The 128,886-nt window shown below is 46.0% G+C and overlaps 2 protein-coding genes across 6 annotated transcripts; one reads left to right on the plus strand and one right to left on the minus strand.

The window, feature by feature from the left end:
• Positions 1-7,908: 7,908 nt before the first annotated feature.
• On the minus strand, positions 7,909-16,626 carry CFAP276 (cilia and flagella associated protein 276; the record flags this gene model as incomplete). 2 transcript variants are annotated; one of them, XM_080690707.1, is made up of 5 exons in its annotated part: positions 7,909-7,979; positions 9,000-9,127; positions 9,887-10,002; positions 10,616-10,732; positions 16,546-16,626. In XM_080690707.1, 5 exons carry the CDS (start codon positions 16,624-16,626, stop codon positions 7,909-7,911), a joined length of 513 nt encoding a protein of 170 aa, XP_080546833.1. The 2 variants fall into 2 exon arrangements, with proteins under 2 accessions (XP_080546833.1, XP_080546834.1); XM_080690708.1 differs by lacking the exon at positions 10,616-10,732.
• Positions 16,627-17,857: 1,231 nt separating this feature from the next.
• ELAPOR1 (endosome-lysosome associated apoptosis and autophagy regulator 1) lies at positions 17,858-115,139 on the plus strand (the record flags this gene model as incomplete). 4 transcript variants are annotated; one of them, XM_080692249.1, is made up of 22 exons in its annotated part: positions 17,858-18,010; positions 66,734-66,854; positions 72,234-72,426; positions 81,543-81,690; positions 82,333-82,413; positions 83,569-83,674; positions 83,812-83,961; positions 91,771-91,859; positions 94,925-95,102; positions 95,762-95,890; positions 96,471-96,561; positions 99,601-99,706; positions 99,967-100,104; positions 101,855-102,118; positions 104,315-104,488; positions 108,568-108,748; positions 109,007-109,103; positions 109,577-109,678; positions 111,838-111,964; positions 112,045-112,223; positions 113,674-113,839; positions 115,050-115,139. In XM_080692249.1, 22 exons carry the CDS (start codon positions 17,858-17,860, stop codon positions 115,137-115,139), a joined length of 3,063 nt encoding a protein of 1,020 aa, XP_080548375.1. The 4 variants fall into 4 exon arrangements, with proteins under 4 accessions (XP_080548375.1, XP_080548376.1, XP_080548377.1 ...); XM_080692250.1 differs by having other exon boundaries at positions 115,071-115,139; XM_080692251.1 differs by lacking the exon at positions 115,050-115,139 and adding an exon at positions 114,027-114,050.
• Positions 115,140-128,886: the final 13,747 nt, after the last annotated feature.

The raw sequence follows: 128,886 nt of genomic DNA on the forward strand, positions 1-128,886 counted from the left end.
GGTGATGCACGCTTGTAATCCCAGCACTTTGTAGTCTGAGACAGGAAGATTATGCAAGTTCGAAGCCAGCCTCAGCTATTTAGTGAAGCTCTCAGCAACTTAGTCAGACCCTGTTTCCAAATAAAATAGAAAATAGGTCTGGAAGTGTAGCCTGGGGGTAGAAAGCCCCTGGGTTCCACCCCCAGGTTCCACCCCCAGAACCACACACACACACACACACACACACACACACACACACACACACACACATACACACAACACAAGCTGGGTGTGGTGGCGCACACTTGTCATCCCCTTGCTTGGGAGGCGGAAACAGGAGGATCGCGCATGTTTGAAGCCAGTCACGCTGGCTTAAGAGACCCTGTTTCCAAATAAAATATAAAATAGGTCTGGGAGTGTAGCCCGGAGGTAGAAGAGTTTTCAGAAACCCTAGTACCACCAAAACCAAAAACAACAAACAAACAACCCCCAAAAAAACAACAACAACAACAAAAAAAAAAAAACATTCCCAGCTCCTTGAGACCCTCAGTGGGTCTTTTTGTTTATAATGGAGATTTCAGAATGTCATCTTGAATGTGAGGACTTTTATGAGAGTACAGTGTGATTTCTTCTCCCTTTTTCTTTTGCCTTCTAGCTGCTGTGATTGGAACCAGGCTGCATGCTGCTGTGGCAATCGCCTGCATTGTAATGGCCTTTTATGTCTTGTTTATAAAATGAATTGCAAAGTATCCAACTCATCAAATGCCAATCAAGAGGACAGGGGTGAAGAGCCTGCCAGTGACCTGGACCCAGTGTAGGAGAAGTTCAGCTAAAACCATCCACGTCCCCAGGATGATGCCACATCTGTCCCTGCCACATGTGGGGAAAACTCCTCATGGTCACAAGCATTATTTATGCCTCAGGGGACTCCAGAAAGCCAACGTCCATTGATCTGTGTGTGAATCAGCCCTCAGCAGTGAATATAAGCTCCAGATCTATTATACCCCTTGATGATAAGATTATACAACTCCTGCTTGAAAACCCGTCAGTTGTGCTGGGGGTGTAGCTCAGTGGTAGAGCATTTGCTTAGCATGTGCAAGGCCCTGGGTTTTGATCCCCAGCACTGCAAAACAAAAACAAAACAGTCACCTATTTTGTTCTTCAAAACTGAGGCTCATTAGGGAAGGACATAGGCTGTGTTCAGATCTCTAAAAAGGAAAGATAATTTTTAAGACTTGACTCTCTTTTCAGTGTTTGATTTGGATTTGGCAAATCGGTGTAGGGTGGGGGGGATTGCGGGGGAGGATGCTGGATGGAAAGTAATAGTTATAAAAGGCCAAGAAATTGCTTGGCTTTAGAGATTTGTCTTTTATATATACCCATCTGGGAACATAAGAGAAGCATGACTTCATTGCAAAAAGAGAACAGATGAAGCAGTTCACCATGTGCTGGTGGCTTGAGGGGTTTGCCAAGAGAATCTGAGCTTACATAAAATCCAAGCATTATCTGTGGTGAGACAAGAAAGCAATGTCTGAGACAAGAACACATTTGCTCTTCACCTGTATCCCCCAAAGGAGACTTCACTGAATCAAATGGTATATAAAAAAATGAATCAACTATTTCCTAAATCCCTTTTTATAGTTTCTAAATTATTTACCGCTAAATACTCTTACTCGGTTTAAAATGCTACCACTAAAGGAAAAAAGAAACTATTGAAGAAATAAATTGTTTAATATATTTGCAGTTATAGGAGAAGGAAAAAATTAGCATATCAATTCATATACTAGTAAGTTTATCTAGTATAGGGATTTATTGTGATGTTAGAGGAAAGTTTTGTCATGTTATGAAAGATTCATAAATATTCTTTAATTTTTGGTCATAATGGCAATTTTTAGTTGATTACTTGTTGGTTTTTTGGAGGCCTTTTCAATTTTTTTCGATGATACTGGGGATTGAGCCCAGAGGTGGTGTACCTTCAGGCTATACCCCCAGCTCTTTTTGGTTTCTGATTTTGAATCAGGGTGTCTGTAGGTTCCTGAGAGTCTCGCTGAGGCTGGTCTTGAACCTGCAGTCCTCCTGTCTCAGCCTCCCAAGTACTAGGATTACAGGTGTGCAGCATCGCTCCCGGCTCTGCCAATTGTTAATTTTCATATTACAGTACTCTTGTTGTCTCTGGAAATTTACTGTAGGAACATGAGAAATTTGAACTAAAGAAGTTGCTGTTGCTGATATTCGTTGGCATGTTTGGGTCGTTTATTAGTAAAGTGAGTGTTTTCTGAAGCAAACGAGAACAGAGCTTCACATTTGAAAGTGAGGGACTCTTCTGTGAACTGTCATAACTCTTGAGCCAATCATTTCCCATGACTCAACATTTGAAGGGAAGACTTTGCAGCTCCTTCTTTCTTATGGCTGCAAAAGAATTAGCTGTTGGATTTATGAAATCAGAATTTCTTTACTAAAAAAAAAAATGGAGTCAATCTAAAGTTAGAAAAAATTAAATTATAATATTAAGCAAGCAGAGACATAGATCTTCCGGTTGAATTGTCCATTAGAGTAAACATTGACCGTGGACAAGTTACCTGTGGTCAACTCCTGTGGGGCAATAAATTATTTTTTGTCTATTTCTAAAGAACAAAAGCTGCTAGGAAGTTTAGGTTCTGAGATATGCATTTTGATGCTTTAAGAGATCCTGGAAGTATAGAGTAATCAACACTACACGTGCAGTCATCTCAGAGGTGTGGCTGTATCTCTCCAGGCATTGGTCCACAGGGTAAATCTGAATGATGCGTGTGTTTCCCATGATCATTTCTGAGGACCTTTCACATGAGAGAAAGGATCTAGTGGAATAGGAAAGAAGAGTTACACCTTGTGGGTGTGAGTTTGGGAGCTGTTGGCTCCCTGGAAACAGGCTCAGCATGTTTTGCACTTGTTTTTTGTAGCTTTAATGACTTATTTTGTAATAGGGCTAAGGTCTCTAAGTTTGGTGCTTAGAGCTGCTTCATATTTTAAACTAGCTCCATTCTACAGTTAGAGTTCAAACCAATTTTTACAGCCTCCTGGGTAGGTCATTTTGGCCTAAACTCTTGAGTTGTTATATTTTGAAATGTTTTTATACCAGAATGTACCAAAAAGTGCACCAGGTAAAGGTAATTTAAAGCAAGAAGCAAATACACAGCCTATTTCATTTATTAATTTTATGTAAGTAGATAAACTTGCCTAACTCATTACTTTGGTTAACGTGTCTTATATATTTATGGCTAAAAATTATAAGAAGTTCCTCTGGCAAAGTCTTTTAGGGATGGAGGTATGAGAGCAATATTGCCTCAGACTCAACCTGGCATCACCATAAACCCTGTATACCAGGGTGGAATGAAGTCAGCTCCTTTTTATAGTTGAAATACAGGTTTTTTATTCATTGTTGTCTGCACAAATCCTTGAAAATAAAATTTCTTTCCCTACACTCTTTGTCCATTTTATCTGTTTCAGGCTGAATTTCCTTTTGTCAGTACTCTCTTGGTTTCTGGCCACAGTCTATCTTTTTAAGTCCTTATTAGTGAACACCACAATTCCTGTTATCCCCTGTGAAGGCCGTTGAATATATGAGACATTTGAGAATATATGATGGCCTAGCTTTCTCCTTTGGAGACCTGAGGTTTTCATAACACTTTGAGGTATATCAAATAAGGTAGGTAGTACCTCCCCAAACTTTTAATCTATTACTCTGTTAAAATACAAGTTTCAAGCCGGGTGTGGTGGCGCACGCTTGTAATCTCCGAGCTTGGGAGGCGGAGACAGGAGGATCGTTGGTTCGGAACCAGCCTCACTGGCTTAAGAGACCCTGTTTCCAAATAAGAATATAAAATAGGTCTGGGAGTGTAGCCTGGAGGTAGAAGGGCTTCCAGGAACCCGAGTACCACCAAAAAAAAAAAAAAAAAAAACAAGTTTCAGCCAGGTGTGAAACACCTGTAATCTCAGTACTTAGGAGGCTGAGACAATGATTCGTAAGGATTGCAAGTTCAAGGCCAGCCTCAGCAACTTAGTGAGAGCTTATTTCAAATAATAAAAAAAAAAAAATTAAAAGTTGGGTGTGGTGGCACACACACTTGTAATCCTAGTACTTGGGATGCTGAGACAGGAGGATCACAGATTTGTGGCCAGCCTCAGATACTTAGGTCCTCTGCAACTTAGTGAGACCCTGTTTCAAAATTTTGTGGAACTGGGTTCAATCCCCAGTTCCTCAAAAAATTTTAAAAATTAAGATAAAAAGCCGGGCGTGGTGGCGTACACTTGTTATCCCAGCATTTGGGAGGCTGAAACAGGAGGATCACAGTTTGAGGCCAGCCTCAGCTACTTAGGTCCTTACAACTTAGACCCTGTTTCAAAATAAAGAATAAAAAATAGGGCTGCGGATGTAGCTTGGAGGTAGAATGCCTCTGGGTTCAATCCCCAGGACCACAAAAAAAAAAAAAAAAAAGAAAAATTAAGATAAAAAGGGCTAGAGATAGCTCAAAGGTAGAATACCCCTGGTTTCACTCCCCAGTAATAAATATACACACATATACATTATTAGTGAACTTCATGCAAACTATTAATCATTTACCTAGAAAATCAATGAACCAATGAAATTCTAGTACATAGAATGGGTGTTTCTCTTAATTTTTTTTTTTTTTTTCGGGTCTGGGGATGTAACCTAGGGGCATTCGACCTCCAAGTTACACCCTCTGCCCTATTTTTTATTCTTTATTTTGAAACAGGGTCGCACTAAATTGCAGAGGGCCTTACCAAGTAGCTGAGGCTGTCTGCGAACTGCAATCCTCCAGTCTCAGCCTTCAGAATGCTGGGATTACAAGTGTGAGCCACCACGCCCGGCTCTCTGATTTTTTAAATTAATTTTTATTCCTCTTCTATTTGTTTATTCCAGGCACCTAGTGAGATTAGCATAAATTAAAATTAAACTTCAGAAACCATTTTCTATTGGCCAGGTGTAGTAGTGTATTTCTCTAATTCCAGTACTTTGGAGGCTGAGACGGGAGGATGGTACCATCCATGCCTGCCTCAGCAATTTAGTGAGGGTCAGCAACTTGGTAAGGTTCTGTTGCCAAGTAAAAAGGGGCTGAGATTGTAGCTCGCAGGTTTAATGTCCCTGGGTTCAATCCCTAATAAATCACACACACACACACACACACACGCACGCGCACGCGCACGCGCACGCGCACGCGTGCTTGCTTTCCTTCTCAGGAGATTTGAAGTTCTTGATGAGGAACAGGAGTTACTGTGTCCATATCAAATAAGTTATTTACCTATAAATCTTTTGAGATTGTATCCTCTTATACCCAATATTTTAAAATTTAAGAAGACTACAAATGTCAAGATAAAAGATAAACCTATAGATATGGATATGTACCTTTTATATAAATCGGTACAAAGATCAAAAGGCAACCCGAATCCAGCACGTGTTGCATAACCCGGTCGCCTCTCCCGGGACCTCCGAGCCACGCGGGGGCAGCACGGTGCGCCCTGAACAAGGGCGTGCTGGCGGCCGTCCACCGGCGCTCTCTGGTTCCTCCCAGAATCCTCCGAGGTGGGGCGGAGGGTTTAAAAGGGAGTGCGCACTTCCGCCGCTGCGCGGGAGGGAGTGTGGCTGTGTGGTTGGTGTTCTGGTGTCGCGTGCAAGGTGCGTGTGGGCCGAGCGTATGAATGGAGGCGCGAGTGTGCGCGCGTGGGGCGTGCAAGGCGAGTGCGTGCGCCCCTCCCCCCGCCTACACCTTGATCTTATTTGATCGGGTCGTGACCCCAGCCCCGCCGGGCCGCCCCGAAATGAAAAGCTTTCCTCCTGCGAAGCCCGCTCCGGGCGCTGTGCAGCGAGGCCCGCTGGGCGGTGGCAACGCCGCGGCCCCCGAGGCCCTGGCTTCGGTCCTGTGGGCCCGGCGCTCAGAAATGATGAATTGATCAGATAGACGAGGCCGGGCTCGTCCCGGGCCGCTGATTATCGAGGCGATTCTGATCTGAGCCAGGCCCCAGGTCTCCGCCACCAGCCACTGGGTTTGGGACGTTGGGGCGAGCTCAGCGCGGGAGCACTGAGCCGGGAGGCCACGGGTGGAGGCCGAGATCCATTGCCCTTCACCCACACCCCGCAGCTATAGAGGCCAAGATCCATTGCCCTTCACCCACACCCCGCAGCTATAGCGGGAAGGTGACGGAGGCCTTGTTCGTCCTGCAGCTTTTCCCTCAGTTCCTTTTTTTTTTGGATCGACTTTTCTGGTACCAACCCTGGTGCCCTCAGGGTTAAGGCCTTGTAAGACCTCTGCTGCAGCTGGGCACGCCTATAATCCCAGTACTTGAGAGGTTGAGACAAGAGGATGGAAGTCTGGGGCCACCCTTAGCAACTTAGGCTCTCCACAACTTAGACCCTGTTTCAGAATTGGGAAATAGGGTCGGGGGTTATAGTTCAGCTGTATAATGCCACTGGGTTCAATCCCCAGCACTACAAAACAACAACAAAAAAAAACCTGCTTTAAAGGGACAAAAAGATGTGTGTTTATACATATATACATATGGAATATTGTGTGATGCTTCAATGCATGTATACGTTGTATAATGCTTACATCATGGTAAGGATTTCTGTTCACATTGCTTTGTCATGCAAATAGTTAACATAGCCAGACAATGTGGCATATGCCTGTAATCTCAGTATTTGGGAGGCTGAGAGGAAGATTACAGGTTTGAGGCTAGGCTCTAACTTAGACCCTGTTTCAAAAAAAAAAGGCCAGGCGTGGCATGTTTGTAATCCCAGCATTTGGGAGGCTGAGATTGGAGGATCGCAGTTTGCAGACAGCCTCAGTTACTTAGGCCCTCTGCAACTCAGTGAGACCCTGTTTCAAAAAATTGGGCAGGGGGTGTAGCTCGGAGGTCAAATGCCTCTGAGTTCCATCCCCAGACCTGCAAAACAAATAAACTAATTAATTAATTAAAAAATAAAAGTGCTGCTGGGCGTGGTGGCGCACACTTGTATTCCCCGAACTTGGGAGGCAGAGACAGGAGGATCGCGCTGGTTCGATGCCAGCCTCGCTGGCTTAAGAGACCCTGTTTCCAAATAAAAATATAAACTAGGTCTGGGAGTGTACCCCGGAGAAAGGTTTCCAGGAACTCCAGTACCACCAAATAAATAAAAAATAAAAATGATAATAAAAAAAGTGCTACTGGGCATGGAGGCACGGTTGTAGTCCCATCCTTTGGGAGGCTGAGACAGGAGGATCACAGTTCTCAGACAGCCTAGCTACTTAGTGAGGCCCTTTGCAGCTTAGTGAGACCCTGTTTGTAGCTACTTAGTGAGGCCCTTTGCAGCTTAGTGAGACCCTGTTTGAAAATAAAGAATAAGAAATAGGACTGGGGGTGTAGCTCTGAGGTAGAATGTCCCTGGGTTCCATCTCCAGTACCACAAAAAAAAAAAAAAAAAAAAAAAAAAGTGCTTGGGGGTATAGCTCACAGGAAGAATGCTCCTGGATTCAATCCCCAGTCCTCTTACCACTACCCCCCCAACACCCAAAGAAAATGGTCTATGGACAGTTCTTGTTTTCTTTAACACTTATCTCTGCCTGGCTCATAAAGGTTTTTAAGTTCTGAGTGAATGGCTCTGTAGAAGAGCTTCCAGTTTACAACATGTGAATTTACCTGTGTCCTGCCAAAAGCAGTGCTGTTCTGTCCTACATATCTCTTCAGCAAGGTGTCTTTCAAGTTGCAAATATGCCCAACAGGACTGGTTTCTTAGAAGTTGGGAGCCCTCTCCTGCTCCCTATTTTAAGAGCAGTCAGGCAAGAGGCAATTCATAGTTTTAGATAAAGACATGTCAGGCGGAGTGGTGCATAAATCTATTTAATGGAGTTGGGCGGCAGGGTGTCCCACTGCAGTGAGTCCAGGGGTTGGTCAGTACTAAGTGGAGAAGAAGCCACCATCATTCTTCCGGGAGTAACCTCCATTGGTGGCTGCTGTATGAGGGGACACTGTGGAGAAAAGGGAGGCAAGGTGTGAGTTTTAGAACCTTTGCTTTTTCTGGTTGTTTTTTTTTTTTTGTACTGGGGATGGGACCCTGGGGCATTCTACCTCTGAGCTACACCCCCAGCCCTATTTTTTATTTTTTATTTTTGTTTTGGTTTTGGGTTTTTTTGCGGCTCTGGGGATGGAACCCAGAGGCATTTGACCTCTGAGCTACACCTCCTGCTCTATTTTTTCTTCTTTATTTTGAAACAGGGTTTCACTAAGTTGCGGAGGGCCTTACTAAGTAGCTGAGGCTGTCCGTGAGCCTCGATCCTCCAGTCTCAGCCTCCCGAATGCTGGGATTACAAGCATGCGCCACCACGCCCGGCTTTTTATTCTTTATTTTGAAACGGGGTCTCACTGAGTTGCAAAGGGCCTCACTAAGTAGAAGCTGAGGCTGTCTGCGAACCGTGATCCTCCTGTCTGTCTTCCAAATACTGGGATTACAAGTGTGTGGCACTACACCCAGCTGCTTTTGTGTGAGACTGTGTGTATGACCTGTGACTAAAGATCGAACGCATGGGCATTCTACACTCAAAGCTACACCCCCAGCCCTATCTTATTCTTTATTTTGAAATGGGGTTTTACTAAGTTGCAGAGGGCCTCACTAAGTTGCTGAGGCTGGCCAAGAACCTGTGTGTCTCCTGTCTCGCATCCCAACTACTGGGATTACAAATGTGTGCCATTATGTCCAGTCTAAAATCTAATCACCCACACATTTATGGGTGCTGTGGAGACTGATTTAATTACAGGTCTCTTCCCAGTTTTCTGCCCTCCTGGAAATGCTCATCATCTAGACCTAAGTAGCTAAGAGTCTCAGAAAAGTTAATTTCCTAGTTTAATAGTCAGTATGTGCCCTGGTCTTAGTCAGATATGTGCCGACATTAGTGATTCGTGATCCTCCCTACCAGCCAGTAACCACGAATCCCTGACTCCTGGGTTTATTCAGAAAGACTCACCACCACCCGCCCATCCAGTCCTCTCACCTATGGATCCCTGGATGCTGTGGACAGACTCCTTCTTCGGGTTGATCCAGTGTCTAATGTTATTCTGGGTTGTGATGGAGGGTGGAGCAGGAAAGTCTAAGCCTTCTCCAGGGAACTGGATCTTAGTTCTAGAAGATGGTGTGGAAAAGAAAGAGAAGAGTATAATCTATCAGAAAGAGAAAGTGAGGGAATTGCTGAGACCTCAAAAGTAGAACCCTTTTTTACCAAAGACCCTCTGGAATTAATCAAAGGTTTGGTGTGTATGGAGGAATACAATCTTGGAGGATTTGTGTTTATTTTATTTATTTATTTAATTTATTTTTTTGTGGGTCTGGGGATGGGACCTAGAGGCATTCAACCTCTGAGCTACACCCCTTGCCCTATTTTTTATTCTTTATTTTGAAACAGGGTCTCACTGAGTTGCAGAGGGCCTAAGTAGCTGAGGCTGTCTATGAACCGCGATCCTCCAGTCTCAGCCTCCTGAATGCTGAGATCACAAGTGTGCGCCACCAGGCCCAGCTTATTCTATTTTTAATGTGTGTGTGTGTGTGTTTCTGTAGTCCTAGGGATTGAACCCAGGGACATTCTACCTCTTGAGTTAGACCCCTTGACTTATACTTATTATAAAGGTCTTGCTAAAAGGGCTGGCTTTGAGCCTGTGATCCTTCTGTCTCAGCCTCTTACATACTGAGATTACAGGCATACACCACCATAACCAGCCCTCTGTTCATTTTAGACAATAAAAATAAAGAAGTTGTATTAAATATATGGATGTAAAAATAGAGAAATTTACATAAAAATGAGTACCTGTGGAGGGTTATTTCCAGGTGACATTTTACCTTACCTGACTGGATGGCAGGTTTCTTAGGGTAGCCTCTTCTGCTCACCTGTAGGTATCCTGCATGGTCTCCTGGTGTAACAGGATCTCACTTTTGTTCTTGAATGTCCCTGTGTGGTGGTCATACAAGGCTGCTAAGCGGAAATCCAGGTCATCCTTGGGTATCTACAAGGGAAATCGTCAGTTCCCCAGAGTTAACTTGGCCTCCACTCCACTTAGGTTCTGCTGGATTCTGCTGTTCTCTGGAAATGTAATGAAGTCCCTCTTGGGTCTGAAATCCACCAACTCCCGAACCCTAAATTGTACATGATGACTCCTTAACTCCTGTTGATATGAGATTGACTCCCTGGCGGTTAGGTCTAAGGAACAGTGGGCTCTCACTGGAGACATGGCAGTATTGTCCCTTGCTGTGCTCTAGTGAGCTTTGTCTTCATTCATGGTTATATGTAGCACTTGTGTTAATAGAAAGTATGAGTAGTCTGGCCGGGCGTGGTGGCGCACGCTTGTAATCCCAGCATTCAGGAGGCATATACAGGAGGAGCGCGCAGGTTCGAGCCAGCCTCCGCTACTTAGTGAGGCTCTCAACAACAGTGAGACCCTGTCTTCAAATAAAGTATAAAATAGGTCTGGGAGTATAGCCCGGAGGAAGAAAAGCCCCTGGGTTCCACCCCCAGTATCCAAATAAATAAATAAAAAGGATACTAGTAGAATATAAGTATTAAGGCTATTCATGAGTCCCTAAGTGGATAGAAAGAAATAGTCCTTCAATGCTAGGTACCGTGGAATCAAAGAATCCGGTATCCCGCCTCATGGAGGTGATTGTGTACGTTGAGCTGAGTCGACTCCAGGGGTCCTGTTGCTGAGCAAGGTGAGCTGGGTTCTTGTAAGGCAATTTCTGCAAAAGAGAAATCACAGCCAGGGCCTGGTTACCGGAGGCTGTGCTGAGGCAGGAGTACCAGTGGTATCCATCCTCTTACCCCATCCTATTTTTTTTTTTTTTTTGTGGTACTGGGGGTGGAACCCAGAGGCTTTCTACCTCTGGGCTATACTCCCAGACCTATTTTATATTTTATTTGGAAACAGGGTCTCACTAAGTTGCTGAGAGCCTCACTAAGTTAGCTGAGGCTGGTGTCGAACCTGTGTGATCCTCCTGTCTCAGCCTCCCAAGCACGGGGATTACAAGCGTGTGCCACCACGCCCGGCTTACCCCATCCTATTTTATGTGAATCTCAGAGGGGCATCTGCAAAGAGAAGGATATAAGGAGCAAGACTCCTAGGTTTTCTTAGTGACATCTGACAGAAATGGGCCGGTGGGGGACACAAAAGATGGGGAGTAAGTAGGGAAAATGATGAGCTCAGGTTTTGATGTCCTGAGTGTGAAGAAAAAGGGAGGCTTCTCATGCAGTTAACAGAAAATCAGAAGTGTGTAACTTAACTTGTTGGAGGAGAGGTCAGAACAAGTAACATGTATCTGGGGATCATCCATATGCAGTAGCAGCTGAAGTGGGCAAAAAGTCCAACCAAAAGAAAAGAGCCGACTCATGAGAATTGCACCAGATTGTCACTGAGAGTGGGGCAGGCCTTGTGAGGGAATCGGGGACAAAATAAGAGTGCAGTGTCAGAGCTGGGTGTGGTGGCACACACTTGTAATCCTAGTATTTGGAAGGCTGAAACAGGAGGAGCACAGGTTTAAGGCCAGTCTCAGGAATTCAGTGAGACCTGTTTCAAATGATAAAACAGGACTGGGGGTGTAGCTCAGAGGTAGAATGCATCTGAGTTCATCCTTCAGTACACACACACACAACATACACACAGTGCAGTATCAGCCAGGCATGGTTATGGATTGCAGATTCAAGGACAGCCTCAATAAGTAGTGAGACTCTCATCAACCTAGAGAGACCCTGTTTCAAAATAAAAATTAAATAGGGCTGAGGGTGTAGCTAGGAGTAGAATGCCCTTGGGTTCAATCCCCAGCACCACACACACACACACACACACACACACACACACACACACACACACACGGCTGAGGGTGTAGTGCAGAGATAGAATACTCTGGTTTCAATCCCCAGCAAAACACACACACACACACACACACACACACACACACGGCTGAGGGTGTAGTGCAGAGATAGAATACTCTGGTTTCAATCCCCAGCAAAACACACACACACACACACACACACACACACACACACACACACACACACACACAATGTCTAAGGTGAGAAAAGATTTCAGGAAGCGGGACAGGATCATTCATTGATTGAAGGAATGTCAGAAAAAAAATTCATTGGCCATTCAGTTCTCTAAATAAACCCTCACAACCGAGCATGGTGGCACACTCTGGTTTGTAATCGCAGAAAAATCCCAGAACATGGTGGCATGCTCTAGTTTGTAATCCCAGAATTTGAGAGGCTAAGAGAATAGGATTACAGGTTCACAGCCAGCCTTGGGTGCTTAGTGAGACCCACCACAATTTAGTGAAACTCTGTTTCCAAATAAAAAGTAAATAGATCTGGGGGGTGTATCTCTGAGATAGAAGGCCCCTGGATTCCATCCCTAGTACCACAAAAAGAAATAGATCTCCACAACCATGAATGCTAACAGCACAAAACTGATTTCTTCATCACATATAAGATGCCACATTTTAGCTGGTCAGGGTGGTGCACACTTGTAATCCCAGCATGTGGAGGCTGAGACAGGAGAATCGCGGTTCGCCACCAGCCTTAGCTACTTATGCCCTTTGCAACCCAGTGAGACCCTGTTTCAAAACAAAAACTAAAAAGGCTTGGGGGTGGGGGGGTGGCGGAGGAGGTAGAGTGCCCCTGGGTTCAATCCCCAGTACCAGAGGGGAAAAGGAAAAAAAAAAAAAAAAAAAAAAAAAAGGAGGAGTCAAGTGTGGTGGAATTTGCCTGTAATTCCAGTACTTGAGAGGTTGAGACAGGAAGATCACAGATTCAAGACCATACTCAGCAACTTAGCCAGGCTTTCAGTGACTTCCAATGTCTTAGTAAGGCCTTGTTTTCAAATAAAAGATAAAATGGGGCTGGGGTGTGACCTAGAGGTAGAAGGCCTTTGAGTTCCATCCCTAGTACCTTTCTCCCCACACTGCTTCAGAGACCCACGCCATCCCACATCTCCTCTCTTGTGACCCCAACTTCCCTTCCATTCCTTTGCCACGGTCTGGCTACCCTCTCACCGTGCCTACAGAGCCAGACTTCTTCAAGAGTCACCAGCTATTTACTGCCTTCACTTCCTCCCCATTCCCATCCCCTCGTCAGCCCGAGGCAGTCTGGCGTTTGCTTCCAGAACCCTCTGAAACTGTGCTTGCTGGTGACCACGCCAGGAGGATGCTTCCCAGACCTGACCCTACTTGATCACTGTGGTTTCCAGCACCAGAACTCTGAATCCCCTCAGATGCTCTCTCCATCCTGTGGGCCTCGCTCCTCTTGGTTCTCCCCTGTCCTCTGGCTTTTATGTCTCAGCTGCCTTCCCAGCTCTGCCTTCTCTCCCTGCCCCTCACCCAGTCATGTTCTCCGAGGTTTAGTTACTGCTTTTCTTCTTATATTCACTAGATAAACTGACTTGTGGTTTCAACTACCATACAAATACTGTGACTTCCAGACACATCGTGTGTGTGTGTGTGTGTGTGTGTGTGTGTGTGTGTGTGTGTTGCGGTGTGTGTGTGTGTGTGTTATATGTGTGGTGTGGTGTGTGTGTGTGTGTGTGTGTGATTGAGGAGTGAACCCCAGTGTGTTCTACTTCTAAGCTATACCCCAGCCCTATTTTTATTTATTTATTTACTTACTTTATTTTTTTGCAGTACTGAGAATGGAACCCAGGGGCATTCTACCTCCAAGCTACACGTCCAGCCCTAAATTTTTTTAAAAATTTGAAACAGGGTCTCACTGAGTTACAAAGAGCCTAAGTAGTTGAGGCTGTCCTCAAACCACAATCCTTCTGTTTCAGCCTCCCAAATGCTGGGATTGCAAACATGCGCCACCACACCCGGCTCTATATTTTTTATTTTGAAATAGGGTCTTGCAGCCGGGCGTGGTGGCGCACGCTTGTAATCCCCGCGCTTGGGAGGCAGAGACAGGAGGATCGCGCAGGTTCAAAGCTAGCCGCGTGCGCTGGCTTAGGAGACCCTGTTTCCAATTAAAAATGTAAAAATAGGTCTGGGAGTGTAGCCTGGAGGTAGAAGGGCTTCCAGGAACCCCAGTACCACCAAAAAAAAAAAAAAAAAAAAAAAAAGAGGGTCTTGCTAAGTTGCTGAGGACCTTGTTAAATTGCTGAGGCTGGCTGTGAACCTGCGGTCCTGCTCTCTCAGCTGCCCAAGAACTAGGATTACAGGACTGAGTCAGTCATTATGCCCGGTTTCCCAGACATATCTTGAATTCAGAACTCTCCACATTGGTTGCCTACAACTAATATCCACAGACATCACAAAATAACATTTACAATTGATCTCGACATCCTTCTCCCCAAACCTGCTTCCTTGGGACACCCATTTCAGTGAATGGTAATGATTAGGCGCTCAGAAACCAAGGAGTTATCTTTGATTTGTCCCTCTTTTGGGTCCACATCCAGCTGGCCATCAAGTCCCCTCAGTCCTGTCCTTTCATCTTCCTCACTTTGGCACCTTATCGCCGTCCCCCAGCACTGCTGTAGATTCCTTGTTCTTCCTCTTGGAAGTCGCTGCACCTGTGTCCTAGCAGCTCCCTCTGGCCTCACTCCCAGCCTTCCCAAGCCTTTGCCATATGTGTTTTCTAAAACATCCATCCATGTGATGGTGCCACTCCACTGCTTAGATCCCACCACGAACCTCACACCTCCAGGATGCAGTCCCAGCCCACCAGCATGGCGATCACACACCACCCTCCAGCAAGGCCTCCTCTCCAGCACCAAGCACTCCAGGCCCCCACTCCACCTACCCCTTGTCTCTCCCGGGCCGTTCCCCAAACAGGCCCCCGTCCCTCCTTGGTGAGTCCTTTCCTTTGACTGAGTGATTCCCATTTCCTTCCTTCTGACTTACATTCTACCCTCTTCTTCATCTGGCCCAACTAACTCAGAGTTGGATATCAAGACCTTCTCTGGAAAGCCTTCCCTCAAGTTCCTGGGTCTCTGGGCACCCTACATATAACTCTGTCACAACACAGGTGCCATTGTGCAAGCATTTTTATTATTGCTGTTGCTGGTCTGTCTTTTCCAGTAGAGTTTTTGACAGTGAAATTTTTATATAATTTATCTATGTACATTCAATGTTAGGCAGAATGTCTGGCATATGGTGAATAATAACTACAGAAGAAAACCTTTGATATTGTTAACAAGCTCAAATTACCATTTAATCTGCTTTATTTTGTACCTCTTCAAATATCCCAAACACTTCTACCAGAAGAAAAGATCCTTTAAATGCTCATATCACAGCTGGGTGTGGTGGTACATGCCTGTAATCCCAGTACTTGGGAGGCTGAGATAGTAGAATTGCAGGTTCTAGGCCAGCCTCAGCGATTTAGTGAGACCCTATTTTATTTGTGTGTGTGTGTGTGTGTGTGTGTGTGTGTGTGTGTGTGTGTGTGTGTGGTACTGGGGATTGAACTCAGGGGCATTCTGCCTCTGAGCTACACTCCCAGGCCTATTTATTTATTTATTTATTTATTTATTTATTTATTTATTTATGCGATACTGGGGATTGAACCCAGGAGTATTCTGCTTTTGAGTTCCACACCCAGCCTGATTTTTTAAAAATATTTTATTTTGGTACTGGGAATCAAACCCAGGGCATTGTGCAAGCCAGGCAAGTGCTTTGAAACTGAGCTACATCCCAGCTTATTCTTTATTTTGAAACAGGGTCTCACTAAATTGCATAGAGCCTTGCTAATTTGCTGAGGCTAGCCAGGAAACTTGGATCTTCCTGTCTCAGCCTCTCAAGTACTAAAATTACAAATGCACCATCACTCCTGATTTTTTTAAATTTTTTTTATTTTTTATTTTTTTGCGGGTCTGGGGATGGAACCCAAGGGCATTCGACCACCAAGCTACACCTCCTGCCCTATTTTTTATTCTTTATTTTGAAACAGGGTCTCACTAAGTTGCAGAGGACCTCACTAAGTAGCTGAGGCTGTCCACAAACTGTGATCCTCCAGTCTCAGCCTCCCAAGTGCTGGGATTAGAAGCGTGCGCCACCACTCTCGGCTCCTGATTTTCTTTTTAATTTTTCAAACAGGTATCACTAAGTTACTGAAGCTGGCTGAGAACTTGTGATCCTCCTGTCTCAGCCTTCCAAGTACAGGGATGACAAGCTTGCACCACAATGCCCAGCTGCGAGTTCCTATTTCAAAGTAAAAAAAAAATAAAAAGGGTTGGGGTTTAGTTTTAGCCCAGAGGTAGAATGCCCCTGGCTGAGAAAATAAAAATTCAGATTACTGACTACAAGCACATTAAACCCACACGTATACAAACACATTCTGGCATTAACCAGATGACAGATGCTGTGAAGACTGAAAAGTATGAATGACCTGATGTCGTTTACAGGCTCCGCTTCTACTCAGGAGCACTTCTGAAATGTTAGCAGACCCGAGTGTGGGAACAAGGGGACAGACAGAAAACAGATATCTCTGGTACCCGACTCAGTGACCTCACCAAAGTTCTTTATGTTACCATTTCTGCGACCCTACTGGGAATTTGCATAAGAAACCACAGTACCTTGGAAGCCTGCAGTTTTCCCAAGTAGGAATCATCGTTATCTAACATAGGGTGCTGGAAAGGATCCCGGGTGAGAGGCATGCTTAAATGGTGAGCGAGCCGCTCTTAGGAGGCCAGCACAGCCGCAGCGCGATCTTCCTCGCGAAGGATCCCTGATCCCAATTGTTTGGAACGCCCAGTTTCAGTTGCCAGGCAACTGCCCCTCCATTTATGACTGAGATGAATTCCCCTCGAGAGGGGCGCCATCTGGCGGTTGAACTCGGGAGACCCCCGCACCCCCCTCAGGAGGAAACTGCTGGGACGTTTGCCTAGGGAGTACGTCCTGGAGCCCTGGATTTGCACTCCTGAACCTCAGTTGAGGAACGCCGGCCTACCGCCCCACAGGATTTCTGCAAATGACTTCAGTTAGAGAAATCCTAAAAGATGACCCCCAAACTTCCTTCTCTTTCACACCAAAGAAAGGCTTCTCTAAAGACTGGAGGTGTATGTGGCTCAGTGGTAAGAGTGTGTGCCCATCATGTAGGAGGAACCCCGGGTTCGATCCCCAGCACCACAAACCAGGAAAGGCTTCCCTACTTTCAAAGTAGTGAGAGAAGGGGAATATTAGGAGATCCGAAGAACACAAATGTGTCGTGCTTGGGGAGCGGCCGGTTAAGGCAAACTCTCCTTGCTTGCTTCTCCTCGGTCTAATTATACAAAACTCAGCGTGGCTCAGAGAGCCATTGAAAAAGCACGGCTGGATTTGGCAGGATGGAAGTAAGACCAACGGAAGCGGTTTTGCAGTAGGCAATACGTACTGGGGCCACTCTTCTTGGAGGTAAAGGATGGCGTCATAATCTTTATCACTTCACACGCCACATTTGCACAATTAAAGATGCTCAGAATAGCCCCTGGCTTGGAAGGGCGGTAGAAAACGTGACTTTGTTGGCGATGGCACTGAGGGATGTTTCTACCGCGCGGGCTTGGGGGCGGGCGGCGTCCCGGGGTGCGCGCACTTGCACTCGGCGCGCGCCGGCGGCGGCGGTTGCCATGGAGACCGGCAGGTGAGCGGCAGAGGCGCGCGTGGTCCCTGCCCCACCCGCGCGGAGCGAGAGGATGCGGTTGTCAAGGCGACGTGGATAGGAGGCGGAGAGGACGCAGGGAGGAGGAAGGATGGGCGGCCTTCGCGTAGCCGCAGGGAGGTGACTGAAGCGAGCCCAGCCCCTTGCATCCTCCTCCTGTGTACCTCCCTCCTTTTTTTTTCCGCCTTCTGCCGGTCCAAGCGGCCGCCGCAGCACCTGAGCCTCTACTGCCGCTCGCTCAGGACAACGCTATGGCTAAGCCTGATCACAGCCACCATCCCTCTGCCAGAGGCAGGGGAAGAACTGGGAGGCGCACACACCGGCTGCTGCGGCTGCTGCTCTGGGCTGGGACCGTCTTCCAGGTGACCCAGGGAACAGGACCTGAGCTTCACGCCTGCAAAGAGGTACTGACCCTCCCAACCCACCCGACCCCACTTGGCTCTGAAAAATCTTGGCTCCGGCCGGAGACCTTGAGGACCCAGGCACTGTTTCACAGGCTACGGAGTTTAGATTTCTTTGGGGATGAGGTGTGGGGGGAGGGAAGAGGAGCTGGATGGCGTCATGGGGAGGCCAGCCCACAGGAGGACTCCTGAAAATAGATCGCCTCACAGCTTGGGGTGCTGAGTTCAGCGAGAAGGGGCCCTGCGCCGCTAAGAGGAGTGACCTGGGTCCCTGGACTCAGAAGGAGCCAGGAAAAGGGCATGAGCTGTTTTCCAGATGGGATGAAATTATCCCCAAAGTGGTAGAAAACAAAAGATATATACAGAGAGGCAAAACAGAGGGAAAAAGAGTAGTGGGATAAGAAAGTCATTAGCAAGGCCAGAAAACAGGAGTGGACTGAAGTAGGAACCCTTGTGGTTTAATCATGACTTCGAAAAAGAGCGTGAAGGCGGGAGGCGTGTGGGAGGTGCTGTGGGACCCACCGGCCGCTCCGGCCTCCGTGTCCACCGCACGGTACTGTGCAGGCTGCCAATGCGAGCCTTTCTACAGCGCTGCCTCCCGCAGCTCACTGTGTTTAGTGTTTAGTTCCACCTTATCTAGACCTCGAGTTCTTTAACATCTAGGTTTCAGCTAACCTGCACTCTCCTTCTCTGGACTTCTAACATATGTCATGAGTCTTTTGCAAGGTGTTTATAAAATGTTGGCAGCATAACTCAGCCATTAGGTGGTGAATGTTTTCCAATAAAAAAAAAATGCCTTTTGAAAATTCTTTGTGGAGGGACACAAAAAGGTATTAGAATTCGAATTGGCTAGTTTCTTTTCTTTCCTTTTTCCTTTTGTACTAGGGTTGAACCCCAGGGGGCATTCTGTCTCCAAGCTACATCTCCAGCCCTCTCCCCCTTTTGGTACTGGGGATTGAACTCAGGTGCATTTTATCCCGGGGCTGCAACCCCCAGTCCTATTTTATTTTTTTTTTTTGTTTTGAATTAGGGTCTCACTGAGTGTCACTAACTGCTGAGGCTGGTCTTGAATCTGTGATCCTAGATCCTACTGGCTCAACCTCCCAAGTACTGGGATTACAGGTACCACATACTAGCTTGGTAGTTTCTGTGTTAGTGAAATAACAATATTTAGTTATGCTCTTAGTAACTTTTTTTAAAAGCCAAAGGCAGAGGCAACAATAAAATATTTACAAGTATGACACTGGGGAAAGAAAAATAAAAGTTCTGTTTTATTACAAAATGTGAAAGACCTAAAAATACACCAAGTCAGGCATAGTGGCGCACGCTTGTTATCCCAGTGCTTGGGAGGCTGAGACAGGAGGATGGCACAGGTTCGAAGCCAGCCTCAGCTACTGAGTGAGGCTTTCAGCAACTTAGTGAGACCCTGTTTCCAAATAAAGCATAAAATAGGTCTGGGAATATAGCCCAGAGGTAGAAAAGCCCCTGGGTTCCACCCTCTCACCCTCTGTAACACACACACACACACACACACACACACACACACACACACACAACACCAAGAGTTTAGTACTGTAAAAGTAACTCCAAAGGTCAAGCCTTGTCTAAGGTTTTGAGAGGTTAAAATATTCTGTGTGTGTGTGTGTGTGTGTGTGTGTGTTTTACTTGTTGCGCTCCTCAAACTTTCTATCCTCCTGTTTCAGACTCTCAAGTACTGGGATTACAGACACGAGCCACTATGTCTGGCTAAAATGTTCTTTATAAGTTGTCAGTATTGCTGGGTGTGGCAGCGCATGCTCGTAATCCCAGCACTGGGGAGGTTGAGACTGGAGGATCGCGGTTTGCGGACAGCCTCAGCTACTAGTGAGGCCCTTTGCAACTCAGTGAGATCCTCTTTCAAAATAAGGAATAAAAAATAGGACTGGGCATGTAGCTCAGAGATAGTAGAATGCCCCTGGGTTCCATCCTCAGTACCGCAAAAAAAAAAAAAAAAAAAAAAAAAAAAGTGTCAGTATTAATTGACTAACCACAACTCCATCCCATATGGCGTTACATTATTCTGAGCTTCAAGACTGTGTATAGCATAGCAAATCATAAAGAGGGAGGAATTCTTGTATGAATAAAGATGTGACTTCAAAGTTTTATGAATATGGCAAACATGATCTCAACCAGTGGGACTTTTAATAACTTTTACTAGTCCCAATAACAACCTGCCCTTGGCCATCTATATTTCTATCAAGCCACTTGAGGACATATTTTAGAGATAGCTGGGAAGAGGGTATTGTCTGTGACTGTGGCACGTGGTCAGAGGCCTGTGGTCTAGCCACCAAATTAATGAATGAGACCAAACAAGCCCACTTGCCTAACAATCAAACTTTGATATCTCCTTTGTGGAAGGGAAGGATCTTACAGTTCAACTACCAAAGATCTGTTGAGATCTTTGTAAGCTCTGGAAAATATTAAACATTTTTTAATCATTTAAGTTTGGAGGGAAGGAAGAATATTTATACTAAAGAACTAATTTGTGTGCAAGTTTTGCCTCTAGTGTGTTTAAATGACCAACATATGTGTGTGTGTGTGTGTGTGTGTGTGTGTGTGTGTGTGTGTGTGTGGTACTGGGAATAAAACCCAGTGGCAGTCTATCTCTGAGGTACACCCCCAGCCCTACTTTTTATTATTTTGAAACAGGGTCTCACTGAGTTGCAAAGGGCCTCACTAAGTAGCTGAGGCTGTCTGCGAACTGAGATCCTCCTGTCTCAGCCTCCTGAATGGTGAGATTACAAGCATGCACCACTACATTCAGCTAAATGACCAATATTTGCTTAAGCAAATAGTCCTACCGAAAAGAGTGAGCTTCAGGTAATAGAAAAGTAGAGTTCAACATACCAGGAATCCAGGAACCACAATTTCTGGTTTCTATAGAATACCTATTACATAATACCACCTAGTTCACAGACTGTTGACTTAAGGTTTGGAAGAAATAGCACATCTAAAACACAAAATAAGCCAGGTGTGGTGGCGCACACTTGTAATCCCAGCATTTGGGAGGCTGAAACTGGAGGATCACGGTTCGCAGACAGCCTCAGCTACTTAGTGAGGCTCTCTGCAACTTAGTGAGACCCTGTTTCAAAATAAAGACTAAAAAATAGGGCAGGGGATATAGCTCGGAGTCGAATGCCCCTGGGTTCCATCCCCAGACCCACACACACACAAAAAAAAAACCCTACAAAATAATCTGGGTATGGTGGCACATGCCCAGTACTTGGGAGGCTAAAGAAGAGGATCGCAGGTTCAAAGCTAGCCTCAGCAACTTAGCAAGACCCTATTAAAAAATGAAAAATAAAATAGGGCTGTCTTTGCCAGCCACCATTCTGATAGAGGGCTAATATCCAGAATATATAAAGAGCTCAAAAGACTCTGCACTAGCAAAACAAATAACCCAATCAAGAAATGGGCAACTGAACTGAATACACACTTCACAAAAGAAGAGATACAAATGGCCAATAGATACATGAAAAGATGTTCAACATCACTAGCCATCAGGGAGATGCAAATCAAAACTACGCAGAGATTCCATCTAACCCCAATCAGAGTGGCAAGCATAAAGAAATCAAACAACAACAAATGCTGGTGAGGATGTGGGGAAAGAGGAACTCTTTTACACTGTTGGTGGGAGTGCAAAGTAGTTCAGCCACTATGGAGATCTGTGTGGAGATTCCTTAGAAAACTGGGAATAGATCCACCATATGATCCAGCTATACCACTCCTGGGTATCTTTCCAAAGATCTTTTCAGAGAACTACAGCAACATATGCATATCCATGTTCATAACAGCACAATTCATAATAGCCAAAATATGGAACCAACCCAGGTCTACATCAACAGATGAATGGATTGCAAAATTATGGGAAATACACACAATGGAATTCTATTCAGCTATAAAGAACAAAATAATGTCATTTGCAAGAAGAGGGAAAGACCTGGAGAGCATTATGTTAAGTGAGATCAGCCAAGCACGGAAAGAGAAGGGACATATGTTTTCTCTAATATGCCCAAACTAGGGAGTATTTGGGATACCAGAGGGACTCCAGATAATGGAGGGGAAACCTCAGCAAAGCTTAAATGGAAGAGTAGGAGAGAAAGAAGGCTGAGGTTGATCAATGGAGGAGCCACATCTGAATATGTGTAAAAGTATGAATGTAGCATGGTCAACCTGGGAGGGGGGAAGGGGAAGTAGAGGGGAGAGGGCACCAAGCACAGTCTGAATGTATGCCATTTTTAAATAAATAAATAACAGAATTTATTTGACCCGTTTGGAACAAAGTTACTTAACCCCATTCCCTGCTCAGCTTCTCTGCTGTGTGCTCCACACCCCATGCCAGGTTGAAAGTGGCCTTAGGAGGCAGGCGTATTGGCCACAGGCATCACCAAGTCCTATTTACACTATCCTTGAGCAAACAGTGGCTGCTGAATACTCTGGGCTTCCAAATAATAAGGAAGAGAATAAACCCATTGTGATAATAGTCTTTACTTGGCAATCTGAACTGATCTAACAAGTTTGGGGGCTCCCAACCCCAAATGGTGAAAAAATAGTTCAAGGTAGACCAGCTCTTCTCTGTACTGAATCTTCGTATACATTTCTTGGGGGCCTGTGTAGGTGTCTAGGCAGGGACCCTTATCAGGCCTGGCATGTTTCTAATAATGCTGCCTGCAGTCTACCTTGAAAACTGCGACCCCTCTGCATCCAGTCAGGAAAAAGAGAGGTTTAACTTGAGGCTTAAATGGAGGTGACAAAGAGCCAGGAGCTGTCAGCTGCCAGACATGTGCTGGGGCTTGGCGTTGCTTTCACAGTTTTACGATAATCAGGGTCACCAGTGGAACTAAACATCCTGTATGATATTTGTCTTCATGAATCATTTCTGTAGCCCTGTGCTCGCTTACACTGTGTGCTGACCCAGAGCCAAAGGTGTGTTTCCCACAGCACACAAATCTAAATCAAATGAGAGAGAGGCACAAGACTGCCTTTGACATGATCTGCCCTGCTAGTGCTAATCGCCCCCAAAGGGATTTCCCGATCTATATTGAAAACCCGTGGGGTTTAGCAATCTGGCAGACATGGATTGGAATAGATTTTGTTGAATGAGTGATGGTTCTGCCTCTTAGTAAGGATGCAAGTTAATTAGCTTCTGATAGCCTCAGGTTTCTGATCTGTAAAATGGGAACGGTGATATCTATTTTACAGGGCTATTGTGCAGAATTAAATTAGATAACACATGCCTAGCATAGATCTTTCACATATCACAGGCGCTTAAGAAATGTTGGGCGGGCGTGGTGGCACATGCTTTAAAATCCCAGTACTTGGGAGGCTGAGACAGGACGATCGCAGGTTTGAGGCCAACCTCTGCAACGTAGTAAGACCCTGTTTCAAAATAAAAAAATAAAATAGGGCTAGGGGTGTAACTCAGAAGTAGAATGCCTCTGGGTTTATCCTTCAGTACAGACCAGCTAGCCAAAATGTAGAATAATGTGGGGAACAAGAGAAGATGGTAAGGATGGGAAGTTTGAAGGTAAGTGGAGACTCCCTGTGGGGTTTCTGGGTGAGACAGCAGCCGGCTCAGAGTGGATGAGCAGGACAAATAGGAAACAACCTTGGCTGAGAAGGTCAAAAGGTGAGTACAGAGAGAGCGCCGAGGATCTGAAAAACTTTAAGAAGTCGTTTTATTTTCCTGACTCAAGGCAAGAGAGTACCAAAGACAAAGCAGACTGGTAATTTTCTGGCTTATTTGAAACCTTTTTTTTTTTTTTTTTTTTTTTTTTTTAGTACTGAGGATGGAACCCAGGGGCATTCTACCTCCAATCTACACCCCCAGACCTATTTTTATTCCTTATTCTTTATTTGCGGTACTGGGGATGGAATGTAGGGGCATTGTACCTCTGAGCTACACTCCCAACCCTACTTAAAATTTTTTTTTAAATTTTTAGTTCTTTTATTTTCTTTTGAAACAGGAACTCACTGAGTTGTGAAGGGCCATGCTAAGCAGCTGAGGCTGTCTGGAAACTGCGATCCTCTCCTCCGCCTCCCGAATGCTGGGATTACAAGCATGTGCTACCACGCTATTCTTTCTTTCTTTCTTTCTTTTGAGACAGGGCCTCACCGAGTGGCAGAGGGCCTCACTAAGTAGCTGAGGCTGTCTGCAAACTGGACCCTTCAGTCTCAGCCTTCCGAATGCTGGGATTACAAGCTTGCAGCCACCACGCCTGGCCAGAAAATGGATTTTTAGTCTTATTTCATTTTAGTTGAGTGAAAATTCAAAGATATTACTCAATTCAATTATTGAAAAACTTTCAAGTGAGTTTGGAACCGTCTGTGTATATGAATCTACTTTCCCAACTGTAAATTTTATGAAATGTAAAACAGATGCGGTCGTGACATATGCATAGCCGTGTTTGTAGCAGCACAAGTCACAGTAGTCGAACTATGGGACAAAATTAGGTGCCCATCAACAGATGAATGGATTACAAAATGATAGGACATACAATGGAATCCTACTCAGCAATTAAAAAAATTATGTCACTGGCAGGAAGATGGATGGAGCTAGAGAACATGTTAATTGAGATTAGCCGGTTACAGAAAGTGAAGGGTCATATGTTTTCTCTAATATGCACAAGCCAGGGGAGTCCTGGGGATGCCAGAGGGATTCCAGACAACGGAGGAGAAACCTCAGTGCAGCCGGGGAGGTGGTCCAGGGGGAGATGGTGGCAGGGGTAGTGGTGGTGGAGAGAATTAATGAAGGAACGCGTCCCCTGGCATTAAGTACATATGTGAAATGACTAATGCCAACCTCAGTATCATAGATGGGGAGGAAGAGGGAGTCGAGCGCGAGCTGGGGAGCTCACCGAGTGCTGTGTGCACGCGGCACCTCATTATGATGTGAGACTGCAATGCACCAGGCAAAGTATATTAAAAAACACAGATCGGGTATTTCTTTTTTCCTTTCTTTCCCTCCTCTCTCTTTCTTTCTTTCTTTCTTTCTCTCTCTCTTTCTTTCTTTCTTTCTTTCTTTCTTTCTTTTTGTTTTGTTGTTGTTGTAGTACTGGGAATTGAATTCAGGGGCATTCTACCTCTAAGCTATACTCCCAGCCATATTTTATATTCTTTATTTTGAAATAGGGTCTCACAAAGTTGCAGAACCTGTGATCCTCCTGTCTCGTACTGGGATTACAAGCATGTGACATCATGCTCAGATACTTCTTTTATATTTAGGTATTAGGGATTGACCCAGGGGCATTCTACCTCTGAGCTATACTCCCAGCCCTATTTCTTATTCTGTGTGTGTGTGTGTGTGTGTGTGTGTGTGTGTGTGTGTGTCTGGGGATGGAACCCGGGGCATATTTCCTCTGAGCTACAACCCCTGCCCTATTTTTTATTCTTTATTTTGAAACAGGATCTCACTAAGTTCTTTATTTTGAAACAGGGTCTCACTAAGTTGCGGAGGGCCTAAGTAGCTGAGGCTGTCCGCGAACTGCGATCCTCCTGTCTCAGCCTCCCAAGAACTGGGATTACAAGTGTGTGTCACCACGCCTGGCCAGATCAGGTATTTCTGATGTAAATTTTAATATCTGAATTGAGATGTGGCTGTAGAATGTAAAATACAGGTCAGATTTAGAAGACTAAATTTAAAAATAATGTAAAGTATCTTGAGAGCATTTTATGCTAATTACATATTGAACTAATAATACTGTTTCTATCCGTTTTAGGCATTGTCTAAATAAAATGTTTGATTAAAATTAATTTCGCCAGCCAAGCTTGGTGGTGCATCCCTGTAATCCTAGCACTCAGGATGCTGAGGCAGGAGGAGTGCAGGCTCAAAGCCAATCTCAGCAACCTACCAAAATACTCAGCAACTTAAGATCCTGTTTTGAAATAAAAATTGAAAAAAGGGCTGGGGGTGTAGCTTGGAGATAGAATGCCCCTGGATTCAATCCCCAGTACCAAAATAATAATAATAATAATAATAACAACAACGATAATAATAGTTTCATCTCTGTCTTTTCACTTTTTTAAATGTGGCTATGGAAAACTAGACATCCTGCAAGTGGCTCACATTTCTATGGGACATTGTTGGTCTGGAGGTAACAGCTGTATAAGTCTGGAGCCTGCAGCTAAGGCCTAGTTCTCCACTCCAGCTAGGAAACCTTGGGCAAGTTATTCACTTCTTTTTCATCTGGAAAATGGGGATAATTTAGTGCTTGCCATTTATAGATTGCAGATTAAGCAAAATAATGCTGGATGGGGCTTGGGGAAATGCATTGCATGGATCGTTCATAAATGTTCCAGTTGGATGGGCATGAGAGTGCACACCTGTGATCCCAGATACTTGGGAAGCTGAGACAGGAGGATTGCCTGTTTGAGACGAGCTTGAGCAATTTAGGGAGACCATCAGTAACTTAGCAAGACCCTCTTTCTTTCTTTCTTTCTTTCTTTCTTTCTTTCTTTCTTTCTTTTTCTTGCGGTACTGGGGATTGAACCCAGGGGCATCCTACTTCTGAGATAAACTCCCAGCCCTAATTTTTAAATTCTTTATTTTGAAAATGGGGTCTCATTAAGTTGCAGAGTGCCTCACTGAGTAGCTGAGACTGGCCGAGAACCTGCAAACCTCCTGACTCAGCTTCCCAAGTACTGGGATTATAAGTGTGTGCCACTACACCTGGCTCGCTCTTTCTTTCTTTCTTTCTTTCTTTCTTTCTTTCTTTCTTTCTTTCCTTCCTTCCTTCCTTCCTTCCTTCTTTCTGTACTGGGCATTGAACCCAGGGGTATTCTACTTCTGAGCTACACCCCCAGCCCTATATTTTTATTCTTTATTTTGAAACAGGGTCTCACTAAGTTGGAGAGGGTCTCACTAAGTAGCTGAGGGTGTCCATGAACCTGTAAGCCTCCTTGTAAGACCCTGTTTCAAAAAAAGTAAAGGGCTAGGGATTTAATTTAATGGAAGGACACCCCTGGGTTCAATCTCTAGTACCACCAAAAAAAAAAAAACTTACATGAATTAATTTTATTTGGGTATGGTGGCACATGCCTGTATTACCAGTACTTGGGAGATTGAGACAGGAGGGTCACAGGTTCAAGGCCAGCTTCAGTAATTTAGTGAGACTGTTTAAAAAAAAATAAAAAGGGGTTGTGTATTTAGCTTGGAGGTAGAATGCTCCTGGGTTCAATATCTAGAACTAAAACAAACAAAGAAAGAGAAAACAAACCTTCATAAAGTAGAGATGGAAGTGTAACTTAGAGGTAAGACACCTCTTGCTTTAATTAGCCAGGCTTGATGGTGCACTCCTGTAATCCCAGCACTCCTATAATCCCACACATACTATCACCGTTTTTTTTTTTTTTTTTTGGTGTGTGTGTGTGTGTGTGTGTGTGTGTGTGTGTGTGTGTGTTGGTACTGGGGGTGGAACCCAGGGGCTTTTCTACCTCCAGGCTATACTCCCAGACCTATTTTATACTTTATTTGGAAACAGGGTCTCACTAAGTTGCTGAGAGCCTCACTAGTAGCTGAGACTGGCTTCGAACCTGTGCGATCCTCCTGTCTTAGCCTCCCAAGCGCGGGGATTACAAGTGTGCCCACCATGCCTGGCTACTATCGCTGTTTTATGATCTGCTTTTAACAAACTTTACAGAGTCATCTAAGTCATTAAATAGTCTTAGATGACACCATTTTGATGGTGAACTGGAATACACTGGTTTATCTGTAATGCCAACCCTTTTACTTTGACAATCTGCCTAGGCTCCATCCCTTCTCACCTTCTCCCTGGACCACTCATTTCCCCCTCTACCAAACCATTCTTAACCAAACTTCAAATGTGCTATGACGTGTGTGTGTGTGTGTGTGTGTGTGTGTGTGTGTGTGTGATGTGTTACTGGGATTGAACCCAAGGGCATTCTACCTCTGAGCTATACCCCTAGCACTTTTCACTTTTATTCTACCTCTGAGTTTTACCTCCAGAGCTATTTTATTTTATTTTATTTTTGGTGGTACTGGGGTTCCTGGAAGCCGTTCTACCTCCGGGCTGCACTCCCAGACCTATTTTTACATTTTTTTTAAGTTTGGAAACAGGGTCTCCTAAGCCAGCGCACATGGCTGGCTTCGAACCTGCGCGATCCTCCGGTCTCTGCCTCCCAAGCGCGGGGATTACAAGCGTGCGCCACCACACCCGGCAGAAGTTTTTTATTTTGAAAGAGGGTTTTGCTAACTTGCCAAGGCTAGTCTTGAACCTGCGATCCTCCTCTTTCAGCCTCCTAAGTACTAGGATTACAGGAATGTGCCACCTCTTACCTTGCCCACTTATTTCTTTTATCTTAAAAGAACTGAAAAATAGGGATGGGGATGAGGTTACGTGATAGAGCGCTTGCTTAGCATGAGTGAGGCCTTGGGTTTGATCTCTAGCACTGCAAAATTAATAAACGTCTCTCTCTCTCTCTCTCTCTCTCTCTCTCTCTCTCTCTCCATCTGCAGCTCTATTTTATTTGCTGTTTGAAACAGGGTTTCACTAAATTGCTGAGGGTCTCAGCTAAGTTACTAATACTGGCCTTGAACCTGTGATCCCTCTGTCTCAGCCTCCCAAGTACTGGGATCACAGGTGTGCACCACTGTGCCTGTTCTCTCTCTCTCTCTCTCTCTCTCTCTCTCTCTCTCTCTCTCTCTCTCTCTCTCTCTCTCCTCCCTCCCTCCCTCCCTCCCTCCCTCTCCTCCCTCCCTCCTCCCCCCCCCCTCCAGTACTGGGGATAGAACCCAGGATCATTCTACCTCTGAGGTATACCCCCAACCCCTCTTCTGGATTTATTAGAACATCTTCCCTGCTCTGCCTTCAAAACATACCTAGAACTTGATGGCTTCTTTCTCCTCTATTGCTGCCCTCGTCGGGGGCTCTATCTCCCTCCTCTCACCCTAAAGATGGCATGAGATGAGACTCCGGACTAGTTTCTACACCTCTGCCCTGACTACTTACTGCCTAGTATGTAGCCTGAGTAAACCTACTGAAAATAAGACAGGTTTTTGACCACCTCTGCTCAAAGACTTCCAAAGGCTTCCTATCTCAGAACAGGAACCAGCTCTGGACCATGGCTGCAAGGGTCTCCACACGGTGGCCGCACCCTGCAGCCCCCGGCCTCCTGGTTGTTTCTCAGAGGGGCAACTTCCCACCCCAGGGCCTTGGCAGTTGCTATAATTTCTGCATGGCTCCCTTCCCTGTCCCTTTATATTTTTTGTTGAAAGGCCATCCATTCCCGATCCCATTTTTTGTTTTCCTTTCTCTTGTGCACCTGTGGCTCCTTAGCCTACTCTGTTTCACTTTCCTGTCTTTCCCCATCAGGGCACAGGCTCGCAAGGGCAGAGCCTTCTGTGCTTTGTTTAGTGCTGGATCTCTCGAAGCCAAAATAGTATCTGGCACACTGCAGGTCCTCAACAGATGAACTAAATAGATGTATAGCGTTCTACTGATGGAATTGCTGTGGCCCAGAGAGGTTGTCTGACTTTTTACTGCTACAAACAATGCCAGGATGATTCGGCACAGCTGTCATTACTTCAGTGGAATTTATTCCTGGAAAGGAATTGCTGTGTGGAAGGCTAAGATCATTTTCAGGCCTCTCTCTTTAATTTCCAGATTGCCTTTTCTTTCTTTCTTTACTTTGTTTTTTCTTTCTTTCTTTCTTTCTTTCTTTCTTTCTTTCTTTCTTTTCTTTTCTTTCTTTCTTTCTCTCTTTTTTTTGTGGTACTGGGAATTGAACTCTACCTTTGCGCTCCATCCCCAGATTGATTTTATTCCTTATTTGGAAACAGGGTCTCACTAGGTTGCTGAGAGCCTCACTAAATTGCTAAGGCTGTCTTTGAACCTCCTGTCTCAGCCTCCCAAGTACTAGGATTACAAGTGTGGACCTCCATGCCTGGCTTTTAAAAAGTGTACGTGGGCACTGGGGTTGAATTCAGGGACATTTTACCTCAGAGCCATGCCTCCAGCCAAATTTTATTTGATACTAGAGATTGAACTCAATGGGGTTGTAACTCTGGGATATACCCCAGCCCCTCTTTTTTGGAATGAGGATTGAACCCAGAGGCATTCTACCTCTAAGGTACACTCCCAGACTATTTTATTTCTTATTTGGAACAGCGTCTCACTAGATTGCTAGGGGCCTCCCTAAATTGCTGAGTCTGACTTTGAACCTGCGATCCTCCTGTCTCAGCCTCCCAAATACTGGGATTACAAACATGTGCCACCATGCCCGGCGTTACCTCAGCCCTTTTAACTCTGTCTTTTAGAAACAGGGTCCCACTAAGTTGCTGAGGCTGGCTTCGATCCTGTCTCAACCTCCCAAGTGTTGAAAGGCCTCCAGCCCTCCAAGCTAACCATCCACCCCTCCCCATTTTGTTTTATTTTGGTACTGTGGATTGAACCCAGGAGCATACTACCTCTGAGCTATACTCCTCGCTATTTTTATTTTAGTTTGAAACAAGGTCTAAGTTGCTGAGGGTCTCACTAAGATGCTGAGGGTGGCCTTGAACCTGTGATCCTCCTGTTTAAGCCTCCTAAGTATTTGGACTATAGCTATGCACCACCACACCCAGCTGAGAACGTTATATTCTTAAACCAGATATAGGTTCTCTTCCTAGATAACATTAAAAAAAAAAACCCCACAGATGTGGTAGGGGATTGGACCCAGATGTGTTCTCTCTCTGAGCTATATCTCCTAATTATTTATTAATTTTTGGTACTGGGGACTGAACCCAGCAGCATGGGATTCAATCCCCAAGCTACACTCAGCCCTTTCTAATTTTTATTTTGAAACAGGGTCTTGCTAAATTACTGAGATCCTCCTGTCAGCCTCCTAAGTACTAGGACTACAGGTGTTCACTGCTGTGCCTGGCTGGTTTCTACTTTTAAAGAAAACAGAGAGCTGGGCGTGGTGGTGCATGCTTGTAATCCCAGGATTCGGGAGGCTGAGACAGGAGGATCATGGTTTGAGGACAACCTCAGCTACTTAGTGAGGCCCTTTGCAACTCAGTGAGACCCTGTTTCAAAAATAAAGAATAAAAAATAGGCCTGGGGTGTAGCTTGGAGGTAGAATGCCCCGAGGTTCCAGTTCCATCCCCAGAACTACAAAAAAAAAAAAAAAAAAAGAAAGAAAGAAAAAAAAAGAAAAGCAGTTGACACAAATAATCAACCACTGTAATTGACTCGTGGTTGTTTGGTAAGATACTATGTGAAAACAAGTGAAGGGTATGAGAAATTATTGTAAGAGCATCTAATTGATCATATGTCATAGATCTTTAATATACTTTGAGCATCTTGCTAGAAAGACATTTGAGAGCTCTTTTAAGCCCCTTCCATGTTGGGAGTTGAATCCTGGATATCTGATATAACTTTTTTTGTGTGTGTGGTACTGGGGTTCCTGGAAGCCCTTCTACCTCTCGGCTACACTCCCAGACCTATTTTATATTTTTTTAGTTGGAAACAGGGTCTCTTAAGCCAGCACAGCTGGCTTCAAACCTGCGCGATCCTCCTGTCTCTGCCTCCCAAGCGCGGGGATTACAAGCGTGCGCCACCACGCCCGGCTGAGAAATAGCTTTTAATCACTGTTTCTGTTAGTCATAGATAACTGCTTCAGGAATACAGCAAGAAAACTACAGTACACTTGTGAAATATCATATCCAAGGCAAAGTATACAAAACACTGATTTTTGGAGTGAGACTGAACTCCAAATTTCTTTACTCCTTTTTGGCCTAGTTATTGTTATTGTTATTGTTATTGTTATTGTTATTGTGCCAGGAACTGAACCCAGGGGCATTCTACCTCCAAGCTACACCTCCAGCCCTATTTTATTTTGAAATGGGGTCTAGGTAGTAGAGAGTGTCTCACTACTTGCTGAGGCTGTCTTTGAACCTATGATCTTCCTGTTGCAGCCTCCCAAATACTGAGATTACATGCGTGTGCCACTACATCCAGCTGAAAATACTATTTAAAATAGCCTTATTGTTAGCTAGGCATGGTGGCACACACTTATAATCCCAGAACTTGGGAGGCTGAAACAGGAGGATCATAGATTCCAGGCCAGCCTTAGCTACTTAGTGAGGCCCCCTGCAACTTAGTGAGACCCTGTTTCAAAATAAAGAACAAAAATACGGCTGGGGGTGTAACTCAGAGGTAGAACACCCCTGGGTTTAATCCCCAGTACCACAAAAATAAATAGCTTTATTGTTTTTATAACACTGATGCTTTCTTATTCCAATAATTCAAGAAATACAGAATTCAAGATGAGCACGGTATTACACCTGTAATCCCACCAAGTGGCAGGCTGAGACAGGAAGATCATAGGTTCAAGGCCAACCTCAGCAACTTAGTGAGATTCTGTTTCAAAATAAAAAGTAAAATAGGGCTGAGGGTGTAGCTCAGAGATAGAATGTCCCTGTGTTCCATTCCTAATACCACAAAATAAATAAATAAATAAATAAATAATAAAATAAAAAATAAAATAGAACTGGGCACATAATTCAGAGGTAGAATGCCCCTGGGTTCAACCCCCACTAACTCCCGCCCCCAAAAATAAATTAGTTCTCCATCACCTGGGAGGCTGAGACAGGAGGATTGCAGGTTTACAGCCAGTCTCAGGAATTTAATGAGGGTCTCTGCTACTTAGCAAGATCCTGTCTCATAATAAAAAAACAAAATAGGGCTGGAAATGTAGCTGAGAGGTAGAGTGCCCCTGGGTTCAATCCCCGGTACCTAAATAAATAAATACATACTGCATATAATAATTTGTATTATATATTTATGTCACATGAATACAAATGATATATGCAATCAACCAATCAACCAATTCATATGGCTTCCAATTTCTATTAGTACAAACAGTACTGAAGTGAACACCTTTGCATACATATTTGTAGATGTTCGTTCCTTTGTCACCCAGTCTTAATTATGTCTCTAGAAATGGGGTTCTCTGACCCAAGGAAATGCCTGTCTTATATTGCTCCATATCACTCCATTTCTCTTTTGGAGGAATTAATTCATTTCTTTCCCGTTAACCTTGTGTATTCTCACATTTTAAAGGTTCAAGGCTAATGAACCTTTAAAACTTTGGTAAGTTAATAGTGAGCGCATGCACTATTAACTTATCACACACACACACACACACACACACCTTTTCATTCTTGCTTGGTCCATAACTGAGGGACTCTGAAAACGTCATAAAGGACCCACCTAGAACTCCCAAATGACCTTGGCGCATGTCTAGAGGTAGATTTCCTGGCCCCTCACCCTCTTTTCATCCTGGCACCAACCTGGATACACAATTTAGCATCTTGTAAGGTACCAAGAATTCATCTCTGGACATACAAACAGCACTACAGTAACACAGCACTCATATGCAATGGAATCTTCACTCCCCCCCCAGGAGGAAGGGAATTAACTTATTCCATAGCAACAATATAATAATCTTTATGTACAGCTAGCCATAGTGGCATCAGTTTGATATCCCAGTACTTGGGAAGCTGAGGCAGGGGAATTGCAGATTCGAGGCTGGCCTCAGCAATTTATTGAGGCCCTTTGCAATTTAGTGAGGTCCTGTTTCAAAAAATGGGAAAAAATAAAACGGGAAAAAATAAAATAAAATGAATGCCCCTGGGCTCCATCTTTAGTAACACACACACACACACACACACACACACACACACACACACACTCCTCTCTACGTATCCGCAGTAGTGAATGTCTGTAATATTGGCTACCCAGGAGGCTGATGTGGAAGAACTGCAAGTTTGAAGCCACCTCAACAATTTAGTGAAACTGTTTCAAAAACAAACAGGCCAGCCTGGTGTGGTGGTGCAGCTTGTAATACCTGCGCTTGGGAGGCAGAGACTGGAGGATCACACAGGTTCGAAGCCAGCTTCTCTGGCTTAAGAGACCCTGTTTCAAAAAAAAACTAGGTCTAGGAGGGTAGCCCTCTGGGAGGGTAGCCCGGAGGTAGAAGGGTTCCATCCCCAGTACCACCACCACCAAAAACAAAACAAAACAAACAAACAAAAAACAGGCCAGCCGGGCGTGATGGCGCAACCTTGTAATCCCAGCATTCAGGAGGCTAAAACCAGAGGATTGCAGTTTGCAGACAGCCTCAGCTACTTAGTGAGGCCCTCTGCAACTCAGTGAGCCCCTGTTTCAAAATAAAGAATTAAAAATAGGGCAGGGGGTGTAGTTCGGAGGTCGAATGCCCCTGGGCTCCATCCCCAGACCCGCAAAACAAACAAACAAACAAACAACAGGCCAGGCATGGTGCCACACTTGTAAGCTGAGCATTTGTGAGGCTGAGACAGGAGGATCGTGGTTCAAGGATAGCCTCAGGTACTTAGTGAGGTCCTTTGCAACGAGACCCTATTTCAAAATAAAGAATAAAAAAATAGGGCTGAAGGTGTAGCTCGGAGGTAGAATGCCCCTGGGTTCCATCCCTGGTACCACTAAATAAATAAATAAATGAATAAATAAATAAATAAATAAATACAAATAAATAAAATAAATACAAATAAAAAATAAGGCTGGGGGTGTAGCTTGGTAGAATACCCCTGGGTTACTGGGTTCCATCCTCAGTATCACACACACACACAAAAAAAGAAAACAAAGGGCTGGGGATGTAGCTCAGTAGCAGGGCACCCCAGTATTCAATCTCACACATGGAAAACAAAACAAAAAACGTCTATGTAACCAAACACAATGTGTTCACCCCTTGGAGTGTAAAGCCAACGGGCGGTATTGGGAGAAAATGAAGAAAGAGCCAGCATTGTAGTATATGCCTGTAATCTCCGGATTTGGGAGGCTGAGACAGCAAGATTACAGGTTCAAAACCAGCCTCAGTAACTTGTCAAGGCCCTCAAAATTAATGAGACCCTATTTCAAAAATAAATAATAAATAATAAACAAATAAAAAGTGCTAGGTGGCCGGGCATGGTGGCGCACGCTTGTAATCCCTGTGTTTGGGAGGTGGAGACAGGAGGATGGCGCAGGTTCAAAGCCAGCTGCGCTGGCTTAAGAGACCCTGTTTCCAAAAATAAAAATAGGTCTGGTAGAAGGGCTTCCAGGAACCCCAATACCACCACCACCAAAAAAAAAAAAAAAAAAAGTGCTAGGTGTGTAGCTTGGAGGTAGAACTCCTCTGGGTTCAATCTCCAGTACCACAGAAAGTAAATTATTATTAGTTTGTAGCCTGGCTCTATTGCACACGCCTATAATCTCAATGCTTGGGAAACTGAGACAGGAGGATTGCAGATTTGAGACCAGCCTCAGTAATTTAGTGAGACCCTGTTTCAAATAAGAAATAATAATAAATAAAAAGTGCTGGAGGTGTAGCTTGGAGGTAGTATGGCCTGAGATTCCATCCCTAGTTCAAAAATAAATAAATACAGCCAGGCGTGGTGGTGCACGCTTGTAATCCCAGCATTCAGGAGGCTGAAACTGGAGGATCATGCTTTGCAGACAGCCTCAGCTACTTAGTGAGGCCCTCTGCAACTCAGTGAGACCTGGTTTCAAAATAGAGAATAAAAAAATAGCGCAGGGGGTGTAGCTCAGAGGTTGAATGCCCCCAGGTTCCATCCCCAGACCCGCAAATAAATAAATAAATAAAAATAAATAAATAAATAAATAAAAGCTAGGAGTGTTCACACATGCTTGTAATCCCAGCATTCGGGAGGCAGAGACCGGGGGATCACAGTTTGTGGACAGCCTCAGATATTTAGCAAGGCCCTTGGCAACTCAGTGAGACCCTGTTTCAAAAAATAAAAAAAGAAAGACTAGCCGGGCATGGTGGTGCACACTTGTAATCCCAGTATTTGGGATGCTGAGACAGGAGGATCCGAGTTCGCAGACAGCCTCAGCTACTACATAGGCCCTTTGCCACTCAGTGAGACCTGTTTCAAAATAAAGAATAAAAAATAGAGCCGGGCGTGGTGGCGCACGCTTGTAATGCCCGTGCTTGGGAGGCTGAGACAGGAGGATCGTGCAGGTTCGAAGCCAGCCTCCGTTGGCTTAAGAGACCCTGTTTCCAAATAAAAAATATAAAATAGGTTTGGGAGTGTAGCCCGGAGGTAGAAGGCCCCTGGGTTCCATCCCCAGTACCACCAAAAAAAAAAAAAAAAAAAAAAAAGGCGGATGGAGCCAGGCATGGTGGTACACACCTGTAATACTAGTACATGAGAGGAGGAGACAGGAAGATTGCAGACTCAAAGCCAGCCTCATTATATTTGCTAAGCTCTCAGCAACTTAGTGAGACCCTGTTTCAAAATTGAAATAATAGGGTGGGGGCTAGCTTGGAGGTAGAATCCCCAGCACCAAAAAACAAAAAGAAGGAGGTGGATGGAAATGCCCCCAGGATGGAAAATTCAGCATAATAATGGGACTATAGGAACGAAATTTACTCTAGGTCACCCCAAAGATTGACCCAAGAATTTTGGCTGATTTCTTGTGGCTTTCTCTGGAGGGTCATATCTGTTTTTGTTTTATTTTTATTTTTTTCTGGTACTGGGGATTGAACTCACGGGCATTCTACCTCCAAGATACACTCTCCCCCAGCCCTATTTTCTTTTTATTTTGAGTCAGGGTCTCCCTAGGTTGATGAGAGTCTCATTACTTGCTGAGGCTGTCTTCGAACCTGTGATCCTCTTGTCTCAGCCTCCCAAGTACTGAGATTACAAGGGTGCACTGCTGGCAGGGTCTTATCTGAAACAAACAAACAAACAAACAAACAAACAAATAAACAAACATATCTTGAAGGGATGTTAGCAGTCTTTTAAAGGGACAGCAGCGTCTTCCCTGTGAACACGGGTGCTGTCCCTCGAGGTTCCTGCCTAGCAGGTAACACCTACACTCATTCTGATTCTTTCAAATCCCTCTCAGCTGCTTCCCCCTCCATCCAACCGGAAGTCTAAGCTGTTCCACGTCGCCCACACCAGACCTAGCCTCTCCTGTTCTCTTTCACATTTCCCCATCTTAGTGGTTCTCAGGGAGAAGTTTGTTTAGCTTGAAAAGCAGACTTTATCATCACAAACTGTACCCATTGGAGTTAGAAATTTTGCAAGTGCTGTTTAAGAAAAGTGGAGGATATGATGAGAGATTATTTCAAGTAGACTTAATTAGATGGGGAAGGGGAGAGCAGGCTGCTGTGCGGAGTGTAAGTTGTGTCCTGGAGGTTGTGGTGATAGTGGGTAGATCCTCAGGTCTAGGACGTTAAAGTTCCAGGAAAGGCAATCAATGCTCAGCCTGTTTCTATTTCGTAAAGACCCCAAAGTTTACCCTCACAGGTGACAGTGTCCTATCAGGCCAGAGGCATGCCAAGGCCTTCAACCTCTTCTTGATACATTTATTTAATTTAGTTCGCTGAGTCTCTTCATGTGACACATCCATTCTCCCCATATTAAAAACAAATTGGGAATATCAGTTGGTTCAATATTTAAGAGCAGCTAATGAGGCTATAGTTCTTCTACATCCTATAGTTCCTATCCACATACTCTTTTGACTCAGATACCGAGTGGATCTAAGTGCTTCTAAGTGGTTTACTCTTCTTGACCTTAAAGATTTTTTCTGCATCCCATTATATCTGGATTCACAGTATCTGTTTGCTTTTGAGTGGACTGATCCTGACAGTATAAAAACTTTTTAGTATACTTGGGCAGTGCTGCCGCAGGTTTTGTTTTTGTTTTTGTTTTTGTTTTTTTGGTGGTACTGGTGTTTCTGGAAGCCCTTCTACCTCCGGGCTACATTTCCAGACCTATTTTATACTTTTTTAAAATTTGGAAACAGGGTCTTTTAAGCCAGCGTGACTGGCTTTGAACCTGTGCGATCCTCCTGTCTCCTCCTCCCAAGGGCGGGGATTACAAGCGTGCTACCACGCCCGCGGAGCCTAAGGGTTTTAAAGACAGCCCCCCCACACACACACCTGTTTGGGAACGCTTTTTTTTTTTTTTTATGGTACTGGGGGTGGAACCCAGAGGCTTTCTACCTCCGGGCTATACTCCCAGACCTTTTTTATATTTTATTTGGAAACAGGGTCTCACTAAGTTGTTGAAAGCCTCACTAAGTAGCTGAGGCTGGTGATCCTCCTGTCTCAGCCTCCCAGCATGGGGATTACAAGCGTGCGCCACCACGCTGGGCTGGGAACACTTTAACAAAGAAAATAAATCTTTTTTTTTTCTTTTTCTGTGGTACTGGGGGTGGAACCCAGGGGCATTCTACCTCTGAGCTATACCCTCAGCCCTATTTTTTCTTTTTTTTTTTTTTTTTTGAGGATCTGGGGATGGAACCCAGAGGAATTCGACCTCCAAGCTACACCCCAAGCCCTATTTTTTATTCTTTATTTTGAAACAGGGTCTCACTAAGTTGCAGAGGGCCTCACTAAGTAGCTGAGTCTGTCTGCCAACCACGATCCTCCCGGTCTCAGCCTCCTGAATGCGGGGGTTATAAGCGTGTGCCACCACACCTGGCTCATTCTTTATTTTGAAATACGGTCTCACTGAGTTGCAAAGGGCCTCACTAAGTAATAGCTGAGGCTGTCCACAAACCACAATCCTCCCGACTCAGCATCCCAAATGCTGGGATTTCAAGCATGCACCACCATGCCCAGCCTGTAACCGTTAGCTCCTAAAAGGGGAGCTCTGCTTCAGTACGTAGATGATCTCCTCATATGCAGTCTCACTAAACAGGACTTTGACGACATCATCTGGGAGCTGCAAAATACTGAGTGTCTCCACAAAAGGCTCAGATATCGCAGCAAAGAGTAGAATATTTGGACCATATCTTAAGTCCAGGGGAGCGAACTCTCACCCCTGAGGGAAAAGAAACCCTTTTAAAAATAGGACCAATGCCGGGCGTGGTGGCTCACGCTTGGAATCCCAGCATTCGGGAGGCTGAGACGAGAGGATCGCAGTTCATGGACAGCCTCAGCTACTTAGTGAGGCCCTCTGCAACTCAGTGAGACCCTGTTTCAAAATAAAGAATAAAAAATAGGGCAGGGGGTATAGCTCGGAGGTCGAATGCCCCTGGGTTCCATCCCCAAACCTGCAAAATAAATAAATAAATTAATTAATTTAATTAAATTAAATAAAAATAGGACCACCCCAGACCAAAAGGACACCAGAAGGATGGTTCCTCTATAGCACAGGGAAATATGTTAGCAGGTAAAAGGCTAGATGAACAGAACTTCAAGGCATTTCAGAAATGGCTCTACTCCTTCTTGCCCCAAACTTAAATGCAAGCCTGTCCTATACTGAAACTGAAAAGGCATGGAAAAGCCAGCGTAGATATGAACTGACTGAAAAATGGCTGGAAGACCAGGGAAAGAGAACATGAAGCCTTATTACCCCAGGTTGATCAGTGGCAAATTATTAAAGGGCTCCATGACTCATGCCATCTGGGAAGAAGGGCAGTGGCTACTTTGGTTGTCCGTGCCTTTGGAGGAAGAGGCCTCAAGACTACAATTGGAGAGGTCGCGAGGGCTTGCCCCGTCTGCCTCTGCAGTAACTCAGGAGGGGGCAGGCCACTGCCGTTTCTTAACACAGTACAACAGGGCGCATTTCCTGGAGAAGCCTGGCGAATGCACTTGACCCAGGTGCCTCCGTACCAAGGTTCTAAATATCTCCTGGGTTTTTTTCTGACACATTTTCTGAGTGGGTAGAAGTGTATTCTACATGAGCTGAAAAGGCCCCAGAAGTTATTATGGCATTATTAAAAAAAATTATTTCTAGATTTGGACTCCCTAGGTAACTTCAAAGTGACGGTGGACCTTCCTTCATCTCAAAGGTAACACAGGAGGTCTCACAAGCTCCAGGCATAACTTACTATCTCCTGGTACCGTCAATCGTCAAAGGTGAAAAGGTTTAACTTAAATAAAAAACACCTCGGGAAAGCTATGCCAAGAGACCTCAGAGCCCTGCTTACACCTACTGCCCATCGCTCTGTTAAGGATTAGAATTGCTCCAAAAACCTCCCTTACCCTCGAGGTAGCCCATGTTCTCCCTTGACCGTGCATCCCCACTTTTCCTAAATAAAACCTCTTTGTCTCTCACTGGTGCGTGCTGAAATTCTTTCAACACAGAAGCCAAGGACCCTGAGAGTCCCGAGGTGAGTTTTCCATCCCCAAACATGGGCACTCCTCAGGACTCTCCATGGAATGATGGTCTTTTCCCATGACAGTGACAGGTGAGAGTGAGGGAGAAGCTCACAGGCAGGAAGCAGTCCAGTACCTAGAGATGGACAGGTGGCCCATGCGGCTGGACCGCATCATCCTATGCTTGTAAAATGTAAACCTAGCTGGGCTTGGTGGTGCATGCTGTAACCCTAGGACTTGGGAGGCTGAGACAAGAGGATATCTGGTTCGCGGCCAGCCTCTGCAACTTAGAGAGACACTGTTTCAAACTAAAAAATAAAATATGGTTGGGCGTGTAGCTTGGAAGTAGAATGCCCCTGGGTTCAATCCCTAGTGCCACACATACTTACTGAGTGTTCTAAGTGCATGTATTAACACATTTAGTCCAACAATAGTTGTATGAAAAGCAGGGTGTGATGGTACACATCTGTAATTCCAGTACTTGGGAGGCTGAGATGGGAAGATCACATGTTTGAGGCCAGCCTTGGCAATTTAGCGAGCCTCTGTTTCAAAATAATAATTTAAAAAAAGGGCTTGGGGTATAGCTCAGAAGTAGAACACCCCTTGGATCAACCCCCAATACCACACAAAAAAAGAGACAAAAATCACAGTAACAGAGCTGAGCGTGGTGGCGCACGCTTGTCATCCCCGCGCTTGGGAGGCTGAGACAGGAGGATCGCGCGGGTTCAAAGCCAGCCTCAGCTACTTAGTGAGGCTCTCGGCAACTTAGTGACACCCTGTTTCCAAATAAAAAATATATATAAAATAGGTCTGGGAGCATAGGCCGGAGGTAGAAAGCCTCTGAGTTCCACCCCCAGTACCACCAAAACAAACAAATAAATAAATAAACAAAAACACAGTAACAACAAAAAAACGAAGTTGCTGAGGCTAGACTCAAATTTGAGATCCTCCTGTCTTGCTTTCTCAAGTCTGGGATTACAGGTAAATGCCACCACAACTGGCTGATAGATATTTAACACATGTACATGTGTATGCATGCATACACAAATTCTAATTGTCTATCTCTTCAAGCTAGAATATAAAAACTCAATAAGGGCCAATATTCATGTGTGTGTTATTCATTTCTATATTTCTAGTGTCTGCCACAATTGTAGGTACTTACCACTTTTTTTCCTGAACGAATCTCCATTTTGTAGATAAATTATAAGAAGGCACAGGGAGATTAGCTTGTCTGTGGTATTCTGCTAGCATAAGTTCAAGAACTCAGGCAGCTGGGTTCTTAGCCATGGTGTATTTTTTGCCTGTTCCTGCCAAACATCCAAATAGTACAAAGAGTATAAGTTGAGAAGTTAAAGTTTCCCCTTACCCCTACAAATCCCCGAGTTTTAACATGTGACTACTTTAATATATATATATATATATATATATATATATATATCCTTTATGAAATACTTTTGCCTATAGAAGCACATCTATTTTCAAACTTTCCATAAAAGTACCTTAGAATATTTGTCCTATTTTGTATTTTTCTGTTTATATTACAGTATCTCTGCCTCTGTATTTTTTAACAACTGAATTGTGATTCATTATATATGTACCATTAGAACCAAAACATCCTGATGAATAAGCTGATTTCAGTCACTTATAACAGTGCCGCAGTGCACATCCTCCTACAGTGATGCAGTCCTGGGTCGACTTGTAGAATTTAATCTTAGAAGCAGGATTAATACATCAAAGTTTTTTTTTTTTTTTTTTTTTGCGGTACTGGGGATTGAACCCAGGGGCATTCTACCTCTGAGACCTATTTTATTTTTATGTTGAAACAGAGTCTCATTGGGTTGATTGATAAGTCTCACTATTTGCTGAGGCTGTCCTCAAATCTGTGATCTTCCTGTCTCCCAAGTACTGGTATTACAGGCGTGCACCATCATGCCTGGCTTGAGTAGGTGTCTTTGTTTGTCCATTTTGGGCACTGGGGATTGAACCCAGGGACATACTATCTCTGAGCTACCCCCCCCCCCAGCCCTGTTAATTTATTATTTTGAAATAAGGTTTCCCTAAGTTGTTGAGGGTCTCCTTTAGCTGCTGAAGCAGCCCTCAAAGCTGTAATCTTCCTGTCTCAGCCTCCCAAGTATTGGAATTATAGGCGTGGGCCATGGCACCTGGCTGAGTATAAGTGTTTGCCATTTTGATAGGAGTGTATCAGATTGGCAGCATGGAATTTTAAAGCCATAATTAGTCTCTTGCATGTGCAGCCAGCAGCTGACAGGCTCAGGGGAGATGTTGGCAATAAGGGCGGCCAGGAAAGCTCATTGTCACCCCGGACTTACTGAGACAGAGAGGGCCCTGATGAAGCACCTGATGGTTTATCACGGTGCCAGCTTGTGCACATCAGGGTAGACAGGCAGTGGCTTATTCTGCCAACATTTTTTAAAATAAGCTAGGGAAGCCCAGCTTTTGCTCTGTCTGTACTGCTTTTCTGGTCCTGTGCTGTTTGTCACGTTTCTTTCTTAAGCTCTCCTCCTATGGTGCACCAGATAAAGAACAGCGCAGATAATTATAGTTAGTGTTTGACAGCTGCTGAAAAATGTATCTTTCTCATACTTCTTAGAAGCTCCATTTTTCAAAGCCCTCTCTTTGAGAAGCCCATGAGATTATCATCAATTTTTATCTTCAATTTGTCATGTATCATTAAAGGCATTTTTACAAGACCCACAAAACTATGCACCATGAAAAATTCAATAGGTTGAGTTTTCTAGGCCTAGAAAACGGCTTTCTAAATCTATCTTACTGCTGTTATGAAATAAAAGGCAAAAACTTTGGACATTGATTGGACTCGGCTGGCATGCTAATTGGAATATCCCTCTCACCGCTCCATGCAAAGCCATTTAAAAAGCTATTTCTGAATTAAAAAGGAAATGGAAATTGGCTAATTTCCTGCTTGAAATTGATTACCTGAACCTCTAACCCCAATGGCATGGAAGTAAGAGCGTGGTTAAAAAGCCGCCTAGAGAAAGGCACAGAGCCATCAGTGATTTGTTTGCCTGGCTCTGCTCACCTTCTCCTAAGAATCGCTATGGCTCAGGACAGCACTGGGACAACTCAGGCCCGCCAACCCCCATTAGCCAATCAGTAAGATGTTAATAGGTCAACGCATTGTCTTCGTTAAAGTATTCAAAAGATTGGTGCTGGAGCCTTTATTTACAAATATTAATATAACTCTGTGGATCATCTGTAAAAGAAAGAAATAGGGAGTTGTGCTCGGACATAAATAGACAAGAAGCTAGCATGGAGGCAGGCGAAAACAAAGAAGCCATAAAAAAGAAAAAGGCAAATTTTAGCCGGGTGTGGTGGCGCACGCTTGTAATCCCAGCATTTGGGAGGATGAGACAGGAGGATCGCGGGGTTCGCGGACAGCCACAGCTACTTAGGCCCTTTGCAACGCAGTGAGACCCTGTTTCAAAATAAAGACTAAAAAGTAGGGCTGGGGGTGTAGCTCGTAAGTAGAATGCCCCTGGTTCCATCCCCAGTATCGTAATAAATAAATAAATAAATGAACATATGGAGTTTTAGTCCTAGATTATCTAGGGGGCTATCTAAATTCTTTCTCCTCCTCTTCTTCCTCCTCTTTTTCTCCTCCTCCTCTTTTTTTTTTTTTTTTTTTTTTGGTAGTACTGGGGATGGAACCCAGGGGTATCTATCTCTGAGCTACATACCCAGCCTTATTTTTTTTTAATTTATTTTTTTATTAATTTTTTAAATTGGTGCATTGTAGTCATATATATATATATATATATATATATATATATATCACATTGGAGTACAAGACTTGAGAGGATATACAAGCACACATCATCCAATTAGCCCTCCTCCAGCCCCCATCCCATTCCCTCCCCCTCCCTCCATCCCACACTTCTTTGGTGATTTACTTTGATACATTTGTTTATGTGCCTCCTGCGTTTTAAAGAGGCTCCGTCCTCCAGTATTACATACCCTCTGGTCACATTAGTTGCTTCACTATAGGGCCCTTTCTATAGCTCAACCTCTTCCTGTTGCCCTTTTCCTCCTAGTTATTGCTGATTAAGAGAAGCGTCTGATTTATATTTTCTTCGATATTTCTCTGTGCATGCTGCGTTGCAAGTACCGATCCCACTCTTGATGGTCCCAGTAGTGGCCTGGCTACTCAGTGGACTGATTCAGACCTCGCTGGCTCAAGCAGCGGCCTTGCCTCATGGGAGGCCCCAGTTCTGGTCTCGCTGGCCCCTGCACCGGTCTAACCCCTAAGCTGGCTTTGGTCCCGGCCTTGGAGGCTGCAGGAGTGAACTTGCCTCACGCCAGGCTCCGATGCTGGCCATTGGCCCCTGCACCGGCCTAACCCCTTGGCAGGATTCCAATCCCGGCCTCGGAGGCCCCAGCACCGGCCTAGCCTCACGGCAGGCTCCAATGCCGGCCTCGTTGGCCCCAGCACTGGCCTAACCCCTCGGCAGGTTCCGTTCCCGGGTTAGGAGGCCCCAGCACTGGCCATGTCTCACGGCAGGCTCCGATGCTGGCCTCGCCTCACGGCAGGCACCGATGCCGGCCTTGTTGGCCCCAGCACCGGTCTAGCCCTTCGGCAGGTTGTTATCCTGGCCTCGGAGGCCCCAGTACCGGCCTTGCCTCACGGCAGGCTCCAATGCCGGCCTCGCTGGCCCCAGCACCGGCCTAACCCCTCGACAGGCTCTTATCCCGGCCTCGGAGGTCCCAGTACCGGCCTTGCCTCACGGCAGGCTCCGATGCCGGCCTCACTGGCCCCAGCACCGGCCTAACCCCTCGGCAGGCTCTTATCCTGGCCTCGGAGGCCTCAGTACCGGCCTTGCCTCAAGGCAGGCTCCAATCCCGGTCTCGGAGGCCTCAGCACCGGCCTTGCCTCACGGCAGGCTCCAATGCCGGCCTCGCTGGCCCCAGCATCGGCCCCACCCCTCGGCAGGCTCCAATCCCGGCCTCGGAGGCCCCAGTACCGGCCTTGCCTCACGGCAGGCTCCGATGCCGGCCTCGCTGGCCCCAGCACCGGCCTAACCCCTCGGCCGGCTCCGATACTGGCCTCAGAGGTCCCAGCACCGGCCATGCCTCACGGCAGGCTGAGATGCCGGCCTCACTGGCTCCAGCACCAGCCTAACCCCTCAGCAGGCTCTTATCCTGGCCTAGGAGGCCCCAGTACCGGCCTTGCCTCACGGCAGGCTCTGATGCCAGCCTTGCTGGCCCCAGCACCGGCCTAACCCCTCGGCAGGCTCTTATCCTGGCCTCGAGGCCCCAGTACCGGCCTTGCCTCAAGGCAGGCTCCGATGCTGGCCTCACTGGCCCCAGCACCGGCATAACCCCTCGGCAGGCTCCGATCTCGGCCTCGGAGGCCCTAGCACTGGTCATGCCTCACGGCAGGCTCCGATGCCGGCCTCGTACCCAGCCTTATTTTTTATTCTTTATTTTGTAACAGGTTTTCACTGCTTTGTAAAGGGCCTCACTAAGTAGCTGAGGCTGTCTGCAAACCACGATCCTCCTGCCTCAGCCTAAAAAATGCAGGGATTACAAGCGTGCGCCACCATGCCCAGCCACCTTCTCCTCCTCCTCCTCCTCCTCCCCCTACCTCCTCCTCCTTCTTCTCCCTCTCCCTCTCTGTCTCTCTCTTTCTCTCCTTCTCCTTCTTCAGATTGAACCCAGGGATTTTCTACCTCTGAGCTATACGCCAGCCCTTTTATTTTTTATTTTAAAATTTTATTTATTTTTTGTTTATTTTTGGTACTAGGGATTGAACCCAGGGGTGTTCTACCTCTGACCTCTGGTGCTACACCTCCAGCTCTTTTTATTTTAAACAGGCTCTTGCTAGGTTGTGGAGGACCTTGCTAAGTTGCTGAGGCTGGCCTCAAGCCTATGATCGTCCTGTCTCAGCCTCCCAGGTGCTGGGATTACAGGCGTGTGCCACCATGGCCAGAAATATATATTTAAGTTAGAGTAATTTCCTTTGGTCTCAAATTGAAGCAGCGGGGGATAGGATGTTTAATTACTATCCACTAACCATTACAGAAGTTGGCACTGCTCGGAAGAGGGAGGAAAAAACGAGGAGGCTTGTTTATCAGTAGGTAGTGGCAGGATTTTCTGTTCCCTTCTGTAACTATTAAAAAAGCTCAAGGAGCATCGTCGGCTTTCCTGAAAATTAGGGCGAATTGGTATCCTGCCTTAGTTTCTTCCAGCGCCTTTCCTGCTGGGGCCGGGGCCATTTCTGCTCAGATAGCACCAGGCACCCATGTGCGTTCAGTGTCGCTGTGTGTGGGAAGCTGGGGGGTCTCTCGTGCCTGGTGGGTGGGCGGCGGGACGGCAGAGGCACGCTCTACTAATTCTAGTAACATGAAAGAGAGCATTTCATTCTCTACCTGGCACCAGAAATCACAAGAAAACATGAACTTCACCAAGTGGTTTGGGCTAGGACTGCGCTTTAGACCAACGTTCGTTCCTTCCATTGTTCCCTTTCGTTCTTTTGTTCCTTCCTTCATTTCCTTGGGATTGAACCCAGATGCTCTGCTTCTGAACTACACCTTCAGCAGTATGTGTGTGTGTGTGTGTGTGTGTGTGTGTGTGTGTGTGTGTGTGTGTGTGTGTATATATATATATATATATTTTTTTTTTTTTTAATTTTGAAACAGGGTCTTGCTAAATTGCTGAGGGCCTGGCTAAAACGCTGAGGCTGACCTTGAACCTTCCATCTTCCTAGCTCAGCCTCCCAAGTACTGAGATTATAAGCGTGCACCATTGCGTCCAGCCTAGACTCATTCTTGCCTACAGATCCCTTTCTGCAAGCCCCACCTCCCCTATCCACAGTGGACTGTATTACAGTTTTGAAAAGGAGCTGGGGAGGCAGGAGAGGCAGTGGCTCTGCCCCCTGCCTTAGGTTTTGCTTCTGTGCATTCAGATTTTACTCAAGACCTCAAGACCTTCTCCAGGAGCCCAGAGGGGGAGGGGTGGCTTTGGTTTCACACCGTCTTCCTAACCACATGGGGCTCCAGGCTGTTCCCCATTAGCTAGTGTCCGCTGCCACCCTCTTCTGTCACTAAGTTCCCCAAGAAGAAAGGTAGCTTCCTTCAAAACCCAGCTCATGCTAGGCGTGGTGGCTACTGTCTGTAATCCCAGTACTTGCGAGGCCAAGAAAGGAATATAGCAGGTTCAGGTGAGACCCTGTTTTAATATAATAATAAAAAGTTCTGGGGATGTGTCTCTGAGTTCAGTTCTTAGTACAAAATAACCAACCAACAAGCAAGCAAGCAAGCTAGCAAACAACCGATCAGAGCCCAGCTCATTCCTGCAAAGGCTTTCGGAGGCCCTCTGTGTAACACAAAGCAAACATCTGCCCAGGGGCCAGCCAGCCGGCCTGACCGATCTTGTTGGTTTACTGATAAGAAAGGGGTGCTGGTTCCGCAGGCCCTGCACCTGCTCCACACCTGCTGCCCGTGTCACTTCTTCCTGGGTGTGTAGATGACCCTTTGCAGAGCCTCGTTGCTTCCTCCATCATGACATCTTTGAAGGCTTCTGGCAGCCTTCACAGCAGCTTGCCAGTCTTATCTGACAGGGGACAGCCTGCTGTCTTCTCTAGGTGGAAAAGCTAACACCCAAATTTGGGATTTCTGCACCCTAGAAGGTCTCAGTCATTTTCAGCATGGGGGAGAAAGTTGAGGAGAGAGAGGGAGTTCAAATTTAAGTAATTGCCACAGGCACTCTACTCTTTCTTTCTTCCCTTATTTATTTGCTATTTGTTTATTTATTTATTGTACTGGAAGTTTAGCCCAGAGGCATTCTACCTCTGAGCTATATCCCCAGACCAATTTTATTTCTTATTTGGAAACAGGCTCTCTCTCTCTCTCTCTCTCTCTCTCTCTCTCTCTCTCTCATTTTGGTGGTACTGGGGTGGAACCCAGGGGCTTTCTACCTCCGGGCTATACATCCAGACCTCTTTTCTATTTTATTTGGAAACAGGGTCTCACTAAGTTGCTGAGAGCCTCACTAAGTAGCCGAGGCTGGCTTTGAACCTGTGCGATCCTCCTGTCTCAGCCTCCCAAGTGCTGGGTCAAGTGTGCTCCACCATGCTCGGCTGAAATAGGGTCTCACTAGGTTAATGAGAGTCTTACTACTTGCTGAGGCTGTCCTCCCAAATACTAGGATTACAGGCATGTGCCAGCATGCTGGGCTTATTCTTTTATTTTGAAACAGGGTCTCACTAAATTGCAGAGACCCTCACTAATTTGCTGAGGTTGGCCATGAACCTGTGATCCTCCTGTCTCAGCCTCCCAACTACTGGGATTATAAGCATGCACTACCATGCCCACCTTCTTTTCTTCCTTTTATTTTTTTGGTGGTACTGGGGGTGGGGTGGAACCCAGAGGCTTTCTACCTCCAGGCTATACTCCTAGATCTATTTTATATTTTATTTGGAAACAGGGTCTCATTAGTTGCTGAGAGCCTCACTAAGTAGCTGAGGCTGGCTTTGAACCTGCCTCCCAAGCGCGGGGATTACAAGCGTGTGCCACCACGCCCGGCTCTTTATCTATTTTAATACTTGTATATGGGATTAGGTAAGGGTCCAATTTTATTCTGTTCCATGTAATTATTATTTTTCAGCAATATTTAGTTAAAAGATTATTATTTCCACCACCAAATGTTTGTGGAAACCTTGTCAAAAATAACTTGATAATATAAGGAAGAATTTAGCTCTAGGCTTGTATTTAACTCCAATGGTTTATATATCTGCCTTTAGAACAGTACTACACTGTTTCAATTATTGTAGCTTTATATGGTTTTAAATCAGAAAATATATATCTTCTAGCTTTGTTCTTTTTTAAGATAGTTTTGGGTATCTAGAATCCATATTCCATATTAGGATAGATTTTTTTCTGAAAAATAAATATATAAATATATGATAGTTTCACCTAAAAAAATAGAAAAAAAATATTCTCTGGTAAGAAAGAAAGCAAAAAGAAATATTGAAATGTTATCTTTAAGTCATCAAAAGCTTGGTATCAGACAAATGAAACTGTTATGTGAGATTATCATTTTTAATTTTGGATAAATTGCTATAATACTAGATGTCAACCACTAAGCCAAGCATGGGAGGGAGGGATGGGGAGGGAATGGGGTGGGGATCGGGTGGGGGCTGACTGGGCGATGTGTGCATGTATGTCTACAAAAGTTTGTATCCCACTATGATGTATGAATACTGTGCACCAATAAAAAAATAAAAATAAAATTAAAAAAATAAAAAAATAAAAAAAGTAACAAGTAAGCTGGGCGTGGCAGCGCATGCTTGTACTCTGAGCATTTGGGAGACCGGAGGATGTTTTGTGGACAGCCTCAGACACTTAATGAGGCCCTTCCAAACTCAGTGAGAACTTGTTTCAAAATAAAGAATAAAAATTAGGGCTAGGAGAGCAGATTGGAGGTATAATGTTCCTGGGTTCCATCCCCAGTACTTAAAAAAAAAAAAGTAACAAGTAAAAGCCAGGTGTGAGGGCAACTGCCTGTGATCCCAGTACTTGGGAGACTGAAACAGGAGGATCACAGGTTGGAGACAAGCCTCAGCAGCCTAGTGAGATACTGCTTCAATATAAAGAATAAAAAGGGCTAGGGGTGTAACTTGGAGGTAGAATGCCCTGGGTTCAGGACCAAAAAAAAACGTATATAGACCTGTAGAGCCAGGTGCGGTAGTGCAAGCCTGTATTCCCAGTACTTGGGAAGCTGAGGCAGAAGAATTGAAGGTTCAAGTCTAGTGCACGGTGACTTAGTGAGACGCCAGTTCAAAAATAAAAAGCAAAAGGCTGGGGGCATAGTTTAGAGGTAGAGCACCCTTGGATTCAATCCCTAGTATCACATATGTGTGCGCGTGCACACAAACACACAAGTGGGGGTGTGATATAAATAAGTAAATTAAAAAATAAAAATAGTAGGTTAATGCATTTCAGCATAAAATTTATCTGCATAAAAAATGACAACAGTAAGCCGGGCGTGGTGGCGCACGCTTGTAATCCCCGCGCTTGGGAGGCAGAGACAGGAGGATCGCGCAGGTCCGAAGCCAGCCGCGCTGGTTTAAGAGACCCTGTTTCCAAATAAAAATATAAAATAGGTCTGGAAGTGTAGCCTGGAGGTAGAAGGGCTTCCACGAACCCCAGTACCACCAAAAAAAAAATTAAAATTAAAATTAAAAAATTAAAACTAGGGATATGACTTGGAAGTAGAAGGCTTCTGGGTTTAATCCCTAGTACTCAAAAGAAAAAAAATCACATATACTTTTTTTTTTTTTTTTGGTGGTACTGGGGTTCCTGGAAACCCTTCTACTTCCAGGCTACACTCCCAGACCGATTTTATATTTTTATTTGGAAACAGGGTCTCTTAAGCCAGCGTGGCTGGCTTCAAACCTGCGCGATCCTCCTGTCTCCGCCTCCCAAGTGCGGGGATTACAAACGTGCGCCACCACGCACAGCCCACATATACTTTTTTAAATATGCTTTTATTGGTGCTTTTTTTGTGGTACTGGGGATTGAACTCAGGGATATTTTACCTCTGAGCTACACCCTCAGAGCTATTTTTTATTCTTTATTTTGAAACAGGGTCTCACTATGTTGCTGAGAGCCTCACTAAGTAGCTGAGGCCGGCCATGAACCTGCTCAATCCTCCTGTCTCAGCCTCCCAAGTGCGGGGATTACAAACGTGCGCCACCACGCCCAGCAGTGCATTATAGTCTCACATCATAATGTAAATCATGTTGATAGTGACATACATGCACACAGCTCTTGTGCCCTCCACTTCCTCCCCATCTCCCCCATTCCAATACAGAGTACTGAGATTGGCATTGGTATTTTCACATAGGTACACATATGTGTACCTATGTGAAAATACCTGATGGTAGCAATTCATTCAATGAACCTCACTCTTTCTCCTCCCCTTCTCTTAGCCCACCTCCCGGCTCCACTGAGGTTTCTCCTCCATTATCTGGAGTCCTTGTCTGCTATGTGCATGGATATGCGTATAGTACTGTAGTTCTCTGGTTTACGTCCCTTTACCCAGGAGTGGTATAGCCAGATCAAATATACTTTAGAGTACCCACTCTATACTCCAGTATGTCATAGTGATCTTATTTGGATATAGGGTCTTTGCAGATATAACCAAGATGAGATCACTAGGATGAATCCTAATCCAATATGACTAGTATCCTAGAGCAAAGAGGAAATTTAAATGTAGTAACATACAGGAAAAATGCATTATAATAAAAATTGAAGTTATACTGCAGCAAGCTAAGTAGCATAAAGGATTGCTGGCTGTCCCAGAAGTAAAGGCAGAAGCATGGAACCTGGTGTCTGTCAGTCTGTCTCTCTCCTCTCTCCTCTCCCCTCTCCCCTCTCCCCTCTCCCCTCTCCCCTCTCCCCTCTTCCCTCTCTCTTTCTCTCTCTCTCTCTCTCTCTCTCTCTCTCTCTCTCTCTCTCTCTCTCTCTCTCTCTCTGTGGAATCAATCCTGTTCAGTCCTTGATTTTAGACTTCTAGCATCCAGAGCAGTGAGACAAAAAATTTGTTGCTTAAAGCCACCTGGTTTGTGGTATTTTGTTACAGCATCCCTGAGAGACTAATACAGACACTGCACATATCATTAGCAGGTTGCACTGAGGAGAGGAGGGAGAACTTCTTATTTCCTACATCTCCTTATTGTCTGGATTGCTAATAAGCATGGTTGTAACTAAAAAAATTATTGTAAGTATAATTACTGCAAAATACCCTGAAAAGGCCGGGCATGGTGGCGCACGCTTGTAATCTCTGCGCTTGGGAGGTAGAGACAGGAGGAACGCACAGGTTCGAAGGCACTGGCTTAAGAGACCCTGTTTCCAAATAAAAAGTATAAAATAGTCTGGGAGTATAGCCCGGAGGTGAAGGGCTTCCAGGAACCCCAGTACCACAAAAAAAAAAAAAAAAATACCCTGAAAAGAGTAAAGTCCTATGTCTCTAGAAATCTTTACTTTTTTCTTCTATTTTGCAGTTAGTGATCAAACCCAAGGCCTCATACATGCTGAATAAGCGCCCTGCCACTGACCTATACCCTCAGTCCTCTGAATGTGTGTGTGTGTGTGTGTGTGTGAGAGAGAGAGAGAGAGAGACAGAGACAGAGACAGAGACAGAGAGACAGAGAGAGACACAGACTGGGGATTGAACACAAGGGCATTCTACTTCCAAGCTACACTCCCAACCCTATTTAATTTTTATTTTTGAAACAGGGTCTCTCTAGGTTGATGAGAGTCTCACTACTTGTTGAGGCTGTCCTTGAATCTGCAATTTTCCTGTATCAGCCTCCCAAATACTGGGATTACAATCATATGCCACCATGCCCAACTTGGAGATTGTGTGTGTGTGTGTGTGTGTGTGTGTGTGTGTGTGTGTGTGTGTTAGTTGGGTTGGAACCCAGGGTTTTTTTCTACCTCTGAGCTATACTCCCAGACCCATTTTATACTTTATTTGGAAACAGGGTCTCATTAAGTTGCTGAGAGCCTAAGTAGCTGAGGCTGGCTTTGAATCTATGGTATCCTCCTGTCTCAACCTCACAAGCACTGGGATTACAAGCATGTGCCACCACACCCAGCTCCAGCGTGGATATTTTTTTGTTGTTGTTGTTTTGTTTTTGCGGCTCTGGGGATGGAACTCAGGGGCATTTGACCTCCAAGCTAAATCCCCTGTCTTATTTTTTATTCTTTATTTTGAAACAGGGTCTCACTAAGTTGCAGAGGGCCTCACTAGCTGAGACTGTCCGTGAACTGCCATCCTCCAGTCTCAGCCTCCCGAATGCTGGGATTACAAGCATGCGCCACCATATCCGGCCAGCTTGGATATTTTTAATTTCTCAATTAAGCAACAGTCTTAACCATCTGTCAGTCTCTCAGGGAGTCTGCACTGGGTCAGAGTGTAGATTAGTGGACCTCACTCTAATTCTTCGAGGTATCTGTGGAGTGTCTCTTGTAGGCAAAGAGCCATTAGACACTTGGGTTGCCACACAGAAATACAAGTCAAAGAGCTTACTACCTACTGGGGACCAGAAGGACCGAGAAGTAATAATACAGCTAGGCATTTGAGGTCATTGCCCTATGAGTGTTGAGGAGAGAGCCCTCGCCTTCTAGAAGCATCTCCTGTGGGACTGGTGAAATATGAAGGACAAGGGGACATTTTGTAGGGTGGTGGCAGGAACAGGGCTCTCTCCTGATGCTTTTACTCAGAGAACCAGTTGTTATCCCATGTCTGTGTGGAGGGGTAAGTGATCAAGACAGGATGATGTATTTTATGGTACTGGGAATTGAGCCCAGGGACATTCTACCTCCAAGCTACACTTCCAGCCCTACTTTATTTTGATTTTGAAACAGGGTCTCACTAGGTTGATAAGAACCTTATTACTTGCTGAGGCTGTCCTCAAACATGCCATCCTCCTGTCTCAGCCTTCCAAGTACTGGGACTATAGGCAGGTACCACCCTGCCTGGCTAGGATAATGTATTTTTAAAAGCTATATTTAGCTGGGTGTGGTGGCTCATGCCTATAATCCTAGTACTTGGGGGGCTGAGACGGGAGGATTACAGACTCAACACCTTAGTGGAACCCTGTTTCAAATATATATATATATATAAATATATATTTTATATATTTTTATATATAATATATTTATATATAAGTAATATATATTATATATTTTAATATATATTTTATATATTTATATTGTGTGTGTGTATGTATGTATATATATATATATATATATATATATATATATATATATATATATATATATATAAAATCTGGGCGTGGTGGCACATATTTATAATCCCAGTACTTGGGAGGCTAAAACAGGAGGATTGCAGGTTCATGGCCAGCCTCAGCAACTTTGTAAGGCCTTCTGCAACTTAGTGAAACCCTGTTTTCAAATAAAAAGTAAAATAGGGTTGGAGGTGTAACTCAAGACACAGAATGCCCCTGGATTCAATCCCCTGTACCACCAAAGAAAACAAAATAAAATTAAAAAGGAAGAAAGAAAAGAAAAAGAAGTATTAAGGGGATGCAAGAAAGATCTGCATTCTTTTCTCCTTCACAAAGGTTCGATTTTCCTGATCACTAAGCTATTTCTAGAATGAAGGTCAGATTAGCTAGGGCATAGAGAGACTAGATTCCAGCTCTATGCAACAGATGCTGGACTCTGTTGGTGCAGAAGCTTTGTAACCTTTGGGAGTGTTTCCTACACCAGCCTCCAGCTTTGGCTTTGGGTCTCGGCCCCGGCTGCTGTGTAAGCAGGAGCTGGGCTGCTGTCTGCCTTTGGGATCCCGTTGGCTAGAGGAGTTCTGCTGCCCCAGAGGTGATTCTCCATTCAGGCCGTTCTCCCAGTGACCGTGAAAGGCTGGGCCACAATCTCAATTGGCGATGTCACAGGAGAAGGGCTGATTCCGTGAAGGGGCCGAGGAGTTCCCGGTGTGGGAGAGAGGGAACGCACTCAGTACCAGCAGGGGCCTTGGCTCACCTGAAAGAAAAGAGTTTCAGTCGTGGGTATATGTCATTATACATTTGTCCAAACTCATAGAACATGCGACACCAAAAATGAAACTTACAGTGGATTCTGGGTAATTATACTGCATTAGTGTAGGTTCACTGACATAACAATGTATCTTTCAGAGGAGGGTTGAGGATGGAAGGCTTAGTTTAGGGCAGGAGGTATAAGGGAAATCTCTGTATCTTCTGTTCAGTTTTGTGGTGAACCTAAAACTGCTCTGAACAAGTCTATTATTTAAAACAAATTCAGAGAAGCTGGGTATGGTGGTGTATGCCTGTAATCCTAGTCCTTGGGAGGCTAAGACAGGAGATCGCAGGTTCAAAGCCAACCTCAGCAATTTAGTGAGACTTTGTCTTAAAATTAAGCCGGGCGTGGTGGCGCACACTGGTAATCCTCATGCTTGGGAGGCGGAGACAGGAGGATCGCGCAGGTTTGAAGCCAGCCGCGCTGGTTTAAGAGACCCTGTTTCTAAATAAAAATATAAAATCGGTCTGGGAGTGTAGCCCGGAGGTAGAAGGGCTTCCAGGAACCCCAGTACCACACACACACACACAAAAAAAAAATTTAAAAAGGCTAGGGATGAGCTGGGCGTGGTGGCGCACGCTTGTAATCCCAGCATTCGGGAGGCTGAGACCAGAGGATCACGGACAGCCTCAGCTACTTAGTGAGGCCCTCTACAACTCAATGAGACCCGGTTTCAAAATTAAGAATAAAAAATAGGGCAGGGGGTGTAACTCAGTGGTCAAATGCCCCTGGGTTCCATCCCCAGACCTGCAAAAAAAAAAAAAAAAAAAAAAAAAAGGCTAGGGATGAAGCTCAGAGGTAGAATGTCCCTGGGTTCAATCCCCAGCACCAAAATAACAACAACACCAATAATAAATATTTAGAGGGTTTGAGGACTCTTGAGAACAAATATGGGGACACTCAGCACTCTAGAGACTCCGGTTTAGGAAAATCCTTCCTTCCTTTCTTTCTTTCTTTCTTTCTTTCTTTCTTTCTTTCTTTCTTTTCTTTTCTTTTCTTCTTTGTTTCTTCTCTCTCTCTCTCTCTCTCTCTCTCTCTCTCTCTCTCTCTTTCTTTTTTTTTTTTTTTTTGATACTGGGGATGGAACCCAGGGGCATTCTACCACCAAGTTACACCCCCAACCCGATCTTATTTCTTATTCTGAAAAGGGCCTAAGTTGCAGAGGGCCTTGCTAAATTGCCAAGGCTGGCTTTGAACCTGTGATCTTCCTGTCTCAGCCTCCCAAGTACACAAGATGCCCCCATGCCTGGGTAGGGAAATCGTTTTCTAGGAGATGGTGGCGTTGCTGCCGCTCAGCTCGACTTGCTCCGGTGGAGTCACAGATGCCCTGTCTGTTGACTTGTCCAAGGTTGAAGTCTGTCCTCCAGGTGCAAATTTCCCTTCCAGAACAGCTAATGCACCAGACAGGCCATGGCTTGGAGAGGTTTGCCCGGCCCCTGTTGGCCTCGTTCTGACTTGTGCGATTAAAAGCTTAGGTGAAAACAATTTAATGGAACATTTTAATCTCATTTAAAAGCATGAGAGGCACATCTTTGAAATACAATCTCATAAAGCCCTCCTTGTAGATAGATGTGTTTACCGTACTCCCACCCATCAGGAAGGGACTGGAATTTATAAAGGGACAACTTTGTTTCTTGGCGACAAAGCCTCTTCAATCCTAGGGATATTTACAACCAATAATGAAAACCCCTCTGCACCTGATGATCCCGCCACAGTTTCTGAGTGCCGTAAATGCCAGCGACGGGGCTGTGTCTAGGAGAGATTAGCTTTGGGGAGAGAAGAAGGGGAAAAGGACAGATGTTGTTCCATATGTATGAGTAGGGCTAAAGAAGCTGGTGAGTCAGAGCAGTGGAAGCATCAAGAGGGAAACCGATGGGGCCCTCACTGCGGGGCCAGGAACGTCAGCAGGATTCTGTTCTCTCAGATAGAAAGATGAGTGATGCCTGGGTGCTCCCCATAAGCTCTCTTCTGGCAGGTCATAGGAACATGCCTGTAATCCTAGTATTTGGGAGGCTGAGACAGGAGGATCACAGGTTCGAGGACAGCCTCAGTAAGTAGACTCTCATCAATCTAGTGAGCCCTTGTTTCAAAATAAAAATAAAAAAATAGGGCTAGGAGTGTAGTTAGAGGTAGAATGCCCCTGGGTTCCATCCCCAGTACCACACAATTTTTTTTTTCAGTACTGGAGATGGAACCCAACCCAGGGGCATTCTACCTCTGAGCTACACCCCCAGCCCTATCTTTTTTATTCTTTATTTTGAAACAGAGGCTTACTGAGTTGCAAAGTGCCTCTCTAAGTAGCTGAGGCTGCCTTCAAACCTGGGCAATCCTCCTGTCTCAGCTTCCCAAGTACTAGGATTACAAGCATGCCATCACCATGCCCAACTTCAGACAATTTTTAAATTTTTTATTTGTCATAGTAGGGATTGAATCCAGAAACATTCTACCTCTAAGTTACACCTCTAGCCCTTTTTATCTTTTATTTTGAAACAGTCTCACTAGGTTGATGAGAATCTCACTACTTTCTGCAGCTGTCCTCAAACCTGTGGTCCTCCAGTCTCAGCCTTCCAAGTACTAGGATTACAGGTGTGCACCACTGTGCTGGCCGGCTTTTTAAAAATAATAATAAAAGCTGGGCATAGTGGCACATGCTTGTAATCCCAGCATTTGGGAGGCTGAGACAGGAGGATTGCACAGGTTCAAAGGCAGCCTTAGCTAGTTAGTGAGGCCCTTTGCAACTCAGTGAAGACCTTGTTTCAAAATAAAGAATAAATAACAGGGCTGGGGGTGTTTGATCCTTAGTACCAAAAACTAAAAAAATAAAAAACCACCACCAACAACAAACTATACAGACTTGGTTTCGTAAAATGTTAAACTACTTTAAAACTACTAATCCATTATAACAGGTTTTGATGTGTTTTTGCTTTTACATGTAGAGCGGAGGGAGATAATAAGCTCTTTAAAAGATTTAATGAAGCCAAGCGTGGTGGCGCATGCTTGTAATCCCAGCATTCAGGAGGCTGAGACTGCAGGATCATAGTTCATGGACAGCCTCAGTTACTTAGTTAGGCCCTTTGCAACTCAGTGAGACCCTGCTTCAAAATTAAAATAAATAAATAAATAAATAATTAGCCAGGCGTGGTGGCACATGCTTGTAATCCCAGCATTCGGGAGGCTGAGACTGGAGGATCGCAGTTCGCGGACAGCCTCAGCTACTTAGTGAGGCCCTCTGCAACTCAGTGAGACCCGGTTTCAAAATAAAGAATAAAAAATAGGGAAGGGGGTGTAGCTCAGAGGTCAAATGCCCCTGGGTTCCATCCCCAGACCCGCAAAAAAAAAAAAAAAAAAAAAAAAAAAAAAAAATTGGGCAGAGGGTTTAGCTCGGAGGTCAAATGCCCCTGGGTTCTATTCCCAGACCCACAAAAAAGAAAGATTTCATGAAAACTGTGGACCTGCTGCCTGAAAACATCTAGAATTCTGCATCCTATTTTATGGAAGAAGTGGTTCATAGATTAAGGACTAGGTCTTGGGGGAAATTTTTTTATTTACTTCTAAATGGGATAAATTTAAGTCTTGAGGCATAGAAGAGTGAGTCTTAATGAGGAAGGGCAGAAGGTGTAGAAGAGAATCAGAATTTAGTAGGTAGAGCAGAGGAATGTGTGTTTTTAACAGGATCTCCAGGCAGTTTTGATGATCAAACAGATGCAGACAGCAGTGGGCCAGCGCTCGTATATGCAGGGCCTAGGACCCAGTGGACACCACAGTCTTAAGAGGGTGGAGACCGGGAATGGAGACTGGGAAGAGCTGGCCGCCCTCCCAGGTCCTGGTGTGACCTGGTGGAGAACAATAGGAAAGTCCTCCTCTTCCCCTACTTTTTACAGTGGACGAGCGAGGTCAGGTTGCTACGCCTCAGAGCCTCCACCAGACCATGCGCCCAAGCTGGGACACCCCCATGCCAAAAGAATAAAGAACTGGAATCCAGGAAACCACCAGCTAGGGCTGAGTTTGAAAGTTTCTCCAAGGGGAAGACTTTCTCCCATTACTCGTGGTTTCCAGTGCTGAGGGGAACTCATCTCTTCTTTGCAGCAAAGGGCCAGTCTCTCCCCGGCAGTGGGGGAACAAATGGCTTCCATTAGCCTGGCCTTAATAATGGGATCCGAGTCAGGTGCTTCCCAACAAGAATCGAGACAACAGCTCGCTATTGCCGGCTGTCCCAGCTCAGGGGCATTTGTCCTGTCTTGACATTCTTCCAGTTTTGGGATCAGTTTTGGGGAAGTGTGAGACGAGACAGAGACGGGGCTGTGGATGGGGGAAGAGAGGCGGCAGCCTCTCCTGGACCCTGGGGCCTCTAGTCACAAGCTGGCTCTAGTCAAGGCCCGGGTTTACTTAAGAACCTGTTTCTTAAGCACCTGGCCAAGACAAATTCATCTGCCTCTCAGGGTGGACATGACTTTATGCACCGTGGCTTCGTGATTTGAAAATTCTGAATAGAAAACACCTGCCTGGCTCTCTGGCTCTGAGTTGTCTCTGGAGAGTATAAGAGAAAGAGGAGTTACCCCCTCCCAAAAATAGACTCTGGGTAGCTCTTCTGACTTGTAACACATTTGTTAAGTCTGTGTGTGTGTGTGTGTGTGTGTGTGTGTGTGTGTGTGTGTGTGTGTGTTATTGGGGATTGAACCCCAGAGTGTTCTACCTCTGAGCTATTCCCCCCCAGACCTTTTTATTTTGAAACAGGATCTCACTGCATTGCCGAGGGCCTTGCTACATTGCTGAAGCTGGCCTCAAACTTGTGATCCTCCTGCCTCAGCCTCCCCAAGTACTGGGATTACAGGAATGTATAATCACACCTGGCACTAATTTTTTCTGTGTGTATGTGGTACTAAGGATGGAACCCAGGGGCATTCTACCTCTGAGCTACACCCCCAGTCCTATTTTTTAGTTTTTTGGTTTTTTAAAAATAGGATCTCACTGAGTTCCGAAAGACCTCGCTAAGTAGCTGAGGTTGTCCACGAACTGTGATCCTCTAGTCTCCGCCTCAGGATTGCTGGGATTACAAGCGTGCACCACCATGCCTGGCTAGGCACTAATTTTTTTAAAATACAAATTTACCATTAAAAAACTTATTTTTTTTTAAAGAAGACTTAGGGATGTCTGTTTTCTCTTTATAAATCTCCCTCTCTGACCCAGAAGAGTTTTAAAGAAACTCATACTCTTGAATCTAATAATTCCATTTCTGGGAATCTATCCAAAGAAAATAATCAGAGATACACAAGAAGTGTACGCTATAAAATAAGAAAAAAATCAAGCTGGGCGTGGAGGTACAGGCCTGTAATCCCAGTATTGGTAGGCTGAGACAGGAAGAGGAGGAGCACGGGTTTTAGAACAGTCTCAGCAAGTAGTAAGAGTCTCATCAACCTACTAAGACCCTGTTTTGAGAAATAAAATAAAATAGGGCAGGGGGTGGGTGCTGTAGCTTGGAGGTAGAATGCTCCTGAGTTGAATCCCCAGTAACACACACACATGCACGCACACACACACAAAAATTAAATAAAACTCAATTTCGAATAATAGGAGAATGGTTAAAGAAGCCATGGTATAACCATTAAAGACATAGAAAAGTGCTTTTAGTAACGTAAAATTAAATGAAAAGAGTCAGAATGCAAAGCTATATGTCATATGACATTCACTTTACATGTACTTATTTGTGGAGCTGGAGCGCAAACCCAGGAACTTGCACCTGGTAAACACGCGCTGTGTCACTGCACCACATCCCAGCCCCTCCCTTTGTTTTTAAAAATGCACATTCAGGAGCCAGGCGCGCTCAGGTGGCGCTCGCTTGTAATCCCAGCATTCAGGAGGCTGAGACCGGAGGACCGCGGTTCGCGGCCAGCCTCAGCTACTTAGGCCGTCTGCAACTCAGCGAGACCCTGTTTCAAAATAAAGAATAAAAAAATATGGCTGGGAGTGTAGCTTGGAGGTAGAATGTCCCTGGGTTCCATCCCCAGTATAAATAAATAAATAAATAAATAAATAAAATGCACACGCAGGGCTGAGGGCAGAGCTCAGTGGAAGAGCACTTGCAGTGTCTGTGCAATGCTCTGGGTTCAACCCCCAGCACTGCAAAATAAATAAATAATAAAAATGCACATACTCGTGTAGGGAAAGGATCTGGAAAGAAATATAGCAAAGTATTAAAAGTAGTTATCCCAGGCTGCTCCTCACCCAGCACACAGTGCACATTTGTGGGGAACCTGGCACAAAAGCAGATGACACAAAAAGTAGATGACCTGCTTCTGGGTTAGGGTTACCTTTCTTATTGTGGCTTACTACATAAAATTTAGCCATTGATATAAGGGTTTGTAAATACAGGCATGGAATAAAAAGTGGAAAAAGTAGTTATCTTTGGTTGTTAGGCTTATGGCTGTTTTTTTACTTCCTTCTTTATTCTAGTTTATTTTCTCATCTTTTCTACAGTTAACATGTACTACTTGATGACTTTTTTGTGCATATGTGGTACTGGGATTTTTTTTTTTTTTTTTTTTTTTTTTTTTTTTTTGGTGGTACTGGGGTTCCTGGAAGCCCTTCTACCTCCAGGATACACTCCCACGGGCTACACTCCCAGACCTATCTTTTAACTTTTTTATGTGGAAACAGGGTCTCTTAAGTCAGCGAGGCTGGCCCCGAACCAGCGCGATCCTCCTGTCTCCGCCTCCCAAGCACGGGGATTACAAGCGTGCGCCACCACGCCCGGCGGGGTACTGGGATTTGAAGTGAAGGGCGTTCTACCTCTGAGCTACACCCCTAGCCCTATTTTATTTTTTTTTATTCTGAAACACGATCTCACTAAGTTGCAGAGGGCCTCGTTAAGTTGCTCAAACCTGCGATCCTCCTGTCTCAGACTCCCAAATACTGGGATTACAAATGTGTACCACCATGCCTAGCTTAATGATTATTTGAAAATGATTTTGTAAGCTGGGTGTGGTGGTGCATGCTTGTAATCCTAGCATTTGGGAGGCGGAGACAGGAGGATCACAGTTCTCAGACAGCCTCAGCTATTTAGTGAGGCCCTTTACAACTCAGTGAGACCCTGTTTCAAAATAAAGAATAAATAAATAGGATTCGGGTGTCACTCAGTTCTATCCCCAGTACTACAAAAAATAATAATAATTTGTGCTGTGCATTGTAGCACACGCTTGTAATCCTAGTACTTGGGAGGATGAGGCAGGGAGACCACAGATTTAAAGCCAGCCTCAGCAATTTAGCAAGACTCTCAGCACCTTAGTGAGATCCTATTTCAAACTAAAAAAATAAAATGGGTTGGGTAGAATACCAGAATATTCAAAGGTAGAATACCCTTGGGTTCAACAAAAAAAAAAACTACAGATTTGTGCTATTTTGAATGAAAGGGGAAAAAAGATCAAAGGAAGGACAGATTTCCATGCAGGTACCAGCAAAAAATAGTAAGGTGTTGGAACTGGAAGAAATCTTGGGAATAAGAAATCACCCAGGTTCAACTTTCTCATTTTGTAAATGAGACTTAGGGCTCGAGTTGTGGAGTGACCGCCACCTACGCAGTTTGCTTTTTGTCTCTCAGTCTGCTTGTGTAAGCATCCACTGGCCCTCATTTCCCCTGAGGAGCCCTGCAGGCCTGTGTTAATTACTGGAGGCCCTAGTTAGGGAACCACGCTTTGACTCTGCAGCCAATCTGGGCCACCTGTTACTGGCACCTTGGCCAGCTAGGCTGGAAGAATTTCCTGGCAGGAAGAAGGCCAGTAGGCCAGGAGATCCCACTGCCAGCCATCACCTAGTGCTTGTCCCTTGGATAATTCCCGTTAGCCATCTCTGTCTTCTTAGCTTTGCGCTTGCAGAGATTATTTATTGTTGTTATTTGTGGTACAGGAATCAAACCCAGGGACATTCTATCTCTGAGCTACTATTTTATTTTATTTTTTATTTTGAAACAGTCTTGGTAAGTTGTTGAGGGGCTTGCTAAGTTGCTGAGGCTGGCCTTGAACCTGTGATCCTTTTGCCTTGGCCTGCGAAATATTGGGATTACAGGTGTGGGTCCCCACACCTGGCTGCAGAGGTATAAGCATCTAAGCAACTAAGATGACTGTCTGAGGGGAGGTGCTGTTTTTTGTGACTTTCAAACCATCATCAGTTGGAAAAGAAACTGTGATTCGCGGGGTAGTGTCAGGTTGGAGCCAGAGACGGGTGCTCATGTCTTTGCCAGAGTCCTTAGGCATTAAGCTCCTCTGCAGACATGGGGGCAAGCAAAAATGTGTTTCTTTCTGTGCTAGGGATTAGACTCCGAGCTTCAGGCATGCTAGGCAAGCCCTCTACCCCTGAGCTGTATCCCTATCCTTGATATATACCTTATCTGCTTTTATCTACCTAACCCCATTTTTTTTTTTTTTTTTTGTACTTGGGATGGAACCCAGGGGCATTCTACCTCCGAGCTACACCCCAGCCCTATTTTTTATTCTTTATTTTGAAGCAGGGTCTCTCTAAGTTGCGGAGGGCCTCGCTAAGTAGCTGAGGTTGGCCGCAAACTTGTGATCCTCCTGTCTCAGCCTCCCAAGTACTGGGATTCAAGCGTGTGCCACCACCCCTGGCTAAACCCTATTCTTGCCAACACACTTCCTTTCACTAGACATCATCTCTGTGACAGCTGGGACTCTCAGACTCTGTGGCTTCACCAGGACCGAGCACACACTAAGCCCTCAATAATGCTTCTTGAATGTGGACTGAGTGAATGTCATTTCCCTAGAATGTGGAAGACCTGACATGTTCCAAGTCAATGATATCTCCAGGGTTTAAATATTTTAGTTCTAAAAGAGCAGGATGTTTTTTGGGGAAAACACTTTCAACACTTGATATTCATTTGTACAACTCAATGAATGCTTCTGAAAACTGTTAATGGCAAACACATCCCTGAGCGGCCTCAGGGAGCCGCCACTGCGGGCATGTCTGCTGAGACTGCAGAGATGTTCACTCTCTGCCCTCGTTGCTCCCTCTCGGTGTCTCTTTGAGTTGTTCAGTCAATTCAGTAATAGTTGAAAAAAAGTTTTCTTAAAAATGTTCAGCAAAAATTTTCATCACAACCGGGACTGGTGGTGCACGCTTGTGATCCCAGTACTTGGGAGGCGGAGACAGGAGGATCTGGGTTCACAGACAACCTCAACTACTTACTGAGGCCTTCTACAACTTAGTTAAGACCCTGTTTCAAAAATAAAGAATAAAAAATCAGGGTGGGGGTGTAGCTCGGAAGTAGCTGGGTTTAATCCCCAGCAAAACACACACACACACACACACACACACACACACACACACACACACATTTAATTGTGGTAAAGTACATACAACATAAAAAAATTCCCCTGGGATCCATCTCCAGTACTGAAAAAAAAAAAAAAGTGGAGAAGGATTTCCGGTGGGAGGGCCTGGCTTCCAGCTCAGTGATTTACAGGCAATGTGACCTGGACACTAATTCACCTCCTTGGGCATCAGCTTTCTCATCTGCTTGCCTGCTAGGGAGCCGTGAGACCAGATGCCGTGGCGTTTGGAGCTGCTGTGAGGCACTGCAAACTGCTGGGACGATTATGTTCGCAGGCAGAACGCCAAGTCCTTCTACCTCGCTCGCTCATTCTCCATTTAACTTACATACTGTGGATTGTACCCACCCTCATTCTTTCAAAGCAAGATGCTTTGAAAATATCATTTTTAGAATTGAACTCAATATCTGTCTAGTTGCTCTATTTCGCCTCCAAAACCTCTGAGATTTGAAAAAAACAGGCCCAGAGAGCTGGTCGCCCAAGTGCACAGGGAATTCCCAACCTAAGGTCCATTCTTTCTTCCATAACACCGACATCTAAATTCAAGGCCAAAGATTCTGGGCAAAAGTTGGGCCCCTGTGCCTCTAGCTCCCCTCCCCCAGTTCACCTCCCTCAGGGTGGAAGTCCCGAGTTCACAGGTCACAGTCCCTGGCCACATCGGGACAGCTCCAGCTCTCCCTGCGGCTCATGCCAGATGTGGCTGGTGCATACTGATGAGGAAAGAGGAAAATAAATGGAGGCCAAAGGCCAAAAGTGTTCCCTCTTCATCTTTACTTTCTGCAGTCACAGAACAACACGCTCGTCCTATTTCTTTTCTTTTTATTTTTTCTTTTCTTTTTTTTAGTACTGGGAATTGAACCCAGGGGCATTCTACTTCTGAGCTACACCCCAGCCATCATTTTCATTATATATAATAAAAATATATAAATATAATATATAATAAATAATATATTTTTAATAATATATATATATATATATATTTTTTTTTTTGGTGGTACTGGGGTTCCTGGAAGCCCTTCTACCTCCGGGCTACACTCCCAGACACCTATTTTATACTTTTTTATTTGGAAACAGAGTCTCTTAAGCCAGCGCGGCTGGCTTCGAACCTGCGCAATCCCCCGGGTTCCATTCCCAGTACCATACATACACACACAAAAAGAGCCAGGCGTGGTGGCATGGTGGTACACACTTGTAATCCCAGCATTTGGGAGGCTGAGACAGGAGGATCACAGTTCGTGGACAGCCTCAGCTACTTAGTGAGGCCCTTTGCAAGTCATTGAGAACCTGTTTCAAAATAAAGAATAAAAATTAGGGCTGGGGGTGTAGCTTGGAGGTAGAATGGGTTCCATCCCAGTACTGCAAAAAAAAAAAAAAAAAAAAAAAAAGAACAACAACAACACTTGGATTTCATAGATGTTAAATGTTTTAAAATGTGCATCTTAAAATAGATGATATACCTGCTTCTTTTGGTCCTGATATGATAGATCAGTAAACTTCAAAGTGTTTCATTTTTCATCTCAGCTCCTTGCAGTTCTATGTGGTAGGAAAAGGGGACATTCCTCTGTTGATCTTTTTTTAATCTTTTATTTTTTTGTGGTACTGGGGATGGAACTCAAGGGCATTCTACCTTCGAGTTATACCCCCAGCCCTATTTTTTTATTCCTTATTTTGAAACAGGGTCTCACTGAGTTGCAGAGGTCCTCACTAAATAGCTGAGGCTGTCTGCGAACCACGACGAATGCTGGGATTACAGGCGTGTGCCACCACGCCCATTCTCCTCTGTTGTTCTTATAGATACAGTAATACAGAGTATGAATAGAATTTTAGGTAAAGTGCAGAGTGTATAATATTTGTCAGAGCAAGAATCATCATGAACTCCTTGGCCCATTGTTCATTTAAAGGAGCAGGGATGTTTGAGAGCATTTGCCACATCAGTTGTATTTCCTTCCTCCTGGGGGGCGATGTTTGTTGTTTTATTTAATGCTTGGTTTAGCTGGCTTGTTTTTCTGCTTACTCTACCTCAGGTAAAGCAGCTAAACAGCGAGTTCCCCTCACACAGAGAAACTAGGCGTGAACAGGCTCCTGTGCTGAGGGCACACCATCTGCCTGGCCCGAGCGCCAACGTTTTCATCAGGCACACGAGAATTCTTAGTCTTTCTGGGCAGAAGAAAGCTCTCTAGAGGAGCACAGGAAGCAAGAAATACAGCTTGTTTGCATGACGACCCCTTTTTGTAAAGTTTTCATGCACCAGCCTTCCCATTTACAATGTCCTTTAGTTTAGAATGACCTTGCTCAAAAATTCTAGTTTGGGATGAGGAAAACTCCACCTGTTTCTAGCCTGTTCTTTAGTTACCTTTATCCTCTGCTTCCTCGGGACATTATTTATACACAATGGAGAAGAGAGTTGCACACACACACAAAAAAATGTATTTTCAGGGACTAGACCATGACCTGGTGGAAAGAAATGATCCGTATCATGGTGGTTCGTAATCGTAAGGGCTTCGTGATCCTTTGGGTACCGCAAGGCATTGCTCCCCACCTGGGAGCCTGGGTGGTAACTGTGATGCTGAGTGCCCAGTGCCCTCATGCTGGGGAGGAGACTGTTAATGTTCGATCACTGCTGATGCCTCTTTCACCCACTCTTCTCTCTCCTGCAGTCCGAGTACCACTACGAGTATACCGCGTGCGACAGCACTGGTTCCAGGTGGAGGGTCGCCGTGCCGCACACCCCGGGCCTGTGCACCAGCCTCCCCGACCCTGTCAAGGGCACCGAGTGCTGTAAGAAGCCTTCCTACTCCAGGACCTCCCTGCCACTCAGCTCTGGCTTCCACTTGGAGCCTCCTGCTGTCCCAAGCAGGCTCTTCCTGGCAGTGCAGCACCCTTAGGGAATCAGATCTCCCCCCAGCCTCCTCGCTCCCCATCCCAACCCTGCTGAAATGGGGCGCCGAAATGTTTTATGGGTGCAAACTGGGTATCTGAATTTGCTTTTATTTTTTTATTTTTTGTATTGGAGATTGAATCAAGAGGTATTCTACCTCTGAGTTACATCCCCAACATTTTCTTTTTAATACTTGTTTACTTTTGGAAACAGGGTCTCTTAAACCAGTGCGGCTGGCTTCGAACCTGCGTGATCCTCCTGTCTCTGCCTCCCAAGCGCGGGGATTACAAGAGCGCGCCACCACACCCGGCTGCCCAACCCTTTTTTTAAATTTTGGAACAGGGTCTAAGTTACTACCCTCTGGCCTGTAACCTATAATCCTCCTGTCTCAGTCTCCCAAGTACTGGGATTACAGGAACACTTTTTAATTAAATTAAAAATTTTTTTCAGTACTATGGAATTGAACCCAGGGGCATTCTACCTTCAAGCTACACCTCTAGTTAGATTTTTTTATTCTTTATTTTGAAACAGGGTCTCACTAAGTTGTGGAGGGTCTCACTAAGTAGCTGAGGCTGGCCGTGAACCTGTGATTCTCCTGTCTTAGCCTCCCAAATACTGGGATTACAAGTGTGTACCACCACACCTGGCTTATACTTTTATCTTTATTATTTTATTTATTTATTTATTTTGGTGGTACCGGGGTTCCTGGGAACCCTTCTACCTCCAGGCTACACTCCCAGACCTATTTTATATTTTTATTTGGAAATAGGGTCTCTTAAGACAGTAAGGCTGGCTTCGAACCTGCGCAATCCTCCTGTCTCTGCCTCCCAAGCGCAGGGATTACAAGCGTGCGCCACCACACCTGGTGCTACTTTCATTTTTAAATGAAATCGCAGAGTAAGCAGTTACCGCTGTGTGCCACTCGGGTAGTTATTTTGTGTTGCCTTCATTTTCTTTTTTCCCTGTGCATTTCTCTGCAAACTATACTCACCAGCCAGTCATTAGGAAGCACTCCAATTTACTTTTTTTCTTGAAGAAGAAAATGGAGAGGAGGAATTTCTGCAGAAAGACCTTTATTATTATTATTATTATTATTATTATTATTAATTACTTTTGCAGTACTGGGGATTCAACCCAGGGGCATTCTACCTCGGAGCTACACCCACAACCCTATTGTTTGTTTGTTTTGTTTTGAAATAGGGCCTCACTAAGGTGCAGAGGGCCTAGGTAGCTGAGGCTGCCTGAGAATCTGCGATTCTCCTGTCTCGGCTTGCTAAGTACTGGGATTATAAACCTGCGCCACCATGCCAGGTCAGAAAGACCTTTAAAATGCGCTCGGCATCACTTCAAGGGACAAGGATCTTTCCAACTATGGATTTGATTGTATAATTGCAAAGGCAGTGTCTTGGCCACAGCTCCTGTCCCTGCCTCTGTGACTCTATAGTCACAACTTTTCTGTAATTGGCCCCTATTTCCCCTGCACTATTCTCTTAGGAAGACAAAGAGAATAACAATAAAAACCAGGAGCTTTAATACTTAAGGAATTATTCAAAGAGTTGGAAAGGAGATCAGGGGTGTTTAAATTCCAAAATCAAGCCAGCGTAGTGGCTCATACTTGTAATCCCAGTACTTTGGAGGGGGATTGAGACAGGAAGCTCGCAGGTTCAAGGACAGCCTCAGCAATTTATTGAGATTCTCAGCAACTTAGTGTGACCTTGTTTCAAAATTAAAAAAAAAAAAATCTGGGCATGTGATGCATGTTTGTAATCCCAGTACTTGGGAGGCTGAGATAGGAGGCTCACCAGTTTGTAGCCAGCCTCAGCAGTGTAGCAAGGCCCTCCACAATTTAGTGAGACCTTGTTTAAAAAAAAATTTTTTTTTTTTTTTTTTTTGGTTGGAACCCAGAGGCTTTCTACCTCTGGGCTATATTCCCAGACCTATTTTATATTTTATTTGGAAACAGGGTCTCACTAAGTTGCTGAGAGCCTCACTAAGTAGCTGAGGCTGGCTTCGAACCTGTGCGATCCTCCTGTCTCAGCCTCCCAAGCACAGGGATTACAAGCATGTGCCACCACGCCTGGCTTTCAAAAATTTTTAAAACTCCATTAAGACATATGATTACAATGCACCAATAAAATAAATAAATAAACAGACAAAACATAAAAATTCCCCTCCCCCCAAAAAATAGAGCTGGGGTGTAGCTCGGAGTTAGAATGCTCCTGGGTTCAAACCCCAGCACCACAGATAAATCCATAAATAAGTAAAAAGAAGTTTCAAAATCAGCTTAGCCCAGTGGCTGGTTGAATTGGTGAGCAAAAAATACTTTCGCAATTAATGAACGGATAATGCTAAGATCTGAGCAAAAGCGAGGTATGACGGACCGAAACAGAGGAACCACGTTCAGTTACCTGGCCTGGTATTCACGTAAGCCCTACTATGTGTGCTCACTTAGGCTGGGTGAACATCAAGGGTAAATAAGGCTCAGACAGAGAACATGGAGGGGGAGCACTCGCTCATCCGTCCACTCATTGTCTCAGAACCTTTGTGGAGCTCCCGTGGTGTCTGTGTCCCCAACACAGCTAGCTGTCCCCAGGGAACCCAGCACCTAGCGGGTAGCAGAAGCAGAAGCTGTGTCAGTACAGTGTGGGGAAGAATAGGAATTCTGGATGCTTCAGAATGAGGAACAGCTGAGAGGACCACTGGAGCAAGAGTTTGGAGGTGGAAAACAGCAACACACTCAGGAAAGCTTGAGGTCCTGGGAGGAGGCCGCACAGAGAAGGACTGATAGGGTCGAGCTGGAGAAAGATCTGCAGTGAGAGGTCAGGCTGCGGAGTTAGGCTGGGGGAAACTAGGGAAGACCTTGCTTGAACGCCAGCTGAAGGGCTTACTTCTAGCCGGGCTTGGTGGTGAATGCATAGTCCCAGTCCCTGGGAGGCTGAGACAGCAGGATTGCGGGTTTGAGGCTGGCCTCAGCAACTTGGTAATAGCCTGCTTCAAAATAAAACAACAAAATAGGGCCGGGGGTGTAGCTCAGAGACAGAATGCCCTTGGGTTCAGTTCCTAGTAACAGACAAACACACATGTATGCTCACACATACACACACACGCACGTGTGTGCGCCTAATTATATAATCAAAGGATAGTATCTGGTTATTTTTTAAAAAATAAACAGAATAACCAAGCATGGTGGCGCACGCTTGTAATCCCAGCGCTTGGGAACCAGAGATAGGAGAATTGTGCAGGTTCAAAGCCAGCCTCAGCTACTTAGTGAGGCTCTCAGCAACTTAGTGAGATCCTGTTTCCAAATAAAATATAAAAAAGATCTGGGAGTATATCCTGAAGGTAGAAAAGCCCTTGGGATCCACCCCTAGTAACACACACACACACACACACACACACACACATACAAACAGAATAAAAGTGTGGCATGTTTAGCTGGGATTGATGGTGCCCACCTATAATCCTAGTACTTGGGAGACTGAAACAGCTTGGAAGTAGAACGGCCCTGGATTCAATACCCATTACTACAAGATAAATAAAAATAAAATAAAATAAAAATCACACTCTTATTTGAAACAACTCCTCCTCCTCCTCCTCCTCCTCCTCCTCCTCCTTCTTCTTCTTCTTCTTCTTCTTCTTCTTCTTCTTCTTCTTCTTCTTCTTCTTCTTCTTCTTCGTACTGGGGACTGAACCCAAGGGCATTCTACCTTCGAGCTATACCCTACCGTTTATTTATGTATGTATTTATTTATTGTACTGGGGATTGAAAACAGGGACATTCTATCTCTGAGCTTTACTCCTCCTCCTCCTCTTCCTCCTCCTCCTCCTCCTTCTTCTTCCTCTTCTTCTTTTCTTCTCCTCCTCCTCTTCCTCTTCTTCCTCCTCTGTCTTCTCCTCCTCCTCCTCCTCCTCCATTTCTTCTTCTCCTCCTCCTCCTCCCCCTCCTCCTCCTTCTTCTCAGTACTGGAGATTGAACCCAGGGGCATTCTACCTTTGTGCTATACCTTATTTATTTATTTATTTATTTATCTATTGTGGTACTGGGGATTGAACCCAGGGGCATTCTATCTCTGAGATTTACCCCTATCCCTATTTTTATTCTTTATTTTGAAACCAAGTCTCACTAAGTTTTGGACGGCCTCACTAGCTGAGGTTGGCCACCAACCTATGCTTCTCCTGTCTCAGCCTCCTACGTATTGGGATTACAAGTGTGCACCATCATGCCTAACTTTGATCTGGAACTTTTTTTTTTTTTTTTTCGTGGTACTGGGGATTGAGCCCAGAGACATTCGACCTCCGAGCTACACCCCTGGCCCTATTTTTTATTCTTTATTTTGAAACAGGGTCTCACTAGGTTTCAGAGTGCCTCATCTAAGTAGTTGAGGCTGTCTGCGAACCGCGATCCTCCATTCTCTGCCTCCTGAATGTTGGGATTACAAGTGTGTGCCCCCACGCCCGGCTATGCCTAACTCTGATTTGGAACTTTTTTTTTTTTTTTTTTGTGGTCTTGAGGATTGAACCCCGAGTACATTCTACCTCGGAGCTACACACCCAGCTCTATTTTTTAAAAATGTCTTTTATTCTTTATTTGAAGCAGATCTCACTAAGATCTGTAGAGGGCTTCACTAAGGAGCTGAGGCTGTCCACAAACTCTGATCCTCTTGTTTCAGCCTCTCAACTATTGGGATTAAAAGTGTATGCCACCACAACCCACTGATTTGGAACATTTTCTTTTCTTTTCTTTTTTTTTTTTTTTTTTTTTTGTGTGTGTGTGTGGTTCTGGGGATGGAACCCAGGGGCCTTCTACCTCTGGGCTACACTCCCAGACCTATTTTATATTTTACTTGGAAACAGGGTCTCTTAAGCCAGTGCGGCTGGCTTCGAGCCTGCACGGTCCTCCTGTCTCAGCCTCCCAAGCGCGGGGATTACAAGCGCGCGCCACCACGCCCGTCTCTGATTTGGAACATTTTAATCACCCTGAAATGAAACCTCATATAAACCAGGCAATGTGCCTTCCTCAAAAAAAAAAAAAAAAAAAAAAAAAAAAAAAAAAAAGAAGCCTCATACTATTATCGATCTCTCTCAGACTCCTCTTCCAGCCCTTGGCAACAACAAATCCACTGCCTGTCTCTGTGGCTTTGCTCTTCTGGACCTTTCATACAATAGTATCACAGAGTAGGTGCCATGGCCCCAGATCTTAGCTAGCTTTGCCTGTGCACTTCTCCAGGGGCCACAGGCACCTCACCATCTCTCCCTCCTTTGTCCTGCACCACTTTTAGCCTTCTCTTGCAACGCTGGGGAGTTTCTGGATATGAAGGACCAGTCCTGCAAGCCGTGCGCGGAGGGCCGCTATTCCCTGGGCACAGGCATCCGTTTTGACGAGTGGGACGAGCTGCCTCATGGCTTTGCCAGCCTCTCGGCCAACCTGGAGATGGATGAGAGTGCCGCAGAGTCCACCGAGAACTGCACTTCGTGAGTTTGCATGCACTCCCTACCCTGCCTCCTGGGAATGGGGCTGCCAGGCTCTCACCATAGCGTCCTCCAGTGCTGCTGAGGCTGGGGAAGCACCTGCGGGGTCCTCACAGCACGAGGACCTCACTGTACTCACAGTGCTGCTGGAGGTGCCTGCCACCTGGGTCCACTGGGTCCACTCTAACCTAAGCTTGCCAGGGACAGGCAGGTTATTTGTGAGAGTGAAAAACACGGAAAAATATGGGGTGGGGGCAAGGGGACCAATCTATTTACAACAAGACCCTATCAGATTTCCCCATGGAATTTTGGGTCCGCCAACAAAGTCCCTCAACTTGATTGGAACACAATGCATAAAGTGTCAGGCGTCTTCCTGGCTTTGGTGCTCACTTCTAACAGTGGCTCTGCCTAATCTGAGTTAACGGGCTTGGGATGAGAGAGTAGGAATTAGAGTTCTGGTCCATGGTAGCTGAGATCTTTAAAAACACCAGTAGAGACCCCAGTAACCAGAAAAGGTTTCAGCTCGGATGGAGACCCAAGCCCAGGGTATCTATTTTAGATGTACCTTTTATGTGCTAGGCACCGTGATGGATGCTTTACATATATTGCTTCCTATAATCTGCACAGGAGCCCTACGAAATAGGTGTCTTGGCTCCCAGTACAGAGATGAACGACTAGGCTGGGGACCTGCCTTTGCTAGCTAGCTTACAACTGGTGAGATTAGAATTCGAACGTAGACCCAAACTGCCATATGCCCTGTACTGCCACCCCCAATTAACAATTATTATGCGCAAAACAACGTTCAGGTCTAGGGAGTAAACGCGGCTGGGAGATAGGGGAGGGAGGGTCGCCATACACAGAAAACAACTGTGTGTTGCTGTTTGTTACATATTGGCAATGAATACAGGAGAAAAGAAAAACTTGTCTTATACCCAAGCAAACAAATAGATAAAAAAGGACTGAAGGACTGTATTACACTTGAAATTTCCAACACCCGGAGCAATGTCTCCCATTCCTGTATGTATGTATGTATGTATGTATGTATGTATTTATTCTGTGGGTCTGGGGATGGAACCCAGGGGGGCATTCGACCTCTGAGTTACACCCTCTACCCTATTTTTTATTCTTTATTTTGAAACAGGGTCTCACTAAGTTGCGGAGGGCCTCACCAAGTAGCTGAGACTGTCCGCGAACTGCAATCCTCAGGTCTCAGCCTCCCGAATGCTGGGATTAGAAGTGTGCACCACCACACCCGGCTCCATTCCTGTATTTAAATCTCCCAGAGGTACCCATATCTGAGCCATGTAGCAGACATTTGGCAGTCCAATTTTAATTTAATTTTAGAATTCATTTTTTAAAAAATATTTATTGGTGTATTATAGAATTCATTTTTATGTGTCATAGTCCTGAGCAGATAACATCAGGGCAGTGATTAAGCTAGAGAGGACGCCAGGCAGGAGAGGGAGTGTGTGGGTTACGGAACCAACCTCCATCTGAGTCCTAATAGCCAATGTCACTTGGCCCCAGACAAGGTGCGAACCTGGCCCAGTCGGTGGAGAACAAGGGTTTCTCCTCTCTCTGGGGGTTGTGTGGAGAAGCCAGAAACCATTCTCTCTCAGCGAGGCGGGACGTGGGCCAATTAGTAACAACTTGTGTTTTCACTACAAAGCCAATCTCAGAGTCTGGATCTGAGGCCCCCACAGCATCCCTGGGAGGGAGAGAGAGGTTGTTTCTCTCCTTGGAGAAGTGGAGAGGAAATGGCCATCTGGAGAGGTTTTGAAAGGCAATAACCAAGCTGGTAGCAAGAGTCTGGCTCTCTTAATTCAACCTGAATTCAGCCCTACCGCCCCCAGCCTGGGCCACCTCTTGCTGGGCCCCACCACCTCCAGACCTCCTGCGGGTCCACCACCCAGCAGCCAGATGATTTTCTCAAGGCATGTCAAGTCACTGCTCAAAACCTTGGGGTCAGTGGATACCTGCTGCTTTGTGGATTAATTCCGGTCCCCTCCCACAGCCTGTAGGGCTTTGCCAATCTGGCCTCTGCCCTCCTCCCATTTTACCAGCCTCTCTCAAGTAACTTTCCTCTTGCTTGCTACTCAGCTGCTTCCCTCCTCATCCTTCCCACCCCTTCCCTGACTAACTCCTTATTACCCCTCAGGGCTCTGGGAAAAGTCACTTCCTCAAAGAAACCATGCCTCAACCGGGTGCGTGGTTAAGCCCAGTATTTGGGAGGCTGAGGCAGGAGGATTACAGGGTTGAGACCAGCCTCAGACACTCAGCAACTTAGTGAGACCCTGTTTAAAAAAAAAAATAGAGCTGGGCGTGGTGGTGCACGCTTGTAATCCCCGCGCTTGGGAGGCTGAGACAGGAGGATAGCAGGGGTTCAAAGCCAGCCTCAGCTACTTAGTGAGGCTCTCAGCAACTTAGTGAGACCCTGTTTCCAAATACAAATATAAAATAGGTCTGGGAGTATAGCCCAGAGGTAGAAGGCCTATGGGTTCCACCCCCAGTACCACCAAAAAAAAAAAAAAAAAAGAGCCGGGCGTGGTGGCACACACTTGTAATCCCAAAATTCGGGAGGCTGAGACCATAGGATCACAGTTTGGGGACAGCCTCAGCTACTTAGTGAGGCCCTCCACAACTTAGTGAGACCCTGTTTCAAAATAAAGAATAAAAAATAGGGCAGGGGGAATAGCTCAGAGGTAGAATGCCCCTGGGTTCCATCCTCAGACACACACCCCCCCCAAATAGAAAAGGGCTCAGGGTATAGCCCAGTGGTAGAGTGCCTCTGGGTTCAGTCCCTAATACCACCACTACAAAAATTTATTTATTTAGGTACTGGGGGTGGAACCCAGAGGCTTTTCTACCTCCGGGCTATACTCCCAGACCTATTTTATCCTTTATTTGGAAAAAGGGTCTCACTAAGTTGCTGAGAGCCTCACTAAGTAGCTGAGGCTGGCTTCGAACCAGCCTGTGCCATCCTCCTGTCTCAGCCTCCCAGGCGCAGGGATTACAAGCGTGCGCCACCACGCCCGGCTCCCTACCAAAAAACATTTTAAGAAAAGGAAGCAATTTCTTCCTATTACATATTCTTGTATCACCTCATAATTCTCCCATGACACTTACCAGCCATTACTGTGTGATTGTGTGACTAGTTAATTTCTGCCTCTTTCGCTAGAAACACTGCAGGCTCTGAGTGGGAGAGGATCGGGTCTGTTTTGGTTGTTGCTGTGTCTCCAGCATATAACAGCATCTGGCACCAAGAAGAGCCTAAGAAAATCATTAGGAACAAATGATTTGGGCCAGCTACAGGCTCCCTGGCTCCATCCTGAGCCTTCAGGGATCCTCCATGGCTTCCGAGTAGATGTCTCGGGACCGAGGTGCTAGAATCTGACAGATATCAAAGACTGAGAGCAACCTAGCAAAATCCTGTTTCCAGGAAAAAGAAAAAGCAATAAAACAACCCAGGACTGAGATGTGACCCAGAAGTAGAATATCTCTGAGTTCCATCTCCAGTACTAAAGTACCACTACGACCAAAAATTAAAAAAAATTAAAAATAAATAAAAATAAATAAAAATCAAGCAGAAACAGGGTGCGTTGCCGCAGCTCTAGAATTTCATATATTTGTGAGGCTGAGGCAGCAGGAGGGTAAATTCTAGGTCAGCCTGGGCAAATTACCGACATTCTATCTCAAAATAAAAATTTTAGCCAGATGTAGTGGCACACACCTGCTATCCCAGAACATGGGAATCTGAGACAGGAGGATCTCAGGTTCAAGGATAGCCTTAGCTATGCAGTGAGACACTCAGCAACTTAGTAAGACCCTGTCTCAAAATTAAAAAAAAAATAAAATAGGACTGGGAGTGTGGCACAAAGGTAGAATGCCCCTAGGTTCATTTCCCAGCACTAAAAATAAATAAATAATATATATTATATATTATATACATTATATAATATATATAAATTCTGGGGATATATATATATATATATATATATATATGTATGTATGTATATATATTTAAATTCTGGGGATGTGCTTAGTGGTAGAGCATTTTCCTAGCATATTCATAGTTCCTGGCTTAATTCCCACTATAGCAAAAAACAAAAAAAAATTAAAACCAAACAAAAACACATGCGTATCACAGCAGAATGACCCATGGCAAGTTTCCTAATCACTGCTGTCCTGGGTTTCCTCATCCTAAAAATGGTCACAAAAATAGTACTCCAGCTGGGCGTGGTGGCGCACGCTTGTAATCCCTGCGCCTGGGAGGCTGAGACAGGAGGATCGCGCAGGTTTGAAGCCAGCCTCAGCTACTTAGTGAGGCTCTCAGCAACTTAGTGAGACCCTGTTTCCAAATAAAATATAAAATAGATCTGGGAGTGTAGCCCAGAGGTAGAAAGCCTCTGGATTCCACCCCCAGTACCACACACACACACACAAAAAAAGTAGCATTCCTCCTTAAGGAGGAAATATACAGAATTTAGAACAATTCCTATGGAACTAGAAATCAGTGAAAACACATGTGAAATGTCTTGGCCAGGGACCACTCTAACAAAAATAAAAAAATAAACCAGAATTGTGATGCATGTGCAAATGTGAGGCGCTTATGGCATCCTTTTAATTATTCATCACACGTCAGGAGTTATTTATAGCTGATGCTGTTGAATACATTAAATGTCTCTTTCAACAAGGAGAATCAGCGCCATTAGATTAGCTGAGGCCTTTTGGCTGAGCTCAGTTTATGTTTTAGTCCCGAGATAATACCTGGAAGAGCTTGGGGTACCGCGTCACTGCGGCAGACACGGGGCGGGGCCCTCTGTGGACTTGTTTGAGCTTCCCTGAATGGGCCATTGCTAAGCAGCTGGTGGGTTGCTCTCAAACAAAACAGCAAAATTAGGGGTTGGCTCTGATCACCCTTTCCCTCGCATTGTCATTGTCGGTCTAGTCCCCAAGCCCTAAGTGCCCCGGCCCAGGGCTGGGTGCTGGGGATGCTTTAGTGTGCAAATCTGGTCTCTGCTTTCACAGAACCTACAGGCCAGCCAGAGGGCGGACAATTGAAGAGGAATTCAAATGGAGTATGATCAGAAAAGGAAACCCAGATGGCAAATGTACTTCAGAAAAGATGTTCGGCTTCACTTATAACAAAACAAAACAAAAAAAAAGATTTTTTTTTTGTTTTTGGACTGTGGATTGAACTCAGGGGCGTTCTACCTCTGAGCTAGACCCCCATGCCTATTTTATTTTTATTTTTTGAAACAGGGTCTTGCAGCCGGGCGTGGTGGTGCACGCTTGTCATCCCAGCGCTTGGGAGGCTGAGACAGGAGGATCGCACGGGTTCGAAGCCAGCCTCAGCTGCTTAGTGAGGCTCTCAGCAACTTAGTGAGACCCTGTTTCCAAATAAAAAATATAAAATAGATCTGGGAGCATAGCCTGGAGGTAGAAAGCCTCTGGTTCCACCCCCAGTACCACAAAAAAAAAAAAAAAAGAAAAAAAAGAAAAGAAAAGAAAAGAAAAGAAACAGGGACTTGCAGCCGGGCATGGTGGCACATGCTTGTAATCCCAGCATTTGGGAGGCTGAGACTGGAGGTTCATGGTTCACGGACAGCTTCAGCTACTTAGTGAGGCTCTTTGCAACTCAGTGAGACCCTGTTTCAAAATAAAGAATAAAAAATAGGGCAGGGGGTATAGCTCGGAAGTAGAATGACCCTGGGTTCCATCACCAGACCTGCAAAAAAAAAGAAAGAAAGAAAGAAAGAAAGAAAGAAAGAAAGAAAGAAAGAAAGAAAGAAAGAAGGAAAGAAAGAAAGAAGGGGTCTCGCTAATTGCTGAGGCTGGCTTCGAACCTGCAATCATCCTGTCTCTGCCTCTCAAGTACTAGGATTACAGGCATGCACCACATTCGGCTAAGAAAATAAGATTTAAAGCCCAATTAGACGTTTATTTCCTGCCATATCATACTGGCAACAATTTTAGTCTGACAGGTCCAAATTTGGAGAGAATGTGGAGCAACAGGGACTCTGCACACTGCTGGTTGGTATATATTGAACAACCATTTCGGAGAAGCAAGTGGCAGCAGCTGGGAAAGTTGGAGGCTCATCCATGCCCAAGCCAGCAGCTCTCCTCCCAGGCACTCCACTCAGACACGCATCTAAGGACAAGAACAAGCATGTGAATAGCAGAGCGGGCACAAGAGGAACAAAAAGAAAATCTAAATGTCTATTAGCAGTAAATAAATATGGAGCCAGGTGTGCTAGCACATGCCTAGAATCCCAATACTTGGGAGGCTGAGACAGGAGGATCACAGGTTTGAGGCCAGCCTCAAGCCACTTAGCAAAAGCTTTATCAACTTAGATCCTGTTTCAAAATAAAAATAGAAGCTGGGCGTGGTGGCACACGCTTGTAATCCCTGCGCTTGGGATGCTGAGACAGGAGGATCGCACGGGTTCAAAGCCAACCTCAGCTTCTTAGTGAGGCTCTCAGCAACTTAGTGAGACCCTGTTTCCAAATAAAATATAAAAAAGGTCTGGGAGTATAGCCCGGAGGTAGAAAGCCTCTGGATTCCACCCCCAATACCACCAAATAAATAAATAAATAAATAAATAAATAAATAAAATAAAAATAAAAATAAATAAATAAATAAAAATAAAAATAGAGCTGGGGGGGTAGCTCAGAGGTAGAACACCCCTGGGTTCAATTCCCAGTGCCAATAAATAAGTAAATAAATAAATAATAAATAAATATTACATGGTAGTAAAAAAGAAAGGAAGGGCTGTAGGTATAGCTCAATGGTAGAGCACATGCTTAGCTTGAACAAGGCTCTGATTTCAATCCCCATTACCAAATAAATAAGAGAGAATTGAGGGTGTGGTGGCACATGCCTGTAATCTCAGTATTTGGAAGCCTGAGACAAGAAGATTGCAGGTTTACTCAGCAATGTAGCGAGACTCTTGGCAACCTAGCAAGACCCTGTTTCAAATAAAAAATAAGAGCTGGTAAGGTGGCTAAGTACTTGGGAGGCTGAAACAGAAGGATGGCAAATTCAAAGCTAGCCTAGGCAATTTAGTAAGACCCTGTCTCCAAATAAAAAATAAAATAGAGCTGGGGGTGTAGTGTGGAGGTACAATACCTCTGGATTCAATCCCTAACACCATACATAACACCACACACACACACACACACACACACACACACACGAGAGAGAGAGAGAGAGAGAGAGAGAGACATATATGAACATTATGATGTATTATGAATACTTTATATTGAAGCCCTCCCTAACAAAAAGTAAGTTTTAGAACATATAAGTATGATTGCATTTACACCAAATGTTTTTGTTACTGTTGATTAAACCCAGGGGCATTCTACCTCTGAGCTGCTCCCTCATCCCTATTTAATTTAATTAATTAATTTCTGTGGTACTGGGGATCGAACCCAGGGGCATTCTACCTCTGAACTAAATTTCCAGCCCTATTTTATTTTTTGTTTCGAATCAGGGTCTTGTTTAGTTGCCGAAGCTGGCCATCAACCTGTGATCCTCCCGTCTCAGCCTCCTAAGTACTGGGTTTACAGGCATGCACTGCCATATGCAGCTTATTTACATAAAGTTTAAAATCGAGCAAAGTACCACCACACAGTATGTTTAGAGGCGCATAGAGAGAACTTCAAGGGGATGTTAAGCTCAGATTCAGGAGAGCTGTCACTTGGCGGCTGGGAAGGGGTGTGTGTAGAGGAAAGGGGGTGAGATTCGCCACGGTTACAGGGAGGTTTACCACGCTGCATCTCTTAAGCAGGGTGAGGGGGAGTGGCGTGTTCACTGTATCTTCATATAGGTCTTAAAGAGTTGATAATAGATTAAAACTAACTAAAGCCAAGTGAGATCGTGGCTATGAGAAGGGGAACAGAGAAAGCTAAGGGCATCTGTAGCAGAAACAGTATCAATGAAGACTTCTTAGATGAAGTGGTATTTGGCGTAAATCAGGAGGAATGAAATGGAGGGAGGGAGGAGGAAGCTGGTTCCAGGAAGGGGGCAAGGCCGGGGGTAAGAGAGTGCTTGGCAGAGGAATTGAGAGAAATTCCATAGGGTTGGAGTAGGAAGAGTGGGCCAAGAATTTGCACCATCCCCCCTCAGGGCAACAGGGGTCAGTGTTTTGTTTTGTTTTATTTTATTTTGCAGGTCTGGGGATGGAACCCAGGGGCATTCGACCCCCTGCCCTATATTTTATTCTTTATTTTGAAACAGGGTCTCACTTACTTGCAGAGAGCCTCACTAAGTAGCGAGGCTGTCTGCGAACCTGGGGCAGAGGTGGGTTTAGGGAATGGTGTACTCATATTTTCTTTCTGGAGGATGTCTCCAGCCCCAGCATGCAGAGGGACTGGGGGATGCAGGGTGAATGTGGAGGCGTGCTCAGAAATGGGATGGCGGGGAGCAAAGGAGGGACAGTGTGGATGGGGCGAGGCAGATCTAGGAGACAAAACAGATATGATAAGACTGATGGTTTCTGGGGTTCTCTGGTCTTCCCCTTCACACAAAGACCATTTTACAGGTAGTGCATCTTAAAGTGGACATTTCTGGAACAGCAGGTGGACTGGACTGGATGAACTTCAGAGTTCTTTCTGAAGAATATCTGTCTCTACTGACTTACCTTGACAGCTTTGGGGTCAGGCGGACCTGGGTTCAAATCCCAGCCCCACCACTGGATGGCTTGGTGATACTGGGCAACGTGCTTACCAAGCCCCAGTTTCATTATCTATGAAATAGAAAAAGTAGCTCTTCCTCTTCTTGGCGAAAAGAAATCATGAGTGTAAAGCATGTAGTCCCATACCCGGACGATAGGAATGTCTCCCATCCCCACTTCACCTGCCGTCTACTTCCGGGGCAGTTCTCCACCTGTGCAGTGGCACCTGTCTGTCTTCCTCTCGCTGGCTGCACCCCAGGCTCCTCGGTCTAGCCTCAGACCTCCTCTGGTCACTCCTCACTGAGCATTTTCAGAGGGAAGCTTAGGCTTGTGACGCCCCAGGCTGGACTTCTCCAGTGACCTGGCAGAACGCAAGACCGGCACGTGGCCCGAAGCCTGGTGGCCTGTGTCCTGCCAGTGAACTTGGCTCCTGTTCCTTCCCAGGTCCAAGTGGGTTCCCCATGGTGATTACATTGCCTCCAACACCGATGAGTGCACAGCCACGCTCATGTACGCCGTCAACCTGAAGCAGTCGGGCACTGTTAACTTTGAGTACTACTACCCAGACGCCAGCATCATTTTCGAGTTCTTTGTAAGTCCCTGGCCAGGGGAGGTGGAGGGGATCCAGGCCTCTGAGGAGGAGGGGGTCCAGGTCTCTGAGGCTCAGATTCATTTGCAGGAGTCAGCCACAAGTATGGTCATGCCTGGAAGATCACAGCTGTTTTCCCTGTAGAGCCGGTGAAATTTCTAGGTGTTTCATCCTATTTAGGCATGAAAATGGCCTCTATAAATGGCTGATCTGCAAATTACTTCTTTGGTATCAATGTTTTGAGTGTAGCTAGTCTCTACCACTTTAAGGCTGCTGTGTTCCCAGTTGAGTCCTAAAGGAAATGGACAACTCTTCCCATCAGAAGGGCCCCTGGAGGGCTGTGGGCACAGGGCAAGGCCCGCATTTCCTGAGAAAGCCAAGCTCTGAGCCAGATACGCACTTGCAATCCCAGTACTTGGGAGGCTGAGATGGGAGGATTACAGGTTCAAGGCCAGCTTCAGCCCCTTAGCAAGATACTGCTTCAAAAGAAAAAAAAATAAGATAGGGCTGGGGCTAGGGGTGTAGCTTAATAGTAGAATGCACCAAGTTCAGTCTCCAGGACACACATACACACACACACACACACACACACACACACACACACACAGGACACTGAGCTCTGAACCCAAACTCCTGCTGTTGCAGGTCCAGAATGATCAGTGCCAGCCCAATGCAGATGACTCCAGGTGGATGAAAAGCACGGAGAAAGGATGGGAATTCCACAGCGTGAGTGCCTCTCTAGCCTCCTCCCAGAGACTTCGGGTTTCTCAGGGACCCAGGCCTCTCCTTAAGGAGGACTTCCTCCAGTCTGAGCCTCCACCCCTCTGACCCCGGAGGGCAGGGTCTGAGATGATGAGGGCGCTCTGGTCTCTCTCCTCTTGACTGGTGGAATATGGACGTGGGTGCGCTTCACCCTGGGACCAGCAGATCTCCAACTTTGAGGCTGGGCTTTCTAGAGAACCAGAGAAGAATAAAAGGAGGCCAGACACCTTCAGCCACTACCATCGGGTCATTTAGTTGGTCTCACCATAAAAGATGTTCTTGGTATACGTGATGGATGTGGGGCACAGTGGGAGTGGACATGAGGGTGGTAGGGGAGGTGTAGAGAGAGGAGCTAAGCTTAGCTAAGAAGAAGGGTGAAGCTGAGGCGGAAGAGAGACCGGGTTAACATAGGCGCTGCCTATTCCCTAGAGGCTAAACCGGAAGCTGAGCATGGTGGTGCATGCTTATAATCCCAATACTTGGGAAACAGAGATCACAGGTTCATGGCCAGCCTCCGTAACTCAGCAAGACCCTGTTTCCAAATGAAAAATAAAATAGGTTTGGGGGTGTAGCTCAGGGTAGAATGTCATGGGTTCAGTCCCCAGTACAGAAAAAAGTTAAAAGGGGTGGGGCAGAGAGCCAGATGTGGTGGCACATGATTTTTTTTTTTTTTTTTTTGGTGGTACTGGGGTTCCTGGAAGCCCTTCTACCTCCGGTCTACACTCCCAGACCTATTTATTTTTACATTTTTATTTGGAAACAGGGTCTCCTAAGCCAGCGCGCGTGGCTGGCTTCGAACCTGCGTGATCCTTCTGTCTCTGCCTCCCAAGCGCGGGGATTACAAGCGTGCGCCACGACACCCGGTGGTGGCACGTGATTTTAATCTCAGTACTTGGGAGGCTGAGACAGAAGGATTGTACAAGTTCAAAGCCAGCCTCAGCTACTTAGTGAGACCCTGTTTCCAAATAAAATATAAAATAGGTCGTGGATGTAGCCCGGAGGTAGAAAAGCCCCTGAGTTCTATACCCAGTACTACAAAAAAAAGAGGAAGGGCTAAACCTGCAGGTCACCAATGCCTATCTCCATGGTGAACTAGTGGCTCGTTTCTGTTGCTTTTAGGTTGAGCTAAATCGAGGCAATAATGTTCTCTACTGGAGAACCACAGCCTTCTCGGTGTGGTCCAAGGTTTCCAAGCCTGTGCTTGTGAGAAACATCGCCATAACAGGTACCGGGCAGAGGACTGGACCTGGGGTCTGTTGCTGACTTCCTGGCCTCTTGGCTTTGCCGGGGGGGTGGGGACAGTACCCGGGGCGGGGGGTCCAACCCCAGCCCTGGCTTTTCTCTTCCGTTTCTCCTCCCTAGGGGTGGCCTACACTTCAGAATGCTTTCCCTGCAAACCTGGCACGTATACAGCCCAGCAGGGCTCTTCTTTCTGCAAACTCTGCCCAGCCAACTCTTATTCAAATAAAGGAGAGACTTCTTGCCATCCGTGTGACCCTGACAAATACTCAGGTAATGTTCCTGAGGGAAGCACTAGGGGTGGGGGGGTTTCAACAAAGACACGGAGTTATCCTTCCGGCCAATCTGACAATGATGACTCTTAAACCCTTCCCTTTGGGAACTTAGAAGATCTCTGTTTGCTTATATCTCCATCTATTGCCCCAGAAGCAAAAATGAAATAATTCAATAAATATTTATTCAAGCCCCACATGTCTGCCAGACCCTACTCCAGCTGCTTGGAATATATCATCAAATGACCCATATGAGTTTACATTCTAGCGAAGGAGAAAGCAGACAATAAATAGCAATTATGCTATTACGTGTGGTGGTTCACACCTGCAGTCCCAGTACTTGGGAGGCTGAGGCAGGAGGATTGTAGGTTTGAGACCAGCCTCGGTAATTTAGCGAGGTTCGCAGCAACCTAGCAAGACCCTGTTTCAAAACAAACAAACAAACAAACTGTGGCCAGTGTGCCATAACTTAGTGAGAATTTGTTTCAAAATAAAAACTAAAAAAAAAGAGCTGGGAGTGTAATGGTAGAGTACCCTTGGTTTCAATCCCCAGCAACCCCCCACACCAGTAACTACAAGAAATAACTGATTTATGCATAACAAATTATATAGTATGTCATACAGAGAAAAAAAAGGGAAAGGAAAGCAGCTCAAAGAGGGATTTGGACGTAGGGAAAGAGAGTGCAATCATTTTTTAAACATTTTAATTTACAAGACCCATGAGGCATTATTGGTGGGCACAAACTTCAAGTTTCATTATTATTTATTTATTTATTTGTTTATTTATTTATTGCTGTATTGGGGATAAAACCCAGGGGCCTTCTACCTCTGAGCTATACCCCCAGAGCTGTGTTTTTTGTTTTAATTTTTGTTTTTGTTTTGTGGTACTAGGGATAGAACACAGGGACATTCTACCTCTAAGCTACACCCCCAGTCCTATTTTTTTATTTTTTTATTTTTATTTTTCAGTACTGGGGTTGGAACCCAGAGGCTTTCTACTTCCGCGCTATACTCCCAGACCTATTTTTCTATATGTATTTTGTTTGGAAACAGGGTCTCGCTACATTGCTGAGAGCCTCACTAAGTAGCTGAGGCTGGCTTCGAACCTGTGCGATCCTCCTGTGTCAGCCTTCCAAGCGCGGGGATTACAAGCGTGCGCCGCCACGCCCAGCTTTATTCTTCATTTTGAAACAAGGTCTCACTGAGTTGCAAAGGGCCTCACTGAGTAGCTGAGGCTGTCTTTGAACCGTGATCCTCCTGTCTCAACCTCCCAAATGCTGGGATTACAAGCATGGGCCACCACACCTGGCTTCCCAGAGCTGTTTATTTCTTATTTAGAAACAGGATTGCTAAATTGCTGAGACTGACTTCAAACCTGTGATCTTTCTGTCTCAGCCTTCCAAATACTGAGATTACAAACATGTGCCACCATGCCTGGCTTTTATTTTATTTTTAAATGAAGAATGATAATTGTATATGTTTAGGAGGTGCAGTGTGGTGTTTCAATACATGTAAACTTTATCGATCATATAAGAGACCAACCTTTTTTTTTTTTTTTTTTTTGGTGGTACTGGGGTTCCTGGAAGCCCTTCTACCTCCGGGCTACACTCCCAGACCCATTTTATTTTTGGGAAACGGGGTCTCCTAAGCCAGCACGGCTGGCTTCGAACCTGTGCGATCCTCCTGTCTCCGCCTCCCAAGCGCGGGGATTGCAAGCATGCGCCGCCAGGACCAGCGAGACCAACCATTTTGATAGCAAGGGTATTTCATTAGACTAAGCCTTCATCGAATTCAAAGCACGTTTTTCCCACCCTAATACTGGAAATAGAACCCAGTGGTCCTCTACCTCTGAGCTACCCCCTCCCCTAGCCCTTTTCATTTTTTATTTTGAAACAGGGTTTTGCTAAACAGCCCCTTACTGAGTCTAGCCTCGAACCTATTATCCTGTGTCAGCCTCTTAACTACTGTGATTACAGGCGTGTGCCATCATGCCTGGCTTGTTTTGTTTTGGGACAGGGTCTCACTATGTTGCCCAGGTTGATCTTAAACTCCCAGCCTCAAGGGATTCTCTTGCCTCAGCCTCCTGAGTGGTTGGGATTACAGGCACACGCCAGTATGCCAAACTCCACATTAGGCATTTGGGGAGAAACACAAGGTTGTTTGGAACACAATTTGCAAACCACTGCTCCAAGAGGAATTGAGAAGACAGCTGGAAATGGCCTGTTTTGACAGTTTCTAGATAGCTTCTAAAAGCATCCTAATTGGGAAATAGGACTTGGTTATTCGAGGAGTTAGGGGACATCACAGCTCTGCTTTAGGGTGGGTGCCAGAGCCTGCCGACAAGAGTAGGGGTTCTGAAGTGAGGTGTGAGGATGAAGAGTTTTTAACCCTAACGTGGGGGAGCCGCCAGCCTACTATCTCTACTGGTCGACCCCTGTTCGTGGGTCAATATTTCCTACGGGTCGACGACTACGCCTGGGTCAGTATTCTCTATCGCGTGGACAACTCCTGGCCAACGCAGCTTCTGGGTCAATCTCGTCTTTATTGTGCCGACGCTGACTTGTTTTTCCAGAGGTATTTATACACAGCTACAGGTCAATCAACATTCTCGTGCTACCACCACCGGAATACAATACAGACCAATACAAAACACACACATTACAGATAGGTCAATCAGTACCCTCGTGTCATCACCACCTGATCTTCTCTCAGACCTCTTTGAACTTTTCATAACCCCAAACCTTGTTGACTCTGGGAGAAGGACAATCAGAGACACCAATCTAGTGGGAGGCCTTAATGGCTCCCAACAGGTGGGCAGTGCCACCAGAAGGCCCTCTGCCCTGGCAGCCCAGTGATTGGCACCAGGTCCTATCTCCAAGGCAAGTTCTGAAACCACTAAGGAGGGAGAGAAAGAGTCTCCTTTTTGCCCTTGGAAACACGCATCACTATTCTAACTTTCCATTCGTACACAGAACCATAAATATACCCAACACAAGGCCCGCGCTCCCGCAGGCTCCCGTATCCCTACAGAGCCACGCTCCACACAGGTGTTGTGGTGTGTGTTTGCTTAACCAAGACCAGCCACTGACCTTGGAAACGGCTTACTTCACACTACTCCTAAAACAAAAGTCCTATTTATCTACCCAGATCTCGCTAGATGACTGTAATTTCTAGACAGAACAGGAAAGTTTAGATTTCAGGGGAAGTTTTAAACTCTTAAGTCTAAATTTCTGTTTTTCCACCTGGATTTCTCCCCCTCTATGCTTGGTCTCTCTCAATGGCATCCTCTGTTAGCCTGTCCCCGGCTCCTTTACCAGCTTGACAGTTGTGCGAGGCTTTGAATGGCAAGGTGGTTCTAGAAAAACTGCTAGGAGTGCTTTGATAATTCTATGTAACCCGATTTTTATCCAGAAAGCTATTAATAAAAGTGTTCAGTTGGGATGCTGAATTATTGGAGTCTATTCTTCTTCTGCCACTGATTTCTCAATCTGCCCCTTGACTGGGAAGTGAAGGTTTTATTTATTTATTTATTTATTTATTTATTTATTTATTTTTGCAGTACTGGGGATGGAACCCCGGGGGCATTCTACCTCCGAGCAACACCTCTAGCCCTAATTTTTAATTCTTTATTTGGAAACAGGGTCTCACTGAGTTGCCAAGGGCCTCACTAAGTAGCTGAGGCTATCCGAGAACCACGATCCTCCTGTCTCAGCCTCCCGAGTGCTGGGATTACAAGTGTGCACCACCACGCCCGGCAGGAAGTGAGTTTTTACTAGGAAGAAGTTGGTCACCCTGCAGAATGCCACAGCATCCTGGGGTATAAAGAACGTCAGATTTCTTTGACATTTGACTCAGGGTGAGTGGGAGGCTAGAAAAAAAATGCAGAGTTTGATAAGAGTCCAGGATGAAATGTGCATGAAGGGGCTGACAGAAGACCCGTCCCTGTGCCCACTGAAGCTGGTGTGGCGAAGCCATTTGTCGGTCAGTCCATAGTAGCTAGTGTCCGCCCTCAAGCTTCTGTCAAAAAATAGAAATGCAAGCTGGGCACACACCTGTAATTCCAGTACTTGGGAGGCTGAGAAAGGAGGATTGCAGGTTTTTTATTCTTTTTTTTTTTTTTTTTAAACAGGGTCTCACCAAGATGCGGAGGGCCTCACTAAGTAGCTGAGGCTGTCCACGAACTGCGATCCTTCTGTCTCAGCCTCCCAAATGCTGGGATTACAAGCATTTGCCACCACGCCCATCTGGCTATTCCACTTTTTTTTTTTTTTTCCAGTATTGGGGATGGAACCCAGGGGCATTCTACCTTCGAGCTATACCCCCGGCCTCATTTTTTTATTCTTTATTTTGAAACAGGGTCTCTGCGTTGCAAAGGGCCTCACTAAGTAGCTGAGGCTGTCCACAAACTGTGATCCTTCTGTCTCAGTCTCCCAAATGCTGGGATTACAAGCATGCGCCACCACGCCCAGCTTCTATTCCACTTTTAATATAAAATATTCACCAGGTGTGGTGGCACATGCCTGTAATTTCAGTACTTGGGAGGCTGAGATAAGAGGATTATTGATTTGAGGCTGCCTTAGCAACTTAGTGAGTCCCTCAGCAATTTAGCAAGGCTCTGTTTGGGAGGTAAGATGCCCCTGGGTTCAATCTCCAGTATAATAAATACATTAATTATTTTAAAATGAAAATAGTCTTAGCCGGGTGTGGTGGCACAAGTTTGTAATCCCAGCATTTGGAAGGCTGAGGCAGGAGGATAGCAGTTCGTGGACAGCCTCAGCTACTTAGTGAGGCTCTTTGCAACTCAGTGAGATCCTGTTACAAAATAAAGAATAAAAATATAAGACTGGGGGTATAGTTCAAAAGTAGAATGCCCCTGGGTTCCATCCCTAGTACCGCAAAAAAGAAAAAAGTAAAAAATGAAAATAGTCTTGGTATAGGTTACAATTATAATATGTCACTTAAATAGAAAGTCACAACTGGCACATTTTCTAACTTATTCCTGAGAGCATGGTGTGGGAATGATTTCCCCATTTACAAATGGATAAAGAGTTCAGCGAGGTTAAGGGTTTTGCCAAGAGTCTGAGCTGGTGCCTGAGCTGGGCCTTGTGTTCACTAGCTCCTTAAATCCCCAGAGGAAACATCTTCCTACGATAAAGTGGGTCTGGGTGACAGCGGCATACTCTTGGAGGCGGGAAAGAAGATATTGAAAGGAGGAGGAACGTGTAGAAAAGGAGTTGAGGGCTCCTGAGATAAACTCTTATCATCTTACAGTTTTGCCCAGGGACAATTCTACCCAATCCCTTTTCATTGCCTCAACCAACAAAACATCTCTAGGCCTTTTCTTCAAACTTGACTAATGCTCAACTTAAACACCTCCGTGAAACCCGAGCTAGGCAAGGAGGTCTGTCTCAGCGTTTGGGTTAATCATTTATTAAAACCGCGTCAACAGTGGCCAATGTGTAAACAGCTGGATCATTTTTTTCTAAAACTTAGAGCTAGAGTAGCAGGTTGGGCAAATATTTGACAAAGCAGAGAAAGGTCTTCCGTGCAAAATGCCTTTCCTAACACACGCCTTGTACTTTGCTAGACTCGGTACACGAGGTCCTGGGAACTGACATGTTCTTAGCATCTCCTCCAGCTCTCTTCTGGTCAAATCAGTCAAAAGCAGGAGTCCCTGTCTTAATGCTTGGGAGGCTGAGACAGGAGGACTGCAGGTTCAAAGCCAATCTCAGCAACCTAGTGAGACTCTCTGCAACTTACCAAAACCCTGCTTCATAATAAAAAGGACTGAGGGTGTCGCTCAGAGGTAGAATGCCCTTGGGTTCAATCCCAGTACCAAAACAAACAAAGCAAGAATCCTTGGATTGTTGTGTGCTGAATTGGTCCTCTGCTTGTTAACCAAGTAAATGAGCTGACAAGACCACAGCTGTCTCTCCTCCCGTGGTTTCCTCTTGCCCCGATTAATAAAATGGAGACAGAAGAGAAGGGAAAAGTGCGATTGAGGAAACTCCCCCCCTCCCGTGCAGGCCAACAGGATTGTAATCAGGAGATTCTCTGATCCAGAAAGTCATTTGGAAAAAGGAAGGTATCATTAGAAAAAAATAAGCCCTTCTCTGGAAGGGAGGGAAGGAGACTTTTAATCCTTATTAAATCTCCTATGACCATTTCCAAATATAATTTGCGACCCTGCAGGTAATAATTGTCTACTTAATGTGCCAGGCTTTGCTGGCACCAGCAAAAAATACATTATTATTGCTGCTCTATGGATGAGAGGGCTGAGGGTCAAGAAGGTTATGTTACTTGCTAGCGGGACACAACTACTAAATGATGGATCAAGATCCCAGCCTAGATCTGTCTATCTCAAAATCTTACTCCATTTGGGCTTGGTGATGCATCTTGTAATCCCAGTTCTTGGGAAGCTGAGACAGGAGGATTGCAGTTTCAAGGACAGCCCTAGCAATGTAGCAACCCAGTGAGACCCTGTTTCAAAACAAAACCTAAAAAGGGCTGGAGGTGTAGCTCGGAGGTAGAATGTCCTTGGGTTCAATTACAAGTAACACACACACACACACACACACACACACACACACCCCAAAGAAAACAAAACAAAAAAATCTTATTTCACTATACCATACTGCCTGTCCGGTAATATGGTAAAAGAGAGAAGGTGTAACGGTGATTTAAACGCTTGCCTTCAGGGGATATAATCATATTAGAAGCAGTGGTGGCAGCAGGAGGAGCATTGAGTCATGTGCACTCTATAAAGCAGTAGTTTATATTCTGGAGAAAGCTAATTCCCTGGGACAAAGATTTATATTTTAATTTTTATGAATTATGCATACTTTTCTAGATAGAAGAAACTGCTTTTTTTCCCAAAAATTCAAAAAGGCTTTTAAGTTCAAAAGAGATTAAATCGCCGGGCGTGGTGGCGCACGCTTGTCATCCCCACACTTGGGAGGCTGAGACAGGAGGATCACATGGGTTCGAAGCCAGCCTCAGCTTCTTAGTGAGGCTCTAAGCAAATTAGTGAGACCCTGTTTCCAAATAAAAAATATATTTAAAAAATATGTCTGGGAGTATATCCCAGCAGTAGAAAGCCTCTGGGTTCCACCCCCAGTACCACAAAAAAAAAAAAAAAAAAAAAAAGGAAAAAGAGGGATGAAATCTACTGCTTTTTTTTTTTTTTTTTTTTTTTTTTTTTTTTTTTTTGTTTCCCTGGGGGTGGAACCCAGAGGCTTTTTACCTCCGGGCTATACTCCCAGACCTATTATATATTTTATTGGAAACAGGGTCTCACTAAGTTGCTGAGCACCTCACTAAGTAGCTGAGGCTGGCTTCGAACCTGTGCAGTCCTCCTGTCTCAGCCTCCCGAATGCTGGGATTACAAGCGTGCGCCACCACACCCGGCTTTAGGTGTAGAATTTTAAAGCCCCATCTACAGCCAGGATGGTAAGACACCTGGCGGGTTTCAGTGGGTGAGAGGCAGTTAACCTGCAAGATGCCTCCCAGCCTCAGCCCTCCTTGCTGGTGTGCACCCTGGCTACTTCACGCCCTGCCTCACAGCTCCGGCTTTCGGCTTTCTCTGCAGCACCTGGGAGAGGTACAAAGGGACGTCTTAGCAGAGCTTGGGGGACTAGAAATGACACCACAGAGGCAAAACCAGGTGGAGGTGCAGGATTTTCTACTTTACATATTATCTGTGTGTTGATGTACCCCAGGGATGTGGGAGTTACAGGGCCATGGGTCAAGAACTCTCCTTCCTTATGTAACTTTAAATATATGTATTTTTTTTATTGTTTTGTCAATTTAGAAAAAGGATCTTCATCCTGCAAATTGCGCCCACCCTGCACAGACAAAGATTATTTCTACACACACACGGCCTGTGATGCCAACGGAGAGGTGGGTGGCATGGTCTTGGATCCCCTTGACCCCAAGTAGGCTGGGCTGTCTCCTGCTTCCTGCTTGGAGTCCCAGTGGCGCCCCCACAGGCCTGTGCGGTGACCTGGGCTAAACCGGTGACAATGAGGATGGCTCCCTTCACTTTCTGGTCAGGGACCTCCGCGCCTCATTCCCTCCACTGTTTATTCACATACGGTCCATTTCAAAACCCATTTCATTTTCTTTCGCTTGGTTTCTTCCAGTTGCTTCGCCTCTGGGCAGCGCCTGCCTGTCCGTTCCTATTTCCTAATGGGCACATTGGGCCTGTCTCCTCCCAGCTGCTCTGAGGGGACTGGTCCCATTCCCTGGCTTGGAGAAGAGCCAGGCTAGCTCAGTCTCCCCCTCCCCCAGCCCCCAGGCCTTCTACCCAGAAAAGGACCTTCCTTTGTGCTCGGGTTATCAAATCAACAAGCACATGTTGCTAGCTGATGAGACAGGCCCTCCTCTGGCAGAGCTCACCGTCCTGTGCCAGAGGCTGAAGAGGGTCCAGCAAGACAACCAGAGGGGCCAGAAGAGGGGAGGCCTGGGGGGCCAGAGAAGGCCTTCTGAGGGAGGCTGTTTCCTCTTTTCAAAAGTCAGCAAATTGGCCCGGCGTGGTGGCGCACGCTTGTAATCCCAACATTCGGAAGGCTGAGACCGGAGGATCGCGGTTTGCGAACGGCCTCAGCTACTTAGCTACTTTTAGACCCTGTTTCAAAATAAAGAATAAAAAATCAGTCAGGGAGTGTAGCTCGGAGGTCGAATGCCCCTGGGTTCCATCCCCAGACCCGCAAAAAAAAAAAAAAAAAAAAAAGTCAACAAATCTTTATGGAGCAGCTATTTGTGCCAAGCGGCTGTAGTAGGACCTAGGTACTTTTCAGTTAATGATAGAATGGTAACGTCCGGCTCTGCGGAGCTTAATTCTTGTTGGAGGAGACAACAGGTAGACCACAAGTGGGTATAGAATGTATCAAATGGTAATAAGTGGTAGGAAGAACTAAAACAGGATTAGAAGATACACAGAATGGCAGAGGATGGGCTGCGGTTTCAGGAAGGGTGGGGATGGTCTCACTGCAGAGGCCACAGAGCCCTTGGCTGGATGAGATGCAGATGGCGCTGCAGGGCTCTGCCGGTAGGCGGCGCTGTGGGCGCGGGGGAGCCGCTTGTGTCCGCAGAGTTGGAGGACCAGCGAGGGAGGAGGGATGAGCCGGAAGAGGGCGGTAGTGGAGGGCTCTGTCTTAGACGGGACATTCCCGAGAAACTGCATCCTAAGCCCCTCGGGGAGGTGGATTAGGAGTGGGAGACTCTGCCGTCAGCACTAAGCATAACCCCTTGGCTGTCAGGAGGCATAGATGTTTGCGGGCTGACGCTGGCTGAATTCTCCCTTTGCTAACTCAGCATGAAGTATCCTGGTCCTTAACAGTGATGATTTTCCACAGTCATCTCTTTCCGTCCCCCGGGTTTCCATATTTGGAGCGCCACACCCTTTCCCAGCAGCCAAGAGAGTTGAACCTTAAACTCAGTTCTGTGGTGCCTGGTAAAAATCACTTTCATTTTCTTGGTTTCAATTGGCCAGCTAATAAAATGGGGACAATTAACCCTGCTCCTCTTCTCCCACTAGGCTTAACACGTGACTGAATGTGGCTGTCTCTCTTCCTCTTGCTCCTCTCCTGGGCTCAGGTGAAGGTCTTCCAGATGTGTGGTGTGCCCTGCTGCCTGGCGGCTGGCCTCCACCCTTGCCCATCCCGCTGGGCTGTAGGTGCTGGGTCAGGCCAAAGCCGATGCTCCAGCATGCAGCTCAGCCCAGGTGGCCAAGGAGGCGCTGGGCGCGTGCTCTAAGGAGCGCACAGAAATATGCCTCCACAGAGTGCCTCACAGAAGCCTCCTTCCTGCCTCACACCCACACTGGTTCTGCTCAATCTGGTGATTTCAGTTTGTCCTCAAAACTATATTTAAAAAAAAAAATTTTTTTTTTTTTGTTCTGGGGATTGAAGTCAAGGGTGTTCTACCTCTGTGCTACATCCCCAGCCCCTTTTCATTTTTATCTTGAAACAGGGTCTCACGGAGTTGCTGAGGGTCTCGTCCCATTACTGAGTCTGGCCTTGAACCCTCTCCTAGCTCAGCCTCCCACATATTGGGATGCCAGGTGTGCGTCACCAGGCCCGACCCTGGGCTTTCAAATAGTTTTAGCCAGGCGCATTCTCTTCGCTGGATGGTGCTGGCTGTGTACAGCACCAGTGGTTTCATCGTTCATAGGGCACCATCTTGTCTCTGACCTGATTTGAGGCCATGTGGAAGATCGGAGCTGCCCACCTCCCCCTCACTCCTCGGAGCCCTCCTGCAGGCACCCCCTTCTGCGCCCAGTGCTTCCATCAGAAGACAGGGCATGGCCCAGCGGGCAACAGGACATGGCGGCTTTGTCCCCATCTGCTGGCGCCCCATCAACACAATGTCCGTTCTGTAACTGTTGCCCTTGCCAGCCTGTCGGCTCCTGGAGGACAGGAGAGTAGTCTCGCTCATCATGAGACCCCAGGCCTGGCACACAGACATCCTGGGCTTCTCATAGATGTTGGCTGAATAGATGAGAGTGCAAAGGATGCGCGATTTGGAAAACAAATTGGCTATCTCGCCGCGCCCTCTCTTCTCAGCGTTACGTAAGCCCCTCCGCGCCAAGCCTCTCTGGATCCTGGAACTTTCTCCAGCTGATTTTCCTGTACACTTGGTAGTGGTGAGACTCTATGGTGAAATCCGGGCTCTTTCTGAAGACAACTGGTCCTCCATCCCATCTGTCACAACATCCCCTTAGGACGCAGTCCTCTTCATCCAGTTGCCCTTCATTCCCCGGTCAGCGCATGCTCGTGTCAGGCGCTGCTGGGCTAGGTGCTTGAGATGTGTGGGTGACCAAAGCAGAGTCACCCATCCTGGTGGAACCCCCATTTTTGCCCAGAATCCCACCCCCTCTCCCTCACCCCCACATCCTCAAGTCAGAGTCCTAAATGTGTCCTAAATCCCCCTCATGCCAAGCTGTGCTTCTTCTGTTTCTACAGACGCAGCTCATGTACAAATGGGCCAAGCCAAAAATCTGCGGCGAAGACCTGGAGGGGGCGGTGAAGCTGCCCACCTCGGGCGTGAAGACCCGCTGTCCACCCTGCAACCCAGGCTTCTTCAAAACCAGCAACAGCACCTGCGAGCCCTGCCCTTACGGCTCCTACTCCAACGGCTCTGGTAACCCCTCACCACCCCAGGCCCTGTGTCGTATCCATCTCCACGTCCACCGCGTGGGTGGGCCGCAGGGGTCACTCAGAGAAGCCACCTGAGTGCTGACTGCCTTTCCAAGGAAGGCAGTAGGGGCGGGCCTCCGAGGACCAAGCTCAGGAGAAGAGAGGTCAGGCCTGGCCCTGTCTGTAGATCAGTCCGACATAACATTTGCCTGCCTTCTCCCACACTGTATCCGCGATTGTGACTCAGGCCAGGGGCTTCCAGTATGTGCTCGGGATGCTAACCCTGACCTCCTAAGGGTTGGGGTTCAGGGGCTGAGATGACCATCTTGACACAATCCGAACCTATAAGCCATGTGGCAAAAGAGGAGTTGTGGGGATTTGTGTGTCTTTTGTGAAAGCCTTGAGTGATAGTGATTTGAAGAGCTCGAGTCAGACTAGAAGGCACATCTAAGTTTGGGGATGAACATTTGGGTGTCCAGGGGGAGGTGGCTAGATATTGGAATGGAGGCTCGGGGTTTAAATCCTGAGAATGCTTTGGGGTCCGGTTACCATAGCTTTGTGAGACTATGCTCCGCAATCGCCCTTGTTTGTCTGCGTGGCAGCAGCTCCAGGCGGGGTGGCTGCAGCCTCCCTGCTGAAGGGTGGGTCTTGTGATTCCCCCAGATTGTACCCACTGCCCAGCTGGGACCGAGCCTGCCATGGGCTTTGAATACAAGTGGTGGAACACGCTGCCCTCAAACATGGAAACCACCGTCCTCAGTGGGATCAACTTTGAGTACAAGGGCCTGACAGGTAACTGCCTCTCCCCTCGCCTGAGCTGTCGCTCCCGGCCTCCCCTCCTCAGGGCTCCTTCCGAGTTCACATTTCTAACAGGTAAGTCTGAAAAATAACCTCATCGACGCCGGGCGTGGTGGCACACGCTTGTAATCCCCGCGCTTGGGAGGCGGAGACAGGAGGATCGCGCAGGTTCGAAGCCAGCCGCGCTGACGTAAGAGACCCTGTTTCAAAAATATAAAATAGGTCTGGGAGCGTAGCCCGGAGGTAGAAGGGCTTCCAGGAACCCCAGTACCACCAAAAAAAAAAAATAATAAATTAATTAAAAAAAAATAACCTCATCGTGCCGTGCATTCCCTTGAAAGTTCCATTCTTTGTGGGCTTATATTCTGTCAAAACTGTTTCAGAGACAGAAACACTGTGCACATAGCCCAGAAGTCTTGGTCTTCGAGCTGCAGGGTCTTTACCAAGGTAGCAGGCTAAGCATCACAGTTCCAGATGCCTCCAAGGATGGGGCCAGGTCCCCGGGGCTCACCTGGCACACACCTGCCCTGGACCTGCGGGCACAGGGCGCTAACTCTCCGCTCTCCTTTCCCAGGCTGGGAGGTGGCTGGCGACCACATTTATACAGCTGTTGGAGCCTCAGACAACGACTTCATGATTCTCAATCTGGTTGTACCAGGATTTAGGTGAGGGATTACAAAGCCAACTGGGAGCACAAACCAACCTGGCCGCATCCAAATCCCACAAGCTTGCGAACGCCATTGCTGAGAGGGCTCCTGGGGCAGGATTTCACTCCACATTAGACATCAGTCCAGAACAGAGCTGGCACGGCGAGGGCGGGGCCGGGCTAACCTGACAGCCGCACAGTCCCCTAGTTGCTGCCCGTGCGGATTTACCAAAGGCTCTCTCATCCCGTGTAGCTCCTCCACATTGCTTGGCCACACGCTGCTAGAATTTGTCCTCTTCGCAATATCAGACAGGACTGTAAACAATTTTAAAAACAGGGCCACCACAGCTTGTAACCCCAGTCCTGGGGTGGCCGAGACAGGATGATTGCAGACTGACGGCCAGCCTCAGCAACGTAGGGAAACCTTCACCAATGTAAACACGACCCTGCTTCAGAATGAAGAATAACAAGGGCTGGAGCTGGACACGGTGGTACACACATGTGATCTCAGTACTTGGGAGGTTTGAGACCTTGTTTCAAAATAAAAAGTAAAGCCAGGCGTGGTGGCACACGCTTGTAATCCCTGCACTTGGGAGGCGGAGACAGGAGGATCGTGCAGGTTCGAAGCCAGCCGCGCTGGCTTAAGAGACCCTGTTTCCAAATAAAAATATTAAAAATAGGTCTGGGAGTGTAGCCTGGAGGTAGAAGGGTTTCCAGGAACCTCAGTACCACCAAAAAAAATAAAAATAAAATAAAAAGTAAAATAGGGCTGAGGGCATAGCTCAGAGGTAGAAGCCCCCTAGGATCATTCCCCAGTATTACAAAAACAAAATAAAAAAGAGCTGGGGGTGTATGGGGAAGAATGCCCCTGGGTTCAGTCCCCACTACACACACACACACACACACACACACACACACACACACACACGGGCCAGAATTTTCTATATACTATTAGTCTTTATTGGGAAAAGAAGATTGAAAGGGGTTGTTCTTACTATTGTATTTTACCCTAAATCCCAAGAGGACTAAGGACAACAGGCAATTTATTTGCCAAAAAGAAGCTGGCTGTGGTGGCACGTACCTATAATCCTAGTATTTGGTAGGCTTCAACAGGAGGATCACTGGTTCGAGGCCAGCCTCAGCAACTTAATGAGACCCTGTTTCAAAAATAAAGACAAAAAAAAAAAAACAGGGCTGGGGGGTGTAGCTCAGAGGTACAGTGTCCCTGGGTTCGTTCCATCCCCAGTACCGCAAAAAATAAAATAAAATAAAAAATAAAAAGAGTTGAGAGTGTAGCTCAGAGATAGAATTTGCTAGCCCCAGTACTAAGGGGGCTCAGAATTTCAGATTGGTCAGCCCTGTTGCTTTAGGCCCTTGGCGCAGCAGCACGTCTTGGTGGGGACAGCCTGACGGAGCCACTTGCTTACCTCATGGTGAGTGGGAACCCAGAGAGAAAAAGAGAAAGGGGCTAGGATTCCAGTGCCCCCATCATTGATCTAACTCCTTCTCCAGGCCCCACCTCTTAAAGGGCTCACCACTTCTTTAACACCAGGCTTTTGGAGGACACCGGGAACGCACAGCCCCACGGCAAAGCACATCCTCACGCCTGACCCCAGCCCACTTGGGCATGGCTCTTACTTTCCCAAGAGAAGCGCCAGCCTGAGAACTTGCTCGTTTAAGCCAGGCAAGGCTGAGTAGGCGTAGGCAGCTTACATCTTAGGACAGTGGCACTCCTAAACTCTAGTGTGCGTGCGGACCCCGCTGGGGCTCCTGCTAACGGCAGATTCTAATTCAGTGGGCCCGGGGAGGGGCCTGAGGTCCTGCAGCTCTAATTAACTTCCAGCACTGGTGATGGTGGTGGTCTGCAGACCACCCCTGCATTTCATACAGTACATGCACATCTGTTATGCCGTTGGGTCTCACTACAAAGATGGGAGGCATATAAGAAAGATATTCTCACCTCTAGTTTACAGTGTGGCAAGGTCAAGGTCACACTGCTAGGATAGCAGAATTGAACTTAGTCCAGGCTGTTTTCTTTTTTTTTTTTTCTTTCTTTTTTCAGTAATGGACATCTTCTTTCAGGGGCATTCTACCTCCAAGCTACACTTCCAGCCCTATTTTTTGTTCTTTATTTTGAAACAGGGTCTCACTAAGTTGCAGAAGGTCTCACCATGTAGCTGAGGCTGGCCTGGAACCTGCAATCATCCTCCTGTCTCAGCCTCTCAAGTACCAGGATTACCAGCATGCATCACAGTGCCCAGCTTGCCTCAGCTCTTTAGTGAGCACTGCCTGAGCGGGGTGTGGTGGCGTATGCCTGTAATCCCAATACTTGAACGGATGAGACAGGAGGATTGCAGGTTCAAGGCCAACCTTATCAATTTAGCGAGGGAACTCAGTGAAACTCTGTTTCAAAACAGAAAGTAAAATAGTGCTGGGTAAAATAGTTCAGAGGTAGAACACCCCTGGGTTCAAACAAGATTACACAAGATAAAACTTTATGACAGGCATGGTGGCACATGCCTGTAATCCCAGTACTTGGGAGGCTGAAACAGGAGGATCACGGTTTGAAGACTACCTAAGCAAGTAGTGAGACTCTCATCAACCTAGGGAGACTCTGCTTCAAATTAAATATAAAATAGCGGTGGGGATAGATTTTGGAGGTAGAATTCCCCTGGTCTCAATTATTAGTACCACAAAAATAATTAATTAACAAATTAATAAGTAATTTTTTTTTCGGTGGTGCTAGGGATGGAACCCAGGGGCCTTCTTCCTCTGGGCTACACTCTCAGACCTATTTTATATTTTATTTGGAAACAGGGTCTCTCTCTTAAGCCAGCTGAGGCTGGCTTCGAACCTGAGCGATCCTCCTGTCTTAGCCTCCCCAAAGCGGGGATTACAAACGTGTGCCACCACGCCCAGCAAGTAAATTTTAAAAATCTTTAAAAATGAGTCAGGTGACTTTGAGATACAATGCCCCTGGGCTCAATATCCAGTATTAAGAAGATAGAAAAAAAGCATTTCCTGGCCCTGCAACTGACCTCTGATTTCTGCCCCACAGACCTCCACAGTCAGTGATGGCCGACACAGAGAATAAAGAGGTGGCCAGGATCACATTTGTCTTTGAGACCATCTGTTCTGTGAACTGCGAGCTCTACTTTATGGTGGTATGTGTTCCTCTTTTTTTTTTTTTTTTTTGCCAGCTACGGGGCTTCCAGGGGAGGCTTGGTGCCGCTGGCCTACTAGCAAGCCAGTGCAGTGGACACCTGCTCTTGGTGACTCCTCAGTGGAAGGGCCCGAGGGAGCATCAGGGGCTTCACAGTTTAGCCTGGGCCTGGCCAGCTGCGACGGCCTGTGGGGCGGCGGCGGCTGGGCATTCCCTCGCCCTCCATCCACACGCCCGCCTCACTCTTACATCCTGGTTCAGGGCATGAATTCCAGGACCAACACTCCTGTAGAAACCTGGAAAGGCTCCAAGGGCAAACAGTCCTACACCTACACCATCGAGGAGAACGCCACCATGAGCTTCACCTGGGCCTTCCAGAGGACCACTCTTCACGAGACAGTGAGTCCCTCCCCTCCGCAGAGCCCCCAACTCCTGGAAGAGCCTCTGAACCAGGAGGGTTCGTGGCATGAGCTCGTGTGTGAGTCTGACATTGGGAATCCAAGAGTTAGACTAATCTTAAGGAATCCAGCGGAGAACAGTGTAGGGCAGCCCTCTGAGGAGCCTCTAGCCTTGCCTAAATTACTAAATTCAAGGGAAGATGACCCAGTGAGTGCTTTTGACCACCTGTCCCTCCTCAAAGTCCCTGCTTCTGTCTGCAGCCAGTCCTATTGTGGCAGGGAGAGAGAGAGAGAGAGAGAGAGAGAGAGAGAGAGAGAGAGAGAGAGAGAGAGAGAGAGAGAGAGAGAAGAGAGGCTCTTTGACTGAACCCAGGAGTATTTTAACCAATGAGCTGCAACCTCAGCCCTTTTTATTTTGAAACAGGGTTTCAATAAGTATGAGGGTCTCACTAAGTTGCAAGGCTAGCTTCAAATCTGCTCTCTTCCTTCTCAGCTTCCCAAGTACTGGGATTACAGGCTTGCTCCACTATGCCCGCCTAATAAATATCTCCTCCTCCTCCTCCTCCTCCTCCTCCTCCTCCTCCTCCTCCTCCTCCTCCTTCTCTTCTTCTTTTTGGCACTGGAAATTGAAACTTGAGGCACTCTACCACTGACTGCACCCTCAACTCTTTAAAAAAATTTTTTTTTTTTTTTTTTTTTTGGTGGTACTGGAGATGGAACCCTTCTACCTCTGGGATACACTCCCAGACCTATTTTATATATATATATATTTTTTTAGTTGAAAACAGGGTCTCTTAAGCCAGCGAGGCTGGCTTCGAACCTGCACCATCCTCCTGTCTCCACCTCCCAAGTGCGGGGATTACTAGTGTGTGCCACCACGCCCGGCTTAAAAAATTCTCTAAAAACTTTGAAACAGGGTCTTGCGAAGTTGCTGAGAGTCTCAATAAGGTGCTGAGACTGACCTCAAACCTGAAATACTCCTATCTCAGCCTCCCAAGTACTGGGATTATAGATTTGCCCCACCACACCCAGCTTGTTTTCTTTTCTATATCAAAGTAATACAGGTTTAGAAAATAGAAATAAGCAAAAAGAAGACATAAAGTCTGCCAAAATCCTAGCACCTAGAGATAGCTCAGTTAATATTTGCAATATCGCCTATACAGTCCTTATTTCTCTATGAATACGTTATTTTATTTTATAAGAAAAAGACTTGCTTTCTTCATATAACAGTGCCTACTGCATATTTCCCCATGGTAATATTTCTATACATAACTTAAAATGGGTCAGTCTTGTTTTAAAATAACACAAGATGCACATAAAGAACCTCTGTCAGATACATAAAAAGAGCAGGAGGCAGGGCTGGGGATGCAGCTCAGTGGTAGAGCACTTGCCTAGTGTGCCTGAGACCCTGCGTTCAATCCTCAGTACTGCAAAATACCCAGGATACTTCTAAGATTTTTCTCAAGTATCACAAAATAAAACATTAAGAAATACTTTTTTTGCAGTCGCAGGTCCTCCACAATTTAGTGAGACCCTGTTTCAAAATAAAAAATAAAACGGGGCTTAGGGTGTAGCTTGGAGGTAGAATGCTCCTGGCTTCAACCCCCAGTACCATACAGGAAGGAAGAAGGAAGAAGGAAGAAAGGAAGGGAGGAGGGAGGGAGGGAGGGAGGGAGGGAGGAAGACTTTGCTCTTTTCATTATTGCTGTCTCAGGCCTCCTCTCTCTCCCTTCTTGTTTCTTGGTCTTCAGGGAAGAAAGTACACCAATGACGTTGCCAAGATCTACTCCATCAATATTACCAATGTCATGGACGGGGTGGCCTCCTATTGCCGGCCCTGTGCGCTAGAAGCCTCTGACCTGGGCTCCTCCTGCACCTCTTGTCCGGCTGGTTACTACATCGACCGAGATTCCGGAACCTGCCACGCCTGTCCCCCTAACACGATCCTGAAAGCCCACCAGCCTTATGGTGCCCAGGCCTGTTTGCCCTGTGGTCCAGGGACCAAGAACAACAAGGTGCTAACAGTCTGCCGTGCATCCTAACTCTGGGGCTCTGGTGGGATGACTTCAGAGGGTGCTGGGTCCTGGCTGGGGTTCTGGAGGGGCTGCTACCCGAGTGCTCCCTGGCACGCTCCCAGCCCTGGAGTCTTGGAGGGCACCTATCCAGTTGATTTCCCTGAGTCAGGGGCAAGTCTGATCGTCAGTTGATAGGTCAGGGAGATGACCGACTAGTCCAGAGGGTTATTTGGCACATGCAGAGACCTGAAGGGAAGGAATAGTGAGGCCTATAGCTTAGTCAGCCCAGGCCAACCCCGACTGTTATGGTGGGTAGGCCTCTTCCCTCTCCCTTGGAAAGCAAACCCAACATCTGCTGGGACGTGCAGTTGATGGGCATTGTTCTCTATCCCAGTGGCTTCTCAGCTTTACAGGTGTGAAGGTTCCTCTCAGTGTGGCAAAGCAGTGCTGTCGCCCCTATGTACTTTCTACATCCATGAAAGAGCACGGGACTAAGCGCTCTTAGATGCTCAGTAATGCTTTTAAATGGGCCTGTATTCTACTGACCACAATAGACCCCCATCCACAGCACATTATTTAAATGCTCTGCAAACAAGGATCAGTTTGGCTGGGAAACAAGTGCCAGGGTTCTGCAGACCCCTGGCATCCTCTTTAGGGAACCCTGGAATTTTGCCACAACCTTCTCCTGACGCTCCCCCTGCTGCTATGGGAGGGGATGATAGTGTGAGGCTGCTGCTGGACAGGAGCCCTAAACCAGCAAGGAGCAGGGAGAAAAGCCCCTTTCAAGTTCAGTTCCCTACAGAGAGCCCGAGGAAGGAGAAGCAGGGTTCAGGGTTCAGTGAGCTTTGAATGGCGGGGCGGTGCGGGAGAGGTTGGAGGGAGGAGAGGCTATGCATTAGGGAAGGAATTGTAGTTTCTTTCCTGTCATACTACACATCCTTATTTTAGTTAGTATCTCATTGTCTTTATTTATTTATTTATTTATTTATTTATTTATTTATTTATTTTTGTGGTACTGGGGTTCCTGGAAGCCCTTCTATCTCCGGGCTACACTCCCAGACCTATTTTTACATTTTTATTTGGAAACAGGGTCTCCTAAGCCAGCACGCGCGGCTGGTTTCGAACCTGCGCGATCCTCCTGTCTCTGCCTCCCAAGCGCGGGGATTACAAGCATGCACCACCACACCTGGCCTTCTCATTGTCTTCTGCTTCAAAGTAAGAAGGTCAGAGCTGAGGGTGAAACTCAGTGATACAGAGTTTGCCTGGCATGAGCAACGCCCTGGATTCTACTCCCAGTATGTAACACACACACACACACACACACACACACACGCGCGCGCGCACACACACACACACACACACACACACACTCGAAAGAATATTGGTATTTGCTTGGGAATAGCAAAGCATTACAATGGGAAGATGCCATAGCAAACGAGGGGCATATTAAAAGAATTTGAGACAAGGGGAAGTTTTTGTTTTGTTCTGTTGTTTTGTTGTGGGCTGGGGATCAAAGCCAGGGCCTGTACATGCTAAGCAGCTATTCTGCAACTGAGCTACCCTAGCCCAAGGGGAAGCTTTTAAGGACAAAAATGAGAAGGTTTACATCAGGTATTTAGAAACAGTAACCCACAGCCCCAGTGATTAATAATAAGAATGGCATTGGCCCTAGGCTGAACAGAGAGTTGCCGAGCAGATGTCCCTCTAGAAGTACTTTTTGTCTGAGGTCGTGGTGGCCTTGTGCAAGCTGGTGGCTTGGGCAGAGCTCTGTGTGAATGCTTCTATCAGGCAGCCGTGCCGAAGAACCCTTCCTTCTGTCCTGCACATCATATGTGGGCCAGATATATGTACATCCCACTAGTGGCACATACTTGTAGTCCCAGTACTTGGGAGGATGAAACAGGAGGGTCACAAGTTCGAAGCCATGCTCAGCAACTTAGCAAGCCTGTGTTTCCAAATAAGAAATAAAATCGAGCCGGGGGTATAATTTGGAGGTAGAATGCCTCTGGGTTTAATCTCCAATACCACACAAAAAAGTAAATGTTTGACTAATCTTAATGTCCACCCCCAGATCTATCTTTCTTCTGTTCCATCCCAACTGGGATAGGTCGGGCTGGGGAAGGGCTGCTCCTCTGCCCTGGGGCCCCACGAGGTCTTGCCTGGGTGGCCAGCCTGACCCATCCCTCTCCCCCTCAGATCCACTCTCTGTGCTACAACGACTGCACCTTCTCACGCAACGCCTCAACCAGGATTTTTAACTACAACTTTTCAGCTTTGGCAAACACTGTGTCTCTGGCTGGAGGGCCAAGCTTCACTTCAAAAGGACTGAAATATTTCCATCACTTTACCTTAAGTCTCTGTGGAAACCAGGTAAGGTTTGCAGGTTGACAGCGTGAAATTTGAAAAGGGGAAAGGTCAAGCGGGTGAGAGGCCAGAGATGAACACGGGAGAAAGGCTAGGAAACCTTCAGGGAGAAAGGAACGGCGGAGGTTGGAAGTCCGTGAAGACTTTCCTCCCAAAATTAAATGGTTTAAATAATAAACATTTAGGAAAGTAAAAATGTTTAAAATAAAGTGTTCACGCGAGGTGTGGCGGCACATGCCTGTAATCCCAGTCCTTGGAAGGCTGATAGGAGGATCACAGGTCGGAGGCCAGCCTCAGCAGATTAGTGGGACCGTCAGCAACTTAGAAAGATCCTGTTTCGCCGGGCGTGGTGGCGCACGCTTGTAATCCCCGCGCTTGGGAGGCAGAGACAGGAGGATCGCGCAGGTTCGAAGCCAGCCGGGCGCGCTGGCTTAGGAGACCCTGTTTCCAAATAAAAATGTAAAAATAGGTCTGGGAGTGTAGCCCAAAGGTAGAAGGGCTTCCAGGAACCCCAGTACCACCAAAAAAAAAAAAAAAAGAAAGAAAGATCCTGTTTCAAAATAAAAACTAAAAATGTTTGGGAGGCTGAGATGGGAGGATCGCTTGAGCCCCGAAGTTCAAAGTCAGCCTGGGCAACATAGCCAGGCCCCCATCTCTTAAAAAAAAAAAAAAAAAGAAGAAGAAAAAAGGAGTCAGGCATGGTGGTGTATGCTTGTGATCCCAGCATTTGGGAGGCTGAGACAGGAGGATCACGGTTCGCTGACAGCCTCAGCTACTACTTAGTGAGGCCCTTTGCAACTCAGTGAGACCCTGTTTCAAAATAAGGAATAAGCCAGGCGTGGTGGCGCACGCTTGTAATCCCCGCGCTTGGGAGGCAGAGACAGGAGGATGGCGCAGGTTTGAAGCCAGCGGCACAGGCTTAAGAGACCCTGCTTCTAAATAAAAATATAAAATAGGTCTGGGAGTGTAGCCCGGAGGTAGAAGGGCTTCCAGGAACCCCAGTACCACCAAAAAAAAAAAAAAAAAAAAAAGGAATAAAAAATAGGGCCGGGTATGGTGGCGCATGCTTGTAATCCCTGTACTTGGGAAACTGAGACATGAGGATCACAGGTTCAAAGCCAGCCTTAGCTACTTAGTGAGGTTCTCAGCAACTTGGTGAGATAATGTTTCCAAATAAAAATATAAAATCGGTCTGGGAGTATAGCCTGGAGGTAGAAAGCCCCTGGGCCCAGTACCACCAAAAAAAAAAAAAAAAAAAATAGGGCTGGGGGTATAGCTTGGAGGTAGAATGTCCCTGAATTCCATCCCTAGTTTGGGGGGGGGGGAGGAAGAGGAGGAGATGGAAGATTGTTTTTTCACTTCCTTTTTTTTTTTTTTTTTTTTTGGTGGTACTGGGGTTCCTGGAAGCCCTTCTACCTCCGGGCTACACTCCCAGACCTATTTTTACATTTTTATTTGGAAACAGGGTCTCTTAAGCCAGCCAGCGCGCACGGATGGCTTCGAACCTGCGCGATCCTCCTGTCTCTGCCTCCCAAGCGCGGGGATTACAAGCGTGCGCTACCACGCCCGGCTTCACTTCCTTTAAAAAAAAAAAGCAGTCTTCCTCAATCGTTGCATTTGTCATTTGTCTTCTAGAGGCTCGATAAAACAGTCCCTATTCACCTGCATGTATCTTTGCTGACAGTACAAAAAATAAAAAAGACATGATAGATTTTATAAAGAAGGAATGTGACTATCAGCCATTTCATGCAGCTGCAAATGTTTCTGATCCAAAAGGCAAAGGCAGCAATGTGAAGGGTCATCCCAGCCACGAGCAGTGGGAAGTCTGGAGAGCTAATTCCCAGTGTCACCAAATAGAGACTGTCCGGGGCGTGGAGTTTGGGACTTGGCATCACGCGGCCACCGGCCTTCTGCAGCACGCAAACTGCAGGCGGGCGCTGGGGAATAAGGAATCTGGGGAAGATTAGAGATCTAAGATTAGAAGTCTTAGAGGAGGTTAAAGTGCAGCCTCAGTAGTGGTGGGCAGAGGTGAGTCAGGAAATGAAAATGAAAGCGAGGCCCAGGGAGGAAGGCTTCACTGGGGGAGGGGGGAGGGGAAGGCGGGGAGGGGAGGGGAGGACTGTGTCCCCACCCACCCCACCTCACATTCTCACTTCAGCGACAAAATAACCATTTTATGATAAAGATTTCTTTCTGCTGATTCCTTTTCCTACTTCTTATCATCTAGAAAAATGCCTATAGATACCAGATTCAGTTCCTTTTGTGCTAAAATGTTAATACTGGAAATGGCATGCTCTATGTATTTCGTCCACTTGAAAGCTTGAATGAATGATTTTATATCAGCAAATAAGTTATATATTAATATTTTTTTAACTTAATGTTCTTGAAGGAATAATGTCTCAGCATTTTCTTACTTATAAAAGTCCAAGGAAAGAGTCTCAATTCCTACATCTACCAGATTTCTACATAGTGAGGTTTTTAGAAACTGGAGGTAAAGCAAACTTCCTTCTCTTAGTACACAGATTCTTAAAAAGTGAAAGGGAGCTGGGCCTGGTGGAGCACACCTGTAATCTCAACGAGTGGGAAGACTGAGGCAGGAATATTGCAAGTTCACTGCCAGACTCAGCTACTTAGGGAGACCCTATAGGAAGGAAAGAAGGAAGGAAGGGAGGGAGGGAGGGAAGGAAGGAAGGAAGGAAGGAAGGAAGGAAGGAGAAGGGAGAAAGAAAAACAAGGACTGGAGATATAGCTCAATGATAAGACATGCCTGGGTTCAATCCCCAGTACTGCTAAATAAATAATAAATAAATGAGAGCCAGTGTGGTGGTGCACGCTTGTAATCCCAGCATTTGGGAGGCTGACACCGGAGAATCGTGGTTTGTGGACAGCCTCAGCTACTTAGTGAGGCCCTCTGCAACTCAGTGAGATCTTGTTTCAAAATAAAGAATAAAAAATAGGGCTGGGAATGTAGCCTGAAGGTAGAATGCCCCTGGGTTCCATCCCCAGTACTGCAAAAATAAATAGATAAAAATAAAACATAAAAAATAAATAAATGAATAAAGAGGTTCTGTCTTTATATGTCTTACCTCAACATAGGAAAGAGGCTGGTTATGAGGTCTGTTTTTGCCCATGGGAATCTTTTTGAAAAGTGCTTCCAAGCTGGGCGTGGTGACGCACGCTTGTAATCCCAGCATTTGGGAGGCTCAGACAGGAAGATCATGGTTTATGGACAGCCTCAGCTACTTAGTGAGGCCCTCTGCAACTCAGTGAGACCCTGTTTCAAAATAAAGAATAAAAAATAGGGCTGAGGGTGCAGCTCGGAAGGTAGAATGTCCCTGGGTTCCATCCCCGGTACTGCGAGCGAGAGAGAGAGAGAGAGAGAGAGAGAGAGAGAGAGAGAGAGAGAGAGAGAGAGAGAGAGAGTGTGAGTCTGGGAACCCTGGAGCCAGAGTTCCAAAAACTAGCTTACATAAGCCTGACTTCTTACTTGAATTTTTTTTTTTTTTTTTTTTTTTTTTTTTTGGTGGTACTGGGGTTCCTGGAAGCCCTTCTACCTCCAGGCTACACTCCCAGACCTATTTTTTATAGTTTTTTATTTGGAAACAGGGTCTCTTAAGCCAGCGAGGCTGGCTCCGAACCAGCGTGATTCTCCTGTCTCCGCCTCCCAAGCGTGGGGTTTATAGGTGTGCGCCACCATGCCCGGCTTGAATTTTTTTTTTAAGTTTTAAAATTAAACACCCTTAGCTGGGTGTGGTAATGCACATCTGTAATCCCAGTACCTGGCAGGCTGAGACGGGAGAATCACAGCAATTTAGCGAGACCCTCTGCAACCCAGACCCTTATTCCAAATAAAAAATAAAATAAGGCTGGGGGCATAGAGACTCTTTCTCTCTCTCTCTCTCTCTCTCTCTCTCTCTCTCTCTCGCACATACTTTAATGCCTTGTCATTAGACCTGGGATAAATCCTTCTACCGCAATATGGCATTGGGAGGCTGAAGTTTTAGACGTGGAAAACTGTCCCCTGTTCCATTCTGGGTATTCCTCTGTGACCATTAGCTTTCCCAACATCTTCCTCCCCCTATCAGGGTAAGAAAATGTCTGTGTGCACCGACAATGTCACTGATCTCCGGATTCCTGAGGGTGAGTCAGGTTTCTCCAAATCCATCGTGGCCTATGTCTGCCAGGCGGTCATCATCCCTCCAGAGGTGACAGGTTACAAAGCCGGGGTGTCCTCACAGCCTGTCAGCCTTGCTGACCGACTCGTTGGTGAGTAATTCAGCTGTTCCAGGCTTGGTTGAGGGCGTGTGTGTGTGTGTGTGTGTAGGCCCACCCTCTTGACTCTGTTTCCTACCCCATCCTGCGTGCCAAGGGCCCCCAGGGCCTCTGAGAAACCTTTGGTTCAGTTTTTCATGAGCCCCTCAGGGATGAGATGAAATGAAGGAAGCTTGAAAGTTGACCGGTACTGAAAGAGTTGAAGTGCTTGCCAGCCAGTGCTGCTACTAATTAGAAGCTCTGATTTGGCAGGAGTGTCAACAGATACGACTCTGGATGGAATCACCTCCCCAGCTGAGCTTTTCCACCCAGAGACCTCAGGAACACCGGATGTGATCTTCTTTTTTAGGTGAAGATGCAAGGCCAGGTTAATGCAAGTGTAACCTAGAATTCTTCCACAATGTCTGTTGCATCCTTTAGCCATCTCCTACTCATCAAGCCAGAACATGTCTGGGGCTAGAAGCTCTTGCCAGTCATGAGATAGTTATTCTCTGATCCCAGCTTCTTGGATATTACTAGGACAGGTCTGTCCTGCAGGCAGGGAGAAATACTGGAAGGTTACTGCAGCAGGCTTCTCTTCCAGCCTAAGGCGGCCCCAGTGTCTGTTCGTCTTGCCTCTCTTGGCCAGTGAATTTCCCCTTGGACTAGATCTCCCTGGTCCCACTCTCTATATAGACCTGTGCACTTCCTGTGTGTCAGGCTGGAGCCCAAGTTCTGACTTGCCCAGGGAGGAAATCATTTCCATGTTGGTGTCACCTAATGGCTCTCCAATAACATGGTGGAGTGACTCCTTCGCCCCACGGGGGCTGGCTTTCTCTGCAGGTCCAATGATGTGACCCAGTCCTGCAGCTCTGGAAGATCAACCACCATCCGAGTCAGATGCAATCCACTGAAAGCTGTCCCTGGAAGCCTGTCGCTGCCAAGGTAATCCCTACAAAAGGATGTAACAAAGGCTACAGCCTGCCTTCCTTGGACTTTCCATCTCAAGAGCCAGAAATCACTGAAAAGGAGCAAAAGGGAAAATGATTTGAGATCTATTAATGGGATTTTGGTGGCACAGTCATGGCCCCAAACACTCAGTCTTCAATTGGCAAGAATGGGGCAGAAGGCAGAATCAAAATTACCCTCACATCTCCGGACCATTACGGTGGCGCTAACAGTGGCTAACGGCCCCTTGAGAGCCAGGTTTGAATGAGCAACCCCACTTAACAACTGTATTATCATGGATTCATTTTTTCCCCTCTCTAGGTCTCTTTTATCTGTAAAGTGGGTACAATAGTAATCGTAATAGTTGTCTCAGGGAGTTGTTTTGAGGATTAAATGATACCTTAGGACTTCTCTTAGGGTCTGACCAGTATTGAGATAAAGGAAGTAAAGATTTAAGGATCCTAGGAATCTCTCTGCAACTAAAAGACCCAATTCTGAATTTAATAGCTGAGTGCACTAGATCAAGAACTTCCAAACTAGAATGGCCACAGGACACCACTCCCTCCCCCCTGCCACATAATTCCAACTAACACTGTATTTTATTTTTAATTTTGAAACAGGGTCTCACTAGGTTAATGAGGGTCTCACTACTGGCTAAGGCTGTGCTTGAACCTGTGATCCTCCTTTCTCAGCTTCCCAAGTGCTGGGACTACAAGCAAGCACCACCATGCCCAGATACCAGCAGCAGGGAATTTGGATATCAAAACCTGAGTTAAGCCGGGTGTGGTGGCGCACGCTTGTAATCCCAGCATTCGGGAGGCTGAGACCGGAGGATAGCGGTTCGCGGACAGCCTCAGCTACTTAGTAAGGCCCTCTGCAACTCAGCAAAACCCGGTTTCAAAATAAAGAATAAAAAATAGGGCAGGGGCTGTAGCTCGGAGGTAAAATGCCCCTGGGTTCCATCCCCAAACCTGCAAAAAAAATAAAAACCTGAGTTAAGAACTAGTTAGAGCCAGGTATGGTGGCACACACTTATATTCTCAGTACTTGGCAGGCTAAAACAGGAGGGTCACACAGGTTTGAAGCTAGCCTCAGCTATGTAGTGAGGCTCTCAGCAACTTAGTGAGAACTTGTTTCCAAATTAAAATATAAAATAGGTCAGGGGTGTAGCCCGGAGGTAGAAGGCCCCTGGGTGCCATCCCCAGCACCATTAAAAAAAAAAAAAAAACTAGTTAGTCTAGGCATGATGGCACACACCTATAATACCAGTACTTGGGAGGCTGAGACAGAAGGATTACAGGTTCATAGCCAACCTCAGCAATTTAGTGAGACCTTGTTTCAAAATAAAAAATAAACTGGTCATGGTGGCACACACTTGTAATTCTAGTACTTGGGAGCCTGAGACAGGAGGATCATAAATTCATACCCAGCTTCAGCAACTTAATGAGGCCCTCTGCAACTTAGTGAGGTCCACTTTTCCTCTTTCAAAATAAATGGTAAGCCGGGTATGGTGGCGTGCGCTTGTAATCCCAGTATTTGAGAGGCTGAGACTGGAGGATCGTGGTTCGTGGACAGCCTCAGCTACTTAGTGAGGCCCTCAGCAACTTAGTGAGACCCTGTTTCAAAAATAAAGAATAAAAAATAGGGCAGGGGGTGTAGCTCGGAGGTAGAATGCCTCTGGGATCCATCCCCAGTACCACAAAATAAATAAATAAATAAACAAACAAACAAACTGTAAAATAGGGCTGGGATTGTAGCTCAGAGGTGGAATGCCCCTGGATTCAATCCCCAGTACCACCACCACCACCACCACCACTTAGCCGGGCTTGGTGCCACACACTTGTAATCCCAGCATTTGGCAGGCTGAGACAGGAGGCTCGCAGTTTGCAGACAACCTCAGCTACAACTTAGTGAGGCCCTTTGCAACTCCGTGAGGCCCTGTTTCAAAATAAAGAATAAAAAAATAGGGCTGGGGGTGTAGATTTGAGGTAGAATGCCCCTGAGTTCCATCTCCAGTACAGAAAAGAGAGAGGGGGCGGGGATGGTGCAGGTTGGGCAGGGAGAGGAAGCATCAGGCAAGCCCTGAAACCACAGGCCTCCTAACAGAGCCCCCCAGCCCGGCAGGTGGGCGCTCAGGTGTCTTTCTGCTTTGCTAGCTCGTGCTCTGATGGGACCTGCGATGGCTGCAACTTCCACTTCCTGTGGGAGAGTGTGGCTGCCTGTCCTCTCTGCTCAGCCGCCGACTACCACACTTTTGTCAGCAGCTGTGTGGCTGGGATTCAGGTATGCGGCCCTCTGGTTGAGGAGTTCCCGGGGAGAGGAAGGAACATGAGATCTGAGTTCCTTGTTTTTCTCTCCAACAGAAGACGACTTATGTGTGGCGAGAACCCAAGATATGCTCCGGTGGCATCTCCCTGCCTGAGCAGAGAGTCACCATCTGTAAGACGATCGATTTCTGGCTGAAAGTGGGCATCTCTGCAGGCACCTGTACTGCCATCCTGCTCACCGTCTTGACCTGTTACTTCTGGAAAAAGAATCAAAAGTACATGATGGGGTATCAGAGTTTGAGGAAGGGAAGGGTATGTCGATGAACAGGGAGAACATGGGAGAGTTGGCCACAGACCCTGTGACTCTACCAAGAGTCTTGTCAAGCCACTTAGCTAGTGTAGGTCTTGATTATCTTCACCCCTGGACAGGGGTGGTACCACACAGCTGTTAGATAAATGGCTGTTTGATTAGAAAGCAAAGATTATCCTTGGACTGGGGATATAGGTCACTTGCCTAGTATGCAGGAAACCCTGGGTTTGATCTCCAGCACTGCAAGGAGAGAGAGAATGTCTCCTTAGTTTATTATCAACAATATAAGTAATGACTTTATTATTTCATTACATCTATTAAGCCTTGACACCACAGAAACAGCCAGCCTTAGCTAGGTGTAGTGGAGCACACCCATAATCCCAGTATTTGGGAGGCTGAGACAGGAGGATCACAGGTTTGAGGTCAGCCTTAGCTACTTAGACTAGCAAGACCCTGTTTCAAAAAAAAAAAATAAAGCTAGGTGAGGGGGCACATGCCTGCAATCCCAGTACTTGGGAAGCTGAGACAGGAGGGTCACAGGTTCAAGATCAGCCTCAGCTACTTGGTCATTAGGGGTGCAAGACCTGTTTTAAAACAAAAAATGTAGAGCCGGGCATGGTGGCGCACGCTTGTAATCCCAGCATTTGGGAGGCTGAGACCGGAGGATCGCGGTTCGCAGACAGCCTCAGCTACTTAGTGAGGCCCTCCGCAACTCAGTGAGACCCGGTTTCAAAAAAAAAAAAAAAATGGGCAGGGGGTGTAGCTCAGAGGTTGAATGCCCCTGGGTTCCATCCCCAGACCCGCGCAAAATAAATAAATAAATAAATAAATAAATAAATAAAACAAAAAATGTAGCCAGGCATGGTGGCGCACGCTTGTAATCCCAGCATTCGGGAGGCTGAGACAGGAGGATCGCGGGTCGCAGACAGCCTCAGCTACTTAGTGAGGCCCTCCGCAACTCAGTGAGACCCGGTTTCAAAATAAGGAATAAAAAAATGGGCTGGAGGTGCAGCTCGGAGGTCAAATGCCTCTGGGTTCCATCCCCAGACACACACACACACACACACACACACACACACACACACACAGAAAAAAAAACACAAAAAAACAACAAAAACCCCACAAATTTCAAAAAGGGCTGGGGGTGTAGCTTGGAGGGAGAGTGCCCCTGGGTTCAACTCCCAAGTACGAATGAATGAATGGGGTTGGGAATGAAAATAAAAAAGGAAAGAAAGAAAGAGCCTTAAAACTGATCCGGGAGCCAAGATCCTCTCTACACACTCAGCCCTAACACCATTCTGCTTCAGTTTCTTTACCTAGGACTTGGAGGTGTCTGTTTACACACCGGCCTTTCTTCTTCTGTCCCCCTTATTCCCACATTCTGGTGTCTCATCTTTCCCATCCCCCTTTCGTAGACTAGAGTACAAGTACTCCAAACTGGTGATGAACGCTACCCTCAAGGACTGCGACCTACCGGCAGCTGACAGTTGTGCCATCATGGAAGGCGAGGATGTGGAAGATGACCTCATCTTCACCAGCAAGAAGTCTCTCTTTGGGAAGATCAAATCGTTTACCTCCAAGGTAGGGCAAGGAGCCACACTAGGACCCCGAATGGCATCCCTCAGGGAGGGACCACTGCTCTGCTCCCAACTCCACACACTCTTCTCCCACCTGAGCATCCTGCCTTCTGCCTGTTTCACATCAATACTCTGTCCTGGGCCCAAGGCTGCTCTTGACCAGGCTCCTTCTCTCCTGACATGCACTCTAGCTGGGGGACCGCTTGGGCCTTTAGCTTCTAGGAGGAGTATTGAGCCATCCATCTTCCCCCTTTTTAATCTATCTAAGCCCCCTTTTATTTTTCTGGAGGGGAAAGAGGCAATCTCTAGGATGGTCATGATGATGTAAGGCTCTCCTTTGGCCAGTGGAGGGTGCTGTCCCCCAGGTGCTGGGCTGAGTCATGGCTAATTCCAAGCTGTTCCTTGAGCAATTCTGAGCTAAGGGGAGGTGGGGGAGGTTGGCTCTGTGTGGGTGGATGAGTGGGTGTGAAGCTTATAAATGCAACACAGACACCACTGTTGCTGGGTGTGGGGGGGCAGACGCCACCCAAGCACCTCCTCCAGGGGGCGCTGCTGGGCTTCACTCAGCCAGGCGAACACCTGATGATACACCTGATTACAGCTCAGAACCAGTTCATCCAAACAGGTGTGGGTGGGGAGGGTGGGGAGAGGAAGGAGAGGACAGGCGAATGGTGAAGAGGGTTCGGTGTTTAGATTGCTGAATCGTGTTCTCTTTGTGCCACCTGCCAGGGTGACTCCCTTCAACTCTGTAGACCTTGTTCTTTTTTTTTTAACCAATGGGAAAACAGTTCACCCAGGACTCCTTGAGTCACACTCTGAGACTTCTAGAATTCAGCAGAAATGCAAAACAGGAGATTTAAAGGATTTTTAAAAAATATTCTCTTGCCGGGCGTGGTGGCGCACGCTTGTAATCCCTGCGCTTGGGAGGCAGAGACAGGAGGATCGCGCAGGTTCCAAGCCAGCCGCGTGCGCTGGCTTAGGAGACCCTGTTTCCAAATGAAAATGTAAAAATAGGTCTGTGAGTGTAGCCCAGAGGTAGAAGGGCTTCCAGGAACCCCAGTACCACCAAAAAAAAAAAAAAAAAAAAAAAAAAATTCTCTTACTGAGCCTAGAGAGAGCAAGAATATTCTCTAAGGGTTCCTTCTGTCCCCCATTCTCCGTTTCTCTTCTCTGTCCTCCAAGCTTGCCGCCGTGCAGCAGCCAGCCCCTTTCAGATGTCACCGTCTCTCTTTCAGAGGACTCCTGATGGGTTTGACTCAGTGCCGCTGAAGACATCTTCAGGGGGCCCAGACATGGACCTGTGAGGGCACCGCCCTGCCTCACCTCCTCCGTACTTTGGCACATCACTTTGCAAGCCTGTGGCGATTCAGGGGCCAGCATCCTGCGATACCCACTGCTGGAAATCTCTTCTTTGTGGCCTTATCAGAAGAAGTTTGAATTTCGGATCTTTGTGTTTTTTTTATATAGAGCACCCAGACCTTCCTTTCTGCTTGCCTCAAACCTGCCAAATATACTCATACTTTTTTGTATAGTATTCCTTCTCTTGCATCTTGTTTCCTAACGTGGTCCAGCCAGTGGAGCTGTCACAACCACACCTGCCCATAATTCTTATAACTCAATAGTGAAGATGTTTCCTCTTCTTAAGGATGGAAATGATTCCTTCTGTCCTCTTATTTAAGGACAGGAGCAGCTGGGAGTTTTCCCTCAGCTCATGGTCTCTTAGGGGAGAGGCTGGTGAAGGAGTGTCAGGTTCTCTGAAGGATGATCCTTAAGGGAGCCTGGATTCCTTTCTTCTGGAGACCAGCTCGCACTGAGGGTAATGGACAGTCCGCGGGCAAGGTGAGTACGGCCTGCATTAGAAGAGGCTTGATGAACACCAAGGGAGGCAACAAAGAAGGGCTTTTTGTTTTATTTTGTAACCAGGTACTTCGTTTTCGTCTCTTAAGAAAATGACAGGCCGGACATGGTGGCGCACGCTTGTAATCCCTGCGCTTGGGAGGCAGAGACAGGAGGATCGTTCGCGCAGGTTCAAAGCCAGCTGCGCGCGCTGGCTTAGGAGACCCTGTTTAAAAAAAAAAAATGTAAAAATAGATCTGGGAGTATAGCCCGGAGGTAGAAGGGCTTCCAGGAACCCCGGTACCGCCAAAAAAAAAAAAGAAGAAAGAAAGAAAGAAAGAAAGAAAGAAAGAAAGAAAGAAAGAAAGAAAGAAAGAAATGACAGTCTCACTAAAGCCAAAGGAAAATGTCAAGAAACTGCCCAAAACCTTGGCAGATCTATTCTCCTATTTGGGGCAGGGTACTAGGGATTGAACCCAGGGGCATTTTGTCTCAGCCCTCAGCCCATTTAGATTTCTATTTTAAAACAGGGTCTTGCTGAGAGTCCCACTAAATTGCTGAGGCTGGCCTTGAACCTGTTATCCTCCTATCTCAGCCTAACCAAGTATAGGTATTTCAGGTGAACACAACCTCGCCTGGCTTCTCCCATTTTTTTTTTAAATATATCATCCACCATCTCCCTACAATGCATAAGAGAACTTAGATAAGCCCCAAACTAGATGTTCTAAACTTATACTTCATTGGCTTATACCAGGCCTAGACCACATCACAGGACAGATATATGTTATTTTGAAAAAATACAGAAAGCCAAAGATTTTTTTCTGGGGGGAGGTGGTACTGGGACCACCCAGGAATATTCTATATCTGAGCTACACTCCCAGCCCTTTTTATTTGTTTTATTTTGAAACAGGGTCTCACTAAGTTGCTGAGCTTGCCTCGAACTTGTGACCCTCCTATCTCAGCCTCCCAAGTCCTGAGCTTACAGCCATGTACCACCATACCTGGCTAGAAGCCACGGTTTCAATGGGGCTGTCCTGGGAACTCCAGCCCACAATGGCATGGACCTGAGGTGGCCATTGATGTCTCCTTCTGAACTTGACATATCTACTCAGCCACAGATTTAATAACTTACAACCTGGCCAGAAAGGGAAATGGATCCTTGGCCTGTGACCCAGCAGCAGAACTAGATCAGCCTTTAAGGGGGGAAACCAGAGGAGTTTAACACACTGTTAACCAAAACTTCCAAGCCTCTGTCCTTCCCGTTTACCTGTTCTCATTTCCTTTGTGCACTAAAAAACTATAAGGACCTCTGGCCCCTGTTCTGGCAGCATCCGTTTGGAAGGGAGCAGACTAGCTGTCCTCTCTGCCCCTTTCCCACTTTCACTCTGACAGTAATCGAAGCACATGCCGTACAAAATCACAACCAGACCTTTTTTTTTTTAAGTTTATTTTATTTATTTATTTATTTATTTATTTATTTATTTATTTATTTATTTTTGGTGGTACTGGGGTTCTTGGAAGCCCTTCTATCTCCGGGCTACACTCCCAGACCTATTTTATATTTTTTTATTTGGAAACAGGGTCTCTTAAGCCAGCATGGCTGGCTTCAAACCAGCGGATCCTCCTGTCTCCGCCTCCCAAGCGCGAGGATCACGAGCGTGCGCCACCACGCCCGGCACACTTTCAGTGACTTTTTTTCTACTACTGGAAATTCTTTCTCCCTCAGGATCAGACTAGAATGACCATCTCTGGGTCAAATCCCAGTTGCCTATGGTTTGTGCCCGTGCCCTCTTTCCGGTGACCATCTGGTGACCAGATGGTCAGTACAGAATGGAGAGGCCTTTCCGAGTGGCTTGTCTGCCACAGCGGTTGGCTCATCTCGTCAGCCATGGCTGCCCTGGCAATGCTGAGACATGGAACTGGGCCATGACTGTGGTGGCAGGGAGGTCCCTTGGCTCAGGAATGTGGCTTTTCTATGGGGATCCCTCTCTCCCTCCTTTTGTAGGAGTCAGGCTTTGAGAGCCAGTCGCCATGCAGGGATTCCCCCTGCAAAGTGCATCCCCTGAGCTCCAGCCTCGGGTCTTCTGCAGCCTCAGCAGCAGCACCTGGGCCTCTCTGTGTCTCACCGAGCAACAGCCTTTTGTGAGAAAGGCCACAGAAGGTCCTCGGGTGACTTTGGAAGTACCAGGAAAAAGTACATTCCCTTTTGGTTGCTCTGTTCCAACATCCTAAAACTGAATGCCCCCAGAACAACCTAAACTCCACTGATTAAGTTACAGAACTTTAAGGTCCCACTTTTAGTACCCAGTATGGGCTTATTTCCATTGTAAGGAGGCACCTTTTGCTCCCCCAGCAATTTAGAAACTTCAGATATAATTAACAGCCTTATTGTGATTTAATTAACATTCTGTACAATTTTTTTTTTTTTTGGTACTGAGGATTGAACCTAGGGGTGTTCTACCTCCAAGCTACACCCTCAGCCCTCTATCTTTTCTTTTGAAACAGGGTCTTGCTAAGTTGCTGAGGCTGACTTCAAACCGGCAATCCTCCTATCTCAGCCTTCTAAATTCTGGGATTATGAGCATGTGCCACCGTGCCCAGCTCAACTCACCCATACAATTCAAAGGCTTTTAGCGTATTCACAGAGTTCAACATCTTTTTTTCTTCTTCTCGCAGTGCTGGGGATGGAACCCAAGGCCTCTCACATGCTAGGCAAGTGCTCTACCACTGAACCACATCCCCAGCCCTGTATGTTCATTTTAGAACAAACACATGTTAGATCTGCTGTGGGACAAAGGCTTTAGCCTTTGACCCAGGGCTACAGTGGTTTTCACAAGCTATTGGGGGGGGGGGATGTGGGCTCAGGAGATAAGATATTTAAATCCCATTTGGCTACCTAGAGCCTAGGAACACAGAAGTAACTAACTCCCATCCCGCAGTCATCGCCTCTATTTGACTGTGAATACCAGTGAAGATTGTGTTGTATCCAAGGACCAGGGGATTTCTTATGCCAACAGAACTATTTTTTCTTCTTTTTTGGTCTGACTCTAAAGATAAGACTGACTATATTTATACAACAGAGACTTTGTAACAGATTTTTCAGCTTTGTGAAATCAAATTTTTGTCTTATCGGGACTGGTTGGATTTCCTCTTTATTCTGTATTCCAAGCACTTGCAGTTTGTTAGGGGATGGGCACCGCATGTCAGTTTTGCGTGTGTGTGGAATAAAAACACGCCTTTCGAGTTATTTTTTTCTTGAACATGGGTGTCTGGCTGGACGGGTGAGTGGAAAATGATTAAGTGTCCTTCAAGCCTAAACCGAAGAGGAGACAGAAGAGAGCACTGCCTTCAAGCCCAGCCCTCAGAGCAGCACGGACCCGCGGGAAACCTCCGGCCTCCTGTTGAGGAATCTATCAGTGAGCAAAGCCTCTTTCCACAATAATAAAATACAGCTAATGATACCGGGGTTGGGTGAGGGGCGCATGTTCGTTCCCTTTCTTCCCAGTTCAGGTTTGCGTGAGTCCAGCCACATAATAACATCCACGAATATGAATAAATTTGTCTCTTGGGGTAGGATTGTTATAGACTGGATGTGGAGAAAATCCTAGAGGATATCAAGGACCTACTACTTCCCAGGGTCTTTAGGTTTCCCGGCCTCAGTACATTCCTTCACTCTAGTTGAGGACCCTTGACTCCCAAGAAGAATATCCTTATCTGGATGAGTCTGGGATTAAGACTTTCAAATCCAAATTGCAGCAAGCACCAGGTGTCCTAAGTCAGATTCCTTGTTTTTTTTTTTTTTTTCTTTTTTTTTAGTTTTGTTTTGTACTGGGGATTGAACCCAGGGACATTCTGCTTCTGAGCGACACCACCCCTTGTTCTTTATTTTATTTTTTAAAATTTTGAATCAGGGTCTTGCTGAGTTGCTGAAGATCTCACTAAGTCGCTGAGACTGGCCTCAAAGCTGTGATCCTCCTGACTCAGTTTTCCAAGTACTGGGGTGACAGGCGTGCACCACAACACCAGCATCCTAGGGTAACTTTTAGCCTCCCCAAAAGCCTTTTCTCCTTCAATTTCTCCCACTCCTGTAGTCAGCCAGAGTCCCTTCTTTCCTTTTCTTTTCTTCATTTTCTTTTCTTTTCCTTTCTTTTCTTTTTAAACTGGCTATGGAACCCAGAGGCATTCTCCCCCTGAGCTACACTCCCAGCCCTTTTTCTTTTTTCTTTTGAAAATGTATCTGGCTCAGAGTCCTTTTTCTAACACAAATCTAATGACACCCAATTGTGCAAAAATCTCTGGTGGTTCCTCGTGGTTGTCAGGCAGGACTGATTCTCGGCAGGTGCCCATCTGTACTCCAGTTATTTAGCAAAATCCTGTTTCAAAATAAAAAATAAAGAGCTGGGCATGGTGGCGCATACTTGTATTCCCAGTATTCGGGAGGCTGAGACAGGAGGATCCGGGTTCTTGGACAGCCTCAGCTACTCAGTGAGGCCCTTTGCAACTCAGTGAGACCCTGTTTCAAAATAAAGAATAAAAAATAGAGCTGGGGGTTTAGCTCAGAGGTAGAATGCCCCTGGGTTCCATCTCCAGTACCAAAATAAAATAAAATAAAAAATAAAAAGGTGTGGGGATGGAGTTCAGAGGTAGCACACTCCAGGGTTCAGTCTCAATACCACACACACACAGATCACATGGGAGACCTGCCGTTCATTTTCATAAACTCAACAATATATTGTGTAATATCCCAATACAACAAACAAGCCACAGACATGATCAAGTTTGAATTGGGGCAAAGAATGTGTGGGTAACTTTAAATTTTCCTCAATCATTGAAGAAATGGCCAGGCAAGAAGATACTTAACAATTTGGTCTAAACCTTAAGGAAGACATTTAATTGAGAACCAAAGAGAAACAATGACAATTGAAGAGATAGAGAAACTGATATAGGGTGACTATACATAACTTTATGGATAACTGATTAGTTATTCAAGGAGATTTGGGACATAAACGAATTTTTTCTTACCGCTGAAGTTAACAATCCCACATAAAATACAACTCCCTAATCTGGGTGTGGTGGTGCACGCTTGTAAGCCCAGTACTTGGGAGACTGAGACAGGAGGATTTTGGTTCTCAGACAGCCTCAGCTACTTAATGAGGCCCCCTGCAACTCAGTGAGACCCTGTTTCAAAATAAAGAATAAAAAATAGAAGCTGGGCGTGGTGGCACACACTTGTAATCCCCACGCTTGGGAGGCGGAGACAGGAGGATCGCGCAGGTTCGAAGCCAGCCTCGCTGGCTTAAGAGACCCTGTTTCCAAATAAAAAATATGAAATAGGTTTGGGAGTATAGCCCGGAGAAGGGCTTCCAGGAACCCCAGTACCACCAAAAAAAAAAAAAATAGGGCTGGGGTGTAGCTTGGAGGTCAAATACCCCTGGGTTCCATCCCCAGTACTGAAAAAAAAAGAAAAAGAAAAAAAAAAAAAAGCAACTCCCTATACAGCACAGTGAGGCAGGGGAACTGGCACACATCACCCCAACTCCATCAGAGGCGAGGCTAGATCAAGACACCCCAGGTCCTGCAGCTTTCAATGACGCGCGCTATTATCCTTAAATTCCTTCGTGCTTGCTCAAGGACAGCAGCAGCAACTCCCTTTATTGAGGTCTCTCTCTGATAGAAGGGAATGGACAACCAACCCAGAGCTTGAGTTCCTCCAGAAACAGCATAGTAAAAACTAGCGTACTGTGGGAAACCAGACGGTTGCCCAACCAACCTCGGGGGAACTGGGAAGAAGGCTTCCTGGGGAGAGAAGGCATTAACCCATTAGGAACAGAGGAGGAAGAGGAAACTCCAGGCAGAAGGAGCTTGTACAAAGAAAGCTCCACGGAAGAGAACCACAGGTCATTTGGCAGAGGAAGTCCAATGTCAAGAGTTAAAGAGGGAACATGGCCGGGCGTGGTGGCTCACGCTTGTAATCCCCGCGCTTGGGAGGCGGAGACAGGAGGATCGCGCAGGTTCGAAGCCAGCCTCAGCTACTAGTGAGGCTCTCAGCAACTTAGTGAGACCCTGTTTCCAAATAAAATATAAAATAGGACTGGGAGCTTAAGAGACCCTGTTTCCAAATAAAAAGTATAAAATAGGTCTGGGAGTGTAGCCCTAAGGTAGAAGGGCTTCCAGGAATCCCAGTACCACCAAAAAAAAAAAAAGAGGAAACATGTTGGAGAAGCTGTTAGGCACAGCCCATGACGGGCTTCGGAGGCAGCCAGGCATCATGGTCCACACCTGTAATCCTGGTACTTGGGAGGTGGAGACAGGAGGATAGCAGATTTGAAGGCAGCTTCAGCACTTTGACAAGCCCCTCAGTAACTTAGTGAGACCGTTTCAAAATAAAAATAAAATGGGCTGGGGGTGCAGTCAGAGGTAGAATGTCCCTGGGTTCCATTCCCAGGACCACAATACATAAATATAAAGAGAAGGGCTTTGGGAGCCATGTTTGGACCTGTGGACATGCGGACAGGTTGTGCACAGACTTCAAGTAGAGGAATGAATGACAGGCTCAGACTTGCTTGTCAAACACTAAGAAACCTTACTCCAAATCCATGGTGGAAAGAGGAACAGAAGCGAGGCCTCTGAGGTCCCTCCATCTTAGCTCTCTGCCGGTCCTGGTAACAACAGATGAAGGCAGCGTTTTCGGGTGCCCACCTCTTGCCGTGCTACCTCCCTGCAGGTTTCGACACCGCCCCTGCCTTGGGGCTGTCTGCTAACTGCCCAGGATCCCCAAAAGCAGCATCTCACCCGGGATTCTGCTCCTCGAACTCACCACAGGTTTGTGCCCTGCTAGTTAGGCACAGCCCATGACGGGCTTTGGAGGCAGCCAGGCATCATGGTCCACACCTGTTATCCTGGTACTTGGAAGTTCCCCTTCCGGCAACTTCCTCACCCAGTGAGCATGTAACAAGCATTGAACACGTGTAAGGCATTGGTTCTTGGAAGATTAAAAATGCAAAAACCCAATAGTCTCTGCCCTTTAAGAAAAAGCCCAGCCAGGTATGGTGGCACATGCCTATAATCCCAGTACTTGGGAGGCTGAGACAGAAGGATCGCAGGTTCAAGGCCAGCCTCAGCAATTTAGTGAGGCCCTCAGCTACTCGGTGAGATTCTGTTTCAAAATAAAAATGAAAAAAGGGCTGGGGTGGGGGAGGGTTTATGGCTCAGACATAGAACAAATCCTGGGAACTGAACCCAGTACCCACAGAGAGAGAGCAAGACAGAGAAGAAGAGAAAGGAAAAGAAGGAAGTGAAGAAAGAGACACGTAATCGACAAACTAGGCTACCTTAGACACTTATTACCTGTGTCCTTGTCTCAGTTCTATCAACTTCCCTGGGCCTCTGTTTTCTTATATAGAAAATAAAGGGGTTGGTCCAGCGCACTGTTTTCTGGTTGAGGGTCCTCCAACCCCTGCGTCCGCTGAAGCAGCACCCAAGGGCTATTCTTGGGATTAAGAGCTGATAGAAATTAAACAACTAAAAATGTTATGGACTCGTACCGTCACCCCATAACTACAGCCTTATGGTGATTTGTTCTGAGTTAGCTTCTGGCAGGAATTACTCAGTGTGGTGACACTGGCTATTCCTTGTTGACCAGAATTTCCCATTTGTAGCCATAAACACTATTTATAATAATTTAATAAGAGACATTTTTATTATTTATTTACTTTTTTTTAAAACTGGGATCAAACCCAGGGGTGTTCTATCTCCAAGCTACACACCCAGCTCTCCCCCCACCCTTTTTTTAGAAACCAGAGATGTTCTGTGTCTGAGCTACACCCTAACCCATTTTTTTATTTTTTATTTTTGGTGGTACTGGGGTTCCTGGAAGCCCTTCTACCTCCAGGCTATACTCCCAGACCCATTTTTACATCTTTTTTTATTTGGAAACAGGGTCTCTTAAGCCAGCGCTGCTGGCTTCGAACCTGCGCGATCCTCCTGTCTCTGCCTCCCAAGCGCAGGGATTACAAGCGTGCGCCACCACGCCCGGCCCTAACCCATTTTATTTTATATTTTTATCTAAAGAAAGTCAAACTTCCATGTGCAGCACCTCAATTGGATGTGTCTGGAGTCTTGGAAGCTTGACTACCCTACGTTCTCCTACAAATGGACCTTGAGAGCTTGTCTGGAGGTTCTAGCAGGGGAGCGCAGCTACTCGTATACCCTTGACTGAAGACCGGTCCTCCTCTATTCAAGGAAGGTCATCCTCTTTGATGTAGCGCACAGCTTGGGAGGGACCCACATGGAGCGGTGAGGGAGAAAGGGGACACCTGCCTAGGCAGCCAGATCAGCCGAATCAACCCCAGCAATCAATGGGGTGACAGATGGCGCAGCCAGATCACACTCACATCCTTATTTGTTTTGAAATGGTCTGGTCTCGCCAGGTTTCTGAGAGTCTCACTAAGGCTGTCCTAGAATTTGCAATCCTCCTGTCTCAGCCTTCCAAGTACTGGGATTACAGATGCATGCCACCCTGCCCAGCTTATTTATTATTTTTTTTAATGCATGTTAGAAGCCCAGCATGGTGGTGCACATTTGTAATCCCAGCATTTGGGAGGCTGAGACTGAAGGATTGCAGTTCAAAGACAGCCTCAGCTACTTAGTGAGGCCCTTTGCAACTCAGTGAGACCCTGTTTCAAATGAAAAAATAAATAGGGCTGGGGGTGTAGCTTGGAGATAGAATGCCCCTGGGTTCTAACACCAGTACCGCAAAAATAAATAAATAAATATTCATATTAGCTGGGTGTGGTGGCACACACTTGTAATCCAGTACTTGGAAGGCTGAGAAAGGAGGATCCTAGGTTCATGGCCAGCCTCAGAAATTTAGTAAAGCCCTGGTTTTTGGTTTTTGGTTTGTTTGTTTTTTGTGGTACTAGGAATGGAACCCAGGGACATCCTACCTCCAAGCTACACCCCAGCCCTATTTTTTATTCTTAATTTTGGAACAGGGTCTCACTAAGTTGTGGAGGGCCTCACTAAGTAGCTGAGGCTGGCCGTGAACCCCAGTCCCCCTGTCTCAGCCTCCCAAATGCTGGGATTACAGCCTGTGTCATTACGCCCAGCTTGAAACCCTGTTTGAAATAAAAATAAAATAGGGCTGAGGATGTTGCTCAAAGGTTGAAATGCCTGAGTCCCATCCCCAACACTAAAAAGAAAAACAAATCATGTTAGCCAAGTACAGTGGTACACAGCTGTGGTCCCATCTACTTGGGAGGCTGAAGCAGGAGGATTGCATGAGTCCATGAATTTGAGGCCACATAGGGTGACTTGTTTCAGAAAGAAACGAAAATCATGAGCCAGGCATGGTGGCACACATTTGTAATCCCAGCATTTGGGAGGCTGAGACAGGAGGATCATGGTTCACGGCCATCCTCCACTGCTTAGTGAGGCCCTCTGCAACTTAGTGAGACCGTGTTTTATTTTTTTTTAATTTTTTATTGGCACATTGTATTCATACATCATAATGGGATAAAAAAAACTTGAGTAGACATACATGCACACACTACCCGGTTAACCCCTAGAGGCCCTGTTTTAAAATAAGGAATAAAGCCGGGCGTGGCGGTGCACGCTTGTAATCCCCGCGCTTGGGAGGTGGAGACAGGAAGATCGTGCAGGTTCAAAGCCAGCCGCGCTGGTTTAAGAGACCCTGTTTCCAAATAAAAAAATATATAAAATAGGTCTGGGAGTGTAGCCCAGAGGTAGAAGGGTTGCATCCCCAGTACCACCAATAAACAAACAAACAAATAAATAAATAAATAGGGCTGGGGGTGTATCTCAGAGGTAGAATGCCCCTGGGTTCAATCCCCAGTCCTGCAAAAAAAGAAAGGAAAAAAGAAAAGAAAATGATAAGTGAAGTATGCCATTATGTTCCTTTGTTACACTAACCAGGTATTATGAATGCTCCCAAAGGGAGATGTGTGTAATTTAATAAGACTAACGATGAAAAGACCTAAGTAAATTTAGGGAGGGACCGCAATTCTCACCCTTACCTTCCACTGGTTTTATTTTTTTTCCTGGCTGCATATTTATTTATTTATTTATTTATTTATTTATTTATTTATTTTTGGTGGTACTGGGAATTGACTCCAGGGGCTGGGTGTGTAGCTCAGAGTTAGCATGTCCCTGGGTTCAATCCCCAGTAACACACACACACACACACACACACACACACACACACACACACTTCAATAGACACAACAGTTTGGAAGCATGTTTTTTTAATTCAATGAATCACCAGGTATTTCTTGGCTGCAAAATGTTCTGGGCAATTATGCTTTGGGGAAAACTTTCTCACTGTGTGAAAAAATAAAATGGAACTCTTATCTGATTTTACTTACAAAGGTAAACTCAAGATGGATTGAATACCTAATAGAAAGGTCTATGTGGTGCCTTGCTTAAACTTGGGAGGTAGTCAGGGAAGTCTTCAGGGAGCCCCAAGGATGAATGCTTTGACTGCAGATTCCAATGAGCCCACCTGCCATGTTACAGCCCCAAGGACATGTCCTGGTTACAAGCCCAGCTATGTCTCAGTCAAAGTAACAGGGTTTGACATGTCCCCGTAGGCCCCATGCGGACCCAGGAGGTAGCCAAACCACTGAGTCATCTTGTAACTAAGCTGATGTCATCCTCCCATTCCTCCTCCTACCCACCCTTCATGAGAGTCTCCTTATAAAAGGGGACCATGGCCAGGCATGGTGGCACACAATTGTAATCCCAGTACTTGGGAGGCTGAGACAGGAGGATCGCGGGTTTGTGGACAGCCTCAAATACTTAGTGAGACCCTGTTTCCAAAACAAAAATACAAAATGGGTCTGGGAGTGTAGCCCGGAGGTAGAAGGCCCCTGGGTTCCATCCCCAGTGCCACAAAATAATAATAATAATAATAATAATAATAATAATAATAACGTAAAGGCACAAGATAAAAATAACAGCAAAATAACAATTATAGCAAAGTAAAAAAGTACATCATTGATAAAATTAACATGATAAATTGGAAGGCTAACCATGTGTACTAACATTAATTAGAGATGAATCAATTGGGGCTCATATTAGGAACCTGTACAAATCAACAGTAACCAGAAGGAAGAATATCCATTAAAAAAAAAGGAAATGGCAAAGGATATGAATGAGCAACTTACCAAAAAAAAAAAAAAGAGAGAGAGAGAGAAAACCCCAAAGGCTACGAGTTATTGAAGAAATATGCAAACTCATTAGTTGTTAGAGAATTGCAAAATTAAAACAACAATCAACAGTCGCTCACACCCACTAGATTGGCAAAGCTTAGAAAGCCGGATAACGCAGGATATTGGAAAGAATTTGAGGGCAGGTAGAGGCACCTTTCACAAACTCCTAGAGGGAATGTAGACTAGATTGAAGGAGCCCTCTGGAATGCAACCTGACAAAACTCAGCTAAATAAAGTACATACCCGGCCTAGGACCCAGCCATTTCCGTTCCTAGATAGGTGTCACAAAGACTTTCTCACAGGTCTGTGGGATGAAAGGCAGGCTCACCGTGCCGCTGCACCTCTAGGCATGTAGCGCTTCTGAAAGTTTAAATCTAACGCGCCAGCCAGCCCAAACCCCAGGGAAGAACCTTCCCCGGGGTCAGCGCCATCTCTCTCCCTAACCCTGACCTACATCTCAGGGCTGGTTTGGCAAGGGCAGGCTGGGGAGTAGGGAAGAGTCTAAGAGGAAACACCTTTCTCTCCTCCTGTTCACACACACACAAACAGTTCTGCAAGCAGGTTTTCCCCATACACCAAGCAATTCACTAGTGGGTACCAACTGGGTGTCCTCTAATTCAATTCAGTTCAATCCTAACACTATCTACCTGGAGGTAGCATCAGACCCCACAGGTTAAGGGCTCAGTCGTCGCAGACTTTCCCCCACTTCAGGTACTACTTGCAGGAGTAGGGCGTTACTTACCAGCCATAAATCAGGGTTCCCACTACCCTCTTCCTGGATCAATTACTTTGTTGAGACAGCTCACAGAAGTCAAGAAAATGGCGTTTACTGGTTTGTTATGAAAGGTATTATAAGGTTACAGATGAATAGCCAGGCAGAGAGACGGGATAGGACGAAGTGTTGGGGAGGGGAAACCCAAAGCTTCCACATTCTCTCTGGGCTCATCCATCTCCCGGGACCTCTATATATTCAGCAACGCAGAAACTCATCGACTCTGGTCCTAGAATGTTTTAGAGCTTGATGTCCTGCACATCCCTTTTCCTGGAGGTTGGACTGAGAGTTTCAATCTTCAAATCGTCTAGCCACTTTTGGGTGACTGGCCCCACCTTGAGCCACCACATTAGCGTAAACCAGGTGTTCTCAAAGGGGCTCATTACTTCCATTGCCCTGGCAATGGCCAGGGTTTTAGGCTCTCTGTGGCAAGAACCAAGGACAAAGACTTATTTATTTATTTATTTATTTATTTAGTGGCACTAGGGTTCCTGGAAACCCTTCTACCTCCGGGCTCCACTCCTAGACCCATTTTTTTTATATGGTACTGGGGATGGAACCCAGGGGCCTTCTACCTCCAGCTACACTCCCAGACCTATTTTATATTTTATTTGGAAACAGGATCTCTTAAGCCAGCTGAGGCTGGCTTCGAACCTGCAGGATCCTCCTGTCTCAGCCTCCCAAGCGTGGGGATTACAAGCATCGCCACCACGCCCGGCTGACCAAATGTATTTAAAATTATAACACAGACAAGCCTGGCAGGGTGGTGCGTTCCTATAATCCCAGTATTTGAGAGATTGAGACAGATTAAAATCAAAGTATAGTGAAATCTTTGTTGGGGGGGGGTTGTGTTCAAATAGAACCAAGACATGACCTCAATACTTTGTGCTGCTTTCAAATCTGATACTCTAAGTCCTCATGCCTCTACAAGATTCACCTGCACTGTCCCAATCCTGAGTTCTAAAGGTCCCTCACAGAAACCAGGAAGAAGGCAGAAAAAGATAGAAGAGGCACAGCAGAAGTGCATGTCCACTAATCCAAAAAAGGCATTCCGAAGCCAGGCGTGGTGGGGCAGGCTTGTAATCCCAGTACTTGGGAGGCTGAGACAGGAGGATCTCAGGTTCATGGCCAGCCTCAGCTACTTAGTGAGGCCCTCCACAACTTACTGAGACCCTGTTTCAAATAAAAAAATCAAAATATAGGGCTGGCGGTGTA

Source organism: Muscardinus avellanarius (genome assembly GCF_963383645.1).
Source record: "Muscardinus avellanarius genome assembly, chromosome: 3".
Taxonomy (NCBI): Eukaryota; Metazoa; Chordata; class Mammalia; order Rodentia; family Gliridae; genus Muscardinus; species Muscardinus avellanarius.